This window comes from Mauremys mutica, chromosome 1 (genome assembly GCF_020497125.1).
Source record: "Mauremys mutica isolate MM-2020 ecotype Southern chromosome 1, ASM2049712v1, whole genome shotgun sequence".
NCBI classification, from domain to species: domain Eukaryota; kingdom Metazoa; phylum Chordata; order Testudines; family Geoemydidae; genus Mauremys; species Mauremys mutica.
In genome coordinates, this window is record NC_059072.1 from 191,077,633 (window position 1) to 191,221,811 (window position 144,179).

The following is a 144,179-nucleotide window of genomic DNA, read 5'->3' on the forward strand; positions in this document are numbered from 1 at the left end:
GGCAATACCTCCCAGCTTTGTGTCATCCACAAACTTTATTAGCACATTCCCACTTTTTGTGCCAAGGTCAGTAATAAAATGATTAAATAAGATTGGACCCAAAACCAGACCCTGAGGAACTCCACTAGTAACCTCTCTCCAGCCTGACAGTTCACCTTTCAGTATGATTCATTGTAGTCTCCCCTTTAACCAGTTCCTTATCCACCTTTCAATATTCATATTGATCCCCATCTTTTCCAATTTAGCTAATAATTCTCCATGTGGAACCATATCGAATGCCGTACTGAAACTGAGGTAAATTAGATCCACTGTGTTTCCTTTGTCTAAAAAATCTACTTTCTCAAAGAAGGAAATCAGGTTGGTTTGGCATGATCTACCTTTTGTAAAACCATGTCGTAATTTGTCCCAATTACCGTTTGCCTCAATGTCCTTAACTACTTTCGCCTTCAATTCTTTTTCCAAAACCTTGTAGATGTAAGCAGAGTCAGGATGAGCTCTACCCTGACATCTGGTGGTACATTATGAGGAGTGGGCAAAGGAATTTTAGGAATGTGCATTTGCATTGGTAAACCCACTCCACTTAGCATAACACACGGCAGCATGGGATGGTTATTTTCACACTGTGGAATCCCCAATTTCTTTGTTATTGGGGCAGGAAGGAAAAAAAAGTGCTGTTACCTTAATTATGTGAATGAGGAACTATGAGACTGCTTTATGACAGAAATGACTCAACCTACATTAAATAGTACTTGCTAGACAAGGGATATGGGTTCCAAAACCCAGTGAATTGAGAGAGGCTGGGGACAGGTATCTGTACTTGGTGGTGCAGGCTCCTTGTGTGAGCCAGAGGCCCCAGTTTTGCCTATGCCTCTCTCCACTGTGGAATGTCAGAGTTAATTTTTGATTCCCTTAAGAATCTAGATACAGGTTACTGAGCTGAACTCACTTTGGACCAGTAGTGCACTGGCACTGGGCTCCCCTACTGTGAGCTGAAATCACTAAGAGTTGAAATCACTGGAATCGCTGAGCTAAGAGCACTGAGTACTGTGCTAACCAGTGGGGGAGCCTGAAGCTATACTGTGGAGCAGAGCAGCTGGCAGAGTGGAGCGAGCAGTTTCCGAGGACGGCTGGAGCGGCTCACAGGACAGCTAGTGGACCAGAGCAGCTGGTAGAGCGGAGCAGCTGTGGGACGGGTGGAGCAGTCCACGGAGCGAGCGGAGCTGAGCAGTTGCGGGGACGACTAGTGGAAGCAGAACCCCGTGAAGAGGCAGGGCAGTTGGCCCCAAACCACGTAAGGTGCCCCTTGCTACCGAGGCTGGGGAGGGGGACCTCTGCAGGTAGACTCTGGGGCTGCCTGACCTGGGACAGAGACTTTTGGATTGTGGGACTTTTGGGACTGTGGGTGATTTGGGGGGTTGCTGGACTCAAGAGACCAGAGAGAAGGACACGGCCCAATTTCCTTGGGTGGGTCTTTGCTCACGGTTTGATCTATGAACTCTAGCTGAGGTATTTTCCCAATTTAATGCTTGTTGTTTACCTCATGTAATTAAATCTTTTCTGCTACACCAAGACTCTGTGCTTGCGAGAGGGGAAGTATTGCCTCCTTGAGGCGCCCAGGGGTGTGTGTAAAGTTTTCCCAGGTCACTGGGTGGGGGCTCGAGCTGGTTTTGCATTACATTGTAGGGAAGGGACCCATATGTATTGAACCCGGCCCTTGCTGCTATTGTTTCGGCCTGGCAGAAGGGTTACATATACTATGGATGTCAAACTAACAGGCCTGTAGTTGCCTGGATCACTTTTTGTCCCTTTCTTGAAGATATGAATTATGTTAGCAATTCTCCAGTCATACGGTAAAACCCCTGAGTTTACAGATTCATTAAAAATTCTTGCTAATGGGCTTGCAATTTCATGTGCCAGTTCCTTTAATATTCTTGGATGAAGATTATCTGCCCCCCTCCCCCGATTTAGTCCCATTAAACTGTTCAAGTTTGGCTTCTACCTCGGATGTGGTAATATCTACCTCCATATCCTTATTCACATTTGTCATCCTGCCATTATCCCTAAGCTCCTTATTAGCCTCATTAAAGACTGAGGCAAAGTATTTGTTTAGATATTGGGCCATGCCTACATTATCCTTAACCTCCACTCCATCCTCAGTGTTTAGTGGTCCCACTTCTTTCTTTGTTTTCTTATTTATATGGCTATAGAACCTTTTACTATTGGTTTTAATTCCCTTTGCAAGGTCCAACTCTACATGGCGTTTGGCCTTTCTCCCTTTATCCCTACATGTTCTGACCTCAATAAGGTAGCTTTCCTTGCTGATCACTCCCATCTTCCACACCTTCTAGGTTTTCTGCTTTTTCTTAATCACCTCTTTGTGGTGCTTGCTCATCCAGCTTGGTCTACAACTCCTGCCTATGAACCTTTTCCCCTTTCTTGGGATGCAAGCTTCTGATAGTTTCTGCAACTTTGACTGGAAGTAATTCCAGGCCTCCTCCACCTTTAGATACCCAAGTTCTTCAGTCCAATCCACTTCCCTAACTAATTTCCTTAATTTTTTAAAGTTAGCCTAGTCACAGATCTATTTTTTGTTTATCCTTCCATTTACTTTAAACTATATTAGCTCATGATTGCTCGAACCAAGGTTGTCCCCTACAACCATTTCTTCTATGAGGTCCTCACTACTCACCAAAACCAAATCTAAAATGGCATCCCCTCTTGTTGGTTCAGCAATTACTTGGTGAAGGAATCCATCAACTATCGCATCTAGGAAAATCTGAGCCCTATTATTATTACTAGCACTTGTCCTCCAGTCTATATCTGGGAAGTTAAAGTCTCCCATGATCACACAATTCCTATTAGTATTCACTTCATTAAAAACATTAAAAAGGTCTCTATCCATATCCAAATCAGATCCCGATGGTTTGTAGCACACCCCAAGCACTGTCTCAGGGGAGGCTCTAGTAGCTTTCTTCCCCAATGTGATTTTTTTCCCAGACAGGCTCTGTCTTATCCATTCCATCCCTTCTTATTTATTTACAGTCTACATCAGTAATATACAATGCTACTCCACCACCTTTGCCTTTATTTCTGTCTTTCCTAAACAGCACATACCCTTCAATACCCGTGCTCCAGTCATGACTACTATTCCACCATGTTCCTGTTATCCCTATAATATCCGGTTTCACTTCCTGCACTAGTAACTCTAGTTCCTCCATTTTGTTACCTAGGCTCCTCGCACTGGTGTACAAACATCTTAATTCTTGCTGTTTGGCTTCGTTCACATTCTTTACCCGATTAGGCCCAGACATTCTACCGCCAGTGTCACCTATTAGAATGATATCTACAGTACCCTGCAAGTCTGACTTTTTCCATTCAGACTCCTCAGGTCTTTGCTCCATCATTTGCTCGAACCCCCTTCTAAACTCAACCAGAGTTTCCACCTGCATCTCCAGTCCTTGGATCTTTTCTTCCATCAGCTCTATCAGGTGGAACTTCATGCACACAAAACTCTTATCAGGTACCCCCTCCAGGATCATGTATATGCCGCAGCTTCCACATCCAGTCATCTTCATTGTGTCTTCCACTGCTTGGGTCACTACCACTGCTGCCTCTGTATCTGTCATAGCCTTCTCACTTAAATCCTATAAATCTGGGAAACACAAACCAAACCAAAACACCACCACCCACAGCACAACAAACCCCCAACAAGCACCAAAACACTGCTAGAACACTGCACACTCCCTTCAGTATTCTGTCTGATCCTCTGCCTGCCTCTCTTAGTCTTCTCCCAAACTCCCCAGCAAACTCCAACTCAAACTCCCCTGTTTACAGCTCTGTTTGCTGGCTCCTGTGCCGCTGCAACTGTCTATGTACAAGACCACGGTGCCAATCTTCAAAGCCTTCACCGATCAAGACATGAGCTACTTTAGGGACTGCCTTTTTATAACCATGACAACTTCCATCCTCAGGAGCAGTGGAGCTAACCACATCTAAAAACTCAGACTCATGGAAGCTGGCAACAGAGGTCTTTCAAAAATAGGCACAAGGCTATGTAACTCTCTTCAAGAGCTCAGCATGACCTCAAATCTTGCCACCTGCAGATCAAAGTGCAAGACCCATCTCATCATCTTAGCTTTCCCAGAACAGTAGGTAAACATACACAAAAACCCTTCATAGCTAAACACAGCACCTTACCTGCCACAGGGTAGAAAGGAGTGACTGCCAACAAATTGTTTTGGGTTTTTGTAAGGTTCTAGGATACCATAGTCCATGAGGGATAGAAACAATAAGACAGAGGGAGGGATAGAAATGATAAGACAGATCTGACTTCTTGTTTTCAGTTTCTGAATGTACACTAGGACTATTAACAGTTATGTTCTCTGTAAAGGGCAAACAGAACACATCTAGACTTCACAATGAGTGATTTGGACAGTTACCTATTATCAAGCTACCGCACAGACAACCAAGGCATCCTATGTTCTATCTTTAGTCAGACATGATCTCAGATGAAATTAAGAATAGCGGTCATGCACCTGTGATAAGACACATTCCTATTACAAGACTGGGATAATGATTTCTCATCATCTATGAAAAGCACCATTATCTGGTGACTAAACAGCACATTACCAGTGATATAAAAAATTACCAAAATGAACTCATGCTAATTTAGCCTGAAAAGGTTATTGTCAAGTGTATTTCAGTTGGGAAGGCCTTTTAAAGTCTTTTAAAAGGAAACAAATTATATTTGTGAATTCTTACAAGGACCTGCTGCAATAATCTCTAAGCTCTAGATAAAATGAGGCAGATTCTCCATCCTGCCCAAACTCTGCTCATGTGCAGCAGAGATCTGAGGACTGCAGGGTGTCATGTACCCAACCTTGTCATCAGTTAAAGCTGCTGGGCAATACAATAGTTCCAACTTACATTACCAGATATTCCTGCAGGATATCACGATACACTCCTGGCACATCCCAGAGCACAATCCAGATCAGTGAGGGGTTATATTGTCACCACCTGTCCTGCAACCTGAGGTACCTCACAATTCTTTGCTGAGGTAGCTCCCAACCTGGACTGTTCATAAACAGCAAGCAGTTCACACCTTCAGTGTCTGAATATATCTGTAGTACTGGTCCAGCAACTCTGACCCCAGCAGCCTCTCAGCAACACACAGCCTTTGTTACTAATTGCAGGATGATCCCAGGGCACTCCTAGTTCCAAATTTTCCCCTCAAAAGTGTGTCCTGCCCTGACCAGTCCTCCCCTGGATAGTTCAGATATTACACATTTGTTGCCCCTTTGAGGGCTCAATATCCAACAGCATGCTACTTTAAACGGAGTTACCAAATAGGTCAGTTTAAAAAACACAATGCTGGATTAGTTTAGATTAAAAAATAAGACCTGTTTATTTAATTTATGTGACAGGGTCAGGCCAGATGGCTACAGGAGAGTAGTAGAAGGCAGATATTAGTCCCAGATTAAGTAGATCCCTTTTCCCTGGGTAAGGTAACAGGGGCAGTTCCAGAACAAGCAGGAACTTTCTGGAACCAATCAAGGCAAGCAGGCTAATTAGGACACCTGGAGCCAATTGAGAAGAAACTGCTAGAATCAATTAGGACAGGCTGGCTAATCAGGGCACCCGAGTTTAAAAAGGACCTCAATTCAGTTTGTATCATGCATGCAAGGAGATGGGAACAAGAGGCACTAGGAGCTGAGAGTGGGAAGGTGTATGGCTGGAGGACTGAGGAGTACAAGCATTATCAAAACCAGGAGAAAGGTCCCGTGGTGAGGATAAAGAAGGTGTTTGGAGGAGGCCATGGGGAAGTAGCCCAGGGAGTTGTAGCTGTCGCGTACTGTACCAGAAGGCACTCTAGACAGCTGCAATCCACAGGGCCCTGGGCTGGAACCCAGAGTAGAGGGCAGTCCCGGGTTCCCCCCAAACCTCCCAACTCCTGACCAAACACAGGAGGAATTGACCTGGACTGTGGCTTCTCCCAGAGGGGAAGGTCTCTGGGCTGTTCCCTGACCCACATGGTGAATCTCTGAGGAGAACAAATCTGCCAATAAGCGGAGGACCCACTAAGATAGAGGAGGAACTTTGTCACACTAGATTAATAGATTAAGCGAGTACAAATAGGCAGCAATACAGTCAGAAATGTCTACAACAGAGAAAGATAAAACTTTTCTAGTAGCTAAAACGTAAAATAGACTTGATTCAAAGTAAAATCCTTACCATATGTTCCCAGCAACATGGCTAACCAAATTTGTATGTCAGGATCCCTCCAAAAGTCAAAAGGCTTGTTCCTTTTTCTTCTCCAGGTGAAAGAGATAGGTACCTTGGAGTGTTTTGATCCTCACCTGTATAGTCCAGTAACCCTTCAAAGTGGATTCTTCTGAGGATTACCCCTCAAAGCAAAGTTTATTCAAGCAGTAAAGAAGGTAACATGGAGTCTGGTGGTGAAGGTGGCTCCACACACTTTCTTCTCCCATTTGTATGCTGAAAAGCAGGTTTGCCTCATCTCCAGCCACTTCCCCCTCTTGCTCTCCCAAGTACCCTGTTTACTACTTATATGTAAACATACATTCCTTTGTTTAGGACAGATCTGTTTCACAACTTTTGCCTAGTAAAGGCTGTGTGGGTTTGAACATGTGCTAACATATTAAAGGATGAATTCATAACTTTACATACAATGTTGCTACATACATTTCTGCATGATATAGTTGATCAGCAAATTATTGGTTTTCAAAAGATACCTCACAAGGCACATTCTGTACAATGATTATTAAAATGATGTGTAGGGTGCGAATATAGGGATGCTTTCTCTCACAACTCTCCATAGTAAAGTGGTCACCAAGGGGCTGAGTTATTCAGGGTATTCTGCATTACAGCCATGCTCCACCCCTCCCTTACTTTCTGTTTTAGTAACCATGTGTGTCCCCCACACACATCTATTTGTATAAAATTGAATAAAGCACCACAGTCACAGCTTGCAGTACTCTAAGTAAAGTGTTAAAGAGACCACTCAGTGCACAAGAAACACAAATTCCCTCTTTCTCCTTATAGCAGAGATGTGAGGGCAGCTGACCCAGGAGATGATAGTGCATCCTCTACAGGGGGAATTATCCACTGGCATCTCCACCCATTCTAAAGCCACTTTGTTCTGCGTATGAACAGAGTAAAATGGCATTAGTGGACCTGAGAATCTAGCTTGAGAACGTTAACTTTCCATTATTTGTGATTTCATATAAGACCATATAAGAGTTTTGTTGTTACAATTTGTATTTATTCACCACCAATAAAACCCCCAGTATAGTCACAGGGTCAAATTCTGTCCTTATATACATGTTTGCAAATCTCATTGTAGCACAAGTAGGTTACCGTTTATCAAGCCCTGCACGTCCTCAGATGTTTCTTACAGGAAAATATTTCTCTTAAATTAATTTTCCAACTGCTCTGCATTTTTTTCTTTTTTTTTTTCAATAAAACACCCCCTATCACAAGGAAGAAGCTAAGGAGTTGTGTCAGACAAGCTCTGTCCAGCAGCTCCAAGCAGATTCAGGCAATTAGCAGAGTTACCCATTATTCTGTGGGCCTGGGGCATGCACTTTATCATAGCCGCCAGCTTTTGAAATGGGAAACTTGTACTGGGTAGTATGCAGATGGCAGAGAAATGAGCTAAGTCTCACTCCGGCTAAGCCAGGGGCTGTTGTGCTGTAGTTTCTCCATTAGAAGTTGCTGTTACACTACAGAGTAGTACTTCTACCTGTCCCAGGTATTTATAAAATTTAAGGAAGACTAGTATGAGGTGTATTGCCGAAAACACACACACACACACACACACACACTGTACATGCCCACCATGTATAATGAAAGTCCTGTGTCTCAAAAGATGCCAATTCTGGTCATTACTAAAGTAGGATTGAAAATGAAACTTATTCAGTAAGACAAAACTGTCACAAGTCATAATTATTTATTAGGTGCCAAGAGAGCACTTGGTACAAGACAATACATATCAAAAGACATTGCCATGGTCCCAAGGAAGATAAAGGAATATGGACCCTGGACTTTCTCAGGAAACTGATGGGCAGGATTCCCTGGGAGAATAACATGAGGGGGAAAGGAGTCCAGGACACCTGGGTGTATTTTAAAGAATCCTTATTGAGGTTGCAGGAACAAACCATCCTGATGTGTAGGAAGAATAGTAAATATGGCAGGCGACCAACTTGGCTGAACAGTGAAATCCTTGCTGATCGTAAACACAAAAAATAAGCTTACAAGAAGTGGAAGATTGGACAAATGACCAGGGAGGAATATAAAAATATTGCTCAGGCATGCAGAAGTGAAATCAGGAAGGCGAAATCGCAATTGGAGTTGCAGATAGCAAGAGATGTTAAGAGTAACAAGAACAATTATTTTCAGGTATGTTAGCAACAAGGTGGTGGTCAAGGAAAGTGTAGGCCCCTTACTGAATGAGAGAGGCAACCTAGCGACAGAGGATGTGGAAAAACCTAATTTACTCAATGCTTTTTTTGGCTCTGTGTTCACGAACAAGGTCAGCTCCCAGACTACTGAAGTGGGCAGCACAGCCTGGGGAGGAGGTGACCAGCCCTCTTTAGAGAAATAAGTGGTTTGGAACTATTTAGAAAAGCTGGACAAGGACAAGTCCATGAGGCCGGATATGCTATATCTGAGGGTGCTAAAGGAGTTGGTGGATATGCAGAGCCATTGGCCATTAATCTTTGAAAACTCATGGTGACTGGGGGAAGTCCCGGATGACTGGAAAAAGGCTAAGGAAGCCTTTCCATCTTTAAAAAAGGAAAGAAGTAGGATCCGGGAAACTACAGACTAGTCAGCCTCACCTCAGTCCCTGGAAAAATCATAGAGCAGGTCCTCAAGGAATCAATTCTGAAGCACTTAGAGGAGAGGAAAGTGATCTGGAACAGTCAGCAGGGATTCACCAAGGGCAAGTCATGCCTGACTAACCTAATTGCCTTCTATGAGGAGATAACTGGCTCCGTGGATGAGGGGAAAGCAGTGCAAGTGTTATTCCTTGACTTTAGCAAAGCTTTTGATACGGTCTCCCACAGTATTCTTGCCGGCATGTTAAAGAAGTATCGGCTGGATGAATGCACTATAAGGTGGATTGAAATCTGGCTAGATCGTCGGGCTCAATGGGTAGTGATCAATAGCTCCATGTCTAGTTAGCAGCCGGTATCAAGCGGAGTTCCCCAAGGGTCGTTCCTGGGGAAGGTTTTGTTCAATATCTTCATTAATGATCTGGAGGATAGCATGGACTGCACCCTCAGCGAGTTTGTAGATGACACTAAAGTGGGAGGAGTGGTAGATATGCTGGAGGGTCGGGGTAGCATACAGAGGGACCTAGACATATTAGAGGACTGGGCCAAAAAAAATCTGATGAGGTTCAACAAGGACAAGTGCAGAGTCCTGCACTTAGGACAGAAGAATCCCATGCACTGTTACAGACTAGGGACCAAATGGCTAGGCAGCAGTTCTGCAGAAAAGGACCTAGGTGTTACAGTGAATGAGAAGCTGGATATGAGTCAGTGTGCCCATGTTGCCAGGAAGGCTAATGGCATTTTGGGCTGTATACGTAGGGGCATTGCCAGCAGATTGAGGGAAGTAATCATTCCCCTCTATTCGACATTGATGAGGCCTCATCTGGAGTACTATGTCCAGTTTGGGGCACCATGCTAAAAGTAGGATGTGGAAAAATTGGAAGGAGTCCAGCGGAGGACAACAAAAATGATTAGGGGGCTGGAGCACATGACTTATGAGGAGACGCTGAGGAAACTGGGATTGTTTAGTCTGCAGAAGAGAAGAATGAGGGGGGGATTTGATAGCTGCTTTCAGCTACCTGCAAGGGGGTTCCAAAGAGGTTGGATCTAGACTGTTCTTAGTGGTACCAGATGACAGAACAAGGGAGGTTTAGGTTGGATATTAGAAAGGTTGGGGAAATTTTGGTTGGATATTAGGAAAAACTTTTTCACTAGGAGAGTGATGAAGCACTGGAATGGGTTACCTAAGGAGGTGGTGGAATTTCCTTCCTTAGAGGTTTTAAAGGTCAGGCTTCACAAAGCCCTGGCTGGGATGATTTAGTTGGGGATTGGTCCTGCTTTGAGCAGGGGTTGGACTAGATAACCTCCTAAGATCCCTTCCAACCCCGATATTCTATGATTCTATAAAAGGCCCTCTCCCTAAACGGGAAGAAAAAGAAAAGGGGAAAAAACACTTGTCCTTTTTAGGCATCAGTGCTATTGACTCTCTAGATATGAAGAGCAGATGAATTACAAAGAGCAATTCAACACTACTTCCAATGCTCAAATTGTCTTACAATTTGTTTTCATTTTGGCAGGAAGTGTGTACGCAATGTCTGATATGGGGTGGGAGTGGGAAGCTGGGATTTATTACACTGAAGGCTTGTTATATTCCATTGAATATCCTTTGAAAGGAAACATACCAAATTTAGATCTGGCTTAATTTCAGTATTGCTACAACTAGGGTAAATTTGGTCCAATGTTTCCTCCTTGTGGAATCTAGTTCACACATTGCTCACATATCCCTGGTTAATGATGATGTGCTCTGAGTTTGTCCAGTTGCAGTAGGAGCATTTTTGATATGTAACTTAATGGCAGTGTAGGTGGAAAGCCAAATATTTTGCCACAGAAATTATAAATACAGGATCAAGTCCTGCTCTCTTTACATCCAGAAGTGAGTTCTTCGTCGTCAAAGAAATTACTTTCATGAGTAAGGCAAGAGGTTTTAGAGCAGACCCTGCATTCTTTAAACATTAGATTTTCCATAATTTTATCTGTGTAAGGACAGAAGTATCAAACCTTTACTAAGATGATTCTTTTTTTCATTTAGCTGCTTTTGCTGTTCAGATGTTTTATGATGCCTTCTAAAAATGTCTTTTGCTGTTCACAGCGAAATAATGATAGATCACAGTGGATTGTTGTTGGGGCACAAGAATTTGTGGTTTCAGAAGAATATATTCTTTGCAAATATCTGGGAACACCTAATGATCAGATCCCAATTCACCAAAGAGAAATGAAGTGTGCTAGTCACATCTTCAGATACTGCTAAAGAGTTCTGCCAGACCAGAACAAAATGTGCTATCCATTTTCATGAATTATACTAAAACTCATTGATTTTTAAACAAATAATGTATTTTATATTAAAATTGGCAGTTCTGATAGGGTTTTTTATTTGAGAAAACATTCTGTGCAAGGTTCATAATACTCACATTTCAGTGGTGGACATCCTGTACTAGGCAAAAGCTTTTTCAATGTCATCATTTCATAGCCAGTTCCCATTCTTCTGTTACCATAAGTAAAATCCTGCCAAAAGTCAATCTTCTCAATTGCTTTTAAATTCATTGTAATGTAAATTTGGACATAAAACTTTCTTCTACCCACAAGTACCACCAAAATAGTCGGTCTATATGGGATCTGATTGGCTTCAATTGAAGTCTGGCAGAATTTTAACAGTAAATAAATTGGAAGTGAGATGTATAGGATTTTATCCAGTTACATGATTTTGTGCTCATCAATTGTCTGCAAATTGTTTATTTACTGCTGAAAATTACAATAGCTGCGCTTGAAGCAGAGTCAGCATCACAAGTGTCTGATGTCACATATAATGTCCAGATAAAAAGTTATTATACTGAAGAAAAATTTTGTTCTGAAATTATTATTTGTTATCTGACAACGAGAACACTGTCAGAATAGCAACAGATCCAAAATCATGGGCCCTTTTTTCCTAAAAAATTCAGAAAAATGGCATTTGAGCTGGTGAATAGGGTAATCATAAGGTCATTTTCTGAAAAGGCTTATGCCAAGTCTTTTTATATATTATATTTATAAATATACATCCATATATTTCCACATTTTAGAATGCTAGCTGTTCTAGCAGATGACTGAATTCACTGTGATAATAGCCAGGCTTTGCAATTGGATACAGACCCACAGGAAGTGTGAGAGTAGCCATTTTCTCTGTATCTCCTGCATAAAGAAATCTCCCTAAATCCAAACTTCCTTTAAACACCAAGAACCAAATTCTTACACTCTTAACTTCATTAAGAGTCCAACCCAAAATCCTGCTGAAATCAATGGAAAGAAACCCATTAACATCTAAAAAATAAGTATGTTTTTAACTTTGGGATTTTTGTGAAGAAAGATGCTAAACAAGTTTTAATAAGAGATTTGCCCTGATTTAAATGTACTTATCACCTCTCTCTGTTTCTTCTAGTGCCTTAACAAGTAACATGCCAATGGATAGTTACTAGCATGATGTCTAGAAGAGTTCTAGCAGTTAAAAAATGAAGAAAAAAAGTGATGGTGAACCAAGAAATATCTTTATTATTATTTATGAATATTGTTCATGCCTCTGTGTTCACAGTCGACTATTTGCTAAGGTTTTATTAGCTCTAAAAGGGAACCAAGTAGGAGGACCAATGGAACAAAATAAGAGAAGCAACACAATTGACTAGATAAGAATGCCAAAAAACTCATCATAAGTTAATAGACATAGGATACCAGTCAGCTCTGTGTTCTTGGGGAACCAGAGCACAATATCCAGCCTGCCTGACTCATGAAGGAAACACCCCCGGCCCCTCCAGCCTCTGCTTGAACCAAAACCAATCAGAAGAAAGATTTACAGAAAGCAATGAAAAGGTGGTGGGAGACAGCTAGACACCTCCTGACAAGGGTGACAGGATTAAGGCAACTCCCCTATCCTCATCTGCATCAAAGATGAGACAGGGAGGCATCTCTATTAGCATACAGAATGGAGAACAAAGATTCCAAGGCAAGAACCGCATTGGACTCTGGGACCAGAAAAGCAGGGAAGCACTGCATCCTGGGGGATCTCTTCTCCAGATGTTAATGAACCCATGCCTGCACACACCCAGCTCAGCCATTATCAGACCAATTCTAGTAATAAATTCAAAATACTGAAGCTGCCTAATTGCATTGGGAGCTCCCTTGAAGGAACTTTTGAATGATCAGGTCCTATTGTCTAGCCTAAAGAAAACCCTTGAATCATCAGTTTACCCATAAACAAATCTAGTGTTCTGCCTTGAACAATGTTGTTTCCCTACAAGAAACCCCTAACCATGCTCAAGTGTGTTCTGATGCATGGATCCAAACTCTGCATCAGTTCCACTGGGATTTCATCTTCTCCTGACTGATCATGCTGGGAGGCTTTGCCTACCTCCAGCACTCAGGAACCTGAGCTACCACCATCACCTGGGAATCCCGACCAGTTCAAGCTTCATGGAGTGAGGAGACCCCAGCTCTCACTCTCTCTCTCTTTTCTTTTCTACCTCAGGTATAACTTTTTAACCCTGACTTATTTGATCAGGTATAGTTTTCTACATATGACTTTTGTAACCTTTAATAATGTAACTTATGTTTGTTTAGGCTATCCGTGTGTGGTTATCACTATTATTATAACTTTTATGGTTAAGCTGGTTGCTTCCCTCCCTCTCTCTTATAACTTTACTCTTTTGTGTTTTTGGTTTCCCCATTTACTCTGCAGCAACGCTCCTCTTACCTAAGCTAAAGATCCCTGTAGTGACCAAACTACTGTGGGGTTTTCTCATCAAGTAAGTGGGTTACTACCAGAACAATTGTAATATGAAAGTGGGAATAGGGACGTGCTGAACCTATGACATACGAGGGTGGCAGTTTGGTAGTACTGCTTGACCCAGTCTGCTGAGTCCAGGAACATAAAAGGGTGGCATCCCAGATGTGCTGTTCAACCCAGCCTGCTCAGGCTTAATCCTATTCTGGTGCAGTACCTGTGGCATATAAGGGTGGCAGCTTGGAAGTGCTGCTTGGCCCAGCCTATTTAGTCCAGGGGCATACAAGTCTGGCAGCTTGGAAATACTGCTTGACCCAGCCCACTGAGTCCAGGGACATATAAGGGGTCAGCTTGAGAGTGCTGATTGACCCAGTCCACTCAGACTTGCTCTGTTAGTGTGTGTACGTGCGCACGTGTGTGCACATGCTTATCTGATTCTGGGGCTGGAGGTACCCAGCCCTGGAGAACCTAGGTCCTGCAGGATAGCTCCATTGGGAGGGGACTTGCAGAAGGGAGAAGTAGAGCTCCATATGAACACACAAGTGACACAAGCTGTACATTGATAGAATTACAGAACCATCCCCCATCCCCTGAAGAGTAACCCTAATAAATGAGCACACCCAAAGTAATGAGCAAATCTGGTAACACACATTAATAGCTGTGATGAGGGAACTTCTGTCACATAGTTGTTTTGTCAAGGCTGAGAATGTGAGATCAGAAGAAAATGATCAGTTAAAAGATCCACCCTGTAGAAAGGGAAGGGGAAAGTTGTCAGCAGCTGCAGGTTAACAGAGAGGCATGGTCTGCAGAAAGCAGGCTACAACTTTTCCCCCCAAGAGAATGGAAGGCACCAAGGCAAAGTCATATGTTCCAAATTAATTCCATCCCACAGAGAAGTGGAGGCATGGGCCTGTCATTGTAAAGACGTGCACTGGAAGGACAGAAAAAGGGTGTCAGAAGGTGTAGCCTACTGTGGGACCATGACAACAGTTATCAGAATTTATCAAGAAAGTCCACAAATTATATAGCGAAAATAAATCCATTTTGTTGGAAGAATATTCCCAATTGATTAGTACAAATGGTACAATCTCTACACTAGTTATTTGAGAGCCTCTATTAAAAATATATAAACCTGAACAAATCGCCAAAGGAAATGCATGAAAGTACAGTGCATGATATGGGAACATTAATTTTCATATTTGAAGGTACAGATTTTCTATGCACTGCATTTTTATTAGACATGAACAATATGGTACATTGACTTTTGGACTAATCTAGTCTGCTTACTACAATTCTTTCTGATCTGAAAGTTTACCCTAAAACATTAGGGCATTATTTATTTTACTTCTTCATGCCCACGTGTGTGCATGTGCATTCCCCTTCCCCGTCTCACAAACTAATATTAAGACTATGGCTGTCCATATAGTTAGGGCCTTTTGGCACATCCTGTCTAGCTGGGGCACAGATAAATTTTGCAAATTTGAAATTTGTTTTCATTCAAAATCAGAATGAAAAGAAAATTTTGAAATTTCCCATGAAATGTATTTTTCAAAAGATTTAATTTGAAGTCAATCAAAACATTTAATTAAAAAAAATAATTTTGAAAACTTTTGAATTAAAAAACCATTTAATTCAATTTTGGCTTTTGATGTTTAATTCTGACAGTGACATTTTGTTTTGTTTTTTCTAAATTAAAATTTTGTAAGAATGGAAATATTCCCACAGAACATTTCAATTTTGATAAATCGCGATTTTCCAACAAAAAATTGTTCTGTCAGAAAATTTTCCAAGCACTTTAGTGCCAGCTCTTAATAGAGCCTGGTTAGGGTCTTATCACCAAATCTATCTAGATACATATTTGGCCCACCGACATCATCACAGCTTGTGAGAACCTATCAAATACACCTCTACCTCGATATAACGCTGTCCTCGGGAGCCAAAAAAATCTTACCACGTTATAGGTGAAACCGTGTTATATCAAACTTGATTTGATCCCCCTGGAGTGCTGCTTTACCGCGTTATATCAGAATTCGTGTTATATCGGGTGGCGTTATAATGGGGTAGAGGTGTACTGAAAAACACAAACAACATCTCTTGTACTTTCCTCCCAGTTCATAGAAAGACTAACTTGGATTGGGTTATATTTTTTTGCATGTTTCTTTTGTATGCGGGCACACAGAACTTATTGAAAGTTAAGTCAAAGAAGTGGTGTTTTGAAATTAATTCAGAAACTAGTTAGTTCCATGGTCATTCTTATATCTTGCAAGATTGAGATCCATAGCTCAGATCTAGTTCCTGTGACAGTTTCTCATATATTGGTTGAGATTCATTTTTTCAGTGAAATACAGTTGTTGTGGGAAGTCCTGGTAGAAGAGGAAAAGATGATTTTCAGGTAGCTACAGAAAGTTCCATGGAAGGCTTTGAATACATTGCCAGAGATTTCGGTGAGCCAGTGCAGAGAGTGGGACACTAGTGCCCTGCCTGCCTCTCTCCACACAAAAAAGAAAAGAAAAAAATCACTAAATCAATTTAATGAATGGTTAGATTATGCATTTTTGGTGCATCTCTGAGTAAGGAATTGTACACAACTTCACTACCTCAGGAGAAGCTCTGGGAGTCATTGTGCCTCAGAATGGATGACATGGTTGTGATGGTTTCCCCCCCATGGTGTCACCAGGAACTGGGGTACCACTGAGCCCTCTGACACACCAACCTGGGCTCCCTCTCACACTGCGCTGGTTTGACAAGCTGCAGACACGCTCCGAGTCCTACACTTCCACCAGCATTCAGACAGGTAGGAACACCAGCGGCAGGCTCTACACGCAGGCTCTCTGACCAGCCATTGCATGAAACCAACAATAGAGAGGTTACAGCTAAGATAAACCCAAGCTCAACAGGCACACACTCCAGAACTGTACCCCCTCCTCTCTCCTATGCAAAGTCCAGCTCCAAGATGGAGTTTTGGAGTCACATGGGCAAGTCACATGTCCATGCATGACTCAGAACTTACAGGGTAGCAGCCATGTTTCACATGCTTCCTTGAACGTCCTCAGGTAGACTTCTTATGTGGATTGGAGCATTCCAAGATTCATTGGTCCTTAAGTGCTTCTTGATTGGGCACTTAACTTTCTAAAGAAGCTGACCAAATGTCTTACAAGGCTTACTTAGAAATCGAGCAAGTAAACAGCCAATATTCATAACGTCAAGTACAAAAATGATACATGCATGCAAGTAGGAGGAATGTATTCAGTAGATCATAACCTTTACAGAGATGTTACATGGCATATGTAGCACAAAACAGATTCCAGTTATGTCATATATACATTCATAAACATTTCCATAAAGCCTTATGGGGCGCACCATCACAGCTCCTCACTCCTCTGCATCCCAGTCAGGCTCTCCCCACCTCTGTACTACCTGGGCTCCAAGACGGTGAGCACTGAGGACATTGAAGAGAGTCTTTGTATTCTCAGATCTTGTCCCACAGCAGCCCCTGGCAGCCAGGAGCAGCAATCACAGGGGAAGTCCTTCTCAGCCTCAGGATGGAGTGCACACAGTTGCTCTGTGAGGATGATACATATGCAGTCTGGCTGGCACTTAGGTGCTGTGAGGAGATGGAGTATCCTCAATGCAGATGGAACAGTCTGTCAAGGCTTTACTGAGCATATGTGAACTGAGATTTTTCAGAAGCTCATGACTTGGCCACATTTGATGAGATTTTCACAGGAATGGTGAAAGGCCTTGGCAGGACCACTCCTCTGACAAATTTCAAGTTCCTGGTTCAAAATGGCTGAACCGTTTTTGCTATAATTTGAAAAAGAAATATCAGCGTGAGGAACATACCCATTGTGGAAAATTTCAGCCCAAACTGTTAGAGCAGGGATCAGCAACCTTTGGCCCATGGCCCACCAGCGTAAGCCCCCTGCCATGTCTGCAGGTTCAGCCGATCGCAGCTCCCATTTGTCACAGTTCGCTGCTCCAGGCCAATGGGGACTGTGGGAAGCAGCACGGGCCAAGGGAGATGTCAGCTGCCACTTCCCACAGGCCCCATTGGCCTGGAGCAGCGAACCGCAGCCAGTGCGAGCTGCAATCGGCCGAACCTGTGGATGTGCAGGTAAACAAACTGCCTGGCCCACCAGGGGGCTTACCCTAGCAGGACGTATGCCGAAGGTTGCCAATCCCTGTGTTAGAGTTTGACAATGTTCTGGACAACCGAAAGTAGGGTCTGATAATGGAAAGTGGTGGGTAACCTTAACTATATGCACACACTGCCTATAATTCTGATTTCTTTGTAGCGTTATCAGGTGCAGATGGTGTCTTAGTGCCAATGCTGAATAATAATTTGGAATTACATAAAAGGATTTATTAAATAGTGGCAGATTCCATTTCCAGCATGTATTGTACTGCAATGCTTCACATCCAATTCTGGAGTGCTCCCAGTTTTAACAAGTACACTTTGGTCTTTGTTTCTTTTAAATAAATTTGTTTAAGTAGGACATGTTCTGTCAAATTTCTAATTATTAATCTGGAAACTCTACTTTTTGAATATATATGTTTTTTAAATATTGTGAATATCAATATGAAAAAAATCTATGAGCAGTTGGTAGGAACTGTTAAATTTAAGATCTAAATGGAAAACAATGTTTGCTAGGAAGAGAACAGGCTCATCATTAATCCCACACTTATTTCCCTGAACTTCAACTCTAAATACGATTTTTTAAAATGTTTTTGCCTTTTTAATTTTTCAGAACATCACATATTAAGAGCTAGGAAATGAGTATTCTAAGACAACCATCATAACAATCATAAATTATCAAATGCTTGGGTTTCTGAACAGCTTTTAATACGAATGATAAGTAGTAGCTCAGCTTTTTCCAAGCCTTGATAATGACATCTGTTTAATGTCTCTCCTAAAGTTATCTTTTCCTTATGAATGCAAAGTCTGTATTAAAAGAAGGGCAGGAAAAGGCTGCAAATCTTTATGGACCTGATTCTTCTCTCTGACAAGTGTGTAAATGAGGAGTCACTCCACTGAAATCAATGCTTAACACTAGAGTAAAAGTGGTGTAAATAAAATTAGATTGACATTCTAAGGGCTTTTAAAATGACTCAGTTAAAATACATTGCATCTTCTGATTTACAGTATTCAACTATAGGAGAAAAACAGAAATAGGTCACCAAGAGATTTTCCAAACCTTTATTATATGTGCCAAAATGGAGATTTTTTTTTAAATGGGCAGGAGAGTCGTTTCTTCAGCACAAAACTACCTTGCTATACGATTACACCTTTCTGCCAGTTGCAGTCAGCTAAAGTGGCACTTCTCAGAAAGCTACCTTTTTTTTTTAATTTTTAGTACATCATACCAGATCTCATTAGTTGCAATCACATGATAAAACAGTAATAGCAGAATTTCCTGATACATTTCTGATACACAAAAAAAATCACCTCACAATAGCACACATGAATACTCAAAATAGTCATTCCGGAATCCAGGAAATTTGAGATTTGAAATTTGTTACATCACACCGGGATTTCATCTAGTTCGAATATCCTTCAGACATTTAATTTTCACTGTGAGGATTCATCATCATAATTCACCAGGATGATCACCTACTGCTCAGATGGCCCTATACACCACCAAAAGGAGCTAAGAGAAGGTCCAGAAATACAATGACCTACTTTCATGAATTCAATCCAATCATAGGAACATAGGAATTGCCATACTGGATCAAGCCCAAGGTACATTTAGTCCAGTATCCCATCTCTGACAGTAGCCAGAACAAGATGCTTCAGAGGAAGGTGTAAAAACTATACAGTAGGCAGATCTGTGATAATCTCCCCACCCCCCAATCTCTAAGAGTTAGAGATTGGTTTTAACCCTGCAGCACAAGGTTCAATCCCAGAAGAATTCACAGAAAAATTGGCTGCAATCATTTCCATTGTCTATGATTTTTCCTCCTGTCATTTTATGGTTGTAAAAGAGCAGAGGATGTCTAGGACCCCAATTAACACAGATTGTCAGACCTACTTTCTTGAGAGATACCTTACACCCATCTGAAAGAACTCAATCTGAGCAACACTAAAAAATTGACCACTCAATGCTACAATTGGCATAAACTACCAACCACTGTAACTTCCTTTTCCTAAGCAAGCTAATCACAAAGTGAACCACAAAAAAAGGATGTCACTACTGGTCAGCTGCCATATCATGGATTCTGCTCACTCGGGCTTCAGGCCAAAGCACGGTACCAATACAGCACTTGTTATTCTGGTAGACAACCTCCCTCTGTCCACTGAAAACTCACATTGGAAGAAAACTCAGTCAACTGTGTGCTTAGCAACACAGGCCAGAATGGACCCATTACTGTGGTGGCTCTACTCCAACTGTGCACTGAATATAGAGTTTAGCTCAGAGTCTCTATCCCGAGAATCAAAGTCCTCAATTCACTGTAGCTACGTTCATGAAAACATTCCATGTTTTCAATGTTCTAAATGCAATGGTATGCCTCCTTTAGTGAGCGCTCAACTTGAGATCTCTTAAAGGAATTTGATTTTCTAAAAGAGTGGAGTGCCCTCCCTCTACAGCTTGGGCCCATTTTAAGGAGTCTTGAGTTGGCCTCCCAAAATCAGTAGCCACTTTTGAAAATGTTGGCCGAAAGTTGAGTTTATCCTTGGGAAAAAAATAGCACACACAAAAGTTGGAGAGTTTCTTTTCCTCTAAGTTGATGGAACTGTGTGTACTTATTGTACTGTTGCCCTTTTGTGAACTTAGCAGCTAGTGAAAGTGTGAGCCTCCAGGAATATTCCAGTCTGGTATTTCCTTTGATGCAGTTGAGTATTTACAAGGAATAGCCACTTCCTGCTTCTTTGAATGTATCAAGAGCCAGGAACGAAAGGGAGCAGTTTCTTGGGTCACAGCCACAAGACTCCTTAGCCAGCAAATCTGAAAGTGCGCTCTCAAACTTTTTCCAGGGACACACTGTGCTCACTGGCTTTCTTGGTATTTTGCCTCTGCTTCTCTCTCTGTTCTTGTCTGTCCTCACCTTCTGTCTGTTCTTTCTTCCCTCACATACTTTACCTAAAACAATACTCAGAAAAAAGACCCTTCCCCCACTCAGTGCAAGTCTCCTGGGCAGGCTCTATTAGGCCTTACTTTAGGTATGGCCACTTAATGGTCTCATAACTCTCTTAAGTGAAGGGCACATTCACACACATCAATTTCAATTAAGTTTTAACTCAGCCCATAAAAAGATTCAACCAACACCACTATGTATGCCTGCTTTTTGCCCAGCGAGATTTTTAATGCCAAAGTGTACAGAGAAAATAATGTAATTTAAAGGTAAAATAAAAAAGGAGTTAAACATTTATTTGCAGTATGAAACTATGGTATTAAACAAGTAGTTTTCACGTCTTCTAAATAGTAATCCAAAAGTGTCTTATGTTTCTTCAAACTTTACCTTCTAATAGTAATTTAACAATATAAATATTAAACTTCCTATGCTTGAAGGTGGAGCTTAAGTGGTTCTAACAATGTGTGGAAGAAATAATCCATTATGGGTATAACTAACAACCTTAGATTTTAAATCTCTTTACTGGGTGAGTTACCTGATTTATGAAAACTCTGATTTATGAAAACTCTGGAGTAGCATTAGTAAAAATGATAATATTCTTATTGGTGATTATCTGAGTCAGGTATATCAATCATTAAGACAGTCTGGAGAGAGAGAGAGAGAGAGAGCGAGCGCACACGCACATGTGCACTCAAGAGCAGGTATAATCATGGTCAGAGTATTTCATGCTATATCATATCTTTCTCCCTTCCTCCATATATGTTATCCTTTTAAGAAAAAGGACTCTCACTCAACACAAGGTTTTCTGCTCCCCCTCAGTCCTTAATTTAAAGTAAATGAATGCATTAGCTTGGGGAAAGATAAACTATGGGCCCTTTTCTGAATAATTCACATTGGACTATTAGTCAGTATATCAATAAGGTGGGCCTCTTAATATAATATTTCTTCTGTTTTCATCATATTATTACAAAGCTGCCAAAACTAGAACTTGGTAATGTTTCTCATGCATTTTCACCCTCTTCCTGAAAATGACTTCTGTCAATGGATTGTGAAAGATATTTAAATTATTTTCCAGATTTGCCTGGAAGTGCACATACACTATAGTTTTTAAACAATGTAGACATGCGTGCACAATGCCCTTCACCATGCACACATCTGACAATGACCACTAGGTCTAAAGCTGGGGGGTTGGGGAGGAGAGAATGTATGATGGGTCTTATTGTGATGCAGGTGGTTTTTTTGTTTGTTTTCCCTTTCCCTTGCAGGTGCTTTGGTTTACAGTGTATGTTACTCCATCTCAGAGTCTGAAGCAATTTTTCTGCACCCTCTGACCTGCTACACAGACAATGAAGCTTCTACAGAATAAGGAACAGCAGTCGCAGAGCAAGGGCATGCACTTTTTACCTCAGAACATCGCTTTGTTTCCTGGGCATAGATAAACTTTGGGAATTGTGCAAGTGGTGCACGTGGTTCTCTGCATGCTTGCACAGAATGTGGATTTAGCCTCACTCCAGTGCAGCAAAAGCTAAATGGAAGTATTTTGACACTGACCAGCATCTGTGCATCAGCAGCTGAACAACTGTCTATAAAATTAGCCCCTAAATCACTTTTCTTGCAGTTTCCGGGATCAAATGTGCATCTGCATGGTTCTGTAACTATCAAAGAAAATTATGTTGAAACAGTCTCTGGGACGTCAAACAGCAGCTCAGATTTCAGTGTTGATATCTGAACTCTTTACCAACGTGTCAGTTAAAACATCAAACATAGATTTCTCATCCTAAGTTGCTACTTTCCAAATAAGAATTATTGGAAAATTATGGCCATTTAACCCTAATGTTATAATTCAAAGATTTTAAAGTGGGAGATTGTCAAAAGCACAAAGCGTAGTTAGGAACCCAGCTCCCATTTGTAGTGTTCAGCAATCACTCAGTAATTAAGGTTCTTGCCAGAGATGTGGTTTATTCTGAATCTTGTTCCAATTTGATACATCTGAAAATCCCCTCAAGTGACTGACATGAGTTTCTAGCAGTGCTGGCATTCTTGCATTCCGTGGAACACATCAGCAGCAGCTGACAACCCATGCTTCACTATTGCCATTCTGTAATTTAACAGTGCTAAATACAGATCAGAGACTGACTCTACAGACTTTTAGTAGGCACTTATTAGTTTGACACAATCTTTCACTAACCCATTGGATTGGGGATAACGGAGACTAGCAGTTACATGTCTAAACCTATTCTTCACTGCAAACTACTGAAACTGTGACCTATTGTCAAACGTTACTATGCCAGGTATACCTTGTCTAGAAAAGATAGATTTACCAGGGATTGGCAACCTTTGGCACATGGCCTGCCAGGGTAAGCCCCCCTGGTGGGCCGAGCCAGTTTTGTTTACCTGCCGCATCAGCAGGTTTGGCCGATCGCGGCTCCCACTGGCCGCGATTAGCTGCTCCAGGCCAATAGGGGCTGCGGGAAGTGGCAGCCAGCACATCCCTGGGTCCGCGCTGCTTCCCACAGACCCCATTGGCCCTGGAGCGGTGAACCACGGCCAGTGGAAGCCGCGATCGGCCGAACCTGCCGACCCAGTGGGTAAACAAACCGGCCCGGCCCGCTAGGGTGTCAAAGGTTGCCAATCCCTGGATTGACTATGCACAATCTGTTTAGCTGTATTATCTTCTAGGAAGGGGCTCAGGGAAGTGAGAAGTCTATGCCAAATACAATCTTTCCTATCCAGCAAACAAATTTATGCCTAGTTTGCTCTGGGGGACGCAATTTTTTGTGTACCAGGACAATGGCCTCTTAATCATGGGCATCGGAACAGGGAGGGCCACTTTTAACCAGCCATAAGGACGAGTGACAGGGAGAGTGGGAGGGAAGAGTCAGTGTGGGAGCAGGGCCTTGGGGGAAGGGATGGTGCAGGGGCAGGGCCATGGTTTGGGCACCAGTGGCTCCCCCACTGTTAGGATGCTTCCACCACCCCTGTTCTTAACTATTTCAGTTTCCCAAATTCTTCACTAAAATTTACAACATGTCCATTGGACATCTTTTAACTGTAAGTTCTCTGGGTCCTGGTTCAGACAGCAAGATTAGGCACAGATTTCTCTACATAATTCACCATTCCAAGGAATTTTTGAATCTCTTCCTTGTCTGTTGAGGCAGGTACACTGGTGATGATTTCACCCTTCCTGTGATCTATCTATATACCTTTCTGTGTTAACTTATCTTTCAGAAATGTTATTTCCATTGCACATAATTTTCATTTAGTTTTCACCCAGCAGCTTTGGTTCTTTCCAAAACTCCTTGGAGTCCCTGGTCACGCTCTTCATGAGCTGGGGGGGGGAAAAAAAAAAGAAGAAGTCAAATCTAAACCTTAGTACCCTCTAGACCATCAAACATTTGTTGCATTTTCCAGTGAAACATTTCAGGATCTGAACACAACTCAAATAGCAGTCTGCAAATCAAGCGTCTCCCAAAAGAGGTTATTGAATGTGCAGGGTGGTATGATCTGGTTTTGTAAGGGTGCCTGCCAGAATTCTACTGATGCTTCAAAAATAGAAAAATATTTGCTATCAGCCATCTCCCAAAAAATGTCTCCCCTTATAGGTAGTAGAAAGTGTTCCCTTTTTATATATTTATTTTTATGGGTCTATACATAAGCAAAGGTTTCTATTTATTTTTTCCTACACTGTCCAAGTGTATCCACTTTGTCAGTTTTTCTACTCACTATGATTCCCAGAGCAATGGGTCCATGTAGCTCCTCTTTTAGTCTCTGCCTCAGGGCAAGTTTCCTAGAGGTGTGAATTGTGGGATAGTTGGGCTCTTTCACAGTGCAGAATAGAACTGAGTTTCCCTATCTCCTGAAAGTCATCCCAAAACTCTCTCAGTTGCTTTGGTTCCCTGTCTCTCCAGTGGGTGAATCTTCCTGATGGGATGAAGGACTTGATACACTTTTTTTAAACACAATAATAGGACCTGTTTTCCTTTTACAAAATTATTTATTTTCCAATATTTTTACTCCCTACATTTAGTTCACATGCTTCCTTAGTAGGGATTAACTCACCACTGTAAGCCCTGAGTTTTACCTATTTACTTTCTACCTGTGGCTTTTCTTTTAGTGTTACTAACACAGGGCCGCCCAGAGGGGGGGGCAAAGGGGGCAATTTGCCCCGGGTCCCGGGCTCCGCAGGGGTCCCCAAGAGAACAGCGGAGGCTCCCGCCTCCGCCCCTCTCCTGGAGCCTCAGCGCATCAAGCGCCGAGTCTCCGCCGGGGCCCCTGAGCCCCGCCCAGAGCCGCGTGGTCAGGGGGCGGGGCTGGGAGCTCCAGGCTGAGCTCAGCTCCCTCTGCTCAGCGTGGAGCTCCCAGCCCCGCCCCCTCCCCACGCGGCTCGGAGCGGAGCGGGGCGGGGCTCAGGCCCCGCCGGCCGCACGCTGCGGCTGTTCCGGTGAGGCACTGAGACTCCGGGTGAGGAGGGAGCCGGGGGTAAGAGGCTGGGGCCGGGGCGGGGGGGAAGCGGGACCCGCCGCCGAAGCGCAGCCTGGTCTTCGGCGGCCCGGGGGCCCTTCCGTTATGGGACGCGCCGCCGAAGTGCCCCGAAGACCCGCGGCGGGGACCCTCCCCCGCCGCCGAATTACCGCCGAAGACCGGGCTGCACTTCAGCGGCGGGTCCCGCTTCGGCGGTAATTCGGCAGCGGGGGGCTCCTGCCGCGGGACTTTGGGGCACTTCGCCGGCGGGTCCCGGAACGGAAGGGCCCCCCGCCGCTGAAGACCCCGGGCCCCTGGAATCCTCTGGGCGGCCCTGTACTAACAGTGTTTCTGGCAATCTGTGTATTTGTGCACCAGTGTCCCATTTAAAGGAACAGCTGTTCCATTGGCTTTCAGATTGATAATCCATTCACTTTGTGCTGAAATATTATCCATTGCATGAAAAAGTAATCTGAGCTTGTGGTGCTGTCGTCTTCCTCCTTGTCCACACTCTGCTAGTGGCTGCATAGTCTTGCAAAAGGCAGTTCTTATATCTTTTCTCACATGCTAGGCATTGTCTTAGCTTGTGCTGGCTGCCACAGAGTACAGCTCCAGGTGCAGTTTTTGCTGGACTCTGACTTTGAGTTCCACAGGCCTTTCTGCCTCAGGTCTCTTTTCTTGTACTATTTTGGCTTCTCTATCATGTCTCCAGTATAAAAGCACTGTCTACTCTTCTTAGGGTTGCCAATTTTAGGTGGGCATATTCCTGGAGGTTTCATCACATGACAATCTTTAATTAAAGATTAATCTTTTAATTCCTGGAGACTCCAGTGCAGTCTTGAGGGGTTGGAAACCATAACCATCCATAAGCTTCGTTCTGGACTGGGTGACTTTCACTACTTGTCAATTCTAATTGCTTTTTCAAGGGATCTATTAGACTAAGTTTTTTGTTCCAGATTCCCATAGTGATCTGGGACATCATCAGGAACTTGGCTCCCAAAATTGCAAGACTGGCTGTTCAGCCTCACCTCTGTTACAATCTCTTTTACCGTTTCACATTCCTTTTGTACCATGCAATTAAAACACACATCTTTCAGGAGTCTAATTTTTACATGGAGCGCTATACTCCTCAAAATTTCTGTAATAGTTTCATAGTTAGCCTCCTCTGCATGAATTAACTAAAAACTATCAAACACATTCTCAAGTGCTTCAAAACCAGCCACTATCCAAAAAAGGCCACCTTCTGAAGGTCTTACTCTTTTACTGGCACACATTGCATGAAGTTTCAGAATAAAGCACTGTTTGAACTTCCTCCAATTATCTTCTACATTTCCAGAAAGTTGCAGCTCTTGGAGCTCATAACTTCTCTATTCTTCTGCTTGGGATATTTTTCTCCAGTTCTTCTTGTTCCTGGTACCATGCAGTGTGCTGTGACCACTCAGTGACTAAGGCGCTTGCAAGAGATCTGCTTTATTTAGTATCTGGTTCCACTTAGCTGTGCCTAATAACAAGAGCTTCACCTTCCCACTGACATTTTCTTGCTGGAAAGCTCAGCTCTTAAAGGCACAGCCCCCAACACCACTCCATTGACTTTCGAAAGGAATTAGGTACTCAAATTCCATTTGTGCCTTTGAAAATGCCTCTCCCACACACTTTTTTTGACTCTACTCTTTAGACCAGTGTTTCTGAATCTGAAAGTGCCAGACTAGTCTGGAGGAAGAAAAACAATGAGAATGGGGTGAGGAGCATGCTACTATTCCCTACTGCAAATGTATTCCTGTGCAGGAGTGCTGGTCGCTGGACTAATTTGTATAGTGGGGGTGCTAAGAGCTGTTGAACCAGCATTGTGCAAACCCTATATATAATGGAAACCACTTTAAGCCAGGTGGTGCAGCAGCACCCTCAACACCCATGCTCCTGTGAGCAGCTTGTAGAAATCCAGCAGCCTCTCTTGCGGTCACTTGTACAGCTGGCCATAGGAGAGGCCATGCATGTAAGGGCTACAGGCTTCAACTCTAACCACTTTTGTGTATCTGCTCTCACAACATAGGCAATTGAGCATATAAAAAGGTTTTATAGCAAGACTAATGGGGTGGCAGCATCAAAGTACATGGAGGGGAATATAAAGAGTCACCCCAGGCTTGGAAGCAAGTCTCTCACCCCCCAACACACACACACTAATGAATCCTTGTTGGAGCCATGTACAGGCACACAGTGAAGTGGGAATCTTTCTTAGGCCCAGAGGAAATTAAGGAGCTTCAGAGGAGACCCTGTAGGTAAACTCAGAGCAGCTAAACTCAGAGAAGGTGTTTAGGTTCAAGTTTTTGAGTAACCGATAAAGCCACAACCCAGGAAGGGGGTGATTCTGCAACCAACTCAACATCTGAAAGTTCTCATGGGATTGGCATAGGGACTCAGACTGTTTGCAAAGATCACCCATTTGGTTTTGTAACTGATATCTATTGGGTGGTTCTCTGAAAACGAAAATCATACCCTTTGAGAGACATGGGCAGATTCACTGTTTATATGCCAGTGCAGACTCCCGGGGGTAGAAAGTCCAGCTGGGAAAGCTTGAGGCACGGCAAAGCGGTTGCAGCTTCAGTTGCAGTTGCTGTGAGGAACATGCTGGAGGAGTCAGGTACATGTCCAAAAATAAGTAATGCAGGACACAGAGGGCAGAGGAAGAACCAGTGGGGGATATAGTAGTCCAGTGCATTCCCTCTGTAGTCTTTACTGTGGCATTTCTGTGGGTCCCCACTATAAGTGAAATCTTCAACCCCACCTGCCACCCAAAACAAAATTCTATAGAGGATGGTAACAAAACTTTTCTTGCAGAAAATCCCCTATGGGGCACAGAGGGCCTCCATGATGTACGGATGTATAGCTGTCACCAACCCGTACAAGCCCTAGGGAAACTAGGGCATCATCTGCAAAAAATGGCTCTGCAGATAGAGAGGAAGTTTTAGAACTTTTTCAGCTGTATTCTAAAGTAGGTCACCTGAGTAAATCTGGCAACATAACACAGAGAAAAGCTGGCAACATGTGAAAAATCCTGTTATACCCTTGCAGGGGTATAAAACACCTCAGTTATACCCCAACAAAGTGGTACGAAACACAGACATTTATACTTAATGACATTTCTCCCTCCCTTTGCACAGGCATATTTGCAAGGTGCAAGGCAGTGGATAATCAGGCCCCGCAGTGTTTGCAAAGTAAGTTCACTATAGCAGATCATTAGACTGACAGAAATGAGTATCTTCTTAATCACTGAATGCAGTATGTTCTTCATTGTGTTGGCTCCTTAATTACATTACACCAAATAACCTCACAAAGTAACACATGCTATCAGTATCCTGCTAACATACAAATAGGAGCAAGGAATTATTTCCACATAATTTTCAAGTGTTTTTTCCTCTGTGTGATGCACAAAACAGTATCCCTCTCATCCTCCATTCCCCAATATCGATGGTGCCACACCCTCCCTTCATGAAGACAAAAATCCATCAGCACAGTTAGTAGGAACATTAGAGCACACAGGTGGTGCCAGGAATCTAGAAGCTGGGAAGTGAGTGTAAAAGGTCCTCTGTCCTGCCTCACAGCTGCCAAGATAGGTACTGGTAGTAGAGTGGCTATGGAAATGGGATATAATTAATATGGCAGAGACTATATCTTAGGTAAGTATCTTAGTATGCCCAGTGTGAATCACATGATTCCAGAAGCCTGACCCAAACAGTTATGCAGTTGAAATTACTGCACCTTCTCTCCTGACAAACCTGACTCCTGAGTATGGACTTTACTCCAATTTCTCTGTTCACTAAATCAATTTTTTTTTAAAAGAACCCCTAACCCATGGGGTTGGTAATCACAGACCAGCACCATATGTAGTTAGAAACAGGGCTGCCCAGAGGATTCAGGGGGCCTGGAGCAAAGCAATTTCGGGGGCCCCTTCCATAAAAAAAATTGCAATACTATAGAATACTATATTCTCGGGGGGGCCCCTGCGGGGCCCAGGGCAAATTGCCCCACTTTCTCCTCCTCCCCCCCCCCCCCACGGGAGGCCCTGGGAAAAATAAACCTTCTGCATTTCAACACAAATCCAGTTTTGAGAAAACTTCTTTACAAGGTATCACTGGTTCTTAGCATCAGCTAGTGCTAAAAGGCACTAAAGCTAATTAAAAGGGTTGGACAAATATTTGCCATCAAAACTTTTTTTGGATCGAAAACTAGGGGTTTTTAAAAAGCAGAAAAAAAATCACGGACAACATCTGCTTTCCTTCAAAATTTGTTGTGTTTTTTTTTTAATTGAAAAGCTGAAATTAATCTGCCAAAACCTGAATATGGTTTGGTGTTTCAGAAGCGTGTGGCCAAATATTTGCTGCTTGCTGTGTTTGATTGTCTAAAGAAACAATACAAAAATTCTACTTAAAAAAAATCCAAAACTTTTGAACCACTCAGCTGCCTGAGCCCATCCAGTCAGAGATTTTTCCAGGTTTCTGATACTCTGCTGGCTTCCTTGACTCATATCTGTCTCCATAACTTTGGGTTCATTTAGCTTAGAACATAAGAATGGACATACTGGGTCAAACCAAAGGTCCATCCAGCCCAGTATCCTGTCTACCGACAATGGCCAATGCCAAGTACCCCAGAGGGAGTGAACCTAACAGGTAATGATCAAGTGATCTCTCTCCTGCCATCCATCTCCACCCTCTGACAAACAGAGGCTAAGGACACCATTCCTTACCCATCCTGGCTAATAGTCATTAATGGATTTAGCTTTTCCATTAGATAAATGCATGGAAGTTAACAGCCCGGCTCTTCTGCAAGCCTCAAACTGCTGAATGAGCTTCAGGGTAGGGAAGGCTGTGCCTCCCAAACAGCCTGGCCCTGCCGCCATCCGACCCCCACCCACTTCCTGCCCCCCCGACTGCCCGCCCCCCTTAGAATCCCCGACCCATCCTGCTCCTTGTCCCCTCACCGTGCCCCAGAGACCCCCCCCAACCACCACCTCGAGACACCCCCCCCGCTCCCTGTCCCCTGGCTGTCTCGAACCCTATCCACCCCCCACTGAGTCCTGACAGACCCCTGGAATGCCCACAATCCAACCCCCCCATTCCCTGTCCCCTGACTGACCCTGGGACTCCCTGCCCCTTATCCAACCCCCCTGGCCCCTTATCCCCAGCTCTCCCCTCACCCAGAGCCTCAGCGCACCGCATCCAAGAACATCCCTGGGCAGCTGCAGTGTGGCTCCGGCGGGGCTCCTGAGCTCCGCCCCGCTCAGAGCTGCGTGGTAAGGGGGCGGGGCTGTGAGCCCCACGCCGAGCGGAGGGATCTCAGGCCCCGCTGGAGCTCGCTGCCCCTCCCCCTTACCATGCGGCTCTGAGCGGGGCAGAGCTCAGGGGCCCCACCGGAGCCCCACTGCAGCTGTTTAGGGATGCTTCTGTATGTGCTGAGGCTCCGGGAGAGGGCCAGAGGTGGGGTCAGATTGGGCTGGGGCCGGGGAGGGAGCCTCGGATATTCTCATGGGGGCCCCTGCAGAGCCCGGGGCCTGGGGCAAATTGCCCCACTTGCCCCCCCTCTGGGCAGCCCTGGTTAGAAAGCAACATTTGCATAAAATTTCATCCAGTGATCATATAAATGTGTGATTTGAAATGACGCCCTCAAGGTGTAACTATGTATAACCACTGCCAGGCAACAAAGTTCTTAAAATCTCTCTCTCACTCACACCCTCCCCTCCCCAGGTGCTCGGGGTGGGGGGAGGAGAGGGAAGATGCCATCAGTAATCAAAATAATCAGCACAGAGTAAGGAATAAAAAACAAACTCAAGATCAAGAAACAATATGCAAATCTAAATAAACCATCCAAACAAAATCAAATTTCCTGCTAGAGATGTCACTATTCTAGCTCAGTTCATTTCATTACAACTATAAACAGGGAGAAAAACTGCACACACAAAGAGAGAAATTGAGATTAAAAGAAATACATATTAAAAGCAAGCAACCAAACCTACATCAAAGAAGAAAATTGCCATGCATTGCAGAGAATCTGAAAACTTGTACAACTTAAAGAAAGTTGGGAGTGAAGGGGAAAGCAATTCTTCCATTTGGCATTCCATCACAGATGCCAATTTTACTTTTTTAAAAAAATAATGAAATGACATGTTCCTAGTGGAAACAGCATATTAAATATCCAAAGACCTCATATTAAAAAACTCCAAATATTTTGAAATATGTTTAATATCGCTTTAAATTGTTAATAAAAATGTACCACTTTTGTTATGCGTGTTTTATTTAAAGTTTGTGTGTGCCACCCTGTTCCGTGGGTACTATTTTACCCTCAATAGTCCTATTTAGTTCAGTGAGACCACTCACAGAGGAAGTCAAGGTTTTCTAAAGTGTGGTGTGTGCTCTTGATACAAAAAGTGAAGTTTCTAGCTGTTATGGTTGTAAAAAAAAAAAAATCTTGGAAGCATGACCCTAGTGTGCAACTGATGAAGTGATTTTTGCCTGAGTTTTCAGAGGGCCTAAAAGAACAGATATGAGATATGTGAACTGCCTCATTTATTTCAATGGGTGGTGAATCAGTTGCCAATTATGATATATTAAAAGTCAACATTGTTAACCATTTCACTGTTCAAAGCAGGTAAAACAGAAGGGTAAGTATTTTGTGAAAATCACACACAAGGAACATAAGTATTACCATATTGGTTAAGTACTGTGGTCTAATCAGTCCAGAAACCTGTCTCAAATGGGAATCTTCTCTTACCCCCTAATACTTAGAGACCAATTTAAGCCTTGATGGAGGAGGTTTTATATTTGCTAGACACTGGAAAATTTAGGACAGAGTCCAGGAACTTAAACTCACAACTTTGCTAGACACTAAAAATCATGGACTGAACATAGACATTGGATTCATGGCTTATTACAATAATCTGTAACCCACTAACCTCTGCTTCTTGTCCTATGTCTGCAGAGGCATTAATGGGCCACTCTACCTTGAATGGTCCCTTAGAATATGTGCTAACTGGTACGTCTATACTACCCGCCGGATCGGGGATTGATTTATTGAGTCTTGCCTGGCACCTCGGCAGGAAGAGTAAGCGTATCTTAATTCGAACCCCCTCCCCCCAGGGTAGCCCAAATGCTAAACAATCTGTTCCACCTTAACTTTATCTGTGATGTTCCACATACCTTTCTCAGACCTGACAAAGAGCTTGCTGTGGCTCCAATGCTGGTCTCTCTCACCAACAGAAGTTGGTCCAATAAAAGATATTACCGCACCCACCCTTTCTAATATCCAGGGACTGACACGAATTCAACTACACTGTGTAAAGGGAACATAGAATACACATGGGAAAGAAGAAAAAGGTGAGCATCTACAAGACAACAGGCAGTAAATGATAGACTGATGGCACATAAATGTTTGCATTCAATAATAATATTCTACATACTGCATGCACTCCACCCAATCATGGCGAAAATGTCAGTGGAAAATGTGAAGAGAGATTTCTGCACAGTGATGTTGGAGGACATGCCAACAAGTAGGAAATTATTTTCATATTCTAGGGCTGTCAGAGTTTCAGCTTGATGGAATTTCTGGATGAAAATTCAAGTGAAAATGACTGAAATGTATCAGTTACACACTTCTGCATCCAGTCCACATGACAGTAGGAAAGTATCTTGACAGACTGAAGGAAATAGAAATGTCTAAAATAATGACAACAGCCACAAACAAGTCTGCTGTGTATTTTTATGTTTGGAAATGCTGTGCCCAGCCCTACAACCATTAAAATCACACTAGGCTCATGTGATAGTCCCATTTACTGGCCAAGTGAAGTGAGGCCTTCCGTAACTAAATGACATTTCTGTTTCTCCATTAGTCAAACAAAAAGGAGGAAATGGGGGTGGCAGGGCCATTCTTAGGCATACGCAGCTGCATAGGGCACCCATAAATTTGGGGCACCCCTGGGTCTTAGTGTCCATGATCCTGTCTCTTCCTATCCCTGTTCTGATCCTTCCTGCAGGCTCTCACCACAGCTGGCTGCTGCAGCCTAGGGAGTCTTCCTTGGAGAGGGGGCAAGGGGGAAAATCTAATACTTAAAAGTGAAAAAGCCTTCCAGACCTATTAGCACTCCCCCCCACCTGCACTCCCTGCTGCCCCAACTCTGTGCCTCCCCCGACCCGCACCCCCCTTTCCACTCCACCCCTGGGCTCTCCCCACCCCTGACCCACAGCCCCCTGCCACCCCATCCCTGGGCTCCCCCACACACACCCTGTGCTGCCCCAGCTCCGGGCGACCCTCTTCCCCGCCACCACCAGTGCCCCCCCAACCACACACACCCTGCCGCCCCAGCCCTGGGCTCTGCCCCCTCCACCCGCACCCCCTGCTGCCCCAGCCCTGGGTCACTGGTAACTTGCTCCCAGGGTGGGTCATTCAGCAGGAATTTTGGATGTGCACAGAACACAGACAGGATTGGTTCTCATATGGTTACAGAACTGCAGTAAAGTGGAACAATTTTCAGCTTGTGTGACTGGAGGATATCTGGATGCATATTATAAGACTATCCTCTATAAATGAGGAAAAGTTGAGGTGCCTTTATTATTCTTTTGTTCAACTCTTTGTTTCTATGGGGAATTTGCCAATGCAATATCACTGTCTTCCTTTTAAACAAATAAAACTAAAAGGCAATGGCTGTTGAAAATAGCAATTCCAGTCCTAAAAACCACTGGGAAGCATTTCTTGCTCAATTTTATCTAACTTTTTCTACAGCAAGTTACAGTGGATCAGTATATTTGATTTGGGAGAAATGAAGTAACAGCTGCCCAAACTGAGCTTGAGCACTCCTGAATTTTGAGGTGTTCAAATCTGGAAGGCAGGTGCTAGATTCCCTTTCTGAATATTAGCTAAATCTGGAAAGGAAAAGTCAAGTTCTGCTTCCATGGCTCAGAAGTGGAAATCCTCCCAAGTGCCTGGTACTATATCTAAAGCCGCCCAGGTCCAGAGCCTCCCCTCCCTTACTTTTCATTTTAAATTCTAGTGCGCTCCACATACCGCCCTTGCTAGGCTTCAGATAGAGAGGGGCACTGTCCATTTAGTCCACCCAATTCCTTCTTTGGGGGGCTGCAAGGTGAGGTCACACCAGTCTCCCTAAGCCAGTCTGGGGATGTCTTCTGAAGGGGACATCTGGGTCAAAGCCTTTTACTCCTTGGGCACACTTGTTCCCCATTCACAACGCCACCCCACACTATCAGTGATCTCTCCATTCACAGCAAGCTGCAGGTTTCAGCTAGCATACTCCCTCCCACTCCCTTTCCTGTTGATAGTGACCAAGGGAATGCTGGGAAATGTAGTTCTTTCCCTGCTCCAGGGCTGGCTCTATAGGCAGGGAGCTAACCAAGGAACTACAGCTCCCTGGGCCCCCTGTTGGTTCTCAGCTCCCAAGCTGGATCCCTGCCAGCTGCCGCCCCTGCAAATGGGCTGCCCCAAGCAGCTGCTTGCTTTGCTGGTGCCTAGACTGCCTTTGGCTGCCGCTTCCCACAGCCCCCATTGGCCTGGAGCAGTGAACCGCGGCCAGTGGGAGCCATGATCAGCCGAACCTGCGGACACGGCAGATAAACAAACTGGCCCAGCTGCCAAGGGGCTTACCCTGGCAGGCCACGTGCCTAAGGTTGCCGATCCCTGATCTAAGTATTTCTCTTTAGCCTTAAATGCTTGGATCTTCAGACATACAGTTTTTAAAATAAATCCTTCAAAAGTCCACCCTTATGTAAAATACACATGCGAGCCTGGGCTGCCATCGGGCACAGACCACCAGTTTAATAATACTGCATAGGGCCCCATAAATCCTAAGGATGGCTTGGGGGGTGGGGGAGGGAGAGAAATACACAAGAGTAACTTCAGCCAGTCCTGTAATCCTCTACAGATCAAAGAATCAGCAGGTGGCAGCCATTAACATGTTCCAGCAAAACAATACCCCTCATCTTAGCTCTGCCCATTGTCCTAAAACAGTTAAAAATATGACCCGTGACCTGTCCATGACTTTTACAATATACCTGTGACTAAAACTTTGGGGGGGTGCCACAGGTACTGGGGGTGGGGCAGCCCAGGGAGGTGCTGAGATGCTGTTTTCAGGGGGGGCGAGGAGGGCTGGGGCAGGGTTGTTACTGCGACCTCCAGCTCCTAGCTCCATCTGCTGCCTCCACTCTGCCCCAAGCCCCGGTTCTGCAGCTCCCTTTGGCTGGGAACCTAGGCCAATGGGAGCTGTGAGGGCGATACCTGCAGGCGGAGGTGGCACATGGAGCTAGGAGCTGAGGAGGGGAGCCTCTCTGTCGCCCTTCTGGGGAGGCCCTCCCAGGTAAGCACCGCCCTGCACTCCAATCCCCAGCCCTAAGCCCCCCCCCCAACCAAAACTCCTGCTGTTGGGGGAGTAGGGGGGCCCGAGACTGTGTGACTGGCCCAGGGGCTGCTTGAGCTGCTCCCAGGCCAGCTGCACAGGCTGCTGTTTTCCGTGAGAAAACACAGAGCCTTAGTAATGAGTGTTCCACAGTTCAGGATCCTACAGGCACAGTGAGAAGGATTTTTAGAATTTGCAGTACTCTGGAAGACTGCAAATGACTCCAAGACCTCTTTCTTGGTGGGTAACAGCTAATTTAGACCACATCATTTTGTATGTATAGTTGGGATTATATTTTGCTATGTGCATTATTTTGCATTGAACATTGAATTTAAACTGACATTTTGTTGCCAAATCACCCAGTTTTATGAGATCCCTTTGTCACATTGTGCAGTCAGCTTTGGACTTATCTTAAACAATGTTGTATCATCTGTAAATTTTGCCACCTCACTCTTTATCCCTTTTTTCCAAAACATTTATGAACGTTGAACAGCACTGGTCCCAGTACAGGCCCCTGAGGGACACTACTATTTACTTATCTCCATTCTGAAAATGGACCAGTTATTCCTACCATTTGTTTCCTCTCTTTCACCTGGAGTGTCTGACAGTGCTTTCAGGATCATCTAAACATCCTTAATTTAATGACAAGACTTCTGCTATCTTAATCACCCTGCCTCTGTTTATAAAAAAAACTCCCTGCCCCAAAGGCAGAAGCTGTTAGCCGCACAGAACTTATCACATTCCACACTCAAGCTCTGTCTGGGGCTAAGGCATGCCCTGTGAGCTGACCGCAGGTACGAAACTTGGAGTGGGGGCCAGGAATCACTATGGCTCATGGCTGCTGTGCACCCCTATTTTTTTCTGTGGTCCTTCAGTTGGTGCCTATTGAGCAGAGCCATTGGAATGAGGGAAGAATGGTATAGGGGAGAACATGGGGGACAAAGAGCTCATATGATGGAGAAGGGAAGTATGGTAGAGATGACAAGAAGTGAGGAATGAGAGGGAGCAACCCTTGGAAGTGGGGGACCATGGAATATGGTGGAAGGGGGAGCCAGGGTGGGCTGACGGGGCACACAAAGCCCTGAAACTGGGGAGAAATAGGGGATCCCAGGAGGTGGGGGGGATTGCAGGGAGTTCCTGAAATAAGGGAAAATGGGAGGATGGCATGCAGGGAGATTGTTTGGAAAGGCAGATGGAATGGAGGAATGCAAGGAGCTCCTGACGGGTTCAATTCACTCAACTTGCAGCAGCAGCAGCAGCAACAGTAAAAGCATTGCAATCTTTCAAGTGGACTGTCGCATGACTTAGGACCAATCACATGAGAAAGGGTTGCAGTATCCAGCTGTAGTTTGTAAAACTGAAAAAAGTTAAAAATATGGCATAACAATGTGTTGCAACAAATATTTTTTGAGAGAGAGAGAGAGAGAGAGAGCTGTAACAGTAAGGGCAGTGTACTGAAAAAAGACAACATTGGACGGACTACAAGGATCATTCCATGAAAAAAAATATATATATATATATATATATATTATACACACACACTCACCAGATATGTTATTTCCCATTCAGAGTACGAGTCATTTGCACTCTATATACTGGAAACATGGTCAGTTGACTGCTCACAGAAAAGAAAAAATGTTGGCTACCAATGACTATGTTTATTACCTACAACAAAAATGCAGTAACAAATATGTATTTCAGAGGTCAGCAACCTCTGGCACGCGGCTCGCCAGTGCTTATGGGCCAGTTTGTTTACCTGCCGCATTGGCAGGTTCGGCTGACTGTGGCCGTCCCAGGCCAATGGGGGAAGCCGCGGCTGGCACATTCCTCGCCTGCGCCACTTCCCGCCGCCCCCATTGACCTGGGACGGTGAACCGCAGCCAGTGGGAGCTGCAGTCTGCTAAACCTGTGGATGTGGCAGGTAAACAAACTGGCCCGGCCCGCCAGGGTGCTTACCCTGGTGAGCCGCTTGCCAGAGGTTGCTGACCCCTGATGTATTTGTTCACTGTTTAGATGTTTGTATAAGCACACATTGTCTAATTATTATATACACCTCTACCTGGATAGAACGCTGTACTTGGGAGCCAAAAAAAAAAAAAAATTACCGCGTTATAGGGGAAACCACATTATATCGAACTTGCTTTGATCTGCTGGAGCATGCAGCCCCGCCCCCCTGGAGTGCTGCTTTACCGCATTATATCTGAATTCGTGTTATATTGGGTCGCATTATATCCGGGTAGAGGTGTATATAGCATCAATGATGGCTCTTTACTGACAAATAAAAATGTCCCTGCCCTAATAGTAATACACTAAATCAATGTTTCCCAAACTTGGGATGCCGCTTGTTTAGGGAAAGCCCCTGGTGGGCCAGGCCCATTTGTTTCCCTGCCCCATCCACAGGTTTAGCAGATCGCGGCTCCCACTGGCCGCAGTTCACTGCTCCAGGCCATTCGGAGCTGCTGGAAGCAGCAGCCAGTATGCCCCTCAGCCGGCGCCGCGTCTAGCGGCTCTCATTGGCCTGGAGCAGTGAACCGCAGCCAGTGGGAGCCGCGATCGGCCGGACCTGCGGACACGGCAGGTAAACAAACCAGCCCGGCCTGCCAGCTTGGGAAACACTGCACTAAAGCAAACGTTATAACAAATGTGTTTCAGTGTGGATGGGCAAAACCAACAACTTTTAAACATGAAACAATTGTACTTAGAACCAAAATTCTATCATGGTATGTGGGGGGTGGAGCTACCATGGAAGCTGGGTTCATGCTTCTGAACACATACTTCAGCGCAGATCCTCAGCATAGTTTTATCCAATGGTAATACACCTGTTTACACCAGCTACTACTCTAGCTCTTTATTCCTTAAATTCTGCATCAGATTTAAGAAAGAAAGAAAGAAACTCTATTAAACCAAAGCCTACTTTGGAACTACAGAGTTCTGTTAATGTGACACTCATCCCTTCTGCAGGTGCTATAGAAATAATAAATAATTATAACAGGTTCTATAAGCCTCTCTGAAGAAAGGATGACAAGTTATTCTATTTACAAAATCAGAATTCCTTGCGTCCCACTGCACTACTACATAACAACTATTAAGAAGGTTGAACCACTGTCAAAATGTTAGTGACATTAAAAAAATAAAAAGCCTCTTGAGACAGCAAGACCTATTTATATAAATTCCATATGGTTGGTTGTGCTACATAACTGCACCCTAGTGGCTAGGTTTTGGCAGATTATCTGAGTTACAGGGTAATCACTTAGTGAATCTGCAAGCAAAGTGAGGCTTGCACAGATTACTGTAATGAGATTTACTCGGGTTAAGTATCTGATTAAAATCATTACAATGAGATAATTTGCCTATTGCAAATATTGCTTGTTTTGTCTGACATAGATATTATTTTTAAAATACTCTGTTTTACTGCCCTGATTTGATTGTTCATGTTTATTGAAAAACTAAAAAGCAACTATTATGATGTAACCCACTTGTCAGTGTGTATTACCTGTCTGGCAGGAGATCGATCCAAAGAGGATGACAGTCTGTTACAGCTCTCACCTTGTAAACTTAATTCTAACTCAAACTGTACTAACTTCTGCTCTTATTTCTGAAGGCCCGCAGTTCAAAGTGTCAGTCAAGGTGGTGGCCATCACATAAGAAAGTGTATTATCAACTAGTAATCAAAGTGAAAAAAGATTTTCTTACTTCAACAGAATGGTCCAAATCCAATTCACTCAGATTAATATTAAAACTATATTTGAAGTGATATATTTTCCCATACATATATACCTTTAGTTTGAATAATTTATTTTTGTTCTTTAATCTAAAAGAATGCATAAAAGTCTCCATGAGAGAGAGAGAAAAAACAGATGGGTGTTTTCTGGCAATCTGTATTGGAGTTCAAAGAACAAAATGGCTGCTGAATTCTATTCACAGAAAGAGTGCAAGAAATCTAGATTTGCAGCACAGCAAACACAAAAGGAATCCAGGTTCACAACTACATATTTGACTCTCCCTGCATTGTAAATCAGGATGAAACTGTCAATATCTAATTTTATCAGCAATTTTGGATCCCTCTCCGGCCCTCTCCCGCACCCCCACCCTCCCATGCACACACACATTGTTTGATTGTTTGCTTTATGGCAGGGGTCTCAAACTCAAATGACCCCGAGGGCCGCATGAGGACTAGTGCATTGGCCCGAGGGCCGCATCACTGACACGCCCCCTTGCTGCCCCTGACCCCACCCCCAATCCACCCCTTCCATGAGGCCCCGCCCCTGCTCTGTCTCTTCTCCACCTCCTCCCCTAAGCGCGCACAGTTTTAATAAATATATACACTCAGTAATGCACCTCACTCAAAGGACAAAACACGCACTTAGATTTACTGCCTAAGGCTCTGGGAGGGAGTTTGGGTGGGGGAGGGGGTCTGGATGCAGGCTCTGTGCTCGATGCAGGCTCCAGGCTGCGGCAGGGGGTGGGGGTGCAGGCTTTGGGACGGAGTTTGGGGATAGGAGGGAGTGCAGGGGTGAGGGCTGTGGGGCTGAGGGCGAGGGGCACATGATGCAGGAGGGGGCTCAGGGCTAGGGAAGAGGGTTGGGCTGTGGGGTGAGGGCTGTGGATGAGGGGTTCATGATGCGAGGGGGCTCAGGGCTAGGGAAGAGGGTTGGGCTGTGGGGTGAGGGCTGTGGATGAGGGGTTCATGATGCGAGGGGGCTCAGGGCTAGGGAAGAGGGTTGGGCTGTGGGGTGAGGGCTGTGGATGAGGGGTTCATGATGCGAGGGGGCTCAGGGCTGGGGCAGAGGATTAGGGTGCGGGGGGATGAGGGGTTCATGATGTGGGGGCGCTCAGGGCTGGGGCAGAGGATTAGGGTGTGGGGGGATGAGGGCTCTGGCTGGGGCTGAGGATTAGGGTGCAGGGGGATGAGGGGTTCATGATGTGGGGGTGCTCAGGGCTGGGGCGGAGGATGAGGGGGCGGGGGGAATGAGGGCTCTGGCTGGGGCTGAGGGTTTGGGGTTGGAGAGGCTCAGGGTAAGGGAAGCCTGCCTTGCCAGTACTGGCGGAGGGCAGGCACTAGGACCCTGCACCCTAATCCTCAGCCCCAGCCAGAGCCCTCATCCCCCCACACCCTAATCCTCTGCCCCAGCCCTGAGCGCCCCCACATCATGAACCCCTCATCCCCCCGCACCCTAATCCTCTGCCCCAGCCCTGAGCGCTTCCCTTCCCCCCCCCCAGCCCGGCCCCGGCGGGTCCCGCTTCCCTTCCCCCGGCCCGGCCCCGGCGGGTCCTGCTTTCCCCCCCCCCTTACCCGAGCGCGTCTCCGGCGGTCCCGCTCAGAGCCGCGTGGTGAGGGGGCGGGGCTGGGAGCTCCACGCCGAGCGCAGCGCTCAGCCCAGAGCTCCCAGCCCCGCCCCCTCCCCACGCGGCTCGGATCGGGGCGGGGCTCAGGCGCTCGGACGGAGACTCGGCGCTCTATGCGCCGAGGCTCCAGGAGAGGGGCGGAGGCGGGAGCCTCCGCTTTTCTCTTGGGGGCCCCTGCGGAGCTCCCCTGGGGAGCTCCGCGGGCCGCAGGGAAGAGCTCCGCGGGCCGCATGTTTGAGACCCCTGCTTTATGGCATTGCTGTGTTTATTAACAGCCATTTGAAAGACTGAGGCCAACATTTTCAGAGGTGAGTGCCTAAAGTTAGGCATCTAAACCCATCATTAGGCATAAATAGATGACCTTAATTCCAGAGGTGCTGAGCTGTGTGCACTCTGCACCTCTGGAAATTAAACCACCTATTTAGTGATTAAATATGGATTTAGGTTTCTAAATGTAGTTATGTTAATAAAACTAAACCTGAAATCATTACCAATTAGGGCACACATCCCTCTGAGAGCCATGCAGCAGTTTCAAATTTGTGAAGAGTCACTCAATTGCCAATAAAATATGTCAGTGTTTTATAAAACACTTAGATTTCATCAGAAGGATTATGGTCGTTTGTACTGCAGAAGGGCACAGATCTTGGCTACAAACCCACGTAACCTATTTATCTCCAAAAGCAGTAAGGCTGCTCAAACTTGTAGATGTGAAGTTCTAACACAGAAAGCTGAATGCAGATGAAGATTTTGAGTAAATGAGTCTATCCACCCCAGTCACTTCTCCACCTAATTCATGAGGCTGAAATAGCCTGGATTCCCTGTCATACCAACCTCTGACTAGCAGCTCAATGCAGATAACCAGCTGGTAGAGTTTGTAAGTATGTGATTCTTTTCCATTAGAAAAGTTGTTTGTAAAAATGTCTCTTAAAAGGCTCAAAACAGAGAACAGAGGTCAGAATTAAAAGCAACAAATTGCCCCTCCCTCATCTTAGTACTGTTAAATTCCAGTCCAGTGGAACAATTACAAAAATCTTCTGCCACATCTGCATCTGGCAGAGCTACACTAATTTACACCAGAAGAGGATGTGACAAATTTTCGTGATTGGAGCTTAACAGTACTGAGGCAGGGCAGGGGAAGGGAAAACTGCTGTCTTAATTCTGACCTCTACCCTTAGTTCTGGACCTTTCTGAAGATAGTACGAACAGAGGAAAGCAGGAAGGGGAAGCTACATTTTTCATTCTGATCTCTACTCGTTAGTGAAATAGCTGAAATCAAGGTAGTTACTCTGAGGATCTGGCGCCCCAATACTAAAATCTCCAATACCAAAACCTCATTTTAATTAGAATCCCAGTGGGGTAAGCATCCAGCAAAATAGTTTTCACAAAATGGCAAACAGAAAACCTTTGCTTGCCTACGTCTAGAGTGGAAATTAATAGGCAGTAGGTTTAAAACTAACAAACAAAAGGAAGCACGTCTTTACACAACACAGAGTCAACCTGTGGAACTTGTTTCCAGGGAATGCTGTGAAGGCCAAAACTATAGCTGGTTAAAAAAAAAAAGTATTAGATATGTACCTGGAGGATAGGTCCATCAATGGCTATTAGCCAGGATGCTCAGAATTGCAACCCCATACTCTCCATGTCCCCAAGCCTCTGACTTGCAGATGCCAGGAGTAGATGCAAGGGGATGGATTACTTGATGATTGCCCTATTCTGTTCATTCCCTCTGAAGCATCTGGCAATGGCCACTGTCAGAAAACAAGATACTGGGCTAGACAAGCTATTGATCTGACCAGTATGGCTGTGTTATGTAAGCCTGGGACCTAAAAAGCAGGCTGCAGCTGTACATTAGGCACAGAGATATTTTTAACTGTATTTGTGGCCTTGGTCCACCCCTCAATATTTTTTTTGGGGAGGAGGGGGAATTTGAGAAATGACAGGTATCCAACATGAAAGGCAACACAGGGTCCTCGATCCTGTTGGATCACTCAAAATCAGGAGGCAATGAACAAAAATGATAATACATTACACTTCTAAAGTGCCTTTTGCCAAGGATCTCAAAGTGCTTTACCACACAATATTGTCCCCTCCTGCAAGAAAGAGTTAGAGCAGGAGGGGAGCCTCTGGGGTTCCATCTACATATGGACTTTGCTACACACTCTTCCATTCATGATAGGGTGTCTCCCAGTGAAAAAGCCAGAGAATCAGGCTCCGGAACCCAATGATCTCAGGGAATCCTCCAGAGACAAGACGATGCGATCTGTGTGGTGGCCATGCTCCTCCATTCTGCCACTTGACTCCCACCCGGGGCTCCCTCAATAACTAGCCAATGGAGATTGAAACAGGAGGGGAAGCACTCACTGCACAGGCCAAGCAGAAAGGGGACCGGTGGGGGAGCGTTGCTTAGCCCAGAGAGATAGAGGGAGCTCTTGCTCTACTTTTAGCAGAGAGGGGGAGCTATGTTTTCTCCCATCCTTGTCTTCAGTATAGCTCTGGAACTATACTGGTAAGTATAGCTGGGCTGACAAGTGGGTAGGGGAGGGAACAATGGAAGGTGAAAAGGCAACACCAAGATATTTTGAAGTTCTTCTCATTCATAGAATCATAGAATTCAAGATCAGAAGGGACCATTATGATCATCTAGTCTGACCTCCTGCAAGATGCAGGCCACATAAGCCGATCCACCCACTCCTTAAGCAAGCGACCCCTGCCCCATGCTTCGGAGGAAGGCGAAAAACCTCCAGGGCCACTGCCAATCTACCCTGGAGGAAAATTCCTTCCCGACCCCAAATATGGCGGTCAGCTGAACCCCGAGCATGCGGGCAAGACTCTCCAGCCATACCCTCTGGAAAAAGGCTAACAATATCCTATCATTGACCCATTGTAGTAATTACCAGTGTGGCACTTAATTGACCTATTGACTAAGCCCGTTATCCTATCATACCATCTCCTCCATTCTACACGTTTCAAAAATGAATGATTTTTTAATTCATTCAAAATCTTATATAAATTTTATCAACCATTTTAGATTTTGAATATATTTGCTTATCCAGTTCTCCCCCAACATGCTTACCCCCAGATTCCACACATTCTTCTTTTGCTACTGAAAAAAGGAGCCAAGAGAAGAGGGGGCAGAGGGAAATCAATGAACTTAAACACAGTCTAAATTTTTGGTTTCTCCTTAACATGGAGAGAGAGAGAGGGAGAGAAGAAGAAAGAAAAAAAAAAGACGTGAAAAATTTCTGATGAGGAGGGAAGCCCCCCGCCTTTTAAACACTTAAAAAAAAAGTGTTCAGAAGTTTCGGCCAGCTCTATTGATAAGGCCTCTCTAGATGTCCTGAAATCCTCCATAAGAGGAGTGGAGAGTAAGGGGTACTATTCATTATTTGTTTGACCATAGTGCCCAGGAGGCCCACTTATAGACCAAGAAGCCATTATGCTAGATACAAACACACAACTTAAAGCAGCCCCTTCCCCAAAGTGGGTAAAACAACATGGACAAATGCTACTAAAAATTCAGTAGAGCCTCAGAATGTATCAACTACTGAGCAGATTTCCCAGGGGTTGGGGTGATGATGCTTATTGACCTAAACCACCTTAACCTGTTTCCTCCTCATAAATGTCTCCGGAGCTCTATTGGGTGATGTGGAGAAGGGCGGACAGTACTACAGTGCTGGACCTACCCATTCTGTGCAGGCTGTAAAAGATCCCAACATGGAGGGCTCTGAGACAAATAACTCTGTAAAAGGATCACTTCAGTCACCATTGAAATGCTGACTCCACTAGGATGAGCTGTAACTCAGCAGCTGTTCACAGAAACAGAAGGTAGCAATTTAGAGGAAGTGAAAACACACTTTATCCAGCTGAACTTGCACAGGGCATTTAGGGAGACAAAATGCAGTAACCAGTTATCCCTAACTGAATTTGGCCAAGCTACCAAAGGTTAACTAACATCTATACTCTTAGGAGAGAGCCATGAGAACTTAAATGACTATGTGTGGCATATTTTCCATTTTGTGTGTCATTCAACTGGTGGCATCACCAAGTCACAGTGCTCCTTAGCACAAGTCTGGGGCAATGGTTCAGTAATGATTCAGAGAAGAGTGCCACCTACTGAATCACCAACACCACTTTCTACAGTACTCAGATGTTTCTTGGAATTAGTAATAGTAAGTCTCTTATCCTCACTGAGGACAGCCTCTAAAGGGGACATGAGTACACACATCAGCACGTTCATTAAACAAATAGCCCTGTTGAGCATGTCATGGACTCAACATGGCTCCATTATGAGTAGGGCCCTATCAAATTCACAGTTGTGGAAAAACATGTAATGGATTGTGAAATCTGGTTATTGTAGAGGGTGGGCAGAGTTGGGGGCTCCCCAGCCTGAGGCTCCTTCCATGTACTGGACTCCAGCTGCTAATCCCACCCCAGGCTGGAAAGGAATGGGATTTCCTCTTCCCCTGCAAGGGCCATTCCCAGAGCCGGGTGAGATCCACCACTAGGAACCCTCCCCAGCTGCAGGTAGCTCTACAGCAGCTGGTTTGGAGCCCAGCTCTGAAGGCAGCCACCCTCACATCTGCACTGTCAGCCCGACCCACATGGAGAGGCTGTGGCCCCAGTTGTCAGCCCCTGACCTGAGCAGGAGGCTGCCGGGAAAACCTGGTCATGTGGTAACCCCTCCCCCCATACCTCTCACTTTTGCACTGCTGCTAGCAGTGGCACTGGTTTTAGAGCTTGGCACCTGACCAGCAGCTGCTGGTCTCCGGCTGCCCAGCTCTGAAGGCAGCGCCCCAGAGAGCAACAGTGCAGAAGTAAGGGTGGTAACCCCACAATACCCCTACAATAGTCTTGCAACTCCCCTACCCCCACATCACCCCCTTTGGGGTCAGGATCCAATGGGTTACAACAGCATGAAATTTCAGATTTAAATATCTGAAACAGTGAAATTGACTATTTAAAAAATCTTATGACCGTGAAATTGACCAAAATGGTTAGTGAATTTGGTAGGGCCCTAAACATGACTCATGGATCTGAAAATGTGGGCTTATCTTCAGCACTAGTAGTCAGTGTGAAATATTTGACAAAGAAGTCTAAGTTCTGCAAGGACAGAAAGAAAACATTCAAAAGACCTGAATAACATTCCCAGACTCTGAAGTTATTGTATGGAACACTGGAGGGTTTGGTACATTTTATTGTCTGTCACCCCCTGGAGTCGCCTCGTCCTTTACCTTTTTGCTCCTTATTGTGATTTCTTTTCACTTATTCTTCTCTTTCCAAAATTCCCACATCACTTTTTCCAATCTAAGAGGCAGAAAAAAAAGTGGCATTTGCCTGTAAATAAAAACTACTCAAGAACTGTTAGGTAATTTTCACCTAATTTAAGCAAAATTAATTTACCGAGGCTACACTATGCCTTTACAGCAGGGCAATAGGTATCCTGCTGTTACCATTCAGGTCAAGAATTCAAACTCTCTGCTGAACAGGAAATATTTTAATATTTTCCTTTCTTTAAAAATTAATGTCAATTTGATTGAAGTGAGACTGGTTGTAGCCAGGTTCCACAAGTGTTATCCAAACCACTCATTCTGTCATTTCCCCTAAATTCTGACCCGTATCACCTCTATTCCCTTCCTAGGCCTCTCACAAGCAGAGAATGTTTTATGAATTGAATTATTTTCCCCAAGGAGAGCTTGTTTGAGAGACCCGCCTGCTCAGGAAGCAAACTGTGATCTGTTACCTTGCCTACTGGAGGATATTCCATTTATCAATAGGCACAGCTGAGATCAACCAAAGTTGCACACAGCATTGAATTCATTGTCTGTTTGCAATCTGTAGGAAGTGTGACATCCATATCTTCAGCTTGTTAAATACCACAGATGAGTAGCTTATCCCTGTGCTTTGAACAGTTGTCTGACTGGCTATCTATCTATATAATGCCAAGGAATAAGCAATGACTATTTCCTTCAAAAAAAGCTGGCTCCAGCTAAACAGCTACAAGGACATTCCTAGTAGAAAGATCTGGCAGAAAAGTTCTCTACTTTAAACTGTAAGCTTCTGATGCTCAGGAAGAATATAGGAACAGCTACACTGTGTGTGGAATTTAGTTCTTTTATATCTATGTTATCTATAAACACAAAATTCACAACATATGGTGGCCTCTATTTTGGGGTCTGACTGAGTGGCACTTGGGACAGGACAAGTGGTAGGGGTCAAAGGTGGCATTACACTATCTATGCATTCCTCTGATCCTGGGTGTTTCGCTAAATTGTGAGCAGTTGAGCATTATTCTAAGGGATACCCTTACTTGTTCCCTACATTTGGGATTGAAATGTAAAGGAGGTGGCATGGGATATAACTAGCTATCACAACTCTGAGGATACCCCTAATCCTTAGGTAATCAGTTGAATTGGCTTTATATCTCCTTAGCACCAACTGAGTGGTGCAAATGGGCCACTGCATGGCCAAGGATATTATCACAGTTTTAAAATGAAAAGAGAAGTGTAATTTTATTTTTGCTGGATTTTTCAACTTTTTTAAATTCATTCTTTGAATATGTTAATTTCCCTATTAGTTTTTTAATTTGAAACTGGAAAAAGCTGAAGTGTATTTAATACATATACATACAATGAGTAACTGAGAAAGTTCACCCAATTTTTAAATGTTACTGGTTTCAGCAATATTCCCTACACTTAATGAGGAATGCCACTAGACCAGGGGTCAGCAACCTTTGGCACATGGCTCGCTAGGGTATGCCCCTTGGTGGGCCAAGCTGGTTTGTTTACCTGCCGTGTCCGCAGGTTCAGCCTATCATGGCTCCCACTGGCCATGGTTCGCCGTCCCAGGCCAATGGGGGGGGGCCGGAAAACGGTGGCCAGCACATCCCCATTGGCCTGGGACTTTGAACTGTGGACAGTGGGAGCTGCGATCGGCCAAACCTGTGGACGCGGCAGGTAAACAAACCGTCCCAGCCTGCCAGGGTTCTTACCCTGGTGAGCCGCGTACCAAAGGTTGCCAACCCCCGCACTAGACCCAATAATCTCTAGAACTGTAGTAAACTGTTTAAGGGCTCTGACGATGTAGATACAATAAATATTCATAGTATACATACATTCTGAAAACAAACAAAAAAAACTAACTCCTAGGTGCAGATTCTGAGGTACATTGATCGCATTGTTAAAACGTTACAAACACCCGCTCTATGCACACCATTAAATGAGGCAAGAGTCTTGTGGGGAAAAAAATAGTATGTGGTTATGTAATTTTTGTATTATAATGCATACAAACCAGGGACCACTCTGTTAGCCTAGTAAGTAATATATCTTCTCTTGCATTGCACTATGATTATCTTTTGCCCTCATCTCAATATAGCAGCCTCTAAATATCTTTTCCTTCTGTGTTAATCTGACCGTAAACCTTTATGTTCAGATGACCTCTGATAGGTGAAGCAAGAAGGGAGGAAGCTAGAGTTCTGGTGGCAGAAGTTATGACCATGCTGATTGTGATCACAGCATAAAGTTTTCTGAAATCATGTGTTATGTGCAGTATCGGGGACTGTGCCTTGACGGGCTGAGCTTTTCAGAGGCATTGTGTGTGTGTGTGTGTGTGTGTGTGTGTGTGTGTGTGTGTGTGTGTGTGTGTGTGTGAATAAAGCAAATCTGTTGCAAGAACCTTAAGCACCGAGTGATCACCCTCCACACAGCCATGATAGTTTTCTCATATGGTGGGAACAATAAAGAACTAAATTGATCTGCATATTTGATAGCTTAGTGAGTCTGGGCTACCTCTACTCAGATGCAAAGTTGAGTGTTTTCCAATGAGACTGGTACATACCTCGGACAAAACTGAGTCAATTTGGGCCAAATATACCATCATCTCTTTATCATGGCCAATTCCACTAACTCAGGTGCTGAAGAAAATGGAAATCAGACTATGATTCACAATTTAAACCAAAATCTTTCATGTTTGGGGAGACTCACCCAGTTTTGGTGGAAATGGTTCATGCTTCACTGAAGGAGAATAGGATGTCAGCAGACCTTAAGCAAGTTGTAGTTAGGAACTTACTCAGGAAATCCTCTCCTAGTGCTGCTAATTTTGCCATATAGTGCTTTGAGGTAGCTTGTTCAGCCTTCACTATGTAGATGATATTCTTTAGGTCTCTTTCATCATATCTGCCTGAGTAATCTCTCCGTTTTTGTTGTGTCAATCTGATGCTCAATCCAAGTGAGACACAGGTGATTCTATAATGTAGAGATGGAAATGGGGAGAGGGTATTACCTGCCTTCTTCATTAAGTTTCACAACATCAAGGTTCTACTGCATTCATAGCTAATATCAGCAATGGTCAAGATTCCCACCCCTCATTTACATTATGCCAGAGTAGGAGATTGTGATGGCCCTATCCTTTCCAATATAGAACACATCACAGTGAAGGATACCTTTGTCATCACTTCCAGAGTATACAGGGGTATTTATCTGGAAAAACACTAGAAAGAAATTTGCACTGTGCCTGGCTCTAGGCCATAGTATTCTTAACTCAATTTCATAAGCATTAAGAATTGCTTGGAAAACAAAACAAAAAATTGCCCAGGAGAGCCCCCAAAAAATATTTTACATGATAGGAATGGCTTTAAAGACAAAGACAAAGGCTGTGTTGTGTATTTGGTTGTCATGGTTTTGTTGCTATGGCAACTGAGTTAGATTATTATGGGTTAGCTCAACCGGTTGCAACCGGCTGAGGAGCTCTCTGTATATATGTAAATAAAATGGAGGTTTTGGTTAGCTGCCTGCTCTCTGGCCTCAAGTGATTGCTTCCTACACCGGCTGCCCCAAGGATATAACACTGGCGACGAGGGTGAGACTCCGGTGCTGCTCCAGTAACAGAAGGAAGTAGAAGTAAGGTAAAGAACAAACAAACAAAAAAAGCTGCTTGTTGCACTGACTGTGAAAGTGAAACTAAAAATCATGGCTACTCTGACCAGGCCCCTGGAGCCTTTTGATGAGAATACAGAGCAGTGGCATGTGTATACTGAGCGTTTTGAGCTTTTTGGTATTGCAAATGACATTACAGAAGCGAAGAAGGTGCCAATATTCTTAACTGTTGTAGGGGCTAAAACCTACTCTCTGCTACACAGCTTACTACACCCTGTTAAGCCTGAGACTAAATCTTACAGTGACATTGTGGAAATCCTGGGGTCTCATTTCTCCCCAAAACCACTGGTAATTGCTGAAAGATATAGGTTCCACAAAAGAGACCAAAAGGAAGATGAAACAGTTGTACAATTTGTAGCCATTTTAAAAAAGCTAGCAGAACACTGTGAATTTAAAGAAATGTTACATGATGCCCTGCGTGACAGGTTAGTGTGTGGCCTGTACAGTGAAGCTATACGGAAGCGCCTACTGACAGAGGCTCAGCTTACCTTACAGAAGGCTGTTGATATTGCTGTCTCCATGGAACTGGCTACAAGGGAGGCACAATACATCGGTGCATCCCCTAGGGTGCAAAAAGTGTCACAAGAACCGACCCACAAAACTGTGCAGAGTCAAGAATGTTACCGCTGTGGTAAGCCGGGTCACCAGGCATCAGAATGCTGGTGTAAGGACCTGGTGTGTCGACACTGTGGCAAAAAGGGACACATTGAGTGTGCCTGTAAACAAAAGAAAAAGAGGCCTGTGGTCTGGCCGACAAAAAGAGGAACCCTGAATACCCTAGAGCAGACCCAGGATGATCAAGGTGACACCTCATCGCAAGAGGAAGTGCCACTGCATGTTTTGTCTTTGGCAATGGGCTCACATGAATACTGGGTAACCCCGTTATTGGATGGCAAACGTATACGCATGGAACTGGACACCGGTGCAGCCGTCTCACTGATCTCCGAGACTGTGTATAAAGAAAAGCTACAGCATCTTCCGCTTAAGGCAACAAAAACTGTTCTGAAGACGTATACGGGAGAAGCTGTGCCTATGCTGGGCACTATTGATGTTAAGGTGGAGCTCAATGGACAGGTGGCTAAATTGCCACTGTTTGTGGTGAGAGGTAACTACCCAGCCTTAATGGGTAGGTCTTGGCTTGGGAAGATTCAACTGAACTGGGCAGAAGTGCACCGGATGACTAAAGAAGAAACCAGTCTAACCCCTATACTAAGGAAACATGCTGCTGTTTTTGGAGATGATTTGGGAAGTATGAAGGGAATCACTGTGACATTGAACATTAAACCTGGCAGTCCACCAAAATATCTGAAAGCCCGAACTGTGCCATATGCCATCAGGCCAAAAGTTGAAGCAGACCTGGAGCGCCTGGCCACCAATGGAGTCCTAATACCAGTTACCCATAGCTAATGGGCCACTCCTATCGTTCCAATCGTGAAGAAAGATGGCTCTCTCCGGATTTGCGGTGATTTTAAAGTCACTGTCAACCCAGTGTTGTGTGCAGAGCAATACCCGCTTCCCCGCATCGATGACCTCTTCGCAGGCCTGGCTGGGGGACAAAAGTTCAGTAAGATTGATCTGAGTCAAGCATATTTACAGATGCACGTTGATGAAAAGTCCCAAGAGCTGTTGACTATTGTGACTCATAAGGGGCTTTATCGATACTGTCGTCTACCCTTCGGAATAACATCTGCTCCCGCCCTGTTCCAGAGGGCTATGGACCAGATCTTGTGTGGCTTGTCAGGAGTTCAGTGCTATCTGGATGATATCCTGGTCACTGGAAGAAATGAAGAGGATCACTTAAAGAATTTAGAGGCTACCCTACAAAGACTGGAAGAGTATGGCCTACGAGTTCGCAAAGACAAGTGTGAATTCTTCAAGCCCTCTGTTGAATATTTGGGACATATCATTGATTCTGCAGGTCTTCATAAGGCCCCTGCAAAAGTTAAAGCTATTGTGGAGGCTCCCCCACCTCGAAATGTAAGCCAGCTGCGCTCGTTTCTAGGACTACTGAACTATTATGGAAAGTTCATCTCACAGTTAGCCACACTGCTAAAACCACTTCATGAGCTCCTTGGGCAGAACAAGGCCTGGAAGTGGACTGAAGCCTGTGATGTTGCGTTTAACAAAGCTAAGGATGCATTGCTAAATTCTGAAGTTCTAACGCACTTTGATCCATCCTTACCACTGCAATTGGCCTGCGATGCCTCCCCTTATGGAGTGGGAGCAGTCGTGTCACATATTATGCCTTCAGGAGAAGAGAGACCTATTGCTTTTGCTTCACGCACTCTAAGCAAAGCAGAAACTAACTACGCCCAAATCGAACGTGAGGCATTAGGAATTGTTTTTGGAATTCGGAAGTTTCATCAGTACCTGTTTGGGCGAAAATTTACTCTTCTCACAGACCATCGACCTCTGACATCAATTTTTGGACCTTACACAGGCATTCCCCCATTAGCTGCTAGTCGTATGCAACGTTGGGCATTGTTACTTTCAGCACACACATATGAAATCAAATATCGGAAATCCACTCTACACGGCAATGCAGATGGCCTCTCAAGGTTGCCTTTGCCGGTCAAACACCACGATAGTGCCCACAAGGAAATCTTCTACTTTGAACAGGTAGAGAATACACCCATCACTGCTACTCAGATAAAGAAGGCAACTCGCGTTGACCCAGTATTGTCCCACGTTATGGACCTGGTGATGCATGGAACATCTCGACAAACCTCTCCGGTCTCATCCGACCTTGTTCCCTACATGTCCAAGCGGACGGAGTTATCGGTCCAATCTGGTTGTTTGTTGTGGGGGAGACGTGTCATTATTGCACCACCACTGAGATCACAGATGTTAGAACAGCTACATTCCGGTCACTGTGGAATAGTGCGCATGAAGGTAATTGCACGAAGCTATTTTTGGTGGCCTGGACTGGACAGCGCTATTGAAGAGAAGGCAAAAGCTTGTATGTCATGTCAGGGTGTGAGGAATGCACCCCAGTGGGCACCCCTACACCCATGGGACTGGCCTGAAAACCCGTGGCAACGTATTCACGTTGACTTTGCTGGCCCCCTTGAAGGAAGCATGTTCTTGGTGGCAATAGATGCCCATTCTAAATGGCCAGAAGTCTCTATAATACAGTCCACTTCTGCAGAGAGTACTATCCAAAAACTACGAGGACTCTTTAGTCGTTTTGGTCTGCCAGAACAACTTGTGAGCGACAACGGACCGCAGTTCGTCTCTCAGGAGTTTCAAAATTTTATGAAAGCAAATGGGATACACCACATCACGTCAGCACCATATCATCCGTCCACCAACGGATTAGCTGAAAGATTTGTGCAGACAATGAAAAATGCTTTGAAATCAGCAAGGGGACAACACTCCATTCAAAAGCGTCTGGATACCTTTTTACTTTCCTACAGAAACACACCTCATGCTACGACCCACGCATCTCCGGCCTTTCTAATGATGGGACGACAGCTGCGCACTTGCTTTGATCTGCTGAAACCTTCTGAACCCCGACAAATTGTGCAACATCAGCAGCAATATCAAGTCATCAGACGGGCACCCAGAGCAAAAGACCGAACCTTTAGCCCGGGACAGCCAGTTTTGGCTCGGAATTATACTTCCAGAGCTAAATGGGTTCCGGCCACAGTCATCACTCAAACAGGACCTGTTTCCTACACAGTCCGGACTGCAGAGAATCTTACCTGGCGGCGACATGTAGATCAGCTGTTGCCAGGTCATGCCAGTCCTCGGGACCCATCTGCAGTTGAGGGGTCTGACTTCACCTCTTCTGGTGAGGGATCGAATCACGAGTCACCTGTTTCTGACTGTTCTCCTCCATTACTGCCGGCGGCTGAGATACCCCTTTGCTCAGCATGAGCTGATACCACCTCCTCACCTGTTCGTGCTGCGGACCCTGAGCCCCTAGTGCTTTCGGGTGCAATAACACCAGTAGTTCGCCGTAATCCACCTAGAGACAGAAGGCCTCCTCATCGGCTGGATCTTTAGCTAGGGCGAACCCATGGTTATGGGGCAAAATAATCCCCAGGGTTTAGCCGGGAATGGAGGCAGTCTACCCTCCTTCTCTAGTCTAGTGTGTGTTTTATTTAGGGGATGTTCTTATTGGGGGGGAGTAATATGTTGTGTATTTGGTTGTCATGGTTTTGTTGCTATGGCAACTGAGTTAGATTATTATGGGTTAGCTCAACCGGTTGCAACCGGCTGAGGAGCTCTCTGTATATATGTAAATAAAATGGAGGTTTTGGTTAGCTGCCTGCTCTCTGGCCTCAAGTGATTGCTTCCTACACCGGCTGCCCCAAGGATATAACAGGCTGCAACTTTATTTAATAAATAACCAATAAGAACATAAACATTTTGAAGAGGAGAATATAGTCTTTTCCGCAAAGGGCATCAGCAACTGCTCCGACCAACCAAGGTCAAAATAACCACCAAGCCAGGAGGTACCATGCATCCCACCCACACCTGCACACATGGCCTGGGCCATAAGCCACACTTCTCCCACAGAGAGAAGATTGGGGCCATCCTGAGACATGCTAAATATACCAAATAGTATTTGCTTGTGAGTCTCAGTTTCACCCCCACACTAAATCCTTCTTATTTACCATCTTGAGCCAAACAGATACAAATATTTTCCCTTCTGTAAAGTATAAACTGCCCTCAAAGTTGTAACATAACATACTGGAAACCTGAACTCAAAAGAAGATGCAGTGATTAGTCACCATAACAACTAACAAGTACAAATATACAGCTATCACACAATACAATTTCCACAGGATAAGCACCAACCACTTCTCTGAAGCTCTGCCCCCCAAGTGCATGAGTGGATGTGGTGGGAGAAAGACCCTGCTACAGCTGAAGGGGATCCTGAAGAGCCCTCTCCTCCTCCTCTCAAGTTTATTCTAAACATGGGAAGGCATGGAGGAGTGTCCTCCCTTCTAGACCGTAATAAGGCTCCTTAGAGAAACCAATGGCACAGCCAGACACAAAGCTGGATTATGATTGATCGGAAAGTTCAAAGAGGCCCTGGAATACAGCTAGGGAAAGTCCTAGCAAACTCATTCAAAAGGACACTTGTGACAATATGTATGCTATATGTGACAGCATTTAGTTACCTTGAGATTCTTTAAAAATACAAAGGGTGTCCAAGAGCATTATTCACTAAAAGAAGATATCATACCATGCATCCCAAGGAGTCATCTTATTTCTTTCACTTCAGTTCCAGTTCTCTTTCTTTAGTCCCCTTCAAGCTAACTCCCCAGCTGATTAATATGTCACTCTACTCACCACTGCTTACACATACTACTTGCCTCCTATAACAGAAATCATTGTTTACTTATGCCGAAATAGCAAAACCTATGCACCAGTCAGATAGCTCAACAGCTGACTAAATGCTCACATTTTTTTATCTTGATTTTTAGCTTAATGGAAAAAAATGATTTAAAAAAACAAAAAGCAATTTGTGTCTAGCTGGTAGTCGGCTTGTCTTCAAATGAGCTATAGGGCAAGAGAAAGCCACCTCTGTTGATCTGAAGATATTCTGACCATACTCAAGGGACGTCGGTGTAGGTATCTGGACTAGATGATCTCTTTGAGGTTCTTTCCCGCCATACATTTCTATGACTAAGTGTGATTTATTGGAAAAAAATGTATTCCCCCCCGCCCATTTTTATGCCACCAAGTATCCTGAGTATCAGTTAATGAACTGTTGCTGAGCATTAATACATACAGTTCAGTTCTGTTCTCCCCTTTTAATGTTTCACTGTTGATGAGTTGATGGTTCATTCTACTTCATATGCTGTAAGGTTTATAATACATGACTTGCAACATGGGATGGAATCTACAAATTTAAATTACTCCACTGTTTTAGGATTGTGTATTTAATATAAAACATTTAAAATCTATAATAGCCACAAAACCAAGAACTCTTTGCACAACTAAAAACAAATGCAGCTGTCATAAGAAAAAAAATAGTGAACACACTTTCCCCTCAATCAAGTGCTGAGATATACTAATGAAGAGATATCAAGGCACCCAGGAAAAAGACACACAAGTCTGTCTTTCTTCTACTGGAGAGAGATCAAACAATGAATATCTGCCCTTTATAATTAAAATGGTCTCATTTCTTAGAAATTATACACACACACACACACACACACGAAAGCTAAGGTCTGAGAAATGGTTGGAATTCCTCATAAATGTAGTACTTTAAATCTCAGGTACTATATGATACCTATAGGGATAATTATTAGAATAACTAAAGATTTCTTAACCAAACTTAAGTTAACAATATACAGTATTTGCTCTATGGTTTGTGGCTAGTAAATAAAAGGTGCCAATCAGCAAGTAAAAGAAGGCCCTGAGAATATGTAGCATTACTTATGATGTGGGAAGGATGTATGGTTCAAAAAGTAACTAATAAAATAAAGAGCTGCATTAACAAGACAAAGAAAAACAAACAGTCTTAAAAGAAACAAAGCACAAACCTTCCCACTTTTCTTCTGAGGGAGGAGAAAAGGAGGAAAGGCCTTTTGGGAAGAAAGAAGGCTGTGAATCTCGCCTGGATTAAGATTGGAAATAAGAGTGAATTGTCTCAAATTGTCTTTTTAGCTGAAGACAGTAATTGTCAAAGACTAAGCTTGGTTGTTAAAGGGTATAAAAAGCAAACACTTAAAGATTCCTTGCTAATATCTGCCTGATCATGTTCCAGGCGGCCAGTATGGGTCTAAGCACCCGCTAGGTTTACCCGGTTTGTAAGTAAATACCATCACTAAATACCTGGTACCTATAAATGTTTTTACTGTTTGGATATAGTAAATTGCTTATTATTTCAGCTTTAGAGGCATGTTTAGAGCAATTATTTAAATACTATTTGGCCTTTGGATTTAATAAAAAAATAATGATTAAATGAGTGTCTGGTGGTTTCCCATATTAATAATTTGAAATATTAATAATTCTAACAGTAGCCAATACCAGTTAAGCTTTACCTTTCCAAAATGCAGCGTACATCTGGAGATTAAAATGGCTAAATTATAAAATTAGTAACACACCCTAACAATTTTATATCAAAGCCCCACTTCAGGGACATATATGCAATATTGGGGAATGCATAATTGGGCCTTAATACTTATGTACCAGAAAATACAATAAAGTTATATTAAGATTGCAAAGTCAAGCACTAAAAAGTTAGGAAATGCCAGAATTAAGATTCCCTATATATCCTATCCTGTGCACAGAGGGAAGTCTTTCCTGTTTATTTCAAAGGGCTTGGGATCAGAACATGAATGAGGCAGGGGACCTGTGGAACAAATGTATGTGGTCCTGTAATTAAAGACAGGATCACAATACACAAACACATGGGGCACAATTACCAGGCTGGGTGCTCAACACTTTCTGAACATTGTACTACTTTAAACCAAGCCAAACTGGTCATCCAAAGTTAGAGGCACCCAAAATTAAGGCACATTTTTGAATATGTTGGCTAAATCACATTGGATCTATAAGAGTATGAATGTCTCATTGCAGTATACAACTGACTAATTTCAGCTGGTAAAACATGAACTTATGACTAATACTATTTTAGAACTCTGAATAAATTATATATGCAAGTCCAAATGAAGTTCCTGTGAGTTTTAAAGATCAGCAGAATCAGATCTGATGGACAGCTAAAACCTGAAATTTCTTTTGACAGTATGTGCCATGGCTTGTGCCATGTGCCAATGGTTACTTTAGCTTCAGAGTCAGTGCTTATATTGATTGTAGAGTGTATAAAGGATATATAGGTTCAGATAAGTAATTGACATTTAACAGCTAGATATTAAATACATAAAGCAAAAGGAGAGAATTATAGTCGTACCCTGGATAGGCATAATGTAATTCCCAGACTGGACTTTAAAGATTATTTGACCTATAGAAGTCAAATGAAAGAATGTATTTTTTCCTGCAGAAACTGATATTTATACACTTAGAGATAATAAAACATAATAAATTTAAAGGTTCATTGCATAATCTCCCAAACAAATCTTTGTTCCTCTAAAATGCAGTGCAACTTGCAAACTGCTATTAACTGCAACTACATCAGTTTTAGGAGACACTTTGTAGCCCAGTGGATTTACCTCTATTATATTCACTGTTTTGCATTATATTCTGCTTTATTATATTCAGCAGTAATGTAAGGAACTTACAGGCCTGTATCCTGTAAGACATTGGCTTCAGCAGTTAGCATGAAGCTTTGTCACAGATAAGTTTAGGTAACCCATAAGTTTTGGGGAACTGGAATTAGAACATACATGGAAATTTCATCCATAAAGCGATCAGCCAAACATAGAAACAGGAACTAACACTCGATTCTTGAAGGTTTTGGACAGAATATCTGACCGCAAGATATTTGATAATGAGGTGAAATCATAAATATATAACCTAGAGAAAAAAGGACATCTTGACATTGGTAAGGGGAGGAAATACAAATAAAGAGGGGAGAAACTGCTACTGAATGTGCATTAGGCATGATAATTTCAGCATAATATATTATAAAAGTGGTATCCCAGGGTGTCGGGGGCGGGGAGAGATGTAGCCCTTGTGAGAGAACAGAATGATGGCCCACTGGTGAAGATGAGGAAGGTGATGGTGATGAGGAAGATAATGGCTAACATTCAGGGCCGGTGCAACCATTAGGCAAACTAGGCAGCCGACTAGGGTGCCAAGTTTTGAGGGTGCCAAAAAGCAGTGCCCAAAATGTCTGGGATGCTCACCCGACGCTGCTGCATTGATCAGCTCCGGCAGGCTGGGAAGTGATGTCATTCCTCCTCTGGCCGCTGCTCTCTGCTGCTCTGGCTCTTCCCCAGGGCCCCTGCCCCGGCCCTGGCCCCACTCCCCTAAGCTCTGCAGCAGGGCCAGACCTGCGTTCACCGCTGTGGGGAAGTGCAGAGACCCGGCCCCAGCCGCGCCGCCGGTGAGTGCTGGGGGGTAGTTCCTCCTGCCCCCCAAGCCACTCCACCCCCCCAGAGGCCTGCCCCCCCACACAGAAGCCTGGGGCACCCCTCCCCCCCAGAACCCTCCCCCCGTGGAGGGGCTGCTTAGGGCCCCAGAATATCTAGGGACAGCCCTGGTACTCGCCACCCTGCCCCCAGCCAGCCCCACACCCCCTGCCCTGCCCCCAACCAGCCTCACACCCCATCTCCATCCAGTCCCAGCTGCATCCTCTGCCCACTGCCAGTCCCGCACCCCATCTCCAGCCAACCCCTGCTGCACCCCCGCCCTGCCCGCAGCTAGCCCCACACCCCCGACCTGGCCACAGCCAGCCCTGCACCCCCTGTCTCCAGCCAGCCCTGCTGCACCCCCTGTCTCCAGCCAGCCCTGCTGCATCCCCTGCCCTGCCTGCCGCCAGCCCCGCACCCCCATCTCCAGCCAGCCCCTGCTGCACCCCCCTGCCTGCAGCCAGCCCTGCACCCCCTGCCCTGCCTGCCGCCAGCCCTGCACCCCCATCTCCAGCCAGCCCCTGCTGCACCCCCTGCCCTGCCTCCAGCCAGCCCCACACCCCCTTGTCTCCAGCCAACCCCTGCTGCACCCCTCTGCCCGAAGCCAGCCAGCCCCACACCCTGTCAGGTTATTCATGTATTTTCATTAAATATGTAGACTAAATAATGCAATTAATAAATTTTCAAGCCGAACGTGTATTAATTCTAATGAACAATGCCATATTATGCAGTATTCATTTTTGAAAGCTTATAATCGATGCTCTGGGGGGAGGGGGGGGCACGGCCCAAGGTGGAAGTTTTGCCTAGGGCGCAAAGTATCCTTGCACCGGCCCTGCTAACATTTCAGGTTGTTCTGCAAGGGATGGTGAGTATGGATGTTCAGATGTACTTTCTGTATTATCTCTATCTACCTTACTGAGTTAGAGTGCGTGTGACTGCTAAATGTATTAGCAACTTATTTGTAAATATAAGAGCTCATATAGTGGGAGTATTGCACCTGTGCATATCAGGGTTCCCAACTATATAATAATTTTAATACTGGGCCTCATCTTGGGACAAGAACCTTTTGATGGGTTCCCCCCCCCCCCGCAGGGTCTCACCTGGAACTGGGGTATCACTGATCCCCCGACCCACCAGCCTGGGCTCCCTCTCACATTACTGCTGTGACGAGCTGCAAAGCCCTCCAGCCTGCACTTTCACCAGCATGCATATAGTTAGGAACACACACAGATTCTCTGACTAGCCCCTGCATAGGAAGAATACAGCTAAGGCAACTCCCAGATCCTCAGGCATGCATCCCCTCTGGAGTATAAACCAAAAATTATGCCATCTTGTGCTGCACAGGCAACTGCACAGCGTAAGCTCATAAAATTCGTCCCCTCCCTCAATGTGGAGAGGAATATGCAACAGTCTTTGCCCCTGAGTTGTGATTCCCACACACTTAACTTCACTCCAGCTCACTGGTTTAGATAAAGCAAAAACAAGTTTATTAACTACAAAAAATAGACTTTAAGTGATAAATCAAAGCAGATAACCTAGCAAATAAACAAAAATCACAAACTAAGCTCAATATACTACATAGAGTGAGCATCTGCTATTTATATCCAGCCTAAGAGATGATCCAAGCAGGCTGCAGATTCTTAAGGGGCAAGCTGCACTCGCTTTAGGCTTGGAATCCGCAGCTGTTTCATTCACAGGCTAGAAATCCCCTTTGGCCTCGGTCCAGAACTTCCCCCAGTTCAGTCTTTGTTCTTCAGGTGTTTCCAGGAGTCTTTTTGGGTGGGGAGTGAAGAACACCAGAGGTCACTCACTGCTTTATATAGCTTTTGCATATGGTGGGAACCCTTTGTTCCCAAAGCTTGGGCCCCAGACCAGCCGGTGGAAAAATACTGACATCCTAAGATGGAGTCCAGAGACGTGTGGTCTCATCACATGTCCTTGTAGAGTCATAGCAGCCATTACTTGGAGGCTGTCTGTAGCCTCTTCAGGAAGGCTCCCCAGGTGGGAGATAAGCTTCTCATAACACCCAACGCCTATTGTTTTTTCTCCTAATGGCCCATTGCCCTGAATAGGCACATCCCCACCCACTATCTAGACTGAAAGCATCTTGCCTAGTGGGCATTACTCAGGTGTAACTACATATGAAATACAGGTACATAGTCAATATTCATAACTTCAGATACAAAAATATATGCATACAAATAGGATAGTCATATTCAGCAAATCATAACTTTTCCAATGACACCTCACATGACTTATCTTGCATAAAATACATTATAATTATGACTATCATAATATCACTAGGAAGAATATGGGGTGCAGTATCAAAAACCTGTCTACCCCTAAAATGATAAGTGGGAATTCTTATTCATAAGCTATAGATCAGGTTACAACTTTTTAATGCAGTTCCAAACATAAGATTATGTACAGAAGGTGACCTTGGAAAGTCAGATTAATGCTTTTTAGGGCAGAGATCCTGTCTTCTTTTGTATTCTTCCACAGCACCTACTGCATTAACTAGAAACAAGCAACTAAATATTAATTCTATAATGTTTTTCTTTAATCTCAGAGCCAATGTTGCAGTTATATGGTAATGAAATATTAACCAAAGGAAAAATATTGGGATGTGTCAAATCTCATGTCAGAGCAAAAAAAAATAAAAATAAAAAAAAGTTAGCCTCTCATCAGGAAACAGTCTGAAATGGTAGAGAATGCATACCAGATAGAATGTATAGGAATTTTGGTTAGTACATTCAACAGAAGTATTTTGAGTGACTGTTATGGTTTTTGTGCCTGCATGAGTTTGTTGATGATTTTGAGAATGTATTAGTTTATTATGTATGCATGCCTGTCCTATATTTTGTTTTTATCTCATCATGAGAGCTGGAGCTTATAATGTTTCACAGTGACTGGCTGATATCTTAAAAGCAATTGGAGAAAAGAAGCTTATTGTCACTCATGTTAGAGCCAAACACATAGCCAACAGGCACAGCGAGACTAAAGCGATCAACGATCACTTCAGAGACCTGTGCCAGGAACTGAATAAAAGAACAAGTATGTGATCTTTCTGGAAAGTCTACCTCTGAGTTCCAAAAGAATAAGTGAGAAGTAAACTCAATAAAGGTGAGATTCCTGGGTACAGCTGGACAAAGATTTTTTTTTTGGACAAAAAGCTTTGGACATAGCTTATTCACCCAATAAAAATGCAGTTTCAGTCAACCCAGAATTATTCCTGAATACACCACGTGCGCGAGTGTAACCTATACACTTCCTGACCGTGTTGTTCTATCCCATCTAGTGGCACCAAGAAAAAGAGAAAGAGTGTGAGTGAGTGTGAGTCTGCTCTACAGCTTTAATTAAGAGCCAGTTGGCTTTTCACTCACGGTGTAGAGGCTCATGCACTAAACTCCAGAGGTCTTCAGTTTGATCCTGTCCATTGACGACCAGGGTCTGGTGGCGTTACACATGCACATACACAAAACACCCTTAGGTTCACAAAGGGATTACATACTTTCACAAAATAGCAAAAAGCAGCAGTGCCCTCCCCCACTCCTTATAATCTCAGGGCACTCATCTGGGATGTAGGAGACCCGCATTCTGGAACAGGAATTTGAATTTAGCTTTTCCCTCTCCCAACTGAGTGCCCTAATCACTGGGCTAAAATGTTATAAGGAGCCACTACAACCACACCTCCCTCCTTCATTTTATGATTCTAGTCCTTTAAAATGTTTTGTTTCCAAGCACTTTTAATTTAAGAAAAACATTAATTGATCCAAAATGGACTTTCTGAACAAAATTCAGATTTGATTAGAGTCAAGCTGAATTTTTTGTTTTGATTTTTTTGGAACTGCCACCTAACTGAGAATGCAGCAGAGTTGTATCCATCTCGGTTCCAGGATATTAGAGACACAAGGATGGTGAGGTAATATTTTGAATTGAACCAACTTCTGTTGGTGAGACAGACAAGTTCTATATGGCTTGAAAGCTTGTCTCTCTCACCAACAGAAGTTGTTCCAATAAATGATATTACCCCACCACCTTATCTCTACCAAACTGAGAAGTCAATTATTCACCCAGCTCTATTGTTGTGCAGAATTCAAATGGGGCCGCAGAGTAATACCAACTCATTTTTCTACTGGTTGCTGATAAAAGCAGTGTGGGGAAAATTAGGGTAGTAGATCCTGCCACTGAACTGTGTTGCATCTGTGTATATTGAAGGCAGATGGGATGGTGCAAAACTGTCACCTCAAGTACTAAATGAGTCCTCTGGACAGGAATCATGGAACCTTCCACCCAGAATAGGACTGATAAGGGAAGTGAAGGACTGTGGTGACTCCCCTAATGACCAAGTACCAAAAAGAACTGTTACGCCTCCCTGGAATCCAGTTGGAGGACCAACACCTTGCACAACAGTGGCAGAGAGGTTCTGGTACTTCTCTGAGCCAAACCAAACCTGAAAGGCAAAAGTTTGTTCCTGTTACAGTTTGGTAATGAACTAAACAAAACCCTATCTTTTATACAGTATGTCATAACAAAAGTTGACTGACCTAAAATAGTCCAAATCCAGCTGTGACTGACGTGGATACAAATCCCTTGATCAATGTAAAAGAGCTGAATTTGGCACATTCTTGGAACATAAAGCCATTTGCTATGCCAGGCATGGCAAAATACTATTCCATCTGTAGCTATGTGGTGCTGAAACAAAACTCCATTCTTTTAAATGAGTTCACTTCTCTGAAGAAGCATCATGGAGGGCACCTTGAACTTAATGACAGTTTGGTTGTGCTTGGAAAGTGTGAAGAAAGTGTGAGTCTCTGAGCTAATATAGCGCAAAGATTAATTTTTAGCACTAATGATTTTGTGAACCAGCCTTTAGAAATCATATCAATTAGTTGTGAAGTCCTCCCAACCATGCCCTCCCCCCCCTTTGAGGCTGTGTGAGGACTTATTTTTATTAATGTACAGTCTGGTAAGTGGATCAATACGTTCTTTGTTAATAGCATATTTGTGTCAATTTCTCTAGGTTGCATCATTTTCAAAAGACTTAATCTTAACAGTAATACAGTGGTTAAGGACTTCTTCCATCTCTCAAAAAAAATTGCTGAATCATTCAAACCTACACTCTTCCCTGCTTTTTGTTCACTGGTGAGGAGGGAGGAGAGACAGATTCAGCACATCTTTAGCTTTGAGAAAAGCAACATTAAAATGATTGCCTATTGTACAACAAACAGCACTTTCTTTAACTTAGGAGTATAATTAGTAGGTATACTATAACTATGTATAAAAGCTTCACAAAATAGCATATACCCCCTGTATTTATTTTCATGGACTATATTTCATACAATATTGTTTACTGTACTTTTGATTTAGAATTACATTGGGGTTGGCCCTGCCTCGGCGCAGGGGCATGGAGTGGGTTACCTCTCAAGGTCCCTTTCAACTCTACATTTTTGTGATTCTGAAGTGTTTTTAATTTTGTTTCTCATCTTAAAACATTTCCGTAGTGTAAATCTGTCCAGCTATGTAATGATACTTACATGTGTTTGTGTACATCTATGCAGAGTAGATGGACATAATTCAGAAGTCACTCACATGAGCACTAGGAGGCAGCTTTCATTGCCATACACGAATAAAAATAGTTGAAGAATATCTTTCACTCTCCTTTGGTTATGGTTAACCAAGGATGTAATGTGGGCAGCATTTGGATGGTCAATACACTTCAGAAATCACAGGGTTATTGTGCAGTACTACCTGTCTGGGAAACACCAGTAGTCACATTACCACTGAACCTTTTTTCCCCCCATATACAATGGAATATGTTTAAAGGGCTATTCTGGATTGGGTTCCTGTAGATGTGGCCACTTTGCACCACTTCCTGGCTCATAAATGCCTTGATTAAGCTGGTGATGAACATTCATGGTTTCAGAAAATTAGGTATAGAACCCAAGTATAGGCCCAGTAACAGCGAATCATCTTGAGACTGACTCAGTCATTCTGGGATTTTAAATAAGTCCATGGACCAACGTATCCTGCTGATGACAAACCACTTGCTCCTGTATGCTGTTATTCCATTTGTTTGGCATCTTGATTTATGGATCTCTAGACTAAAGAACAGGTTAAGTTATTCCCCCTTATAAGATGGGCAAGAGACTAACCCATAGTTGTGCCTGGTAAAAGTACATACTCAAAGGCAGAGCTGAACAGAACTTACCCTCATATAGTGTAACCTAAGATATATTATGGACTAATTCTCTCTGAGGGAGAAAAAAAGATGAAACAGCTGACCTCCAGGTAAATGCACAAATGCATGGGGAAACTAGACTGGCCAAGTTAGGGGTGCTGACCCAGTAAAAGCAAAGGCTTGTGCCTCGTAACATTAATAATAGTAAAAATAATAGCCACTTACAGTGAACTCAGGCTTACACTAGTGAAATACATTTTCTGCTGATGTGTAAAGGAAGTCCTCAAATACTGCAATATGCAATCAGTTATTGTGAATGTCTGCTTATAAAAAAAATTGTTCTGTGAAGAAAATCACTATTATGAATGAGTCCAATCGTACTTTCCAAATGAGAATATCTACAGCAGGAAAGAGGATGGATACAGATGCTGCTGCTTATAAATCACTTATCTAGTTCCATCCCTCCCACCCCCCTCTTCTTTTTGGACTTTGAAAGTAAAATGAAAGACAGTGTTATATTACCCTTTTGGGACAAAAAAAATAAAGTGCAGGGTGGATTGGGATTTTCAGCTTGGAGAGTAAAACAACAAGAAAACAAAAAAACAAGTCAAAGAAGGATTTAAAAGCAAAATCACAGAAATGCAATGAATTTACCCAGTTTCAGATGCTGATGAATGGGATTTGTCGTAAATGAGGCAGTTTTTCATACAGCTAATTTCCACAAACATTCATAGACTATCAGGGTTGGAAGGGACCTCAGGAGGTCATCTAGTCCAACCCCCTGCTCAAAAGCAGGACCAATTCCCAACTAAATCATCCCAGCCAGGGCTTTGTGAAGCCTGACCTTAAAAACCTCTAAAGAAGGAGATTCCACCAACTCCCTAGGTAACCCATTCCAGTGCTTCACCACCCTCCCAGTGAAAAAGTTTTTCCTAATATCCAACCTGAACCTCCCCTACTGCAACTTGAGACCATTACTCCTTGTTCTGTCATCAGGTACCACTGAGAACACTCTAGATCCATCTTCTTTGGAACCCCCTTTCAGGTAGTTGAAAGCAGCTATCAAATCCCCCCTCATTCTTCTCTTCTGCAGACTAAACAATCCCAGTTCCCTCACCCTCTCCTCATAAGTCATGTGCTCCAGCGCCCTAATCATTTTTGTTGCCCTCCGCTGGACTCTTTCCAATTTTTCCACATTCTTCTTGTAGTGTGGGGCCCCAAACTGGACACAGTACTCCAGATGAGGCCTCACCAATGGCGAATAGAGGGGAATGATCACATCCCTCGATCTGCTGGCAATGCCCCTACTTATACAGCCCAAAATGCCATTAGCCTTTGTCATAGGTTTATTCCCCACTTTGAACTTTAGCGTCCAAAAGATGGGGACCTGCATCGATCCTTCTAAGCTTAAATCCTAGCTTAGATCTGGTACTTGCTGCCACCAGCCAGGTTTCAGTGTCTGGCATACTCTCTGTTCCCCCAAAACTTTCCCTGGGAACACAGATCCAAACTCCTTGGATCTTAACACAAAGGAAAATAAACCATTCCCCCACCTTCTTCCCCCTCCCCTAGTCGTTGGGAGAGATACCTTGATTCAACTCCTTGAATCTAAACAAAGAGGGATTCACCTCCCCTCCACCTGTCCCTGGTGAGTCAAACTAATCCCCTGAGGTTTCAAACAAGGAAAAAATCATACAGGTTGTTAAAAAGAAAAGCTTTTAATTAAAGAAAAAAAGAAAAGGTAAAATTTAGCTCTGTAAAATCCGGATGGAAGTTTACGGGGTACAGCTTATAAAAACAAAAGGGACTCCCTTCCCCCTAGCTTAAGTACAAGTTACAGCAAACCAAAAAAATAAAATATGGTTCCAGCAAACACACATTTGCAAATACAGAAATCAATCAAAAAGACTAATCCGCCTTTCTAATACTCACTATACTGAATAGAAGAGAATACTTCAGGAAGCTTGGAGAGCCTGGATATACGTCTGGCCCCTCTTAGATCCAAAGAGAGAACAGCCCCCAAAACAAAGAACACAAACAAAGACTTCCCAACACACAGAGATTTGAAATTATCTTGTCCCTTGATTGGTCCTCTGGTCAGGTTTACTGAGCTTGTTAACCCTTTACGGGTAAAAGAGACATTAACCCTTAACTATCTGTTTATGACAGCCTTCTTGGCAACAAGGGCACACTGTTGACTCATATCCAGCTTCTCGCCCACTGTAACCCCTAGGTCCTTTTCTGCAGAACTGCTTCCTAGCCATTTGGTCCCTAGTCTGTAACAGTGAATGGGATTCTTCCATCCTAAGTGCAGGACTCTGCACTTGTCCTTGTTGAACCTCATCAGGGTTTTTTTGGCCCAGTCCTCTAATTTGTTTAGGTCCCTCTGTATCCTATCCCTACCTTCCAGCGTATCTACCACTCCTCCAAGTTTAGTGTCATCTGCAAACTTGCTGAGAGTGCAGTCCACGCCGTCCTCCAGATCATTAATGAAGGTATTGAACAAAACCGGCCCCAGGACCGACCCTTGGGGCACTCCACTTGAAACCAGCTGCCAACTCGACATGGAGCCATTGATCACTACCCATTGAGCCCGACTGTCTAGCCAGCTTTCTATCCACCTTATAGTCCAATCATCCAGCCTATACTCCTTTAACTTGCTGGCAAGAATACTGTGGGAGACTGTATCAAAAGCTTTGCTAAAGTCAAGGAATAACACATCCACTGCTTTCCCCTCATCCACAGAGCCAGTTATCTCCTCATAGAAGGCAATTAGGTTAGTCAGGCATGACTTGTCCTTGGTGAATCCATGCTGACTGTTCCTGATCACTTTCCTCTCCTCTAAGTGCTTCAGAATTGATTCCTTGAGGACCTGATCCACTCAAAAATGTTTAGGACTAGATTCTCAGCATAACTGCATTGGAGTAAATGGAGTTACATCAGCTTACTCCAGCTGAAGCTCTGGTCCTACATTTTAATTTTTGCTATTACTGGAGGTCACTTGGATGATCATGAGCCATTTTGCTCAAAGTAAGCAGCACAAAGTGGTCTTAAACTGGCCAGAGATAGCCATTGGAGATTTATCCCTATGCAGAGCAACTGATCACTGGCTTTGCCACCTCCTGCATCTGATCTCCACTGCCTACCCTGCCATAAGGGGAGTACTGGGGGCAAGCATGGGTGGAAAGAGAAAAGAAGGAATGTGAGAGGGCACAACTATACCTAAACCTAAACTCACATAAATTAAGGATGCTCCTATAATTGGCTCCCTGTAGCCCCCCTTCATTTCGAAAGATATGATGGTCATTAATGCAGTATGAATGCAGAGAGGTTAATGGTTCAAATTTACAGTGGATCAAGGCCTGTATTTTCACATGCGTTTTTACACCTGCCACCTTTGCATTACCACAGTTGCATGTACAAAGTTAGATTTCTAAATACCACTTATATGGGGATCTGCAGAAACTGCATGTAGAATCAAAACATAAAAGAATATAGCTCTAGACCTTAAAAATTTCACCTCTCTATTGATGGTGAGTTTTTTGTTCATCCCTTTCCTGTATTTTAAGGCTTCAGGAATGTGTGCAAATATAGCATCTTTTTGTACGCTGAACTGAGACCATATTTTCCCCACAGTCATTCTGCATTTGTATTTAGTTTTCTATTCAGAGCTCTACTTTTTACCTACATTCTCTTTTTCCACAATGAACTAAAAAGACTTTTGTCCCAAAATCATTAGCAGTAATGGCATGGTTAAACCCCACAAGTCTAAGTTCTGACAGAGTCACATCCTCTGATCTTTCTGCAACAGTTAGTTGACCTGGTATATAATGTGCTTTTTTTTTTTTGTTTGTTTTTTAATTACCATAGACCAGTATTTCCCTACTTGTGTAGGGAAAGACCCTGGCGGGCCGGGCCGGTTTGTTTACCTGCCGCGTCCGCAGGTCTGGCCAATCGCAGCTCCCAATGGCCGCAGTTCGCAGCTCCAGGCCACGGTTCGCTGCTGAAAGCAGTGGCCAGCACATCTCTCAGCCTGAGGCACTTCCAGCAGCTCCCATTAGGAGCCACGATCAGCCGAACCTGTGGACACAGCAGGGAAACAAACCTGCCCAGCCCGCCAGGGGCTTTCCCTACACAAGCGGCGTCCCAAGTTTGGGAAACACTGCCATAGACTGATGGGAAACAGAAATCAATCATTTAATATTATAAATTATTCTGTAATAAGTGAGTATATTTCAATACATTTCAGCTGAATGCATTTCAAAGGCAAGAAGATTTCCTCTTTGAATTTAGGTTTGAAAGGGGAATAATGTGAAGAATTTGTGAGATTCAGAAATTGGAAATGGTGACCAAAAAAAATCCAGAATAGGCAAATATTTATAAACTTAGGTAGCTTTGAAAATGTGCCAATTTTCTGCCATGAGTACTCTTCTGTTTCAGTACAGGCTTACCCTGAGCAGACTATCAAATGATTCATTTGTTAGGAGATGTGTACTAATGCCTAAAAAGTCCTGATGAAATTACCAAACGCACTTATATGGGCAGATGTGAATGCAAGTTTCTGAGCAAGGAGGGTGTAGGGATAGTGTGGCATCTAGGGGTATGGCTACACTTACAAATCTGCAGCGCTGGTAGTTGCAGCGCTGGTCGTCCAGCTGTGCAGGGCCAGCGCTGGTGTGTGACCACACTCACAGCTACCGGCGCTGGTGTGTGGCCACATTTGCAGCATTTGCAGCGCTGTTGGGAGTGATGCATTATGGGCAGCTATCCCAGCGTTCAAGTGGCCGCAACGTGCTTTTCAAAAGAGGGGGGTGGGGTGGGGCATAGTGTGACAGGAAGCGGGCGAGAGAGAGTGGATTTTTGGAGCCAACACTGTGTGTTACCTTCCTGACTTGAAAAATCAGAACATGTTCCTGATCCCTTACCCTTAACTCTTAACTGCAAACAGCCTGCAGCCAACGGACTCCCTCTCTCCCCTCTGCCCCGTTTCTGTCAAGCAAACACTCACTCCCGCCTGCCTCATTATCTCATTTGATTGTTCACAGATTGATCACAGCAAACAGGAGCTGTGTTTGTAGATAAGCAGCTCCGGGATCAACGGAACTCGGAGTTCACAACAAAACAAAGAGAGTAATTTATAAAAGCATTCTGGGATATCTGCTAATACCCTGGAGGCCAATAACAGCACTGGTGTGTGGCCACACTTGATGACCAGCGCTGCAATCTTTATTCCCCATGCTGAGCCAGGTGTACGGCCAGCGCTGCAGCCAGGGAGTTGCAGCGCTGGATGTGCCCTGCAGGTGTGGACACTTACTAATTGCAGCACTGGAAAGCCTCCACCAGCGCTGCAACTCGCAAGTGTAGCCAGACCCTCGCTTCCTTACTGAATTCCCATAAGCCACATTTGTATTTATTTATATAATCACTACTTTAATTCAAAACAAAGAAAAAAGGAAAAACTATCACATGGTCTAGCCTATTAGATACTGTTCCTGGTATATTCAAGTAAAACAATTCCACTTGGCTAGACAAATGGAGGGGAAAAAAGATTAAGTTGATGTGAAGATTTTAAGCCTCAGGGGGTGTCTTGTCCTGCTGATTGTGTGTCACAGCAGTAAAGTAAGACTCTAGGCTTCAGAGTAGATAGTCATAAAATAGCTTTGAAAAAAAATGAATAAGGAATAATGAGTGGTGACATACACCTACTGTAAAAATAATAGACTAGATTCATTCATTGTCTGGCCATTGAGCTGAGCTACAATATCAATATGAATAAATACAAGCTGGAAATCATGACCTTCAACTCCACCCAACGATAGCAAGTTAGATAAATAAAGATAAATTAGGGCTCTGCAGTGATTCAACTTACTACCCATTCACCTCAAAGCCTGAATCAAGTTTCACTCAGTTTACAAATTGAATAAATCATATGGACTCGATTCCAGTTGGTTTCCATAAAAGACATTTTCCCATTTCATAAGAGTGTGTGTGTGTGAGAGAGAGAGAGAGAGAGGTTGGTACTCTCCATTTCCTTGCTATTTATCTCCCTCTACTTCTTCCATTCTGTTTCTTTCATTCCAGCCCACTCCCCCCTCCCCACTTTGTTGCATTTTTATGTACTTATTAGTGACGTGAAACTTCCAGGTCCCCTATCACTGAGGTGCCAGGGAGCAGCATTTCAGAGATCAGGAAATTTGGCCATTTCATTTTGTTATCAAGAGTATTTCCACTTAGTTTAACTGCAGTGTTCCAACCTAGTGCTGAAAAACTGTTAACTAATTAACATTAAAATATTCCCCATATTGAAACAAAAGGCCAGGTATGAAAATGGGCATAACATATCACAAGACATTTTTTTTAAAAGATAGGTTGGACAAACGTTTCTCCAAATGAATACTCACTAGAGATGAACAAGCTTGGAAATGTTCATGTTTCCAAACTTTTGAGTCAACATGAAGCTCAATTCAAAAATCAAACATCTCTTTAAAATTTAGGATTGGGATTTTAGCATCCAGAGCTCTTTAAGCCAGCAGCAAATGTAATGTTTGGGGGAAGCTTCTAGTAAACATCTACAAACCTAATTCATTATCCTCCCTCAAAACCCTACTTAAAATTTTCTTTTGCCAGGAAGCCTACAAGAAAACTTGACACTGGATAGGGTGTTAGAGTGCTGAGAACACTGCCTATCATGCTGACCAATATTGTCTCATTGTTTCCTTGTACTCCCTATGTGTCTGTACTCCTCTGTTGCCTTAAACTCCTTGGGTCAGGGTCTGTCTTGCTCTGTGTTTGCTTAGCACCTAGCACAATGAGGGATGCTGGTCCATGATTGGGGCTTGCAGGTGCATGATAATTCTAATTAATAATGACTTCATTACAATACAATGCTCTGATTACTGTTCATTGAGCATTTTCCATTGCCAGACTCACCATCCTGGAGCACTTCCTTGTAAAAAAACAGTGTTACAGTCCCTGTGCTTCACTTTCCTCCCCTAGACTCCTAGGTAACATGTCCACACTCAAAGGAATGAAAAAAAACCCCCATCTTAATCCTCCACTGATTATTTGTCTCTTTCCTGAGCTCTTCCTCATCCTGTTACAGAGTGCTGCCTCTCAGGGGTTTCTCCCTAGAGGCCCAGCTCCATCCAAGCTGCTAACCCAGGTCTGCCTTAAGAGTCTCCTTCCCAGCATGGCCCTCTCCCTCCCGGGGCAGTTCCAGAGTACAAGCTCCTTCCTACAGACTTCTCTTGTCTGTGGTTCCTTCCTTACAGTGTGAAAACTCTGAGCTGACTCTCTCCTGTATTTCTTACCACTATTGCCCTGCAGTCCTTTCTTGATAGGAATCATCCAGTCTTGTTTTCCCCAGCTGAATCAAAGCCTTAATTACCTCTCCCCCCCTCCAGGTACCACAGAATGGGTTAATTGGGCTCACTGGTTTATTGACAAAAAATTGTTTTCAACATTTTTGGGGGAGGAGGTGGCATAAATAGTGCCTGGTCTCCCCAGAAAATTTCATGTATTTTCTCAAAAAAATAAATCACCCTTTTGCTGAAAATTTTCAACCAAAAACCCCCTCTGTTTTTGATTTTTCATTGAAAAGTCAATATGTATGACTGCTCCCCCCCCACAAATATTCTGACCAGGTATACCTCTGACATCACAAACTAATTGCAAACTCATAAAATAAGGGAAGGTTTAGTGGACTTAAATGAGATTAGTCCCCCATCCCTCACAGAGCTAAGATTTGGGCAATATTTGACACCCCGCCCAAACACCAAGTGAGCAGAATCCTCCACAGAATTTCCCCCCATGGGAATGGCCCTTGAACAAAGAGCCAGTAACCAGGATGGAGAGACTTAGCAACAGAGGCTGCCAGAAGCACTCAGGGTCATTTAAAAAAAAAATTAGCTGTACTAGCTGGATTTTCAAAAGTACCTAGGGACCTAATTCATATTTTATTTAAGTGCTTACATGCTTTTGAAAACCCCACTAGGTGTCTATACATATCTTAAGGTGTCTATATATTTAAAAAAATCTGTCCTTCAGACACTTAGTGCTCTGAAGGTAAAATCAGCAGTATAAAATCCTCAGCTAAAATAGATAGGGACATCAAGGGTTAGTTAACACATTCCCTCTGCCAAATCCTCCCAGGAATACCATGTGACCTGTAGCCCACCACAGAAATTCCCAGGGGAAGTGATGCTTTAAAAGTTCTCTTATCCCAACATCCATCAGACAGCAGAGACTCAGCTCTCTGGGATTTTAATGTATGAGATCCCAAAAGAGAACCATCAGACAATGTCATTTAAAAATATTATTGTACTAATTTCTATGGTGCCATTTGCTGTAGCAGCAAGGTTTAATTGCAGAGGTTAAAACAGAAAAGAATAACATTTGAAATACTACTTACAGTTTGAGCTAATAGAGGAAGTGAGGGTACTAACATAACTTTATATTATTTACCTAAAATTGTGGGCTGGATTTTAAAGATACCTGAAAGTTACAGAAATTACAGGAAGTTAGTCAATTGCTGTAATTTAGGGATTCTTAAACTTTGAACTACACTAGTTTTATTTTTCTGAGTTATATAAAATGATCATAGCAATGATCTGAGATAATGTAATTTTAAAAATGACATAATAGTAAATCATTCTAAACTAAAAATATTCTCCACCCCAGAGATTAAAAAAAAGATAAAAAGGAGTGAGCATGAACCAAGAACTTCATTTCATATAAAGTTTCACAGAATTTAAGACACTGCCCTCAGCCCCACCATTTTATCTGATTTCACCTGCCTGATTTTCAGGTATGTCCAAATTTTGAATGTATCAAAACTGCATATATTTAATGAAAAGATAGATATGGTTTTAAAAGATGAGATGCACAAGAGAATTTGTTGTTTGTTTCAAATTAGCAAATGCTTACCCAAAAGAAGAGTCCAAATTTCATTCCAAGCCCAACTGATTATCCAAAATGCAGCTCAGCTCCACAGAATTTTGCTGTATCATATCACCATCCCTATCATTTTACTTAGTGCTCTGAAGGTAAATCGATTTGGATTTTGTTGGATTAATTGGTGAAATTAATTCCAGAATAAAGGGCTCTATAAAAAATGCCAGAAAGCAAGGGATAGGCAAATCTCATTAAATGACATGGACAGACATCAACCCCATCACATTCTCTGACTGCTTCCCTGAACAACTGACACCATTATTGTCTTTCATGGATTGACCCTCAACTAGCTTGCTTACAAAAGTTCCTCTCTCTGCTAGGCACTTGGAGATAGATCACCACCACAGAGACAAGCACATTCTTTGTACATTATCCAGGTTTGAAGCCTAACTGAAAGGTGCCAAGGAATCCAAGGATTTTTGATAACAACTCTGTTACCTGGCCGTTGCTTTTTTCAAACTGGCAGGATAGTGACAGAGCTATTGTTAGCAAAATCAAAGTAAGTAGAGAGATTATTTCTTCAGCAGTAGTTTAAGAGCAGTTACTCTGAGTGAAACTAACATCTTTTTTTTCCCCCATAGGGAATCATTAATTTCCTCCACCAACAATGGATTCAACATGAACATGGACCTGTCTTGCAGCTGTGAACTCAAAGCTCTCTCTGTCACTCTTGCACTTCAATAAGTGAAACTGGCTAACACTCACTCAGTGACAGTAAAGTCATTTCTCCCCTCCAGATACAAACAGCCAATCAATTTTGAATCAGAATCACCTTATACATTAAATCTTGCCCTCAGCAAGAAATACAAGATCTTTATACAAAGATGACCTGAGAGAAGGTTATATGAGAGAACATTTGAGACTGTAATGATGGTCAAAGATAGTAAACAAATCAAAATGGTCCTTTTGGTGCAGTGGCCCGCTAGTAGTACAGTGCTATCATTGAAACTGCCTTTGGATCTATCAGTATCCTCAGGTAGACAAGTGAAACTAATACTCCATTTCAATAAGCACAGTGATCTTACCACTCTTCTGCTGTACCTGCTGTTAGTTTTTTCATTCAAAGTAGATAGGCTTTAACACTTAATAATGCTCAGGCTGCTCCAACCCTAGACTTACGTTTGCACAATGGGAGCCACTGCCTTGGATAATCTTGAAGAAAAGGTGGTCAGACATAGCTATTTTGTACCATTTAGTGAAGCCAAAGAACATTCTCCAACCCTGTCCCAATTTAATACTGGCATTTCACTTACTCCATTCATATTCACTAAATAAATTGATTTCACTCCTACCCATATTTTGGGCTGAAAAGCACAGATAAAATTACGGGAGGTCTGTGCCACAGACAATCCCAGCTATAAACTGAAGAAAGTCCTTAAACTTGTTTTCTATTGTTTTCCATTTCTGGATGATAAATCCATAAAGAAGTTTGAGAAACATAAGAAAATCAGACCAGGACTGATATCAACACAATCAATCAGCAACTGAAAAAGGAAGAGACGGGGAAGAAGAAGGATTAGTATCAAATTATTTCAAACAGCAATAGAAAGCCCCAAAAAACCTAACACAAACCAGCTAATCTCACAAACTCAACAAAATAAATGGTCAGTAAAATACTTTTGGTATTCCTTTGGAACATCAGCTAAATGCTGGAGCTACTTAATCCCCTGTACTGATGATTTTCACAATTTGGATAGTTAAACCATCCTCTCTAAAGTATGTTTTCTATAGAACAGAGTGATTAACTGGGGAAATATCCATGAACACTTTTGCCAATTCTGATTCACATTTTGACTTAGCCAGGTCTGTGTACTTTCTTGTTCACTTTTTACAAACATTGTATAGATGATATTTTGTTAATAAAATATTTGCAGTAAGGAAACTTCAAACCCACAGCTGTGAGCTCTCAAAACACAATTCATTTCATGATGAAATTTAATTGGTTTTGGAAGGAAGAAGATGAAGCTTATAAAAGGTTACATCAGCCAATCAGGGAACAAAGAAACAGTATGTGACTTAGGTGACCAATCACAAAGCTTGCCCAGTGAATTCTGATGCCTTTAAGTCTTGGTAGTTCTGAAATGCAGGTAATCACCAAGCGGAGAAATTTTCAAAAGTACAAAAGGCAGTCAGGGACCTATTTCCTACTGAAAGTTAGTGTCAATTGTGTATCAAACTACTATTTGTGCCTGTGGAAATCTTCCCTCACCTCCATGTGTTTGCAAAATCAGGGCTTTAGAATTTTAGACTGCAAGTTCTAATTGTTTAGTAATTAAAATGTTAGTTATTGGATGATTAGAACTTTAATTGCTAAGTGGCTGCTCTAGATCTAGTCCATAACAAGACAGATTATATATCTGTCAATCACAATTTCTAAGAAACTAAGAAATTAGTTTATACTTAAGTGTATGTGTATACTTGAGTGCAAATGTTTGTGAAATTTGGAGCGTTTGGTATTCTGAGAACATATGGACCTATAGCTCATGAGACGCAACATATAATTTTCAAACAAGGTAATTTCTGATTACTCACCATCTGAAAGTCTTTAATTGGAAATTTTAGAAGATCTGTTGTAAAATTATAAACTAATCTATTTTAAACACACAAATTTGGAAAGAAATCACTAGCCCCAAGCAATAGTTAGTGTTAAAAACAAGGCTTATAATGAAAGTCTAAATTCAGATTCATCTAGTATCTCCATAGTTGGCATAACCCTGGATAATCCTTCCATCTTAATCCATACATTCATTTCCTAATAGTGGTGATTCATCATTGGCTACACTGTGAAAAGTCAGCAAAATAAACATGATCTATTCACTCTGAAAACTGACCAAAAATCCATCCTGTTTTGATCCAATTGAAAGAGAAAAGTGAGGTCTTATTCCTACAAACTGTAAGTCTCAGATTCTGTCCTCAAAGTCAGAAATGAAAACAAAAAAATTATAATAAATAATACCTCCCACATAAAACAGCACTTTTAAGCTTCAAAGCACTGTACAAAGATTAAATTTCAGACTCAAAGGTTCAATGAAAGGCCACAAAGCTGCATGAGAAAATGGTGGCAAAGGCAAAGATACTCAATAATTTAGTAGAGAGTCTAAACACTCTCTGGCAGGAGAACTAATTATTTGGAGAAATAGTTCTACTCTACAAGAGATAAAATAATTGTTTCAACTGAGTCTAAAATTTAAAGAGAACCAAACAAGAAATGATGATGTATTTCATTTGATTATTCTGATCATTTGACCCTTTTTATGAATTGGTGCCAGTTGCAGAAAAATATGTGGAAACATTTCAATCAGAAAAATACACTTTTAGCACGCACATGCACTTTTACCATGCACTGCTTATATGCCCACAATTTTTAAATAAGACTGCTATAGTTCATTTTAGTCGTCTGAAGTCATTTTGGGTTGAAACAGATATACATCAGGGTATTTTTAATTAATATTAATTAGAACTTGTATAATGGTAGCACCCAAATTCCCCAGTCAGGGATCAGAAGGGATGGGGAGGGAGGGCATTGTGCTAGGCATTATATACACATGATTTAAAAGATGGTTCTTGCTCTCTAATCTAAATAGTCATTTTTTTAAATGTGTTTTAAAAGCTATGTAGTCCATAGGGCTAGCTGGCCTTTACTATATTCACTGCCTTGCCTTCATTATATTCGGATGTAAGTCAAGAAACCTGCAGTATCCTATATCCTGTAAGACATTAGATGAAGAGTAAGCTAACATAAGTGTGGTTAAGTAGGCTGTAACCCTTGGCATCAGGGGTTCCCAAACTTGGTTCGTGGCTTGTTCAGGGTAAGCCCCTGGCGGGCTGTGAGACACTTCATTTACCTGAGCATCCGCAGGTACAGCTGCTTGTGGCTTCCAGTGGCTGCGGTTCGCCATTCCCAGTAACCAAATCTGTCCTTATACCCTGAAGCACAGACTGCTCACTTAAAGAATTAGCATGGAGACATTCCTCTCTTAACAACCTTGTTTTCCCAACAAGCTGGTCAAACACAGCCACTTGGTTATAGAGCTGTTCAACTTTCTTAACAACTTTTACTCCATCTGAGACCTTCTTAAAGTGATCCACACTGGATCTTTCAAAAGGAAAGTCAGTGGATCCATTCACCACAGACAATTTCTCGCTGCTAGGAACTGAAACTTTCTTGATTAAATCACTTCCACACCCTTCAGTTGCAGCAAACTGGATTTGCATGCAGGACACCAGAGTTCAATTCCTATCTCAGCTATAGGTTTCCTCTATGACCTCGGGCAAGTTATTTAATTGGCCCCGTTCCTCAGTTCCCTACCTGCAAAATAGGAATGAGATTTCTCTACCTCAGAGAGATGTTGGGAGGATTAAATCTATTAGTGATTGTGAGGCATTAACATACCATGGTAATGAGGGTCATATAAGCACCTAGACAGAAGAGTTGGGGCATAGCTAATAGATCCAATGATGTGTGTCCCCCTGACCATTGCCCAACCAAAGAGCTGGGGTGCAGAAATAGCAAGGGCTATTACAAGGCTGTAGTAGCAATCAATGGCTAAACCATTGTTGCTCTGTTGGAGGGAGTATACTTCCTTCTGCTCCTGGAAAATTCACAGCCTTTCTACCAGGTGCACATTTGGCTCTCCTTCCCTTTGCTATGTGTTTTGTTTGTTTGTTTTTTGAATACTGGACATTGACATAACTGGGGTATTTTATGACCTTTGTTAAGGTCAGTGAAGGACTCCAAACATACAGAGGATTCTATCTGTGGTTCTGAAGACTTATCCACAGCTTTTATAGGATGCAGCTGCTGTATTTTTTTCCTCACTGGTACCTTTCTGAGACACCTTACCCAGGACAGAACATGCAGACTATTGTTTGTGTGACTGAAGACTCATGGAATGGAGTAAGTGAAGTCACTATACATTCATATTATATTGCTGTATATATTTTTTTTCAGATTTGGTTACCTAAAATTAGACATTAAATCTATATTTAGACACCTAACCTAAATGGCCTGATTTTCAGAGTTGCTCAGCACTCACTGCACTGCTTCAGTTGACTGGATTGGAGACAGCGACCAGAGCACAGCTTCTTTTATGTATACCAGCGTTGCAGAGCTCAACCTGCTTCACAGCTCCTCTGTTTCCAACTCATTCCTTTCAAATGAGCCAAGGAAGAGAGCCCAAGTTTCTCCAGAGCTGCTTCTCCCCTTTCCCAGCTTGAATATGAACGGGTGATACAGAAGGCAGTTGAGTAATATGTTCAGCTCCCAAGAGGCAGAAAGGGAGAGGAAGCAGAGTCTAGAACAAGTTGGAATTCCACTCCTCTTATCATTCAAGGAGGGAGGTAAAACCAAAGAGCACCTTGGACTCTGCTCCCCAGTTCATGTTGTAACTAGCTAAGAGTGAAAGAAGCAACTTGGACATCACTTTCCCCAGTCATGCTGAAGGTGCTGCCCAGCTCCTTTCACATTGGCCAGCTGGACAACAAAGCTCAGCCCACTCCCCAGCTTCTGTCCCCTACACCAGAGAGGAGAGCAACTCCTTGGCTTCTTTCAGCTCCATGGGTAGCAATTCCTCAGTGTCCCGCCCGACTCTAGACACCATCAACAAAGCGCGAGCCAAGGAGCAGTTCTTCCTCACCTCAAAACAGAAATAGAAAGGTGGGGGAGGAGAGAGAAAAGTGCTGAAAGGTATCAAGAAGGGAAGAACAAAGGGAAGAGGGTGATCAGAAGAGATTGAGTCAAACAAAAAAATCATGGTTTAGTAGTTCCACTAAGGTGGGGAGGAGGCAGATTATTAAGCAATCCAATATGACAATTTTGACACCAGTTTCAGTATTTGGATACTGCACCCAAAGATGCACTGACCAGAAAACTAGACAAACATACATATTTTAAAAAGAAGTCAGCTTTAATATAGATTTTAAAAAGGAGAAGAAGAAGATGGATAATATTGACATACCATTCTCTATAGAAATCTTTATTCAGGATGGTGGAGGGGAGGGCAAAATTCCTTCAGAGACATCAACTAACAAAAATGATCATCAACATGACAGAAACTTCATCGAAATATTCATTTTTGTCAGAAAAAGGAATTGATGTCTTCCTGAGAAAAAATGAAAAAGCTAATACAAAACAGAAAACCATTAAATGGGATCAGATGTTTCTCTGAGTACCTTACAACAAATTTCAAGAAAAATAAAAATAGAAAATAACCCCTTCAACAGAACTAGCATATAGCATAAGCATATAGCTATCTCATTTCTTTATAATTAGAAAAAAACACATACGCCTCTGACATGCCAATCATATTAAAAGATACTTTAAATTTAAAGATATAACCTCAATTTCTTCAGCAAGTAATGCTTTCAATCTAACCAGAGAAACAGTGAAAGCTAGTCAAAAGGAATTAAAAAGAGGGGAAGAATGATTCTCATGAACACACAGAAAATACCAAAAAAATTCTTAAACAACCTGCTATGGAAGAAGAATGATCTTGTTGTTGACAAACAGGCCAAGGAAACAAGAGATTTAACTTTAAGTCCTGGGTTTACCACTTAAGTTTTTTTGGTGGGCCTCAGGGCCTCAGTTTCCCATCTGTAACATGAGAATAAGAAATAAATACCTACATCTCAGAGAACTGCAAGATATAAATGACAGATGTATGTAAAATGATTTGTGATCACCAGCTGGGGCCACGGTTCCTACAGAAGTGCAACGTGATTTTATTACTAATAATATAGTATAGAGGGCCATCCCGTCAGAACAGAATGTGACAAACATTTCTCATTTCTTTTTGGAACAAATGTAAGAGGAATAAAGATGACAAAAATACTAAGATGTTCAAACTGAACAAGAGGATTTCTAGAACACTGCTATGAGACACAAAATGTAAGCCAAGAGACAATACAATAAAGTTGCAACATGAAAGAAATGAGAACCCCACAAGATGTCTTGAAATCCTAGAATATAGTATATTGAGATGACAGATCATGAGACTACCAGACTGGCCCTTCTCCATGGCAACAAACTACAAAAGAAAAAGTGAATACCAATAATGCAGATATAAGACACAACACTTGAGGACTGAATACACATTCCAAACAATTGTGATGCTTACTTAAATCTCTCTGTACAAACAAAAAGAAGGGTGCATGTTGTGTATTTGGTTGTCATGGGTTTTGTTACTATGGCAACTGAATTAGACTATTAAGGGATAGCTCAGCCGGTTTCAACCGGCTGAGTGAGCTCTCTGTTTCTGTAAATAAAATGGAAGTTTTGGTTAGCTGTCTGCTCTCTGGCCTCAAGTGATTGCTTCCTACACTGGCTGCCCCTAGGACAATACACTGGCGACGAGGGTGGGATCCTGGTGCTGCTCCAGTAACAGAAGGAAGTAGAAGTCAAGGTAAAGCCCAAACAAAGAAAAAAAGCTGCTTGTTTGCACTGACTGTGAAAGTGAAACTAAAAATCATGGCTACTCTGACCAGGCCCCTGGAGCCTTTTGATGAGAATATAGAGCAGTGGCATGTGTATACTGAGCGTTTTGAGCTTTTTGGTATTGCAAATGACATTACAGAAGCGAAGAAGGTGCCAATATTCTTAACTGTTGTAGGGGCTAAAACCTACTCCCTGCTATGCAGCTTACTACACCCTGTTAAGCCTGAGACTAAATCTTACAGTGACATTGTGGAAATCCTGGGGTCCCATTTTTCCCCCAAACCACTGGTAATTGTTGAAAGATATAGGTTCCACAAAAGAGACCAAAAGGAAGATGAAACAGTTGTACAATTTGTAGCCATTTTAAAAAAGCTAGCAGAACACTGTGAATTTAAAGAGATGTTAAATAATGCCCTGCGTGACAGGTTAGTGTGTGGCCTCTGCAGTGAAGCTATACGGAAGCGCCTACTGACAGAGGCTCAGCTTACCTTACAGAAGGCTGTTGATATTGCTGTCTCCATGGAACTGGCTACAAGGGAGGCACAATACATCGGTGCATCCCCTAGAGTGCAAAAAGTGTCACAAGAACTGACCCACAAAACGGTGCAGAGTCAAGAATGTTACCGCTGTGGTAAGCTGGGTCACCAGGCATCAGAATGCTGGTGTAAGGACCTGGTGTGTCGACACTGTGGCAAAAAGGGACACATTGAGTATGCCTGTAAACAAAAGAAAAAGAGGCCTGTGGTCTGGCCGACAAAAAGAGGAACCTTGCATACCCTAGAGCAGACCCAGGATGATCAAGGTGACACCTCCTCACAAGAGGAAGTGCCACTGCATGTTTTGTCTTTGGCAGCGGGCTCACATGAATACTGGGTAACCCCCTTATTGGAGGGCAAACCTATACGCATGGAACTAGACACCGGTGCAGCTGTCTCGCAGGTTCCTGAGACTGTGTATAAGGAAAAGCTACAGCATCTTCCGCTTAAGGCAACAAAAACTGTTCTGAAGACGTATACAGGTGAAGCTGTGCCCATGTTGGGCACTATTGATATTAAGGTGGAGCTCAATGGACAGGCGGCTAAATTGCCACTGTTTGTGGTGAGAGGTGACTACCCAGCCTTAATGGGTAGGTCTTGGCTTGGGAAGATTCAGCTGAACTGGGCAGAAGTGCACCGGATGACTAAAGAAGAAACCAGTCTAACCCCTATACTAAGGAAACATGCTGCTGTTTTTGGAGATGATTTGGGAAGTATGAAGGGAATCACTGTGACATTGAACATTAAACCTGGCAGTCCACCAAAATATCTGAAAGCCCGAACTGTGCCATATGCCATCAGGCCAAAAGTTGAAGCAGACCTGGAGCGCCTGGTCACCAATGGAGTCCTAATACCAGTTACCCATAGCTCATGGGCCACTCCTATCGTTCCAATCGTGAAGAAAGATGGCTCTCTCTGGATTTGCGGTGATTTTAAAGTCACTGTCAACCCAGTGTTGTGTGCAGAGCAATACCCGCTTCCCCGCATCGATGACCTCTTCGCAGGCCTGGCTGGGGGACAAAAGTTCAGTAAGATTGATCTGAGTCAAGCATATTTACAGATGCACGTCGATGAAAAGTCCCAAGAGCTGTTGACTATTGTGACTCATAAGGGGCTTTATCGATACTGTCGCCTACCCTTCGGAATCACATCGGCTCCCGCCCTGTTCCAGAGGGCTATGGACCAGATCTTGTGTGGCTTGTCAGGAGTTCAGTGCTATCTGGATGATATCCTGGTCACTGGAAGAAATGAAGAGGATCACTTAAAGAATTTAGAGGCTACCCTACAAAGACTGGAAGAGTATGGCCTACGAGTTCGCAAAGACAAGTGTGAATTCTTCAAGCCCTCTGTTGAATATTTGGGACACATCATCGATTCTGCAGGTCTTCATAAGGCCCCTGCAAAAGTTAAAGCTATTGTGGAGGCTCCCCCACCTCGAAATGTAAGCCAGCTGCGCTCATTTCTAGGACCACTTCATGAGCTCCTTGGGCAGAACAAGGCCTGGAAGTGGACTGAAGCCTGTGATGTTGCATTTAACAAAGCTAAGGATGCATTGTTAAATTCTGAAGTTCTAACGCACTTTGATCCATCCTTACCCCTGCAATTGGCCTGCGATGCTTCCCCTTATGGAGTGGGAGCAGTCGTGTCACACATTATGCCTTCGGGAGAAGAAAGACCTATTGCTTTTGCTTCACGCACTCTAAGCAAAGCAGAAACTAACTACGCCCAAATCGAACGTGAGGCATTAGGAATTGTTTTTGGAATTAGGAAGTTTCATCAGTACCTGTTTGGGCGAAAGTTTACTCTTCTTACAGACCATCGACCTCTGACATCAATTTTTGGACCCTACACAGGCATTCCCCCATTAGCTGCTAGTCGTATGCAACGTTGGGCATTGTTACTTTCTGCACACACATATGAAATCAAATATCGGAAATCCACTCTGCACGGCAATGCAGATGGCCTCTCAAGGTTGCCTTTACCGGTCAAACATCAAGATAGTGCCCAAAAGGAAATCTTCTACTTTGAACAGGTAGAGAATACACCCATCACTGCTACTCAGATAAAGAAGGCAACCCGCGTTGACCCAGTATTATCCCAAGTTATGGACCTGGTGATGCATGGAAAATCTCGACAAACCTCTCCGGTCTCACCCGACCTTGTTCCCTACATGTCCAGGCGGACGGAGTTATCAGTCCAATCTGGTTGGTTGTTTGTGGGGGAGGCGTGTCATTATTCCACCACCCCTGAGATCACAGATCTTAGAACAGCTACATTCCGGTCACTGTGGAATAGTGCGCATGAAGGAAATTGCACGAAGCTATTTTTGGTGGCCTAGATTGGACAGTGCCATTGAAGAGAAGGCAAAAGCTGGTATGTCATGTCAGAGTGTAAGAAATGCACCCCAGTGGGCACCCCTACACCCATGGGACTGGCCTGAAAACCCGTGGCAACGTATTCACATTGACTTTGCTGGCCCCCTTGAAGGAAGCATGTTCTTGGTGGCAGTAGATGCCCATTCTAAATGGCCAGAAGTCTCTATAATGCAGTCCACTACTGCAGAGAGTACTATCCAAAAACTACAAGGACTCTTTAGTCGTTTTGGTCTGCCAGAACAACTTGTGAGCGACAACGGACCGCAGTTCGTCTCTCAGGAGTTTCAAAATTTTATGAAGGCAAATGGGATACACCACATCACATCAGCACCATATCATCTGTCCACCAACGGATTAGCTGAAAGATTTGTGCAGACAATGAAAAACGCTTTGAAATCAGCAAAGGGACAACACTCCATTCAAAAGCGTCTGGATACCTTCTTACTTTCCTATAGAAACACACCTCATGCTACGACCCAGGCTTCCCCAGCCTTTCTAATGATGGGACGACAGCTGCACACTTGCTTTGATCTGCTGAAACCTTCTGAACCCAGACAAACTGTGCAACATCAGCAGCAATATCAAGTCATCAGACGGGCACCCAGAGCAAAAGACCGAACCTTTAGCCCAGGGCAGCCAGTTTTGGCTCGGAATTATACTTCCAGAGCTAAATGGGTCCCGGCCACAGTCATCACTCAAACAGGACCTGTTTCCTATACAGTCCGGACTGCAGAGAATCTTACCTGGAGGCGACATGTAGATCAGCTGTTGCCAGGTCATGCCAGTCTTCAGGACCCATCTGCAGTTGAGGGGTCTGACTTCACCCCTTCTGGTGAGACACCGAATCATGAGTCACCTGTTCCTGACTGTTCTCCTCCATTACTGCTGGCAGCTGAGATACCCCTTTGCCCAGCACGAGCTGATACCACCTCCTCACCTATTCGTGCTGCGGACCCTGAGCCCCTAGTACTTTCGGGTGCAACAACACCAGAAGTTCGCCGTAATCCACCTAGAGACAGAAGGCCTCCTCATCGGCTGGATCTTTAGTTAGGGCGAACCCACGGTTATGGGGCAAAATAATCCCCAGGGTTTAGCCGGGAATGGAGGCAGTCTACCCTCCTTCTCTAGTTTAGTGTGTGTTTTATTTAGGGGATGTTCTTATTAGGGGGGGAGGAATATGTTGTGTATTTGGTTGTCATGGGTTTTGTTACTATGGCAACTGAGTTAGACTATTAAGGGATAGCTCAGCCGGTTTCAACCGGCTGAGTGAGCTCTCTGTTTCTGTAAATAAAATGGAGGTTTTGGTTAGCTGTCTGCTCTCTGGCCTCAAGTGATTGCTTCCTACACCGGCTGCCCCTAGGACAATACAGCGCACATACTACAACACATAGATAGGACAGACAAAGTCAAATCTTCCTCTGTATACTGGTAGCTTTGTGCCATTCTTGTGGTATAGAACCACTACATTGGTTATGTCCCCAACTCTCCCCCAGGCCTTTATGCTAGGGGAAATTCCCCAGGGTGTGGCTGGAGTGTCCCTATACCCCTATGATCCCCCGCTTAAGTACCCCAAACATATGGCAAAAGGAAAAAAAGCCTTCACACCCAATATTGAATGGTCCCAGAACTAGGAGAGCAGAGGTTGATTAAAGCTAAATTTGCACAAAACTCTGCCAGAGCTGTGCCAGCCAAACAAAGGCCAGACTCTAGGATCTGACCCAAGGTTTTCTTACAGATCCCTCATTAGCACACAACAGCTCCTGGGGGGCATGTCAAGACAGACAAGGGAATAATAAATGCCTGTCCTGGAGCACTCCATCTGAGATTAGGCCAATACTCCCTGTCCCCAGGAAGTGCTGCATATTACTGGCTAAGGTCAGTACAAAAGGAAAGACTGAAGACCACAAAGGGGCTGGAGAAATTAAAAGCCAAAAGTTGCATTCTCCCAGTGGTCTGCACTTTTTTGGGACATTAGTATATTGCAAATATTAGAACAATTATGGTTTCATACTCAGCACCAACTCTGGACAGATTTTCAAAGGAGTTTCTCTGGCCATAGATGCAACATGGGTGCTGTGCTCTTTTGAGAATGTTTCGGTTGTTGGTGCTGAGTAATTGCAAATCTAGCCTTAAGTTGCTGTTAGTGAGAAGGCATTATTGATGTCTATTTATCATTTAAACTTTTAGGCAAATTCTGATCTATTGTAAGTACAGCTCTATTGACTACAAACAGAACGGTGCCCACTTCCATTACATCTGAATTTGGCTAATTGCTTGTATAATTTTTATTGCTCAAGGTTAAGTGTACTTAAAAAGTTGAAAATAAAAAGTTTTTTTTTTTTTTAATGTGAGCAAAGACCTTTTGAATGAGAAAAATCAAACAGGACAATACAAAATATTGCAATTTTCCATAGAGCATTACTGTATGTTATTTCCTGCTATTATCTGAAAAGTTACATAATGAAATAATCATCATGAAAAATTGTAGGTCTATTTGTTTATCAGTTTGGAGAAATGTAACAAAAAAGTCTCTGGAGTTTTGCTTATACTGAAAAGCCATCTTTTATCTGTGTACTATTTATCTTTGCTTAGGAAAAAAAATAACTGTCATGGCAGAGGGGGAGCTAAAAGGGCAGAGTATAAATTTCACTTTCTGTTTTGGCAATTTAAACCAACATCTGTGTAATCAGTTCCACTCAGATTCTCAAACAGAGGATATTGGGGAGGTGAGCCTTTGTAGACAAATCTGGCAAATGAAATAAGGGTATAAAGATACCATCTTTGGAAAAAGTCATTGCTTTCTGTGGAGAAGCTGTTTTCCCCAGAGTTTTTTTTTTGTTTGTTTTTTCCATTTTGAAATTAGAAGTGAAATAAGATTCTCTTGCTCTAGATCTTTCCTGTTAGAAGAGTCAAATGAGAAAGGTGAGATTAGGGAACTGTGACAGCAAAACCATGCAAAAGTGCAAAAAGCAGAGCAGTAGTCCAACAAAGGAAGGGAGGGATCACAAGTACTTCTAACAGCATTTAACAAGTCCCATGAGGTTTTATGTTGGAGAGGTAGGAGCAATTGCAGTGGCAGTAGTAGAGGTGAGTCAGCTGATGTAGTGGCAGCAGAAGTAGAGCAGACACACAGAATTAGATCTTGCCCAATTTTCTCTTCCTTTTTAATCAACTAATTTGGGTTTCTGCCAGGTGTCCTGTCAAGATAATAGGCTGTATTCTTACTAAAGAGAAAGTTTGGCTCCTGGACTGGAGTTTTGTTAACTGTGAATACAACCTGTTTGGGAAATTAATTAGATGCTCCATTCTTCTACTAGAGAAAAGGAGACGGAGGACACAAGTATGTAGCTTTTTCACAATTTAATTAAAGTTCTCCTTAATTCAAACAATTTACCACAGCTGCAAAAACTAACTCTGGAGACAAACAAAAGAAAGGAGACAAGAAAAACAATTGGTAGGAGAAGGGGGGCAGGAAGCAAAACAAGAAGTAAATTGAATCTTAGCTGGTTCTCTTCTGGCCATTTTCCCAGCTCCCTTCCCCCCACCCCGGGTTGTGGAATATCCAAAAAGGTATCTATTCCAGGTGTTCAGAAGATTGGGCACATCCAAGGTAGTTCCTCAGCACTGATACCTGCACTTTTCCTCAGCAATGATATAAGGCAAGTTAGAAGCAGATAAGGCCATTCAGCTCATGCAGTGTTCTAGATCAGGGGTCGGCAACCGGTGGCTCGCGGCTCGCCAGGGTAAGCACCCTGGCGGGCCGGCCCGGTTTGTTTATCTGCCGCGTCGGCAAGTTCGGCCGATCGCGGCTCCCACTGGCCGCGGTTCGTGGTCCCAGGCCAATGCGGGAGGCAGGAAGCGGCGCAAGCCGAGGGATGTTCTGGCCACGGCTTCCTGCCTCCCGCATTGGCCTGGGACCGCGAACCGCGGCCAGTGGGAGCCGCGATCGGCCGAACTTGCCGACGCGGCAGATAAACAAACCGGGCCGGCCCGCCAGGGTGCTTACTCTGGCGAGCTGCGAGCCACCGGTTGCCGACCCCTGTTCTAGATTGTCTGTGTACAATTAGTTTAGTTTCTTATTACAAGTCTAAACCAGGGAATGTGCTCTCAGCTCTGTACCTTTAACCCAAACCACACTGCAGATCCATCACAGTGAGTGTAACAGGAACAGCTGATGTCAAAGTACCCTGTACATGCTTCCTATGCTGTTTGAAATATTCTGTTGAAAGATGTTGGGTCCTGAAAGGCATATAAGACATACTGAAAGAAATTCAGCATGTCCTTGTGACTTAGACTAACATCTTATAGGAATGAGTTGTTACAAGAAATATTAGAACTCATCTTATTAAATAGATACTCATTTTGTCTGACTCACAAAGTGCTGAGAAAGCTTCATCCTCCCATCCCTCCCCTACCAAACCCTACCTTGAATTTCTAACCTATTTTTCTAGTTCTGATTATTTCTGTTCTGGGAGTATCCATTTTCTCCCCTAATTGAAGGTTAAAACATTCTTTTAAACACTCTTTAACACCAATCAATTGGCTCCCTGGGAATCAAGGAGTCTTTTCTCTGGAAGACAGGTCATTGCATTACCTGTAGACTTCTATTCCAAAGGAGTTCTTATTAACACTTTATAGTGTTTTGACGAGGATAGTCCATTCTCCCTTAAATCAAGAAAAGATTCCAGGAACTGGTTATTCCTATTTCTATATAAGGTAGTGGCTTTTTATGACAAACAACATACCCTTTTTTATAATTGATATAGATAACAGACATAGATACATATGCACGCACAAATCCCTGTTGACACAAGGTCTAAGAAAACATCCAAAATGTTTTAATAAAGAAGAGCTCCACCCAGTGAAGCTTCTAAAATTCTGTGGAGTAAAGCTCACTGCTTAGAGAGGCCAAATAAATTAATCAGTACTACCAAGTCCCAGTGCAGTTTGGCAGAAAGCTAACCCCTCCCTGCTGAACAGCCATCACAACCCCCTCCCTCTTTTGCAGTTTCACTTGGGCATGACTGCACAACCCATTGTTCAGTGTGTGTTACACATCCATTGAAAGTAAGAGTATTATAGTTCCCAGCTACAAGATCTAGTTAGCTAGTTCACGCAGTAGATGCTAGTGTTTTCAGCTTTGGCGGTTCACAGTTCAATCCCAGTTACAACCAAGATAGCTGCCTTCAAAAAGCACATTAAAACTGATATTTCAGATATTTTCTCTCAACCTGCTCACTACTAATGGGTTACTTGTCTTGCCATTTACTGAATCTGGATTCCTAAATACACCCCATTGTAATTCTAGTGAGGTTTGGAACGTGGCTCTTTTACAAACGTGTTGCGCCCTATTAACAAAATCCTCTTCTTGCAGTCAGTGCCAGCACTATCAGCAGAAGTTCATTCTGATTTCAGCCTAATACAATGACTTCAGGTTATGACTAAGTCAAAAGTCTTCCAGTAAATTTAGCTCATATTTAATTCTGAGAATCAACTCATGTGTGTCCCCTACATGCACCAATCCACCACATACCTGTCCTATGGCATTTCCCAGTGCTAATTACCACCTGCCTCTCCATCTTTGTGTTGTATGGTAGTTTATTGAATTGCTTTCTATGTCTAGAACCTCCGCCTTTGGACTATCAACTCTCAAGAGCAGAGAATCTGCTACATGTTTTGCATGGATAGCCCCAGAGCTCAAACAGTGCTTCCATTAATGTTCATGCTGCAACAGCTCTTTTGGCCAGTATAACAAAGCAGTCAATACTGGCACTATGTGCCTTGCTTTAATGCATTTAGGACTGTTCCTGTTTTAATACCAATACAAACCTAAAGCAAATCTCAGGGATGACCTTAAGGGAATTACAGGAAGGAGAGCACTGTGCAGTAGAAAGTTAATCTCACTGCTCTCTAGGCCTTCCACCTTTCTGCTCCAGGTAGAGGTAATAATGCAGGCTGGTGCTGGAAGAACCTTATTAATCCACTCTATCATCAGGCCATGTGAAGCAGCAAAAGGTTGAATACTCAGCCTCTATCCACTGCTCAGCATGGTCAAGAAGAGGAGAAATCAAATTGAATAAGTACCCCTCCCCGCCAGGACACTAGTGGCCAGATAAGCCAAATGTGAAAATGTGATCAATAGAATAATAAGATACTTGCCAAAAGCAAATCAGACTGATAGTCTAGCTATTGTTAGAGGTGTAAAATAATTGGGCACAAGCATTTTTCTTTTTCTGATTCAAACTCTGACAGGAATCCATACTGATAGAAGTAACAAAATAGTGTAGAATGAATACTAGGATGAAAAGGAATATTGCCGCAAATTTTTTTGAATTAATTTTATTTGTCTGCCACCTTGTGGTGGACTTTCTTCCCAAAAAAGCATCTGAGTAAAACAGAATATCAAGCGGATACTGTTTAATAATGGAGTACAGGTTTGCCCAGACAGCAAATTTAAAACGGATATGAAGAAAAGGCTTTAAAAAAAAACAACCCGCAATTAACCTGTGGAATTCATTGCCACAGGATATCATTGAGGACAAGAGTTTATTAGAATTTTTTAAAAATTGGATCATTAGAATGTCCACACTTATCAGAATCATAGAAATGTAGGCTGAAAGGGAACTCAAGGGCTCATCTAGTCAGACCCTTGTACTAGGGTATGGCCAATATACCTAGACCATCCTTATTCTTAAACATTTCCACAGACAGGGACTCCACAACCTCCCTTGGAAGCCTATTCTAGTGCTCGACTATCTTTATAGTTAAAATGTTGTTCCTAGTATTTAACTTAAATCACCCTTGCTGCAGATTAAGCCCATTATTACTTCTCCACCGTCAATGGACGTGGAGAACAATTTATTATTGTCCTCTTGCTAACAGTCTTCAAATCTGTCAAGAGCTGTTACAAGATCCTCCCTCAGTCTTCTTTTCTCAAGATTAAGCATGACCAGTTTTTTTTTTTTAAAACTGTTTGTCATCTGTCAGGTTTTCTAAACCTTTTCTCAGTTTTACAGCTCTCCTCTAGTCCCTCTTCAATTTATCCACATCTTTTTTGAAGCATGGAGCCCACAACTGGACCCAGTACTCCAGTTCAGGCCTCACCAGCACTGAGTAGAGTGGGACAATTACCTGCCATGTCTTACATATAGCATTATAACCCCAGATCCTGTTCAACACTACTGCCTAACCAGTCATTCCCCATTTTGTATCTGTGCATTTGATTTTTCCTTTGTAAGTGTAGTACTTTGTACTTGTCTTCACTGAATTCCATTTTGTTGATTTCAGACCAATTCTCCAATTAGTTAAGGTCACTTTGAATACTTATCGTGTCCTTCAAAATGCTAGCAACCACAACCAGCTTGGTGTTATCCATTAAGCATACCCTCCACTCCATTTTCAAGTCATTAATGAAAATATTGACTAGTACCAGAACTAGGACAGATCCCTGCAGAATCCACTATATATGTCCTCCCTGTTTCACAGCGAACCATTGATATTACTCCGAGTATGATCTTTCAACCAGTTTTTGCACTCAACTTGTAATAATTTCATCTAGACAACATTTCTCTAGTTTTCTTATGAGAATGTCATGTGGGACTAGGTCAAAAGCCTTCTTAAAGATATTACATCTACAGCTTCCCCCGATCCACTAGGCCAGTAATCCTGTCAAAGAAGGAAATTAGGTTTTTGACAAATCCATGCTGGCTATTCCTTATAACCTTATTACAAGTACTTACAAATTGATAGTTTAATAATTTGTTCCTGTATCTTTCCCCATATCAAAGTTAGGATGACTGGTCTATAATTCCCAGCCTCCTCTTTGTTTTCAGTTTTAAAGATGGTTACTATGTTTGCCCTTCCCCAGTTTTCCAGACCTTACCCATCCTCCATGAGTTCAAAGATAATCACTAACAGTTCTGAGATTGTGTCAGCTAGCTCCTTAAGTATCTAGGGTGAATTTCATCAGGCCACGTCAACTTCTAACTTATCTAAATATTCTTTAACCTGTTTTTCCCCTTATTCTGACTTTTTATTCCTTATGCCTCATTACTATTGTAGTGAGTACTTGGTCGACATTACACTTTTCAGTGAAGACAAAAGCAAAATAGGCATTAAAGATCTCTGCATTCTGGTGTTGTCGGTTATTAGCTCTCTTTCCCTACTACATAGAGGATCTACACTTTCTTTAGTCTATTTTTGTTCTTAAAGTATTTATAGAACTTCTTATGGCCTTTTATTTCCCTTGCTAGGTATAACTTATTTTGTGCCTTAGCCTTTCTGATTTTGTCCCAACATACTTTTGCTAATCTTTTGTACTCATCCTTAGCAATTTCTCAATGTTTCCACATTTATAGAATCCTTTTTTTTTGATCTTCAGGTCATTAAAGAGCTACTGATGGAGCCATCTTAGACTCTTATTTTTCTTCCTATCTTTCCTTTACATCAGTATAGTTTGCTGTTGCAACTTTAATATTGTCTCCTTGATAAACTGCCTGCTCTTCTGAAAGCCTTTATCCCTTTCATTTTCTTCCCGCAGGATCTTACCTACCAGTTTTCTCTGAGTTTGTTAAAAGTTTGCTTTTTTGAAGTTTTGTCCTTATTCTGCTGCTCTCACCCCTTCTGTTCCTTACAGCCATGTAATCTATCATTTCATTATCACTTTTATCCAAACTGCCTTCCACCTTCAGATTCACAACCAATTCCTGTTAGTCAATCTCAAATCTAAAATTGTTGTCACCTGATTATATCCTCCACCTTCTGAAACAGGAAATTGCCTCCAATACATTCCAAAAACATATTGGACATTTTGCATTGTGCTGCATTACTTTTGGAACAAATGTCTGAGTAGTTAAAGTCCCCCATTACTACCTCTTGTGTTTAAGAAATTTCTGTTATTTGTTCCAGAAATGCCTCATCTTCCCGATTAGGTGGTCTATAGGAGACTGCTACTATTACATCACCCCTGCTCTTTTCCCCACGTATCTGTCAACTATCTGCCTCTCACCTCCTTCTGGATCTCACAATAAGTGTATTTATTCTTGATGTATAATGCAATGCCTCCTCCCTTTTTCCCCCCCGCCCACCTGCCCTTTCTGAACAAGGTTCCTGCATCTTTCTCTCAGGCATCTGGTATTGGCCACTATTGTAGACAGGATATCTGACTAAATGGATACTGATGTAGTCTAGCATGGCAATTTTTACATTCTCCTGTAGAAGCCCTCTCTTTCTAGGCCCAAGGCAGTCCAGCCAAACTAGTAGAGAGTAGTGTTGTGTTCTCTGGGGTGACTAACATTTAGCTTTGTAGGCTTATACTTTGATAGGAAAGTGGGTCAAAGCTACTATATATTTTAAGGCTATCCCCTCCCCCACATCCTCTTTTCTGCATAATGGATATTATGTTAAAAAGAGAGACATTCACTTACCGGTACTAATCGGGTTCATATTATATAAACCCTCACCAGCTTTCTGCTATTTAGAGTATGTTATTAAATCTCTTTGGAGAGGGAAAGATTGGGACAAAAAGTGGAGCATGTTATTTTCATGTTTCCTGTGAATCTTAATTTAGTCTTTGGAATAAACTCTGGTTTTAACCACAGAGCTATGATCTTGGTTTATAGGACAAGATGGCTTTTCAGTCAGTAGTGACTGAAACTCTCATTCATTGGACCATGTAATGGCAACTAAGAATGCCACATTTAGAGGAAAAAGAAAACACGACTAATACTCCATTCAGTGGCTCAGTTGGTTTGTAAGTGAGGAGCTACTGGGCCATACTCTGACTCCAGTTAGAATACTCTATCTGTGAACCTTCAGTTGCCGTCACAAAAAATTCTTATATGTCATTATGTTAGCTAAGGGAATGAGATAGAGGCACTCTGTATTCGATAAAAGCAATATTGAACCATATACACAGCTAATAGTTCTATGTAGATAACCAAAATTTATTCCAAAAATCTATGGGACCTTGGGCAAGTGATTTAGGCCTAGTCTATACACAGTTAAATCTGTGCAAACCCCAGTGTAGGGCCTATTTAAACCCAGCTTTACATCAATTTGGCTTAAGTCAATTCCTTACCAATTTAAGCTAAATTGATGCAAGGCACTCAATAGTGTACACACGTGGGGTTGCACCAATTTAACTACACTGGTTTATAAATCAATTAAGTTGGTATATCCAGAAAGGCTGAAGGATGTGTCTTCATTATGGATACTACACAAGCATAGCAAGGAAGTATAGAGACAAATATAGTAAAAATCTTAAAATGAAAGAAATTGTACCATATAATTTCGATGGTTAAAAATTCCATGTATGAATAAGAATATAGTAGCACCCCAGCCCCTGCCCCCACTCCATCCCTTCCCCCCTGCCCTGCCTCCTCCCCCGCCTCTTCCTGCCACTCCCACCAGTGCCTCCTGTGTGCTGCTGAACAGCTGATCGAAGCACTGGGAGGAAGGAAGATGAGCTGGCTGGTGGGGCTGCCGGCAGGCGGGAGGGTGGGCGCGAAGGGAGGAGCTGATCCACGGGGCTGCAGGAGGGTGCTGAGCACCCACTATTTTTCCCCCATTAGTGCTCCAGCCCCAGAGCACAAACAGAGTTGGTGCCTAACAAAATAGAAAATTCAACAACAGAATTTCAACTATCCCCATATTGACTTGGTACATATAACCTCAAGATGGGATGCAGAAGTAACATTTCTAGATACCATAAATGACTGCTTCTTGGAGCAGCTAGTCCTGGAATCCACAAGGGGACAGGCAAGTGGAGCACAGAATTTGGTCCAAGAGGTGAATATAGCTGAACCACTCAGTAATAGCAACAATAATATAATTAAATTTGACATCCTGGGGGTGGGGGGGAGAGGGGAGGAGAGAAACACCAAAAAAGCCCACCAGAGTAGCATTTAACTTCCAAAAAGGGAACTACACAAAAATGAGGAATCTAGTTAAATGGAAATTAAATGGTAGTCTCAGAAGTGAAATGCCTGCAAGCTATGTCGAATCTTGTTTTTAAAAGCCACCATAGAGGCTCAAATTAAATGTTTACCCCAAATTAAAAAAACGTAGTAAGAGGAACAAAATGCCACTATGGCTAAACAAAGGTAAAAGTGGTTAGAGGCCAAAAGACATCCTTTAAAAAGTGGAAATCAAATCCTACTGAGAAAAATAGAAAGGAGCATAGATTTTGGCTAGCCATGTGTAAAAGTATAAATAGAAAGGTCAGAACAGAATTTAAAGAGCAACTAGCACAATACTCAAAAAAGTAACAAAACCTTTAAGTACAACAGAAGCAGGAAGCCTGCAGTAGGGCCACTGAAAAATCAAGATGCTAAAGGAGCACTCAAGGGGGATAAAGTGAACTCTTTGCCTTGGTGTTCGGGAGGATGTGAGGGAGATTCCCGCACCTCAGCCATTCTTTATAGGTGACATATCTGAGGAACTGTGCCAGGATGAAGTGTTAATATAGGAGGTTTGGGAACAAATTGATACATTAAAAAGTAACAAGTCACCAGGATCAGATGGTCTTCACCCAAGAGTTCTGAAATATGAAAATCAAATATGAAATTGCAGAACTACTAACTTTGGTATGTAACTTAAATCAGCCTTGGTACCAGATGACTGGAGGATAGCTAATGTGATGCAATTTTTTTTTATTTATTTATTTTTTTAAAAAGGACCCAGTGGTGATCCTGGAAACTACAGGCCAGAAGTCTAACTTCGATTCCAGCTAATTTGGTTGAAACTGTAGTAAAGAACATAATTATCAGACACATAGATGAATATGATTCATTGGGGAAGAGTCAACACAGCTTTTGTAAAGGGAAATCATGCCTTACCAATCTTTGAAGGTGTCAACAAACATGTGGACAAGTGTAATCCAGTAGATATAGTGTATATGGATTTTCAGAAAGCCTTTGACAAGTTCCCTCACCAAAGGCTCTTAAGCCGTCATGGAATAAGAGAGAAGGTCCTCTCATGGACCAGTAGCAGGTTAATAGGAAAGAAAAAGGATAAGAATATATTATCAGTTTTCAGATTGGAGAAGTAAAAATAGTGGTGTCCTCCAGGGTTATGTACTGGGACTAATTCTGGTCAACATGTTCATGAATGATCTGGAAAAAATGGGAACACAGTGAGATGGAATATTTGAAGACAATACAAAAGTACTCAAGATAGTTAAGTCCAAAGCAGACTATGAAGAGTTATAACTCCATAGCGTAAGATGTAGTCTACACTGAAGGAAGTGTTTTTTCTACTGGTGTCGGAACGCCGCCTCCCCGAAAAAAATTAGCTATAGTGACAGAAGAAGTGTTCTAAAGACACAATTGAGTCTACACTGGGGATTTGCTCTGCATCGCTATGTTGGTCAAGGTGTGTTTATTTGAGACATCTGACCTATATCTACTTAAATTTTATATGCAGATCAAGACATAGTAACTACTATAACTCAAGAGTTCCAATAGTCTTTTGCATATCTCCAAGTGACTTATTACTAGAGGATGGCATCAAAATTTATATTTAGTTTCCAAAAATATTTTTACAACAGATTTTCATGGGTTTGTGCAACACATCTTCCCAGTATGGTGTTCTTTAAAGGTAGCTGAGTGTGAATGGTAAAGTAGAAGAATTTATGCACTATATTGGACTTTCCACCTAAAGTTTGGGTGTTTTAAATGTTAATTTAAAAATGGCAGAGTATCAGATAGGAGATAATGAAGAATAAAAGCAACATTTTAACTGTTTCCCCACCAATTAAACCTAATGGGCATATACATGTTCTCTTTCTTTTTGTGGATGGAATTAATGAACTGCATTGTTAGGAATGGATGTATGATTAGTGACAGAGAAAAGATCTGACTGGCCAATCAGAATGTGGCTTTGTTCTAGAGCTGCACAAATAATCTGCAACAAATAAAGCATTCAACAACATTAGTCTCTTCTGCTCACAGGACATCTGAGAAAAAAAATAATCACAATATCTTTACATTTCTTAATATGTATACTTATTTGAGGAATATGTTTGATTGTTTTACTCTTGTGATTGATCATGAATATTCAAAATGTAGTTTGTGTTGCTTAACTGTGACTGGTCAGATAGTCACATAGTATTTATATTTCCAACTGAGAAATGTTCAGGGCAAATACTTGTACACAAATTTTAAATTTGTGTACAACTTTAATATTAAAGTTTTCACACACATTTTAAAATAATCTGATCACACAAATGTTCATGGAAAACAAGCTGAAGAAGGATATTAACATGGATGAAGCAATTTAGTGTCATATTTTTGTATTTTTCACCCAACACTACTTTGGCTAATCACCTTCCCCTTATATATACCACCATTAGGATTTCAATAGACCAGGGGTAGGCAACCTATGGCACACATGCCAAAGGCAGTATGCAAGCTGATTTTCAGTGGCACTCACACTGCCCGGGTCCTGGCCAGCAGTCTGGGGGGTTCTGCATTTTAATTTAAATTTTAAATGAAGTTTCTTAAACATTTTAAAAAACCTTATTTACTTTACATAAAGCAATAGTTTAGTTATAGACTTATAGAAAGATCTTCTAAAAATGTTAAAATGTATTACCAGCACACGAAACCTTATATTAGAGTGAATAAATGGCTTCTGAATGGCTACTGACCCCTGCAACAGACCCTCAAAACATCAGAAGAATCCACCAAAACAAAATCTGGGATAATATCCAAATTAGCCATTAATTCTCCTCCAGTATGATGCTTACTTTTGGTTGTACAACTGTGTTCTGGGCATAACTTGCTCAACTCTGTCTCTTAGCAACATCCTACAGATTCTGTTGAGATTCAAATTCTGTAGTGAGTGATATGAATATATCTAAATGGCAAATCTTGGAATGTTGAATAAATGCAATTGCTGATTTAACACCTGGTGCCTGCATTCCAGATGATGACTAGGACAATTTAAGAACCAAGTTTTATTGAACAGAATTGTTCACATTGTTAATTTCCTTCCATAAACAGTAACAGTGTCAGAAATACAAGATAAGAAAATACAGCAGAGTCAACACAGTTTAGGATACAGGAGATAATAAACATGCACATAGGGTGGAATCTTGACACTACTAAAGTCAATGGGAGTTTTCCCACTGATTTAAATGCAATCAAGATTTCACCTACTATTCTTACAAAACGTATATCAATTATTTGTTTTTAAATCAATTCATTCCACTTGCTCAATGTGTTCTTCAAGAGTTCAGCTATTTACCTTATGGAGGGTACAAGTCTCGTTACTTCTAAATGCTGACAGAGATTGGCAAGGAGAGAGGCACTGTAACAAGGTCCTCTGCCTTCCTCTTCCCGGGTTCCACTCGCTGCCCCAATAAAGCTCAGAGGCACCTCTAGTTCTTCAGCACCCGTGGCTTTATTTACACCAGGTTCTCCCACCACCACTGATGTACTATATACAGCTTGCATGCCTTACAATCTCCTCTTCCGCACAGAGTCTGCCCTCAGCCTGGAGACTGACCTTCCCCTGGTCATTCTCCCCTCTTCTGGCTGCCAGCCAGCTTTTATAGCCCTGGAACCCTTAGGCCCGCAGGTGCAGCCAATTCTAAAGGCCAGGCACCAGACTTCTCCCCAGCCCCAATCTATTTCCCCTGATTGGGGCTGGCTGAGCAGGGGCTAATTAGGTGTCTATGCACCAGCACCCTGCTACAGGCACCAACTCTTGGTGATCTCAAGGCAAAGGGTTTAATCACAGGAAATACTATGTGATAATTTGCATTTACAGATGTTAATGTGGCTGGTTCTTTTACAGTTCTCTCAATTTGTACTTCTAAAATGCTTCCATTTCAATAGCCTATGCATACATCACTGTCTTTGGAGGGCATGCTATTACGATAACTGGTTTATTGAGGTTTTTAAGTGAATCGTTAAAAAAGATCTGCAATTGCATAAGAATTTCAAAATTGAAACACAATGATGCTTACAAGCCTCTGGCCAAAGCACTGCCATCATATCCCTTCCTATCTTCCTCTCCTTTCTTTTCTATCTTTGCATTCTATCTTATTTGCATTCATGTCCTGATTTGTGTTCATGTCTTCCTATTCTTTGTACCCCAGAAACCTTGTTGATCACTGCTACATTAAGCAAATGTATACCTTACAAAAAGTAATGTGTGGGGGGCACATTAAGGCCAACGTCATTTCTCCTGCTGTATCTGTGTATTGAAAGCAAGTATAAAAAAAGTGAACTGTACAGTGATTTGATCTCATGTGGGGGCAGTCATTGGCTACTGCAGGGTTTCACCACATGATGTGAATTAACTTCTCTGTACTGTACTTAATGATTCATTCCAAACCCATCCTACTGGATCCTTAGCAGTACTCTCAGAGACAAATGTTTGCTTAATCATGCCTGCTATCTTTCCTAAGGTCTAACAGTTTTTAATGGTTTCTTTAACATGACGAATAATTCTTATTTTTCCCCACAGGCTTTCCATTTTTATGCCTTTTCTCTTGGAGAAGATTTAAAGTTCGGTAAAAATCATTTGCATTAATTACTTAGTTTATCTATTACCTTATCTCTCCTAGCTCCAAGACATTGTTTTGCAAGTAGCAACTTTCAGTGTTAGCTTCAAGTAACTATAGCATGATTCTTTAGCATCCATTAAGATCTAGAAAAAGGTGATGAAAAATAAGATGAAGGGAATTTGTAAATATGTTCGTGACCTTAGACATTTATTTTTTCTAGTATTGTTTGTGCTCAATCCAAGTCCATGATACTCAGAGTAAAATATTGGTGATTTAGAGGCAAAGTCACTGGAACTATCAATAAGAGCAAAGCTACAGTAACAAAGAAAATATATCAGATGATCTTAGCATAAGGATAAAATGAAAAAAGAAGAGCCAATGCTCTTATTGGACGTTTTTCTTCTTTTGAAAGTTTCTAATAACTCAAACTATATATATATATATATATATATATATATATATACATACACACACACACACACACACACACAGTAGCAGAGCTCTGTACCAGTGGGTCCCATGCTTCCAAGTGGCTTATGCTAGCCTCACATGCTCACTGTAGCCCTTCTCTCTCTAGGGCCAGGGATACAGTCTACTAAGCCCTTTTCATCATAGACCAGCAAGGAGGTTGGTGAGGGAACTCCCACAGTCTCTGTTGTCCCTGCAGGCTTATTCAAGAACAGTTTAGCCTCCTGTCCTAACAGGAGCCTGACTTCTCCGAGGAGGAGGTGTTTCTGTAGTGGTGGGTTGGGGGCAACCCGGGCCCGCCCTCTACTCCGGGTTCCAGCCCAAGGACCCTAGTGGCAGCAGCTATTGGTAGCCAACCTTTCACTGCCAGAGCTGCTACACATCCCTGAGCCACTTCCCCAGAGCTCTCCCACTTCTCTCTCTCTTAATGCCTTCTTCACCCTTACCTTTGGACTCCCTTTCCAGTGGCTTGAGGGTGTCTTCATTACCCAGCCCTTCAACTGCACTTGCTCTCCCTAGCCTGACCAGAGTGAACCCTTTTACAGTATCAGAGGGGCCTTATTAGAGTCAGGTGTTCACATTAGCTTAACGGCCTCACCTGACTCTTTGGAGACTAATTGAAGTCATGTGTTCACCCTAGCCTGCAGCAGCCCCTGCTCTGGTCAGTCAGGGAACAGAAAAGTGCTTATCCATTGGCCAGTATATCTGTCTTCTGCTACTCTGCTGTACCCAACAGGCCTGGGTCTATCACAATACATACTTAAAACAGGGATTCAGCTTCTATTTTGTATAAAGTCAAAATGCAACCTAACCTCAGCTGTGGAGTCACAACCAGACACACACACAGATGTCTAGGATGGGATTTCCTGAAGCACTCGGCATCGGTCTAACTCTGCCCCCACTGAAGCCAATGGGAGTTTTACAGTTATCTTCCAAGAGGAGAGATTAAGGCCAGTAATGGGAACTGGGTATTAATAGAACTAAGGAGAAGAGGTAATAAATGAACAGTTATTTCCCATTCTTAAAGTGCAGCTAATTCTTGCAGCTTCCCTAACATTCAACAGGGAAAGACAGACGTGCTCAAGTCCGTTGTGGCTGAATAGTTCAGCAGCTTCATACTACGTGTAGCGATAGTATGTTTGTAGGTTTTTGATTTTCCCAAAGGGCAGTTATTTTATCATGTACAGATTAACTAGTTGAATTGCCAGTAGGGCTGTCAATTAATTGCAGTTAACTCACACTCCGTTTTGGATTGTTATCAATCAGAACCAGTCATTAGCATGGACGTATATCCCCTGGAATGGTGGTTGAAGCATGACAGGACATATGAATCTTTATCATATATGGCACATAAATATTTTGCAATGCCAGCTACAACAGTGCCATGAGAACACTTGTTCTCACTTTCAGGTGACATTGTAAACAAGAAGCGGGCAGCATTATCTCCTGCAAATGTAAACAAACTTGTTTTGTCTGAGTGATTGGCTGAACAAGAAGTAACACTGAGTGGACTTGTAGGCTCTAAAGTTTTAGATTGTTTTATTTTTGAATGCAGTTATTTTCTGTACATAATGCTACATTTGTAAGTTCAACTTTCATGATAAAGAGATTGCACTACAGTACTTGTATTAGGTAAATTGAAAACTACTATTTCTTTTGGTTTTTTTACAGTCCAAATATTTGTAATAGCAAATAAATATAAAGTGAGCACTGTACACTTTGCATTCTATGTTGTAATTGAAATCAATATATTTTAAAATGTAGAAAACATCCAAAATATTTAAACAAATGGTATTTTATTATTGTTTAACAGTGCGATTAATCGTGATTCATTTTTTTTAATCACTTGACAGCCCTAATTGCTAGCATCCATGGAAAAGATGTTCACAAAATATTTCAGCTGGATACACCTCTAAACAGAAAAGTAATTGCAGCTGGAAGTTTCACATATAATTGTTCCTGCTGTAATATTAATCCAAATTTCAAATACTAAAGAGGTTGATGTTTTACATGTTAAAACCAAAACAGTAACCTGAGTAAACATGTCTTTAAAAACAGTTTTACTTGTACAATGCTTACAGCGTGAAACTTTTAAAACCATATCAACCTTACATGCAGTATAAGAAACATATTACTATCCCCAACAAACATAGTTGGCTGTATGCTCAATGAAAGAGTAAGGATGGTCCAGTGGTTAGAGTGCCACTCAGACCCAGGAGACACAACTACAATTCCATGCTCCACCCGGCTATGCTTACACAGCTGCTGGGAACAAGTCTCACCTTCTGGATCAATAGACCTCAGACTCAGACTTTAAGGCCAGAAGGGACTGTCATGATTATCTAGTCTGACGTCCTGCACATTGCAGACCACAGAATCTCACGTGCTCACTCCTGCAGTAGGCCCATGATCTCTGGGCGAGTGACTGATGTCCTCAAATCTTGATTTAAAAAAGACTTCAAGTTACAGAGAATTTACCATTTATTCTAGCTCAAACCAGCAAGTTACTCATGCCCCACACTGCAAAGGAAGGCAAAAAGAACCCAGGGTGTCTGCCCATCTGCCCTGGGGGAAAATTCTTTCCCTGGGATAACAGGGCTCATGCCAGCATGCTAAACATAGCAATGTAGATGTTCCAGCTTCAGAGCCTGAACTCCAGCCCAAGCCAGAACATGCAAGTTGCTATTTTTAGTGTGCTAGCCTGAGCGCCAGTAGCACAAACCTGTCATGCCAGGCTGCAACACTCACTCCCAGCAGCTGTGTAGACTATCCATACAGACTTCCTGGGTGACTTTGGTCTCTCTGTGCCTCAGGTGCCCATCTGTGAAATAGGGATAATAACACTTCCCTACCACAGAGGGGGTATTCTGAGAAATAAGATTGTAAGGCATGTGGATACAACAGTAGTGGGGTAACCCGAGATAGCTAGCTATGTACAGAGATTTATCTTGGCTTTTTGTTATTTTATTAAGGAACCTACTCCTGTTAATAAGGGACTATTAGCACTGAGCTGACTCAGGCATATAGAAGCGCTAGGCACATTTTATAATGTACCTCTGTCTGGACCATTAACAATTTTGGTGTTGAAGCTTTAGGTGTCTCCTGAGCAGAGGTTAATTACCAACTAAATAGTGCCAAAAGTTTGCGGGTTTTGTGACATGAAGAAATAAAGCCGAGAGAGAGAGCGAGAGAACAAGTGAAAATTATTTTGATTATCTGCAGTGCTGAAAACTCCCCCCACCCCACCCCCCGCACTCACTGCATTGCCCACTCAGTCTGTTTTAGGAGGGTTTCGAAGTCTCAGTAGCAGAAGTTAAGATACAAAGTCAAAGCTTATTATGCAATGTATGCAAAAATCTGTGCATGTCAGCGTATAGAAAGACTAAACACTTTTATGTTCAGTTTTCTTTACTGAGCACTTGTATTACAGTTATATGAGGGGGTTAGTGATCAATAGATATTTAATAAATATTTTTTTCAGCATTTTTGAATATACAGTACAAGAACTAGTATCACTTCATCAAATAAACAACATCTAAGCAAAGAGCTAACAATTATTCAAGGAAACCTAAACTCCAAAGAATGTGTGGCATATGTGAGATCAAACACTGTTCACATTCTTTAAGTATTAAGTTTATGTAGGCATCCTGAAGTTCTTTGGAGTGAAATTGTGCTGGAATTTCCTTGGGTAGATATATGCACACTGATGGATGCATATAATAGTTGTGTATTTGACTGTGATAGAGTGTGGAATGTGTTTTTACTTAGACTGGAGATGCAACTTAATAGATTGGATTTATATACTGCAAGAAGAGGTCCCAGATTTCCCTGAATTTCTCTACTATGTCTTGTAGATGGTGATGAAACATCACTGATCTTTTATATTTTGTATACATTGTTGGATAACATTAATGTGCAATAGGCTTAATAGGATGAAATCTAGAAATGTAACAATAGGTAAAGATTTACACTGCACACAACTTCAAACCGTGGATATACCTCAGCAAGCTGGCATAATGAAAGCTATATTGGATGAGATATTTTAAGATGTTCTATCCACCAGAAATTATAATATGTATTTCCATGTATCTTGCAGTAGAGGGATGCCTTGAGTAGCAACTCTGAAGTCCCTTGACTAGTATGTAAGTTTATCATGACTGAGGAAATTTCTTTTCATAGGATTTAGAAGCAGTAGGAATTAAAGAAAAAAGGAGGGAGTTTTGACTAAAGGCAAATAATTAGTGCAGTTGTATTTTCCAGCTCTAGCTGTGAGGGAAAGGCTAGTGATTGTAATGCCAAGGAGATAGTTGTGAAAGTAAATAACAGAAGTGCTGGCAAAGATCAGGATTATAATGACTGTATATACAAAAGAATAAATCATCTTTAATAGTTACTTGTTGTAAGGTAACTATACATAATAAAACATAAAATGCGCCAGAGAGGTACCTAGCCTGCCAGCATTTCAATGGGATGTGCCTGGTCATCCAGTTAGAGTGCTGTACATTTAGCATAATTTAGGTCTCATTTTTTGCATTTGTAAAACCAAATATTTTCATTAAAAATAAAACATGCTTCATCAAGAAGTATAGCAGAATATGGAATTTAGAGAAAGATAATTAGTTTTCCAAGCACTTAAATTAACTCACTAATGCCAACAGCCCTGAGGGATAGATAAGCATCACAATCCTCTATTATATGGATGAGGTAACTAAGACTCAAGCGAAGTAAAGTAAAGTAACTTTCTGCAGAGGGAGCCTGAGTCAGAGCTGGAATTAGAACTGGAGCTCAGTGAACGCAGAAATAAGTATTTACATATTGTTGTGAATAAAATCGGCCAATTCATTTTGTCCATATTGGCAATCACTACACATTTCAGAGTGTGATGTCTATTTGCAAGGATTTTTTCCCCTTTTTCTGGAAAGCAAAAGCTTCACAAACATTAGCGCAAAATATATTTGCCTCAGAAGTGCTCCTACAACCATTTGGAAAGCTCTTTGTGGGCAAGGAGCTGGAATATAGGGAGTGGTTGAGGTTACTGAAGAGAAGAAAAATATTTTGAGTTAAATAAATTAGCAACAGTAGCAAGGAGGTGGTAGGAAACAGGATGGTGGGTAGTTTGCAATCATCACCACCACCAGGAGAGGAGGCAGCATTTTGATGGGTTATGCATGTGTGTCTGGAAGACATTTAAACAAGGAAAAGGGATAATGATCACCATAGGACCTGCAACCTCTAAAACATCAATGGGAAGGGGTTTGTGATGTACTGCATGCTGATGGGCCAGCATTGTCACCAACTTGAGCACAGAAGGCTGCTTGTTCTTCCAAATGATTATCCTGGCAAGGGTGAATGGAAAGCAGCAAGTCAGTGGAGGGAAAGGCAGCAACAGCCAGGGCAGATCTACACTAATAATTTAAAATGGCACAGTTACACTGATGCAGCTGAGCCACTGTAGCATGACTGGTGAAGATGCTCTCAGCTAGCGGGAGCTCTCTCATCAGCTTTACATCACCACCTCTGCCATTGGTGGCAGCTATGTCAGCGGGAGAAGCTCTCCTGCAAACATAGCGCTGTCCACACTGGGGGTTAGGTCGATATAACTATGTCACTCAGGGGTATGGATTTTTCACACCCCTGAGCAACGTAGTTACACAGAAGTAACGATATAATGTAGACCAAGCCCAAAAAGAAGAAAGGGGACAAGTGCAGCAGCAAGAAATCATTGCATGTTACCTTTGATACTGGCTCTAAGCTGCATGAGTGCTCCAAGAGCAAGGAAACAAGTCCTTGAGTGCACAAGAGAAGGGGCTTCAGGGAAGGACCAACATTTAATTGTATTGGAAGCATACATGCAGGTTACAGTGGAAAGCACACACCTGCTCACATTGCACAAGAAGGAATAAGAGAAAGATCAGAAATATGCTACACCTTTTGTAACCAGGACTGAATGGTCTCTCTCTCTCTCTCTCTCTCTCTCTCACACACACACACACACACACACACACACACTACTTAACTGCTGTGGCTAATGAGTGTGGTGAATGGGGAGACTGTGGGTTGTAGAAAATGGAGGCCAGTATATTAAGTGTAATTGACAAACAATATATGAAATAATGTAGGCAGTATTATTGTAGCTTTGTCAGTCCCAGAATATTAGAGAGACAAGGTGGGTGAAAAAATAACATATTTTATTGGACCAACTTTGGTTGGTGAGAAAGACAAGCTTTTCAGCTGCACAGAGCTCTTTGTCAGGTCTATTCTCACCAACAAAAGTTAGTCTAATAAAAGATAATACCTCACCTCACAGGGGGATAGAAGGGGGTGTCCACTGAGATTGCTCAATCAGGGCAAACTGCAAAGAATGGGGCGGATAATTCCCAAAACTGATGGTTATGCAATAATTAGATTCACCAAGGCGGCAGCAAAATAGCTTCTATAATACCTTATTGGTTACCCAGAAGCCCCAAACACAGGTCCCTTAAAGCAAATCAACCTTGAGCCCCCACCCAGACAGCCACGTCAAATACAAAGAACATTACCAAAACATCTTCTACCAATCCCAAAGGATCGGACACATTACCCACCAGGTCAATGAATATTTCAAATCTTACCCAAGTGTACACATACAGCCAATTATTATGAACTAAACTAAAAATTATTAAAAAGAAAAGAGCATTGTGGTTAAAAGATCACTATTCATACAGACATGAACAAAGTCCTTAAGTCATTTTCATAGTAGAGATGGTGAGCAGCTGAGTTGCAAAAAGTTCCTTCAGAATCAAATCTGTAGGTGACAGCCCAAATAAGCAGTTCATATATAGAGTTTGTTTTCATTCTTCCATGAGAATTAGAAGGCTCAGTCAGGCTGGAGCTGGAGACCTAAGTCTTGTGACTCAAGTTTCCTCTGACCAAGTTTGAAGCAGATCTGAGATAACAAGATCAGGTCCTAGAGTTCTTTAATAGATCTTCTGCGGACTATCACTAACCTCTTGATATCATGTATTCCTTGTGTGAAGAATAGGTAATATACAGTGTGGCTTTGAAGTAAACCTATTTCCTACTTATATGCAGGTAATTAGTTGCATTTGTCAGCATAAGGTAATTATCCATTAAGTAGTTCATAGAAAGTGTAGTAAAAACTTCAAAGAGATATTTAGACAATGATATTAAACCCAAGTTTAGTCTAAAATCTTAATATTCCCTTTTGATCTTGAATCAATAGAATATCGTAACAGACAGGAACCATCTGGTTACATTGTTACCCTCTAACAAGATATAAGTAAACACAGACAGATACAATCAGTATCTTCTTCTAATTCTCTAACAATACAAGTTTACAATTCAAAGCTCCAGTCTATGTAACATGCCTTCGTTAGCTATTTAAAAGGAATGGCCCTAATTACCATGTATATACTTTTCTAATAGGTCTTTTAAGGCTGAATTTGAGTCATTTGCCTGCTTGTGGCTTAACCCTTTCTGGCTCAGTATCACAGCTTGTAAATTGATGCATGCATTAAATCTCAATTTGTTGATTGATTCCACACACATCTACTAAGAGAAGACATGCATGTGGACTTCTCCCATCAGCTTGAACTCTGGGGAAGGGAAATAAAAATCCCTAATGAGAAGAAATTATCTTTATGCTTCTTGGACGCTGATGAGCAAAAGATCCTCAGTGCTTGGCCTAGGTTAGCCCTGAAGGACATAGAGCTTGCTTATTATACAAGCTTCTATTACCTTCTGAAATCTAACTCATTTATATGTGTATATTTACTTGCTTTAGCCTTGTAAACAACTCATTTCTTTTTCTTAGTTAACAAATCTTTAGTTACTTTATTATAGTACAAGCATTGTCTATGGTATAGTGTAATTGACCTGAAGTGAGACGTGTCCTTTGGGAATAGAACTATTCTGAATATTGTTGTGATTTTTGGTGTAAGGGACCATCTTTGACAAAGGCAAGCTGGCTTAGGTGGCAAGATAGACTGGAGTATCCAAAGGAACTGACTGTGACTCCATGATTATGCTGTTCTAGTGCCCCAAGAGTTTACACTAGATACTTGGATGGTGGAATCTAAGTACAGCATTTACAACCAATTTGGGGTTTGTGCCCTACTTCTCCACAGTCTGCCCTGAGGTTGGTACTCATGTTCTTGATCCACTCCAGACAGACTGACAAATCATACTGAGACACTACAGCCCCATATTCTTCACAGAGACATTGTTATGATATGATTATGGCATAACTATGACGTATTTTATACAAGATAGGTCGTGTGACATACCATTGAAAAAAGTTATGATTTCCTAAATATGATTATTCTATTTGTATGCATGTATCATTTTTGTATCTGAAGTTAGGAATATTGTCTATGCATCTATTACAAACGTGTTTACAACTGGGAAAAGCCCACTAGGCAGAATGCAATCAGTTTAGATGACTGGCTGGGAAGGGCCATTAGAGAGAACAATAGGTCTTAGAAGATGCTAATCTCCCACCAGGGAGCCTTCCTGGGGACCCTCAAACAGCCTCTGAGTCATGGCTGTGGTGGCCCTACAGGGACATGTGACCAAGTCACCTGATACTGGACTCCATCATAATGCTAGTGTTTTTCCACTGACCAGGTTTTTCCACTGACCACTGATTCCACTGGGAATCAAACTGGGAGACAAAGGGTTCCCACTAAAATTATTTAAGGCAGGGGGGTGACATCATCGCGGTAGCTTCTTCACTGACTCCCCGCCCAAGAAAGAAGACTTCTGGAAACGCCAGAGAAACAAAGACAGACTGAACCGAGGCTAAAGGGTTGTCTAGCCTGTGAAAGGAATAACTGGAGTTTTAAGCAACAAACAAGTGCAGTTTGCCTTCAAGAATCTCTGCAATCTGCCTAAAACAACATTTAGGGTGAGAATTTGCTACACATATCCAATTTCTTTATTAAGCTTGGATTGCATGTTTGTTTTATTTGCTAGGTAATGAGCTTTGATCTGTATACTATCCCTTATAATCACTTGAAATCTAATGTAGTTAATAAACTTGTTTTTGTTTTGTTTAAAACCCGTGTGTGTGGAAATCATAACTTGGGGCAGAAAACTGTGTATATTCCTCTCCACATTGAGGGAGGGGGAGAATTCCACGAGCTTACACTGTACAGTTCTCTGTGCAGTGCCAGACATTATAATTTTGTGTCTACCCTCCGGGGGGAGGAGGGGGAGGTGAACTTGAGTACTGGGCAGTTCCTTAGCTGAACTTTCCCATGCAGAGTTGATTTCAGTGTCTGTGTATTTCTGCAGCTGGGTGTGTCCCTACCTGTATCTGTGCTGGTAAAGTGCAGTCTGAAGCCTGAAGGAGGGCTTAGCAGGCTGCACAGCAGTACAGTATTAAGGGAACCCAGGCTGGTGGGTCAGGCGGGCTCAGTGGTACGGTACCCCAGTTCCAAGTGGCACCCCGGGGGAACCCATCATACATACCCTTTGCAAATGGGCAGAGATTGTGGTGAAAATGATAGATATGGAAAAATGGTAAATACAAGAAATACACATGAAATATGTTTGTATATCAGGCAGACCACTTAAGATAGCAGTAAGACAGTATTCTAAAAGCCAAGGCAAGAGATCTGGCACTAACAGAGAGTGAACACAAGTGGGAATAAAATATGTGAGCACACCTTTTGCATATAGCCATGTGCATGCACCAATGAACCATTATTGTGTGAATAGAGATGTAGACTAGTGGGTCCAATCTATACATCTGACAAATACATGAAGTAATATGTAGTTCTGTACATGGTTTGGGGAAAATGTACAACAGGACCCTAAATCTCTTGGTCAGAGCCCTGCCATACAAGCAATTAAATGAGCAAGAAAAGTATCTGGCTGAAACCTTCGCAATTAATATCACTTTTACTTACACACTCAATACAATGTAACAAGAGAAGAGTGAACATATAGTCTGCTGGGCAGACAATTAATTTACATTACACAGGCACTTTTAGGGGATAACTCAATATTATTAAATTTGGGATCTATGTACAGTACATGCCCAGAAGCCTCTTTGTGTAATAGAGGACAAGGCAAAGATTTAAAATGCTAGCCCTCTTAATGCTTCCATAATGTTCCCATAGCTCTCTCTCCCCACTTCACCTTCTCCCTGAAGGAATCAGAACCACAATGGTTTTCTCAAGGACCCCTTCTTATTTATCAGTTTACCTATTGCACTCATGAATTAGAAACAGTACCATGTGACTACACAGTACAAACACAATGTTCACAGCGGACATTTCTCAAATAAAATTTGTTTTTTTTTGTTTTTGTTTTTTTTTAAATACAAACAAGGGATTCACCAAATAGTTGTAAAGAAAGAACAAATTCATGAATATCATGAGTAGTTGGCAGCTAATTCAGAAAACAGAAAAAGGCACAAAAATTGCCAAACAAATAATTTGTTGCCAGTTGTTCACTCAGCACTAATTAGAACTCAAGTTCTTGGCTTCTGATCCTGTGCTCAGACTTCTGCTCTCTCTTTACCACCCACAGGGGTCTATTATTCCCTTTAATGAATACCCATAAATCTCATCAGATTTAATGGGTTTTATACAGTACTGCATATGCATCAAGTGGAGGATAAATGTCTCCAGTTGCACTCTCTGATAACTATAATTGTTTAGTATCTTAATGAGCTAGTGTTACTAAAAAGGCAAAAATCATTGGGTGTTTTTCCATGTCCTTCAGTGAGATTTTTCACTTGAACTAATAGATTTCAAATGTTATTCATACATAATTGCTGGTAAAAATTAAGGGCCAAATTCTGCCTATGTGCAGTAGGATTGGGGATGGCAACAAACTCACCTCCCCCACATTAACTGTGGAAGGGCCACACAGAAGGACAGTCCCTGCCTTCAGGGAAAAGCACAGGGCCGCCCAGAGGGGGGGCAAGTGGGGCAATTTGCCCCAGGCCCCGGGCCCAGCAGGGGCCCCCACGAGAGTTTTTCGGGGCCCCTGGAGCGGGGGCCTTCACTCGCTCTGGCAGGCCCCGGAAAATTCTCACGGGGCCCAGACCCCCGGAGTTTCTTCGCTCCCGGTCTTCGCTGGCGGGGGGTCCTTCCTCTCCGGGATAGGGGGCTGCACTTCGGCGGCAGGTCCCGCTTTGGCGGTAATTCAGCGGAGGGGGGTCCCCGCCGTGGGTCTTTGAGGCACTTTGGCGGCGGGTCCCGGAACGGAAGGACTCCCCGCCACCGACTTACCGCCGAAGCGGGGGCCCCCCGCCGCCGAAGACCCCGGGCCCCCGGAATCCTCTGGGTGGCCCTGCAAAAGCATGAACTGATCCACCTCATTCCTCCACCCACACCCACACTGGAGCACACAGACAGGTTCAGGGATGAAGAGGAGCAAAGGTTATGCTTGGACTGGGGCATAGAGGGAAGGGGGAGAAGACTGAATCCTAAGAAAAGGATTGAGATGCTGGCAGACCAGGTGCCAGCCCATACCAAGGCCTGGGCCTCACTGAATATTGATAAATGCATAGTTGGAAACAAGTCTGGTTCACCTCTTTCTTTGTACAGTTAGATAGTGTTATAACAATGTGTTCAGACGATGGAATGCTTGTAAGTTGTTGCATGCATTAATTTCACTTATAACCTCTATATCCCCTGCTATAAGGTAACATAAATGTTTGCTCTAACACTATAATGTTTGTTCTGAAACTATGAAACTCACCAACTGGGGATGGGAGTGGAGGCAACCTAATGCAAATTCCTGGCTATTGAATCCAAATGAGCCATTATGGAACAAAGCTTTTGTTGATTGCTTCCCCCACAGCCCTGAAGAGGGTATGTGCCCAAGCCCTTGTCTCATTACAGCTTGAATGCTGGGGGAAGGGAATAAAAATGTCTGTTAAGGAGAAATTATTCCTTTTGTGGTTGACCTTTGACGGGTGAGAATTTGTAAACATATGCAAGGACTTCCCAACTGTTTTGCCTAGGTTAGCCCTAAAGTATCTATATAGTCTCCTTGCTACAGAAGTTATTACCTTTGGAAACCTGACTGTATGTGTATGCTTACCTTAACCTTGTAAACAACTCACTTGTTTTTCCTAGTTAATAAATCCTAAATTTTCTATAAGATTGGCTACAAACATTGGTTTCAGATCTGCATTTGACCTGGGATAAGTGACTGGTCCTTTGGGACTGGGAGTAATCCGAATATTGTTATGATTTTTGGTGTAATGTGACCATCTATCAAAGCTAAGCTTCACTGGGTGGACTAGACTGTCTGTGACTCCATGGTAAGACTGTCCTAGTGCTTTAGGAGTTCAAACTTGTTTCTAGGTTGGTGAAATCTAATTATAAACATACAACCAGTTTGGGGGTTGTGCCCTGCTTCTTGACAATCTGCCCTAAGGTTGGCACTCAGCTGTGAGCCACAACAGATAGCCTGGCAAGGATGAAGTAGCAAGCACACTCCACCTGCATGCTGGGGAGTTTAGGGAAGCAGATGTCTCCCTATATTCCCACTGGGTCAGTAGTGTTCCATGCCACCTGCACATTTCACAGTCTAGCCCTAGGAAAGAACATGAGTTGCCAGCTATTATGCTTGGCTAAATCTTACATTTTGTAAAGTTTGCCAGAGTACAGCAATTGTTTATGCAGATTCACTGTTAATAGGTAAGATATGAAGGCTTGGGCTAACAGATGTTTTCTATTTCCATTTCAGTGGCCTTTTGGGCTTAAGGTGCACTATTCAGCACTTGATCAAAAACTTTTCACAGTAGAAGAGCAGAGCAAGTAGGCAACTCCACTCTCTCAATGTAATTTTAAACTCTTTCTGTCTGAATGCCACTCTTTCCCCCAAGCTCATTGGACATGTTTGTTTTAACTATTCGGAGAAGATTTTCAGAAATTGGGTGCCTAGTGGTAGACTCTCAAGCCCATACTTAGGTACCTAAGTAAAACTCCAGTGATTTTCACAGGTGATGAGCATCCACTAAATTAATGAGGAGTCTGGTGGCACCTTAAAGACTAACAGATTTATTTGGGCATAAGCTTTCATGGGTAAAAAAAACCCACTTCTTCAGATCCTGTATCTATAATTTTCACTACATGCATCTGTGGATGCTCAGTACATTTGGACAATTATTATGCCTAAAATGGATTTAAAAGCATAGTTTTAGGCCTACAGTTAAAAAAAATATTGAACTTAATCTCATCTAAATCCTCATCAGTTGTAAATGGAGAGTTCATTCTGCCTCTGAAGAAGTGAATGTCTAGTGCTGGCCATTATAAAGATGCATACAACTGATTGCTGGGATTCTCTTCAATACAGTGGAATTATTGTAGATTGGGTCCTAGGAGGAAGGCACTTAACCTTCATTAAGTATAATCTAGTAATCACATGTGATATTTTCAAAACTGTCTAGGAGATTTAGATATATGATTTCCATTAGAACTAGTAGCAGCTACTAAATCTCCTAGAACAGCTTTGAAATCTCATATCTCAGACACTCATCTAAATGGATGGTAGAGATGAGACAAACAGGATTATTTATATTATAACAGATAGCCACTATTTGGTAATCTAGGTTCTTCTACTGCACCCATCACTGTGCTAACTGGCTATTTTTACAATATTTACATTCACTAATTAACAAGGAAAGAGAAAATAATGCAGAATAATTTTTATTTTACAATTGTAGTTAAGTCAGAATCATTGGAAATTGTTAATTCATAGCAACTATTGCAAACAATAGTTGCCAGTAAAATATCAAAACACATACCAAATAGTTACCATAAATCAGAGCAACAGACTTTGCACCATATCCTGTTGAGTATACCAGATACTACTGTGTGGTAACTGTTGGCAGTAGTTGACTTTTAATAGGGACTACTACAGTTATGTATATACATATTTTTTTTAAATGTATAAAATTAGAAGTGTAGGCAACAATTCATCATTTAAAGAGGTTAATAGTGGCTGACAAAAATAAACATTTGATGAGATGTTAGATTTTGCTATATAAATTATTGATTCTTGGCTGAGTGAAATGAAGTCTTATACTCAACTCTATGTCAGTTCTGTTTGTCTGTACATAATGCAATAACTGTTGAAAACTGCATCTAATCTCTTCCAAAAGTTCAGGAACCGTTATAAGTCTTAATGGGAAAAACCCTATTGATTTTTGTGAAAAATTGAAAATGGGAAAACCCTGATTTCCGCTGAAGTCATTCAAGAGGCAGGTGTGAAGTAGTGACTTCAGGGTTAAAGTGAGATGTTTCAGTTAGGGTGAGAGTTAGTGGGACCCCTACTCTACTCCAGCTCCCTTTAACTGGGCCCCCCTCTTCCTTTCCCCACCCTTTGGTCATAACCTTGTTGATTTTGGTGAAAGATATCAGAAAAGTCTTATGTTAGAGCATGTCAAGCTTTTCCAGGTTTTTACTACAGCCAAAGTTCAGATCAGAGCGGTGGTGTGGCTGCTGAGTGTTAAGCTTGGCCTACATAAGCAATGAAGTGTGTGACCATCTATCACAAACAATGCTTCCTATGCATCAAAAACAATGTTTCTCATTAGGTGATAGCTTTGGCTATGCAAATATTGTTTGTGTATTAAAAAAGATAAATCAATAATGAGCTTGATTCTGTAGCCCTTGTGTATCAGATTCTGTGGACACAGAGTTGGGAGTAGTGTACAAGGAACCTTCTGCCCCCACACTCTGCATAGCCTGCCTAAGGGCCAGCGGGATTATATGCTTCCTTCCATACACCAGTTCTATTTCTGGACCAGTGTGGAAGAGGATGGATCTTGTCCCTACACACCAGGGGCACACAGCACCCAACAGAAAAGAGGAGAGTGAGTACAAGATAAAGCCATGGCCACCACTGGCCCCTGGAGTGAGACCAGTGAACAGAAAGGAGCCCTCTGCACATACAAGATGGAAGGTGAAGCAGCTGTCACATTCCCCTTAGATGCTGATCAGGTCAGGGAGACACTGCCTCTGAGACAGAATGCCTCCAGATGCCCCCTCCTGTGACTCTGCACTGCCCATCACTCTGGGTGGTGACTAATACTGCCTACCTTTGAGTAACTGGGAGATTTGCCTGACCAGGACTACAGAATCTGGCCCAATTTCATTGAAATAGGAACATGTGCTATTTTAATATGTTCATTTATTTTACTACATTTCTCTGAGTAAATGCTCATTTACATTTATAAGCAAACAGTGCAGTAGTATACAGTGGCTGTCATTAAACTGTTGACATTTACCATTTGAAAGTCCTGGGCTTTACCGTAATATTAAAAGGTATTCCTTAAGCATTAAATGTCAGCTGTGTATTGTAGTTGCTTAAAAATGCATAAATACCATGAAAAACACTGATTGATTATTTCAAAATTACAATTGAATGTAAAACAATGCAAAAGTTAATTGACTTTGCATTTTCAACAAGTACTTTGCCAAGTAATTATTATTTATCTAACAACGGTTTCAATGCAAATTGATCGTGAATATTTGCTATTAATTTGAAGTCATTGCAAAATCCAAACAACAATTACTTTGCACAATTACTACAGAAGATGCAAGGAAAATCATTTCAGTATTGGTTTACGCATTCAATTTGTAACAACACAAACATTGCTACTTGTAGTCTATCACTGGCAAATTGCCATGAAAAAAAAATAGTGTATGCACATTCTCACAAAACAGCCTGCATCAATAATCCTTATATATGTTCTTAGCAGCCTCTCACATGGAACACTGCTCTGTGGAGTTCCCAGGAATTACCTTGTGAAAGCAGCCTGAACTGGGAGACCCAGGTGTGCGTCCCTCATTCAATAGGGCCACCAGACCATGGAGTACAAGTAGATTATTAGAAAATAAATCCTATTCAGAGATGAAGTACAAATAAAATATGCATCATGTCCCTCTAGGGGAATATATCAACTCAGTAATCTCTTATGCAGAGTCTCAGTGCATCTGTTTTTTAGACTATCAGGCTTATGCCATTAGTTATTTTCCTCTATTTATAAATAATAAATCAAACTCCCACTATATCAAAATATAGTTTCCTTGATTTTTTTTTTAAATAAAGTCTGATTTCTCTATTTTTAGAGAAAAAAATTGCTACTGAAGAATTTTAGGGAATGTTAGACTATCTTTGCTGAGAGACTGATTCAGAATAAAGGCATATTCTCCAGCAAAAACAGAGCAGTTTACAAGTGTGGTAGTTAATGGTTATAATCTTACATTTACTATATTTACCAGTTTTCATCTCCAAGGGTCTCTGAGTCATTCACAAAACTTAAATATACATGAGAATCACTTCATCCACCACTAAAGAGGAAAATCTATTGTGTGAAATGCAGCAACTAACACAGCACAGCTATACCAAATAGTAGTTTACAGCAGGAAGTGAAAAATGCATTATGCACTTGAAACTGCAGAGCATTTAGATGCACAGAACATAGTTACCGGGGTTGGAAATTGACTAGGATACCAGGGCTCAAACCCTTACTACTACAAGAAGTGCCACCTGGTTAGGACCTTTTCTCACCATGCTGTGATATCACTCCCTGCAGCTCCTAAGTATTACTAGACTAATTTCCTATCCCATTGTCCCACTCTGACTCTGCTTAGCTTGAGGGAGCTGACAGGATGAAAGTACATACCATAACTGCAATTTTCAAATTCACTTCTTTAATGCCTCTGTTTACATCCTACCCACCCTACAGTTAAGTCAATTTGAAAAAAAAAAAGAAAAACCTCATAGATGCACATTTTCTAACACCAACTTCCACATTCAACAGCAGTAAAGAGTTAGTTTTTTGTATATTGTATTCTAGCCATCACCTAAACTCCCCAAAGAGAAAGAAGAGAGTTAACCCCTTGTCTCCTGAATCACAAGAAAAGACAACCTTCTTGACGCCCTTAGGGCTTTTCCAGTTCTGGACAATGCCTTTTGGTTTACAGGAACAGCTGCAATGTTCAGCGGCCAAGTGCTCAAGCCACATACACAATGGCATACTGCCAATGTAGTGTTATATTGCAACCAACATGTGCCATCCTCCACTCCCTGGCTGAGGTGGGCCTCATGACCAATCCAGCCAGATGCAAGTTAACCAATCAAGAAGTTACTTACATGGAAGGAGGCCAACTTAGGCTGCTAATTAGTGAAGTGCAGGCATTAAAGACATGTCCAGTCTCTCAAAAGAAGAATCAGATAAGATGCTTTGTTGGACTATCTGACTATTACAAGCTGATTTGCCACCATGACAGGCTCTCCAATGGAGCCGAGAACCAGTGGTAGTCCAAAGAAGGTGCACTGGAATGACAAGGAGGCCAGTCCTCTTCAATTCAGATTTTTCAAAGTAGTTTACATTATAAACATCTGAGATGTAGTCCTGAGTGCTATACTGCCAGAAGAAGTAAATGGTGAGGAGCACCCAGATATGTACCTTGGTGGGAGCTGTTCCCCCTGGAAGAAGGCCTATTATGTGATTGAAAAGGAATCAATAGCAGTCAAATGGGCCATAGAATCATTAAGATACTATTTGGTAGGTAATGCCATTTCCCTCACTACAGACCATGCTCCCCGGAATGGCTAAACACAATGATAGAGATATGCTGTGGTACTTAGCTCTCCAACCCAATAATTTTATGGTACAACACAGGGACAGAGCAAAAGTAGAGGAGTTGGGCTAGGGTAGGGAGATCCAAGCTCCATCTTGAGAAGCAGGGTATGTAGTGAAGCAGATCCCCACCCCAGTCAGTGAGGGTTTAAAGAGCTCCACTGGGCAAAATCTGCCTCAGTCTGGCGCACCTGTGAGGCCTGCCAAGCCTGAAGATAGTCAGGTACTTAAAAGGGAGGATCCCTGCTCAATGCAGGGCAACATACTGAAGGAGCAGGACTGCAACTCAGAGTTTACTTGTTCCTGGAAGCAGGAGTTGCTGACTGGGAATATGGCTTAAAGACCTTGGTTGCATAGGTCCTCTCAGAAACAAGAAGGTCTGGTATTTCCCCCTCCCGCCTTGACTTCCTGAAGGCCTAGGAATCTGCTTTTTATGGGCTGCACAAGCATATTTAATTTTTGGTTTGGATTGCTATGACTCCCATCCTCTTCCCCCTGCAAAGGGGCAGATGGCCTGAATGGCACAGATGTAAGGCTGTGCCTCTGACTACAAGACAAGTAGTGCTCACCATCTCCCCAAGGGGACACTAGAGACTTATCACCTACTACATGGCCAATGATCTCTACTGACTGGAGGATACAGTAGGAGCTACCACAGCTTCAGGGATTCAGTAACACTTATGAAATAGTTCTGCAACCTGAAAAAGGAAGAGTGGGAGGAGAATTCCCCCAACTCTCACATAATACCTCTTAACTGAACTTGGCACTGAGGCTTGGTTAGGTGTGGGGTTGGGAAGTTTTGGCCCATATAATTCTGCTTTAACAAAGTATGAAAAAGGTCCTGTTTCTCAGCTGATTTAATGCTGTTGATTACTTGGCAATTTTCTGACATTTCTTGCTTTGTTATTCTTTAGACAAGCTCAGTATATCAAAAATATATTTTTGAATGAGTTGCCTTTTTTCTTGCTGCTGTAATTCAAATGTGTTGAACTAACCAGAAGTGTTTGACAGCCTGTCCCCTATTAATAAATACAGTACTCATTTGGATGCAAGTTACTTTTTAATACAAAAACAAGGAGGAGTCTTGTTGCACATTAAAGACTAACAGATTTAAGGTTCCACTAGACTCCTTGTTTTTGTGGATACAGACTAACATGGCTACCCCTCTAATACTTTTTAATATTGTATGCTTAAAGTCTCTTGCACACTGCAGCATATTAAGTTCTGTAGCTAATATGAATCACATCATATCAGAACAGAACAACCCCACCCTCTTACAAGGACTAAGGGATGGGTAAATTCTCATTCTGACATGAAACAAGCTAAATATTAGAAAATGTTACATTAAAGTAATTTTTAAAGAGAGACAGTATCATATTAAGTAAAAGACATTTTATGACCCGACATTGCCTGAATCTCCTTGTAGCTTGCAAAAAAACAAATAAATAAAAAATCAGTTAATGCACTTATAGTATTGTGATCTGACTCACTCCATTCCATAACGAGGACTGACTTTTAATCATAATAGACGGGGTGCAAGGCTGTATGAATATTTTATCAGATAGGGATTTAGTTCATTGGCAGCATTATGGGAAAAGATTTGACTTGGGGGTTGAACTGCTTCTGGTTGCCGCCAGTGAGGCCTACCAGACCAAGGAGAAGAGAAAGAAGCTTGTCAAGCTGAATCCATGTCTATATTCTATTCAGATCACTCACACTGTTTCTCTGAACCTACATAAACAGTATGCCAGTGAAGAGTCCTAAAACCTGGAAGTCAAGCTAGACATGCTGTAAATAAAGGATAGCAAATCATCTACTATTTTTTTAAAAGCAGATGTCCTAATAAAATGGAGATTTGATTTAAGTTAATCGTGCCTACTTGAGTAGACAAATATGCTCTGGGGCTTGTGATCATATTGACTTATTTTTTGATCTCTAACTTGTACCCTCTTACTATGTCTCAGTCACGCACAAATTATTTATATTGTTGTAATACACAAAGGCTCCAATCAGATATTGAGGCCTCTAGTGATAAATGGGCCACACATACTCTAAACTGTGAACACAGTTTTAAGAAGTATGTGAAAGTTCATAAGATATTGCAATAACCTATAACAAGTATTGATGGAAAGCAGGTCAAGCTGTTTTCAGTAATAATGTTATAAACAGGTGCAAGAGAACCAGACAGAGACCAAATTAATCCAAAGAAAAAAGACCATATTGATATAATTCAAGGGTTATATTGAAATCATGCTTGGTATAAACAGAAGATGTGGAACTGGAAATTGATGTACCAAAACTGGTGTCGGATGACAAGCCTAATTGGTGGACAAAATAATGAGGGCATGGGCTATTTCATCCATCGTTCCCTTTGCGTGTCTTATACAAAAGAATGGACGATGGCTACAGGAGCAAACTTCATCATCATGGCTGCCACTCTCACCATTTCCTGGGATCCAGAGCCTTTGTCATTCTGCTCCTGAGAGATGTCTTACCAGACCAGGCCAGAGAGAGGGACTCTGATAACAATGCCACTTCTACCAGCTCCAGATGAATTCTAAATGCCACCTGGTATGAAATGAAATTGGACTTTAACATCAGCAGTAAAAGCTCCAGCCTATCTCAACTAATATCTTCTCTTTTATCCAAAAAGACAGTTGTTACCATGCTTGTTACCATCTAAGAGACTGTCAAACAAGGGGCCGGGGTGAGGGATCTCCTTCTAAAACTCTCTCCAGCTAAATGGAGAGGGAACAAAAATGTTGTTAAAACAGAGGCTTTATTTAATGCTTTAACTGTTTTCCCTTCTTTTCTGTATCTTTAATAAAAGGTTAATAAGATTTTTAAATTATGTTTATGCCATGGTACTAATCGGCTGAGGTCTCTGTATACCAAACCTTGTTTAACATTTGACAGTGTCTGGGATATGTTAACACCTTTGGTCCCTTTATTTCATCTAAATTAACACAACATGCCTCAGTGTGCATATACATGGTCCCTGCTTCTTTCCTGTTTCATAAGCAAAAACAATGGGAAGGAAAGGACATACACTAGAATAAAGGGTTGCCCTCCTGTCATCCTTCCCTCAGAGAAATGATCGAGGAAAGACATGGATGCAGAACAGTGCCCTGAAGAACAAACGAGCTCTTTTGGACCTGTAAGAGGAGTGATTTTAGAAAACTAGAGCCTTAAGATCATCCAGCTTCGGGCTCAGACAATTAAATCTAAGTTGCCAGCTTGAGCCCCTTTGCTGACCTTAACTGTCATGCTAGTACATGATGGGTTTCAATGTAATAAACATGTGCCTGGGAGGCAATTAGATTTTCTCTCTATTGAAATCAAGCTCAAGATTAAACCTGCTTTACAGGCACTGATTTCCTGCTGTAGTCCATCAATCCAAATAAAGTATGCTAGCTCCATCTGTTTTTATGAGCACAGAAAGTGTTCAGTACTTAAGAAGAGGGCATTCTGTTTACCAGAAAATAGTCTGACAAAGCAGGTATCTTGACAACCTACACATCTCCAGCTGTTAGAGCATTTCATGGGGATTTGAATTATGACACCACCATTGATACCCCTTTTGACTTTCCTGTGAATCTGCGTCACGTCAAACGCTGTATCTGAACTGATTCTAATTCAGGCTGTCACACCACTGCTTAAGTTAATTCCAAGCATTGTACACTACCCATCACAGGAATGCTCTCAGCAACAGAAATCAAAACAGAAAACAACATTCACCTGGTTTGTGATATTTCATAACCAAATCAACCCAGAGCCTCCCCCAGAGAGGTACCAGGAGGATGTTCAACCTTTAATCTTGTTTTATTCTACTTGATTCCTCAGGTTTTTCCTATAAATTGAGTGATATATGAACATCCATGAAATTGGACAGAAGACACACTTAAGTGGTGTTCAAGTTTCATTTCTTAATGGGGATTGTGCTCTTCTGTGAATCTGACAAATGAGAGTCAGTCAGTCTCTCTCTCTCTCTCACACACCCTATCCCTCCCAGTTCCATTTCTTCTAAGAAGGCTTGAAGTCTTGGGACAGGGTTTCTACCATTCACTGTTGATATCACTAGAACACAGCAGGTATGAAGGAAGCACCTGAGTATCTTAGTGACTTTTACCAGAAGCGAAGTGTCAAAGAACAAATGTACCAACAATATTTATTAAAGTGACTGTCCAATTTCTACAACAGAAAGTTTAACATCCCTTTACCATACACCACCTGGGAATATCCTCTTTCTCTCTCTCTCTCTCTCTCTCTCTCTCTGGATTCATATATATAGGGAAGACATAATGACTTAGATTTGATATAATATTTATCTTCACAAGTGATGAGGCTTATAAGTCACCAGTGACATTGCAAAAAGTGAATTCTAAGGTCTCTTCAAAAGTGAAGATAAATGACATATCTGACCTAAGCCAGTATATTTTACATAAAATACCTAATAAGTCTCACTCTCAACATAGCTAGATTTGATGGAGATGACCAAGCCTACGTTACATTTGAAATCCACCAGCCTGAGGGGAAAAAAGTTAGATTCACCAGCCAAATAAGGTTATCACTCACCGTTGAAATAACCTTACCATGTTGTCACACCATGTAAACATGTGTCCTTATGAAACATGAGAGCAACAGAGTGAGTGAAATGGGAATGGTTTGTGGTGTTATAAGAAATAGGACATTATTTATAAAGCCTCACCTCTGTTTTATTCTGTTGGGGTCTATCCCTATCAAATACACACAGAGGGCTGTAATAGTTTTGGGGTCACTGACCCTCTGACCCCTTCAAGGCCTCCTAGTGAGTACCCACCTCCAGGTCTAAGGCTTCCAGCCACCCTCTCTGAGGGTGGGAACCTGTGTTCCTCTCCCTCCAGACCAGATAGGGCATGAGGAATTGCAAACTACTTACACTGTGATCACCTTAGCAAGCCTGAGGATACTTCAGCACTTGCAGTCCTGTTAGCTCCCGGGGGGCATGGCAGGGTTAACCAGTGTTCAGTCAGCCTTCATCAAGCAAAGTATTTATTTAAAACAAAAGCATTGCACAAAAAGAGCCACATATTTTGTCATATAAATCAATTATCAATACAAAAAACCCAATAAATAAAAGTTTCTCACTTCACCATCCTGCCTTTCACATAGGACCTACAGGGAGATGCAGGGGAGCACTCATTGAAACCTGTGCTCTCCCTTATCTACCTCTTATTCTATTTTGTTAGTTACTTTGCAGAAAATTTAAAAAAAACTATCATGGAAAATATATGTCATATCAGTTTAATGTTATAATCCACATTATGGAATCAGATATAACCAGTGGTGAGCTGGAGCCGGTTCGCATCGGTTCGCGCGAACCGGTTGTTAAATTTAGAAACCCTTTTAGAACCGGTTGTAAAGGGCTTTTAAATTTAACAAAGGTTCCAGCAGCTCCCTGCCCTGCCCTGCCCCCAGTCCCAGCTCACCTGGCTCCAGCTTTGCCTCCTCCTCTGAAGGCTCTCCCTCCAGGCTTCCCACCAATCAGCTGTTAGGCGGGAAGCCTGGGAGGGCTGAGAAGGAAGCAGCAGCAGCTTCCTGCAGGTAAGGGGGGGGGGGAGGAGCCGCCGCGCGTCCCCGGCCAGGCGGCGCGGCTCCGGGCCAGGCCCCGGCTCTGACCCTGACCCGGCTGGACTCTGGCCAGGCGGGCAGTGCGGCTCCGGGCCAGCCCCCAGCCCCGACTCTGGGCGGCGCAGCTCCGGGCCGGCCCCCGGCTCTGACCGTGGCTGGGCGGGCAGGCGGCGCGGCTCCGGGCTGAACCCTGGCTCTGACCGCGGCCCCGACTCTGGCCGGGCAGGCGGCACGGCTCCGGGCGGGCGGCGCGGCTCTGACCCCGGCCCCGACTCTGGGCAGCGCGGCTCCGCGCCGGCCCCCGGCTCTGACTCTGGCTGGCCAGGCGGCGCGTCTCCACGCCGGACCCCGACTCCGGGGGTGGTGAGGCTCCAGGCCGGACCCAGACGCCGACCTGGACCCCGACTGCAGCACAGTGCCCGTGGCTCCCAGCCCCGACTCTGGGTGGCACGGCTCCCATCTCCAAGCAGCAGGGTAAGGGGGACAGGGAGCAGGGAGAGGGTGTTGGATAGAGGGCGGGGGGGTGGATTAGGGTCGGGTCTGGGGGTGGTCAGAGGGCAGGGAACAGGGGAATTGAATGGGGGCAAGGGTCCTGGGGGGGCAGTCAGGAAGGACCAGGGGTTGGATGGGGCGGTGGGAGGCAGTCAGGGACAGGGGTTCCAGGGGCAGTCGGGAAAGAGAGAAGGGGTGGTAGGATGGGGCGGGGGTCCCGGGGGGCTATCAGGAATAAGAGGAGGGGTTGGAGGGGTGGCAGGGGGCAGTTAAGGGACAGGGAAGACGGTGGATAGGGCAGGGGTCCTGGGGGGCGGGGCAGGAGTCCCCGGGGGGTGGGGGGGTCACCCTCGTCGGGTGAGGAGGAGGGAACTGGTTGTTAATATTGTGGCAGCACATCACTGGATATAACTCAGGGAGTAGCAAACCGCGGTCAGTGGGACCCGTGATCAGCTGAACCTGTGGACATGGCAGGTAAACAAACCAGCCCAGCCCACCAGGAGGCTTACCCTGGCAGGCTGTGTGCCAAAGGTTGCTGATCCTTGGTATAACTAATACCCAAAGTTCAATTCTAGTCCTAGCCTCATTTTGACACTTCCTCCAACTTTCTCAAGAGGGGTAGTAGGACTTCAGTTGAGCCTGAAATTTGTCACATTTAACATCTGCCCTCAGAAAACTTAGTTTTAGAAAATTTGAGGCCAATTGTGTTAAAAACGTCATGAAATGTCAATGTTATGTGAATGGACAATCCTACATTCAGCCCCATGTATGTGTGTGATATTACTATCTTTAAGTACAAGATCCCAGATTATTTCACAAAAAAGATGAAACCAGGCAATATTTGCATGATAGTGAGTCCTCAATGCTTTATGAACATGCTGCCTCAGTGTTCTATGAACAATATCTTCTATGGAATTACACAATATTTAGTATTAATTTACCACACTACTTCTACAGAGAAGTCTGCAAACAATAACTAATTCTTTATGATATCTTTTCAGTCTAAGTACTATCTTCATTACATAGATGAGAAACTGAAGCAGTGAGTGAGGGTAAGCAATTTGGCCATGGTCAGAGAAGAACCATGGTTTTATTACCTGGATTAAAACTAGGAGTACTTGGCTTCCAGGCAAATGCTTCACTCACTAGAGCACATTGCCTCTCTTACAACTAAAGATCAGATTTGTACATTATGAACTCAACAGGGTGAATTTAAGTAGCCTCTGTGACTCTGTCAATAGTCCAGAATTTAAATTTTGTTCAAGTAAGCTTTTATAAGATTTAGGATCAATACAAATATTTGTCTTTAAGAAACATAAGAATCAAAACCAAAATATTGGCCCACAGTATTTCCAAAAGACATGACAGTACTGTCTTAGTGCAACAGAGGCAGAAAATGAAATAAACTTTAAACTGACTGTAAACAACAATAAAAATTACTAGTCCATATTCCTTACCAAAGCTAAGAGAAATGAAAATAGTACAAAAATGAGAAAGAAAGCAGACTTTAAAATATATATATTTCAGTTCTATTCACAGGGTACTGTTAACTTTCTTAATTAAAAAAAAATGTAGTGGTCTTCATAATGATCTCCCATTAAGTGCAATCCTCCAGCTCATCGAGGGAAGGTGGTGGAAGAATTGCAAGGATGCAGTAAAAATTGACATTGGAAATTCCATATTGCCACCCCGCAGCCAGCTTTGAAGGGGAAAGCGCCGCTTCTTTCTGGCTGCTGGCTGAACGGCTGCCCCTGCTCCTCCTGAGTCCTCTGGCCTGTGCTCGCAGGGCTGCCTTCTGAAAGGGGCTTTAGAGCTGCAGGCCAGGGCCCCGGAGCCCCCTTAGCCCAGGGCCCTGCAGCCCCTAAAGCCCCTGCATTCCAGATGGCCCTGCCTGCCAGGGGAGGGGGGGCAGCTTACCCGCTCGCTCCCTCCTTCCTCCCTGCCAGAAAGTCCTAAGCACTGCCAAACACCTGTTTGGTGGCAGGGGAAGTGCTGGGAGGGAGGGAAGAAGGGAAAGGGAGGAGGTGGAGAAGAGGAACTTGTGCAATGCTCCCTTGTAAAGTCAGCCAAACGACGTTATAAGGGAGCATTGCACAACTTTAAATGAGCATGTTCCCTAATGGGGCAGTGACATAACTTCAAAACAAAGTTAAGCAGGAGGACATTAAGTGAGGAGTTATTGTACATCATATGGGCCACAAAACCTATAAGTGTTTTAGGTTTTGACTTTCTCTCTCCTCCATCCCCCAAATCACTGTTTATCTTATGGTGTTCTTTTGTGGCACTACTTTTTAATAAGCATACTTTTGTTTGGGGGCAAACTTCATTTAATTACTTGCCTGAATAAGTATATTAAAAGAACAGTGGCAAAATATTTACTATTTTTTTTAACTTCTCATTATTTAAACCAATTCCTTAGAAAACTGAATCTAAAGTATATTTCTTTATATAGTCCTTTGTTTGCCCACTCATCATTGTATGCATACATTTGCTTTGCTACTGAAAGGTTGCTGATGAATGTGAGATTGCTGCTATGGATTAGAGTTTTCAGGGGTCTTTTTAAGAGCTGAAGTACTTGGTGCATTTTACTGCTGTTAATTAAGAATAATTTCAGTTGCAAGTCTAGTGAGTCATTTAGTCCATCCCCAGCACAGCGGTATGATTGATTTCATTGTTTTCACACAACCCTAATATGTGGGTGTTTAGTCTAGCCTTGAACAATTTTGTTGTTGACAATTCCATAACCTTCCTTGGCAGCCTGTTCAATTGCCATACTTAGTCAAAGTTTTTTCCCTAATACTTAACCTAAAATTTCCCCGCTGAAGAGGAATTACATAGAATTTATAAACACTTAAAACAATCTATGTAAGTCATATTGTGACTCTAACAACCTTACCAGTAAGTAATTCTTTACTAGACATTCTTAGACTTGGAGTGTTTTTTTCTTCCTACTGCTTCATAATAAAATAATTGTGTAATTAGTAATATGTGTCATTTTTGTACTTATAAAATGCTTGTATCCGTACTTATAAAATACGTTTAATTAGCTTTTAGCTAAATAGTTTTGACCCATATGATCTCATGAATAGATGCCTCAATTCTTGTCAGCCACTTACACTTACAGTAGATTGTTTCAGTCTAACTCATTTCCAAAGTTTCTTATTACTGCTTGACTACATTTAAAGAATAATTGTTAGAGATGTGACATTACTGCAGTACATGTTACATCATATATTATTGGGCATCACCAGATGGCATTATATGGGGTCTTACAAGTTCTATTTATCTTAATATATACAGTTATTTCTTGATGAAATGCTCATGTGATGAACTTCTTTTTAGCTACTGAAGATGTCACCAATAGTTTATTATATCTAAATTTCTCTGTGACCAAACTTATTTCACAGTTGCACCTGCTGCAGACAGGTCATACCAACAGACATCAATGAAAACATCACTCACTACCGAAACATTACCCAGAGTCTCAAATCCTGAAAAGGTAAAAAGAAGCAAATGATAGTGTAACATTACCCAGGTTACAATCAGGACACTTGAACAGCTGTGTCCCCACAGTTCTCCAACCTGGGGTGCCTTTTACACAGCTTTGCTGTAAGAGCTACCAATCCTGGTGCGCTTACACACAGCCTTCAGCATGCAATTTACTCCCAGTTACAGTATATGAGTGCTATACCCAGCCACTCATGTATTACATTGCAGAGTAACACCAGCAAGTTCCCAGCCCCAGACTTTTGTCCAGAAATATACATCTTGTACTGCCCAGCTGCTTCTTTGTCAAGATGTAGCTTTTCACCCACATTTTCTTTCCTGACAAAGAATGGCCTTTTAAACCAGATGATAGTCCATTTGATTTTGCTGACACCTGGCTGAGGCTTTGACTAGACTTTTGTCTCTGGGGAACTGATTTCTGCCTGTCTTCCTTCCACCCCCAAGTTGGAACATGTCTTTAACATCATATAAATTTATATGCAATGTTGCCTCACATTTTACCAGGATAATAATGATCAGCAAGTTATGAGTTTTCATAATGATACATCAAAAGGCATACTTTAAATAAAATTTATCATAGTCCTATAAAAGGAGTGAACATAGGGGTACAGACTGTCTCAGATAGGAACTGGACAAGATCCAAGACCAAACTGGAAACTGAACATCCCTAGGAAGTGGAAGTTCAAGGAGCAAAGAGAGATCATTCAGCTCCCCTGAAATCCAGTGGTTAGCAGATAAAAGCAGCTTTCTTGCTCTCATCATTCTTTTGTCATGCACAAATATCTGTGTAACTCATTGGCAAAGTATCCCATCCCCCTGTAGTGCTGGTCCCCACATAGAATGACAACCTGCTACTAATATCAGCTACTGAGCTCAAGTGGCAGATGTCTGTGCAGTGGATCTAAAGATTCCAACCCTTCTGAAGACCCAGGTGGGTGTCAATATGACATATGGTGAAATTTTTTTGTTTATTTCAGTTTTCTTTTTAAAACACCTAGGGAAAAAGTTTTTTTAAATGTTAAAAACATTAAGATTGCAAAGTCAAGCACTCCAAACTAAGAAAATGGCAGAATTAAGATTAAATGTGCTGCCTTAATTCATCCCGCTGGTGCCTACACATTGTGATACAGACTTTAATTACATCCTCATACACTATTTCTTCTGCAGGACCCCTGGCTCAGTCAAGGGGATAATCAGGACTGTGTAGTGAAGAGTTGAGTGAATAATAGGGGGGGAGTGATAGCTCAGTGGTTTGTGCCTTGGCCTGCTCAACACAAGGTTATGAATTCAATCCTTAAGGAGGTCACTTAGGGATCTGGGGCAAAAATTGGTCCTGCTAGTGAAGAAAGGGGGCTGGACTCAATAACCTTTCAAGGTCCCTTCCAGTTCTAGGAGATTGGTATATCTCCTATTATTATTATTATTATTATGTAAGGGTTGAGTTGGTTGGAAAATGGAATTTCCATGCTGTGGGCAATTCTGATAAATCAGAGTTTGTTTTTGTCCTAAATCAGTAGGAAAAGTAAAAAGCTGAAAAATTTTGATTCAGACTCATACATTACTGAAACAAAACATTTCATGTCAAAACATTGTTAAATATATTTATATTATTTCAATACAAAAGTCTAAATGAAATGATACTCCATTTCAGTTTTAAATTGTTAAGAAACTTTTTCATCAAGAATATTTTCAAAATAGACATGATCCCACAAAACATTTGGATTTCAGTGAAATAGCATTTTCCAACAAAAAACTATTCAGTCAAAAAAAAACATTGATTTTGTAGCTCTAGACAGGAGATTGCAGGAAGAAAAAGGATGGTCTCATGCTTAAGGCAACTGAATGCTGGCCTGGATAAATTGATTCTATCGCAGCTTCTGCCACAGAGTTCCTTTGTGATGCTGGGCAAGTCACTTAAATAAAACTTGTCACAGGTGGCCAGTAACTGAGGGTATGTCTACACTACGGGATTATTCTGATTTTACAGAAACCGGTTTTTTAAAACAGATTGTATAAAGTCGAGTGCACGCGGCCACACTAAGCACATTAATTCGGCAGTGTGCGTCCATGTACCGAGGCTAGCGTCGATTTCCGGAGTGTTGCATTGTGGGTAGTTATCCCATAGTTCCCGCAGTCGCCCCCACCCATTGGAATTCTGGGTTGAGATCCCAATGCATGATGGTGCAAAAACAGTGTCGCGGGTGATTCTGGGTAAATGTCGTCACTCAATCCTTCCTCCGTGAAAGCAACGGCAGACAATCATTTCGTGCCCTTTTCCCCCTGGATTGCCCTGGCAGATGCCATAGCATGGCAACCATGGAGCCTGTTTTGCCTTTTGTCCCTGTCACCGTATGTGTACTGGATGCTGCTGACAGAGGCGGTACTGCAGTGCTACACAGCAGCATTCATTTGTCTTTGCAAGGTAGCAGAGATGGTTACCATCCCTATTGCACCATCTGCCATTGTAAATTGGCGATGAGATGATGGTTATCAGTCATTTTGCACCGTTTGCAATTGGAAATTGGTGATGACAGTTATCAATCCTTTTGTACCATGTGCTGCTGTCATGGGTGCCCCTGGCTGGCCTTGCTGAGGTCTGCCCGGGGCGCATAGACAAAAATGGGAATGACTCCCCAGGTCATTCCCTTCTTTATGTTTTGTCTAAAAATAGAGTCAGTCCTGCCTAGAATATGGGGCAAGTCTACTAGAGAACCAGAGAGCACAGCCGCTCCGTGTCAGAGCCCCAGAGATCCCGCAGAAATGATGAGCTGTATGCCATTCTAGGGGGTGCCCCTGCAACAACCCCACCCGTTGCTTCCCTCCTCCCTCAACCCTCCTGGGCTACCATGGCAGTGTCCCCCCATTTGTGTGATGAAGTAATAAAGAATGCAGGAATAAGAAATACTGACTTTTTAATGAGATAAAATGAGGGGGAGGCAACCTTCCACTGCTATGATAGTCCAGGGAGTACAGAATCTTTTCTTTAGACATGAAAGGGGGGAGTGGGGCTGATGGAGCTCAGCCTCCAGCTGCTATGATGAGGACGGTTACACAGCCTTTTGTACCATCTGCCGGGAATGACCAGGAGTCATTCCCATTTTTACCCAGGCACCCCCGGCCGACCTCACCAAGGCCAGCCAGGAGCACTCACGGGATGATGAGGACAGTTTTCCACCATTTTGCACCGTCAGCCCTCAGGAAAGGAAGGGGAGGGGATGCTGCTATTCAGCGCCGCAGCACCGCGTCTACCAGCAGCATGCAGTAGACATATGGTGACATTGAAAAAAGGCAAGAAACAATTTTTTTCCCTTTTCTTTCACGGGGGGCGGGCGGTAAATTGACAAGATATACCCTGAACCACCATGGACAATATTTTTGACCCTTCAGGCATTGGGAGCTCAGCCAAGAATGCAAATATTTTTCGGAGACTGTGGGGACTGTGGGATAGCTGGAGTCCTCAGTCCCCCCTCCCTCCCTCCATGAGTGTCCATTTGATTCTTTGGCTTTCCGTTCGCTTGTCACGCAGCACTGTGCTGAGTCCCTGCTGTGGCCTCTCTCTATCATAGCCTGGAGATTTTTTCAAATGCTTTGTCATTTCATCTTCTGTAACGGAGCTCTGATACAACAGATTTGTGTCCCCCTACAGCAATCAGATCCAGTATCTCCCGTACGGTCCATGCTGGAGCTCTTTTTGGATTTGGGACTGCATCACCACCCGTGCAGATCAGAGCCCCACGCTGGGCAAACAGGAAATGAAATTCAAAAGTTCGTGGGGCTTTTCCTATCAACCTGGCCAGTGCATCTGAGTTCAGATTGCTTTCCAGAGCGGTCACAATGGTGCACTGTGGGATACCTCCCGGAGGCCAATACCGTCGAATTGCGGCCACACTAACCCTAATCCGACATGGCAATACCAATTTCAGCGCTACTCCCCTCGTCGGGGAGGAGTACAGAAATCGGTTTGAAGAGCCCTTTATAGTGATATAAAGGGCTTCATTGTGTGGACGGGTGCAGGGTTAATTCGGTTTAACGCTGCTAAATTCAGTTTAAACGCGTAGTGTAGACCAGGCCTGAGTGTTTCTAATTTTCTAGGTGACTGACTTGAGACTTTGCAGAAGTGTTGAACACTTACAACTGCAACTGAAATTAATGGGAGCTGTGCTTTGAACAATAACTAACTTTATAATGCTAGTTACTCTGAAAAAATAGGTCTAGGCATCAAATTGGGCACTCAACATTTCTAGATACTTTTGACCTTAATTTATCTGTGCTTTGTTCTGCATCTGCAAAAATGGGGATAATACCCATCCATTTCACAAAGGTGTCATCAAAATAAAATATTTATATTTGTGAAGTGCACAAACACCATAGTGATGAGCACCATTGAAAAGCCAATGAGGATACTAACAATTCTGCCTTTAGACCAGGGTTTGAATAGTGTGCAGTACATAAGGCCTAGGGCCAGACATTGAGCTAAGAGAACACAAAGTATTGAACAGCTGCTCATTTAGTGAGCACCATCCATCCTGTTCACTAAATGAATGATGCTGGGATCCTGTGGAAATTTTTTTTTGTTTGTGATCATGTAATTATAGACTGTATCATAATTCATACATACAACAGGGGATAATTAAGTTTTCTTTGACAACTTTAATTCAGGCATTTAACTTTCTGAGTGCTTGACTTTGCAACTTTAATATACTTTTACACATTTTTGTGTATAATATGTTTTATGTGGAGAAGTATGATTTAATAAATTCACTAAGTTAGATTTTGTGTCAATTGTTTCCACCTTCATTTTCTTCTCTCAATTCTTTAACCCTTTTTCTCCTTCAGTGTCCAGCCCATTCTAGCCATCTTGATATTTCTGTCTTATTTCTTCTCATTTCTGTCTGTTTATGGTCACTCCTTCTCCTTACAAAAGTAACATCACCTTATCTTATTCTCTTTCATACTATCCAGCCCCACGGCAGTGTGATATACCAGTCCCCTGGTTGTTTGGTAGGGTTAACAGATTTTTTAGGGATAGTCCCAACATCTCCTTTGCTCTCTGTAGTCTCAGCTATGTCTCCCAATATTGCCCACCACAAGGGATCTAAAATCACAAGTAGCCATCAAAAATTCATGACATTGGCCTATAAATCATGACTTGTTCAAAAAGCTTTGGTTTCTTTATTTATTTGCCTTGCTATTTTTGAGTCTGTAGGTCATACTCTGGGGACAATTTCAAGTTTTTTTCCACAACTGTGAGAACAAGAAAATTTCTTGACAATTAAACTTACTTAATCACTTAAATCATGGAACTGCGGCTCTAAGATATCAAACACAACAAGACTTGAGATAAGACCATGAGAGCTGGCAGCATTGGTCTTTTTCCTCCTTCCTGTATTCTAGTTTTCTCTACACAGTCTTCCCATTTCTTTTGTTTATTTTGCTCAAACTGATATTTAGCACTTATGCAACACCTAACAAACATTATCTAAGTAGCAAGTATATGTTATTAGATTCGCTTTACAGATGGGAAGAACTGCTAAAAAAAGTTAACTGATTTACCAAGACCACATCTGCAATCAGTGTCAGTGCCAAGATAAGAATGTAGGAATTACTAGCTTTCATTCCCTGTTTAGCCCTTCAGTATTAGGTTTCTCTTCCTTGTGGCTAGAGGCTATATCAGGGGTCAGCAACCTTTCAGAAGTGGTGTGCTGAGTCTTCATTTATTCATTCTAATTTAAGGTTTCGCATGCCAGTAATACATTTTAACGTTTTTAGAAGGTCTCTTTCTATAGGTCTATAATATATAACTAAACTATCCTTTGTAAAGTAAATAAGGTTTTTTAAATGCTTAAGAAGCTTCATTTAAAATTAAATTAAAATGCAGAGCCCCCCGGACCAGTGGCCAGGACCCGGGCAGTGTAAGTGCCACTGAAAATCAGCTCACGTGCTGCCTTCGGCACGCGTGCCATAGGTTGCCTACCCCTGGGCTATATTAACTGCTCTGCAGAGGATCTGTCTCAGTTGTAGAAAATTAGCTTGCAGCCAGAAGTGAGCAAGTATGTGGTGGCTCTAGTTTTATATTCAGCATTCTGTAGGGAACTGGTCTAGGATTCTACAAGTTAATCAGGGGACCCACAGACATGAGTTTCACCCCAAGCCCAAAAGGCCAGCCTTGAATGTTGTATGTGTGGAAAAGGAGGGTGGAGGAGACTAGCAGGACAAGAATTACCTATAATGTTTAAGGAGGGGGTGGAAAATATTACTGACAAGTTTCAATTCTAGAGACTGGTTTATATTTTCAAGTGACTGGTTGACATTAAGCATCAAGGCTCTCTTAGCAATACAAAAGGTCTATAAACATACTTCAAAAAATAGAAACTGAGATTAAACATAATATTTTATGAGGTCCTGAAATCTGGAGGTTCCATGGCCATAGTTTTATAGGCCCCAGAAGCTGCTGCTTACTTATATGTGCAATTGCAGTTTTTACATGGACAGATGGGTTTGCACACACATAAAACTGAGTCCAGCTGACAGTTTGGCCCTAAAATGCCATTTGACCATCAAATGATTGAAGAGTAAGAATAACCTCCAACAGATTAAATACAAACCAAAATGTTACTTACTAGCATTCTGGCCTTGGACTGAAGAATGTCTGAGACATTCAAAGGTAAGAATGGTGACATATTTAGATTATCAATATCATTAATATTTTGGATATTTGAGAGTACATATAGGAGAAAAGGTAATAATCAGGGTGGGTATACAGTACCAGGATAACTACACTAGGACCAACATGAACGGGAATAAAGTACACAAGAAGTATCAAGCAGGAATAGGGTTTGTACAACACTCGACAATAAACTGAATAACAAAGGCAGAGTGGGAGGTTATAAGTAATTCCTCCCAGGCTTTTTGTCACACTGTGGGACAAATAGTAAAATCTTATATTCTTCCGCAGTTAGTCATAGGCCTAGATTTTTTGTAAGATTGTATGCATCAGTATTTTATAACTCTGATTTTCTGTATACAGTTATTTTGCCTCTTCATTATTATTTCAGGTGCCTAAGGAACCCAATAAGATCTTCATTTTGCCAGTCATACAAACAAGTAAAACAAAGATAGTCTGTGAGATGGTGTGTAATCCCCACTGGCAGTGAAAGAGTTAATTGGAGCCAAAGAGCAATTTGTGTGCCCAGTTGCACCCGGAGGGTGGTCTTCACTCAATTTAGGATTAGAATTATCTGAAGAGGGGCTGGGTGGCTGAATTATGGATGAGTCCCAGCTGAAAGGAGCAGGCTGACTAATAAGAGAAGGAATGTAGGGCTATAGAAAGGAGACGGGAGAGTGAAGGGAGGAGAGTAGGCCTTACTATCCTTTTCTGAGCAGAAAGCTCTGCTAGAGGGTTAGGAGAGATATAGGGAGATCATAGGGGCAGAGCAAACTCCTTTGGTTAGCCTTGTAAAAGGGTAAGATCCTTGGGATGCAGACTGGAGATTGGGTTTCTGGAAGAGAGAGATACATGCAGAGAGAATTTAGGGTGAAATAGACAGGAACTGTTTCTCTAGGAAGAAAGCATTGCTCAGTACAGGAGCTGGAAATAACCCTGAACAACCTGGGAAGGAGTGAAGAGTCTGTAGTGGAATGAGTACCTCAGGAAAAGGGCCTAGAGGTAGGCTGATGTAGGTAGTAGCCTAAGAAGTCTGAGGGAGTAGATCTTATCTGCTTGCTTTTTGATTGCTGGGTTTGAACCGAGAGTCAGGGGCGGCTCCAGGTCCCAGCACGCCAAGAGCGTGCTTGGGGCGGCAAGCCGTGGGGGGCGCTCTGCCGGCGCTGCGAGGGCGACAGGCAGGTTGCCTTCAGCGGCATGCCTGCGGAGGGACTGCTGGTCCCGAAGCTGCGGGACCAGCGGACCCTCCGCAGGCAAACCGCCGGAGGCAGCCTGCCTGCAGTGCTTGGGGCGGCAAAATCCCTAGAGCCGCCCCTGCCTAGAGTAGAAGGAGGAAATGGGTTTCTCTACTGGCTTACTGAGGAAGATAGCATGAAAACATCCTGATAATGAGTCCAGGTTTGGCTGAATGACCTGGTGTTGGGTCATTGAACTGTTTTGTGGGACTTTATTACAGTATTGCCAACTTGAAGAGATTAAAAATCATGAGGTTTTTTTATATTGTTTGTTAAGTTTGTCTCTTGATTTTTGAACTCCCTCTGCCCATCCTCAGGGTGTGTGCATGTGACAATTAGTGTTGCCCACTGTCTCACATTTTCTGGAAAAGGTGATTTTGGCCCCTGCTGCAGGAGCACTCAATCCCACATCTGCCCATCTGCTGCCCGGCAATTAATCTTGTCCTCCAGTCCCCCATCAGTTCTGTTCCCACCCAGCCCTCCTCAATTCATCCCCTGTCAATTCAGTCCCACAGTCCCATCAGTTCAGGCCCCCTATCCCATCACCCCCAATGCCCTCAGTTCACCCTCCCAGCACTCACCCCATCTGCTCAGCACCCACCATCAATACACCCTCCCACCTCATCAGCTCCCACTCTCCTCACTGCAGCCCTCCTGCAGCCCCCAGGCCATAGTTCAGACCTCCCAGCCTCACCTCTACTTCTCTTAGGGTTCTTTACCCTCCCCAGGCCTTGGGGGAAATGCAGTGGGGTCCCCTCTCGCACTTCCAGGGCTGAAAGCCAGATCCCCAATGTGCCTGGGGCTGACAGCCACAGCCCACAAAGAGGGGCTTCTGCTGTCAGTCCCAGGCAGCCAGGCTTGCACCGTCAGCCCCATAAGAAGGAGACGGAGGAGGCTGACAGCAATTTCTAAGTAAAATTAAGCCTCACTCATGATAGGGCTCTCAAATGGCAGCGTTTGCGGGTGGGTTTCAGCCCCTAATAGGCCAGTGGTTAATGCAGTGTGGGAGACCCAGGTTTGAATTCTCAGTCTGCCTGATTTGGAGAAGTGACTTGAACCTGACTCTTCCACATCCTAGTTGAGTGCCCTGACCACCAGGCTACTGAGTCAAGCCCTAGCATGTTCTCTCTCTCCCAGTGAATATTTAGTTACTTATACAAACTGGAACACTTTCAACAGGAGCAATTGAGGAACACCCACCCAAGAATACCCAATACCCAAGTGGGTTAGGGGCACTTACCTGCAGTGTCCGAGACCTGGGTTAAAGTCCCTGCTTCAAATCAGGCAGACCAGGGACTTGAAAAAAGAACTCCCACACTTCAGGTGAGTACCCTATCCACTGGGCTAATGGCCAAATGAGATGTGGGGTGTGTGTGTCATTTCTCTCTCTCTGGCTTCCAAGCCACCTTCACCTCAGGAGATAGGGTTTAGTTGCCTAACTCCAGGAGAGGATTCATGAATGAATCCTGAGTGAAGAGATGTACCTCATTCCAGTCTCAGTCAGGTGCCTAGAGGCCCAGATCAATGAGAGCTAGATGCTGAAGTATCTTTGTGGATCTGGGCCCTGAGACCCACTCCTTTCTTCTGCATTTCACTCTTGGTTAGCTTAGATGGCTCCCTGGTCAGCATACTGGCTTTTGAAAATCCCCACCTAACTCTCCACCATACAGTGCACAGGGTCCCTGGACATTTAACCTGGGGCTGTGAATTTGACTGGGATGCGGAGTCCCTAGAAGTTAGGTTTTGCAACAGTTAGTTGCAAACATCCTTTTGTGGTGTTAGTCCTGCATTGCAATGTCTTAGTATCCTTTGTGAATCTATCCCTGAGTGTGTCCCAAGATTACTACCAGAAAAGAGTTTAGTCGTGGATGCTAATGTGTGTGAGAGGGTGGTTATATCTATCAGTTCATAGTCACTTATTCACATATCTAAACATCCCTGTACTTTTGAGAGTTTTTGAGTTTAGGAAGAGGAATTTGATTTTTCTGGGCAAGAATTAATCAGCAAAGTTGACTATGTCATTGAACCCAGAGAGAACTGGTATATAGAGTTCTGTTTAAGGATGATTTGCTGTTTGTCACATAAAGAAACAATATAGCTTACAATGTTCCCAGTGAGAGCTAGGAAGGTTTGAGGGGGGAAAAATCAATAACCAAACATGAAATTAAAAAGACATGTGACAAACATCCCTCTGATAATCATCTTATATGGGCTATATACCTTTCCTCTACATGTTGTACATTTAGATCATAAACTCATTAGATCATGGTCTGTATCTTCCTGAGTGCTTAGAAAGCATCTAGAACACTTTATTTCTACTGATTTTATATATCTATATATATAGCACTACATCAAGAGAACATTAAGGCTATAAAAGTCAAGCACACAAAAGTTAGGAAATGCCAGAACTAAAGTTGCCTGTACAGACATAATTTGGCTCCCTTGTGCATATTCATTATAAGTAGAATATGTGAATAAATGAATATCTTGTTTGGATTCATGCCCCAATTTTTTTTTAATTTGTGGTCAACCTGAAACAAAAATGTTTCAGAAAACAGAAATGTCACATTTTTGTTTTGATATCAAGTTTTTAAAAACATTTATAGATAGTTTCTTAAATAAAATTAAGGGAAACTCCATAATCAAAGGTCAAAGTGGCTTGGTTCAGCATTTCTAATTTTTTTGTTTCTACCAAAACAATTTGCTGAAATTGATCTGTATTCATGAATTGTTTTGGTTAATCCAACCTGCATTTTGCCCCCCCAAAAAGCTATCATGGATTTCACTCAGCTCTAATTATGACACTCTTTAATTACATGATTATAGTATATTTTCTCACAAGACCCCTGTCTCATTGAGTGCTTGGGCTGTTTGGTGCTTATTTAATGGGTGGATGTTTAATATTTCCTTTTAATGTGCTGTACTTCCCATAAGATCTCTTGTCTTGGACAAAGTGAACAAAGGGACTGCTTGGTAGAGAAGCAAATAGAATTAGAGGAAGGTGTTTTGAAGGCAGAGAGAATTAATCTTGAAAGAAGAAGGCAATTAAAGGATTATAGGCAGAAGCAAAAAAGAATGGCGTCAGGAAGATAGATTAAAGATTAAGTGACAAAGTAGAAGAGAGACCACAGGTTCAGAAAAAAAAAAAACAGCGAAGGAGGAATTGAGGAGGGCTGTTCGCATTGGCATGTCAGAACCTTCATGCAGCCAAAATGAACTCCTAGTGGAGATAAACCTTGTTGCATATCCAAAGCAGCCTTCACAGAGGACACATCTGAGCAAAATAAATCATTTAAAACAAAACAAAACAAAAACAGAAGGTAGTGTGTATTGAGAAATGGAGGGGCTCACTTAGAGTGTATATCCATTCCCCTCTAGCGGCAAACTAATATGTTCAAAGTACAGGAATAGGATCTGGTTGCAGATGATAGGACTATTTGTCATCCACAATGTGCTATCATAATTGTAGACAATTGAACAGGTTATGTGGGTCTACCAGTACTTTGGAGGCTTGGAAAAGAAAAGATTCCACTCCCACACTGTCACTGTGCCTCAGTGGGTCACAGCTGAGAATATCAGATTCGGGACAAACTGGTGAGAAATAGGGCAGACACACCCCAAAACTGGTGGTTAGTCTTCATTAGTTATACTAAGCCAGTAACAAACGTAAACTTATGTCTCACCACACTGGTCAACAACAAGTCAAAAATGAAGTCTCCTCAGGCATTCCAGTATGCATTTCACCACCCAGACACTAGAATTTATGATGAGTGGTTATTTAAAATCAGTGTAATCAAACAAAGAGTTCTTCTGATTTCAAGAGATCAGCCGCATAGGTGGCTCAATATATAACTCAGATCTTACTCAATAATGACAGTGCTGCCACTCTTCCAGTATCTAATATCTAAAGGTTTATTTATAAGGTTAAGGAAATCATACACCTACAATCATTCCAAAGTTCTTGCATCAGGTTTGTAGTCATGATGGAATAAAGAGTTGGTTTGTAAAGTCTCTGGTAACTTCCAAAAGATTGGAAGGTCCTTGGTCCATTGATTGGAATGCTCCTTTTAATGTAAGTCTATAGTCCAGAGATCAGAGCAGGAAAGAGGCTAAATGGAGATGCTTCCAGAGTGTTTTATACCTTTTACCATGTGGAGTGGATGCTCTCAGTCTTAGTTTGTGGAAAATTACAGGCACAAGATGGAGCCCAGTGTTACATGAGCAAGTCACATACCCTTACGTGCTTTGATGATTCAGAGGAGCAGCCATATGAAGGCTAATTCCCCACTCTGGCACTTCAAGTGCCGAAGGTGGGGCCTGCAAAGATTCTAAAAATTAATACTGGCAACTCCAGAGAATCATAGAATATCAGGGTTGAAAGGGACTTCAGGAGGTCATCTAGTCCAACCCCCTGCTCAGAGCAGGACCAATCCCCAACTAAATCATCCAAGCCATGGCTTTGTCAAGCCTGACCTTAAAAAACCTCTAAGGAAGGAGATTCCACCATCTCCCTAGATAACCCATTCCAGTGCTTCACCACCCTCCCAGTGAAAAAGTTTTTCCTAATATCCAACCTAAACCTCGCCCACTGCAACTTGAGACCATTACTCCTTGTTCTGTCATCTGCTACCACTGAGAACAGTCTAGATCCATCTTCTTTGGAACCCCCTTTCAGGTAGTTGAAAGCAGCTATCAAATCCCCCCTCATTCTTCTCTTCTGCAGACTAAACAATCCCAGTTCCCTCACCCTTTCCTCATAAGTCATGTGTTCCAGCCCTCTAATCATTTTTGTTGCCCTTCGCTGGACTCTTTCCAATTTTTCCACATCCTTCTTGTAGTGTGGGGCCCCAAACTGGACACAGTACTCCAGATGAGGCCTCACCAATGGCGAATAGAGGGGAATGATCACATCCCTCGATCTGCTGGCTATGCCCCTACTTATACAGCCCAAAATGCCGTTAGCCGTCTTGGCAACAAGGGTACACTGTCAACTCATATCCAGCTTCTCATCCACTGTACCCCTAGGTCCTTTTCTGCAGAACTGCTTCCTAGCCATTCGGTCCCTAGTCTGTAGCAGTTCATGGGATTCTTCCATCCTAAGTGCAGGACTCTGCACTTGTCCTTGTTGAACCTCATCAAATGTCTTTTGGCCCACTCCTCTAATTTGTCTAGGTCCCTCTGTATGCTATCCCTACCCTCCAGCATATCTACCATTCCTCCCAGTTTAGTGTCATCTGTAAACTTGCTGAGGGTGCAGTCCACGCCATCCTCCAGATCATTAATGAAGATATTGAACAAAACCGGCCCCTGGACTGACCCTTGGGGCACTCCACTTGATACCGGCTGCCAACTAGACATGGAGACATTGATCACTACCCGTTGAGCCCGATGATCTAGCCAGCTTTCTATCCACCTTATAGTCCATTCATCCAGCCCATACTTCTTTAACTTGCCGGCAAGAATACTGTGGGAGACAGTATCAAAAGCTTTCCTAAAGTCTAGGAATAACACATCCACTGCTTTCCCCTCATCCACAGACCCAGTTATCTCCTCATAGAAGGCAATTAGGTTAGTCAGGCATGACTTGCCCTTGGTGAATCCCTGCTGACTGTTCCTGATCACTTACCTCTCCTCTAAGTGTTTCAGAATTGATTCCTTGAGGACCTGCTCCATGATTTTTCCAGACACTGAGGTGAGGCTGACTGGCCTGTAGTTCCCCGGATCCTCCTTCCTCCCTTTTTTAAAGATGGGCACTACTTTAGCCTTTTTCCAGTCATCCGGGACCTCCCCCGTTCGCCATGAGTTTTCAAAGATAATGGCCAATGGCTCTGCAATCACATCTGCCAACTCCTTTAGCACCCTTGGATGCAGCGCATCCGGCACCATGGACTTGTGCTCATCCAGCTTTTCTAAATAGTCCTGAACCACTTCTTTCTCCACAAAGGGCTGGTCACCTTCTCCCCATACTGTGCTGCCCAGTGAAGCAGTCTGGAAGCTGACCTTGTTCGTGAAGACAGAGGCAAAACAATCATTGAGTACATTAGCTTTTCTACATCCTCTGTTACTAGGTTGCCTTCCTCTTTCAGTAAGGGGCCCACACTTTCCTTGACTTTCTTCTTGTTGCTAACATACCTGAGGAAACCCTTCTTGTTACTCTTAACATCCCTTGCTAGCTGCAACTCCAAGCGTGATTTGCCCTTCCTGATTTCACTCCTGCATGCCTGAACAATATTTTTGTACTCCCCCCTGGTCATTTGTCCAATCTTCCACTTCTTGTAAGATTCTTTTTTGTGGTTACGATCAGCAAGTATTTCACTGTTAAGCCAAGCTGGTTGCCTCCCATATTTACCATTCTTTCTACACATCGGAATGATTTGTTCCTCCAACCTCAATAAAGATTCTTTAAAATATAGTCAGCTCTCCTGGACTCCTTTCCTCCTCATGTTATTCTCCCAGGGGATCCTGCCCATCAATTCCCTGAGGGAGTCAAAGTCTGCTTTTCTGAAGTCCAAGGTCCGTATTCTGCTGCTCTCCTTTCTTCCTTGTGTCAGGATCCTGAATTCAACCCTCTCATGGTCACTACCTCCTAGGTTGCCATCCACTTTTGCTTCCCCTACTAATTCTTCCCAGTTTGTAAGCAGCAAGTCAAGAAGAGCTCTGCCCCTAGTTGGTTCCTCCAGCACTTGCACCAGGAAATTGTCCCCCTACATGTTCCAAAAAACTTTCTGGATTGTCTGTATTGCTCTCCCAGCAGATATCAGGGTGATTGAAGTCTCCCATGAGAACCAGGGCCTGTGATCTAGTAACTTCTGTTAGTTGCCGGAAGAAAGCATTGTTCACCTCATCCCCCTGGTCTGGTGGTCTATAGCAGACTCCCACCATGATATCACCCTTCTAAACTTAATCCAGACACTCTCAGGTTTTTCTGCAGTTTCATACCGGAGCTCTGAGCAGTCATACTGCTCTCTTACATACAATGCAACTCCCCCACCTTTTCTGCTCTGCCTGTCCTTCCTGAACAGTTTATATCCAGGCTTGTATTAAACTCCCATGGTTACAGCTTTTCTCTGACCTTGGATTGGTAGATGCTGCCACCACCCAAGTGGAGAACCCTTTTGAGAGCCCAGGAAGGTGCACTAGGGAATTCCTTCCTGTGGGGTACCCTCAAACCCTTTCTCTCTCTCTCTCTCTCTCTCTCGCTCGCTCTCGCTCTCTCTCTCTCTCTCACACACACACACACACACACACACACGCACAGAAGAGCTGAGAAAGAAAGAAAAAAAAGGAAGTCAGCTGTTGCCATCAGTTAATTAAATAACGTGCACAAACTTCTTAAGACACAAAAATCCAATTCTGTTCTTAAAAAAGGTAAATTTTATTAATACAAAAAAAATCTTGGAAGTCAGGCTATTGCTAGATTTTAAAAGAGCAACTACATGGATTAAGCACCAAAAATGGCTTTCTTGAGGTCCAGCTTAAAGGTTACAAGCAAACTAAAGCACCTGGGGTTAGCACAGATGAATCCACAAGCCATAATGAATTAAAAGGGATAAACCTAATCGTGTCTTCCTAGACATTTCCTGATCTACTTACATATCTGGGGTTTTAAATTAGTAGTTTCTAGGTATGATACTGATGATTTTTTCATACCTGGACCAAGCTTCTTACAGCATAGCTGCTGCCCTGTCTGCCTCTCCCTGGGAGAACAACAACAGACAGACAAAAGAGGAGTCTTTTTTTTCAATTTTAAAAATGTCTAGCCTTCCCATTGGCTCTTTTGGACAGGTGCCCACTCACTTCTTTTTATCTATGCATAGCAGTGAGACTTTTCAACCATTTACAGGTAGAGCACTTAGAGAACAGCCACTAAGAGGGATTTTATTGCTACTGACTGGCTAGGTGTCTATAAAAGGGAGTTATACCTTCCCTTCTTTTATCACAATCCATTACCAATATTTCGGCTAAAGCATCCACAGGAAGGCTCACCAGATGGGGACAAACTTCTTCTATGACCCACTGTGAGAGCTAAGTATTCTTTAATGGGCCACCAACTTGAAAAGTTCATTCACAATGTGCTGTCTGGCTTCAATGTAGATTTTACCTGGTGGGTGTTACTCAGGAATATAGCACATATGTAGGATGCCAGTACATAGTCAATATCTATAACTTCAGATACAAATATGACACATGCATATACAGGATAATCATACTCAGCAAATAATAACTTTTCCATTGACACCTTACATGACATACTTTGTACAAGGTTTGTTGCAATTATCTAAAATGGCAACATTAATTATATAAATGGTTTCAATCCAATCATACAGCATCACACCTACCACCACGCTCGATGACACGTTTTTCTGCAGAAGTTTCACTTACTAATAGCATTCTACCCTAAAGTATTCCTTCAAATGTAAATAAATCCTGGCTTTGGGGAAGGAAAAATGCTAGTTCTGAACAAAGCTGGGTGAAGTGCCATAGTTCCATATTCCAGCCCCTGTCCCTTTGCTTCATTGCTCCTGCTGTGCTGCCATAGTAAGCTCATCTTTTAGAATGTGTAGGTAGCCTTATGGATCAGAATGTGTCAGCAAGAGGAAACTCAGCAAAGGGTGCCTTTATTTAGAAACAAATATATCCAGATATTGACCAGCTGGAACCCTGCCAGATTTTTTTTAATGAGTTATAACATTTTTCCTCTTCACACTGGGAGGCTTTTGTTCCTACTTTATTACAAAGTGCTTTGACCCCATGATCCAGTGCTGTTTAAGATCCAAAGGCAGTTTAGTCCTTAGTTTTCTCC

At 42.6% G+C, this 144,179-nt stretch overlaps 1 long non-coding RNA gene across 3 annotated transcripts; it reads right to left on the reverse strand.

The window, feature by feature from the left end:
• Positions 1–23,326: 23,326 nt before the first annotated feature.
• Positions 23,327–98,596, reverse strand: LOC123352421. Of its 3 annotated transcripts, none has more exons than XR_006574175.1 (5): positions 98,517–98,596; positions 48,850–49,110; positions 46,102–46,174; positions 44,554–44,676; positions 23,327–24,001 (listed from the first exon to the last, which is right to left on the reverse strand). It is a non-coding gene; the product is annotated as an uncharacterized LOC123352421 (long non-coding RNA). The 3 variants fall into 3 exon arrangements; XR_006574173.1 differs by lacking the exon at positions 98,517–98,596 and adding an exon at positions 49,308–49,364; XR_006574176.1 differs by lacking the exons at positions 44,554–44,676; positions 98,517–98,596 and adding an exon at positions 49,308–49,364.
• Positions 98,597–144,179: the final 45,583 nt, after the last annotated feature.